Genomic DNA, 144,179 nt, shown 5'->3' on the forward strand with positions numbered 1-144,179 from the left:
ATACTATCTGACCCGCTAGTTCTTGTTCAGTTAGCAGAGACTTCTTTCAAGATTGTCAAATAGAACGCAGTGTTGCAACTTGTTCCTTTAGAGCTCTAACGCGAGCCTATAAAGTGGCAACTCCCTCACATCCACAACAGAGGTATGCCTTTGGAACTGTTGTTCCACAACTGCATACATGCGGCAGGCTGGTGCACTGTGTCATACCTTCAATGTGCTGCCACTCATCTCCCAGTCAGAAACAGTTAAACAAAATGGTGAAAAGGCTTTAAATAAATACAAAAAAAGTTGAATGAAAGAAGTGAACAAGGGAAAAAGTACAGGTTTAACCAATTAAGTAATCATAATAGGTGCACTGGGAAGGCACATCTTCCTCTTTTGCGCCAAGTCCCCAGCTCTTTTTGCAACATGCACACCCTGCCACATAAGTTCCAATGCATGTGTCCTGACGCCCAATATTTTTCTGATGTGTGACACTGTGTCATAACACACAATGCCTCATGGGGGTGTCAACAAGCTGGCTCTGTGTGTACAGTTTCATGTCTGAACTTATTGCTACTGTTATTGCTTTATTTATAGCCTGTTCTGACCTTGATTCCGTCTGAACCCTAGTCTGTACCATATTTCCTGATTTCTCTTTGCCATATTCAGGTTCTCTGATGCTCTGCAGCAGAAAGTTTTGAGGGTGATTTCATAAACGGTCCCATAACAATTAGGACGGCAAGTAATAATATTTGTATCACCTCATCAGAGTGCAATGAAAACCTAATTAACAAGGTTATTTGTGAATCAATTAACAAAATGATGGCACTACTAAACCAGTGAGGAGGCTTACTAAGTGATTACTTCTGAGACATGTAGTCTCTTGGTTGTTGAAGTGGGTATCCACCCACTAATGCTTGGGCCATCTGCAGCCATAAAAAACTGCTCATTCATATAAAGCCACTTATCTACAGGGCTAAACAAATCTCTCTCTATCCCAATTACTTTATTTACTGGCCCCCAGTATCACAGAAAAAAATTATGTTGACAATACACAGCTTACCAGCTGGGAAATCACAGGCAGAAATGTGTGGTGTATTGATCTCTGTGTTTTTGTTTTTTTTTAAACTAGGTCCCTAGATACATATGTATAGAGATCATGGCAGTGGGAGGAATGTGGTTCCTGTTATTCTCTGTGACTTCATAACTAGAGTTTTTGACTTTGATTCTGTAGCTGTCAGAATGTTCCACTTTATCTTTATTTATAATGGTGTGAAAACATTGTTACTGACCTGAATACTTCTTAAAGCTAATATAGAAACTGTCACAATTACATATATTTTGTAAGATATTTTTATTTCATAAGGTCTCCATGAGTTTAAAATAGTGTCCATCAAGTTCAGCTCTTTATGTCTCTATGAAGGTATTTCAGGTTCCCTAAAACTCCTTTTTACATTTGTTATTCCAGTATATGCTTTGTTCAACTCTTTCCTTAACATTGATCTACAAACAGGCTTTCACATTTGCTTTCATGTATAAATAATTTTCAAAATAGTTTACACTTGCATGCCTCTACTCATTTCTGAATGCCTTTACTTTCTATTATATGTAGCTTTAAGCAATTTTTACGCACTGGTGGTTCTCCCAATTCAGTTTAGATGTTTAGATTTTTGTACACCAAGGGTAGCTGCAGGGTCTATGAAAATAACAAGAAATGTGAATTTGGCTAAGTGCTAGCACAACACAAAGACAAAGGGAGGCAATGCATACTGTGCCCTCTTCTGCAAACATATTGCATTCTTTCTCTGCCAATACAGCATTTGGTTCCTAAGAATTATATAGCTTTCCTGTGTCAGCCCTCTCCTTACTGCGCTCCAAGCAGCCTCGTGACATTGAATGCAAATTGCTCAAGCAGAACACCATGTGGGTTACATTTCTGTGACACACATAACCTCATATTTATTCAACTAGTCAGTAATTCTAATGCTAATTAGTAATGAAATACAGCAACACACAGAAACTTCAGCATGTGCAAGGCCTATAAGCACAGGATGAAACTTGGGAGCTTTCAAGGCTTCAGAAGCATGGATGTTTACCTGTCACAAGGCTGCTGTACTTCTGGAAGTGTGCCTGAAGTAGTGTGCGGTTACACAAGTTACATAGTTAAATTGGTTGAAAAAGGCCATCAAGTTCAATCACTCCAAATGTACCCCAGTGCTCATATATTCACACTCTACAAACCTATCATACACTCACATATACAGTATCTATAGGAAATGTAGATTTTAGTGTCACACTATAGGGATTCCCCACTATCTGTCTTAATGCCCTCTAATTTTCTTGTACGATATTGTTTTTAATTTATTTGTGTGACCCAGCTCTAAAATGGCCTCTGCTCCTAGAGCTGGCATATGAAAAGAAATGCAGTCTTTTGATTGACTTTATGTTACACAGATGATCTCCAAAACATATTAGCATTGGATACCATTTTGTTTTGCATGTTTGGCTCCTTAAAGGAGAATGCAAGTCAAAATTTAAAAAGCATACCGCCCAAATAGTCCTCCTATTGTTTGTAAAAACGCCACACTTTTGCTCACCTAATCAAATATTTACTCAGTCCCACTTACATTTTCTTAGAACAGGCAGCCATCTCTAAAAAGGTATTCTCCCTTCCTTTCCCTCCTTGCTTCATACTGCACATGTGTTTCATTCCCTCCCCCACCTCCCCCTTTCAGATCTGCTTTCTGATTGGCTGGTGGGCATGTGTAGCTCAGAACAGAGAACAGGATCAAGTACACACCATGCTCAGAGAATAGAAGGCTGCCGCTGGCAGCCTACAGGAAGGGAAGAGAGATTTCAGTGATGTCACTGTAGTCTTCACACTGCTGTAGCTGCCAGCACCATATCTCAGAGAAGCAACCAGGATCTGGGAAATGTTATGCATATACAGTAAGTATTTAAAAAGAATGCCTTTGGACTTACTTTTAAATTATATTAACCTTTCCTTGTCCTTTAAATAACTTGTAACTGAGACATTAACACAAAGAAATAGCTCATACACAATACATCTGGTGACTAGTGATGAGCAAATTTTTTCACCAGACATGGATTCGCAGCGAATTTCACCATTGGTGAATTGTTTCACGAAACTTCTGTGAAAAATTCGCCACGGGAAAATTCATTGCACGTTAAATTTTTGGTCATTGCATTACAATTGGGGGCGGTTCGCGTCAAAATTGGGCACGGTCGTGTCAAAAAGGGCGCAGTCGCATCAAAATTGTGCGCGGTTGTGGAAAAAAGTGGCGGCGATGAAAAAAAAAGACGCGGGCAAGTTAAAACAGACACTGCCAACAAAAAAAAAATTGTGTGACAAATGCGTTTTCGCAAACTTTTCTTGCCATTTCACAAAATTTATTGCGAAGGCAAAACGGGACAGATTCGCTCATCACTACTGGTGACCAGATTTTTCATCACAAAATTGGTAAATGCATGATAAATGTCATCAAAACTGTGTGAATTATTTCTAAATCAATATCTGGTCAGTTTAACTTTGGTTCATCAATAGCTTTTAACTTAGATGATAATTGCTGGTTTTTAAACCCTCCATTTTCAATTGGGTGCTGATTGTTAAACCAAAATTTTACACAGAAAAAAATTATGTTGACAATACACAGCTACCAGTTGTTATTTTTTACATGGTGATGCTGGGAAATCACAGGCAGAATGTGTGGTGTTATGTATCACTGTGGTTTTTTTTTAACTAGGTCCCTAGATACAATATGTAGCCATAGAGATCATGGGCAGTGCTGGAGGATGTGATTCCTGATATTCTCCGTGACTTCATAACTAGAGTTTTGGCTTTGATTCGGTAGCTGGCAGAATGTTCTTACTTTATCTTTATCTTTATTTAAAAGGGCGATTATATTTTACATGAAATACAGTTAATTTCTCTAATAATAATGAAGTGCACTGTCAAAAAAATTGGACACATTGTTGTACTATTAATTCATCAAGGAAAAGTAACACTAAAAATTTGTTAAGTAAAAAATCTATTCTACCCTGCCCCAATAATTGCCCCTTTTTACTTAAAAATTTTAGTGTTACTTTTCCTTTAAACCTATGGTGGGGCCTCGAAACCATAGAAGAATATTCTAAAGTGCCGTCATCTGGAAAAATGTGCGTCTGTAGCTGGCAGTTCAGCTTCATCTGCTGTAACTTTTTTTATTTCAAAAAACAATTTAGCACAGGAAATGAAACCACAGCAATGTTAGGATAGCGTGGGATAGAGATTTTTTTCTATTTAGGCAGAAATGATGTTGGCTACAGACTTGCAATTAGGTAATGTTAAAAGCCTGGGCATAAAACGTGCTTTGCAAAATGGGAACAAAGTGTAACTAAAGAAACTTAAAGAGGAAATGTCTTTGCTATAGCCAGGCAGCCAAACTGTAGCAGAATATAATTTTTTCACAAATAGGTTTAATTAGTATGGACCCTCGCAGCATGAGTGCTTTGGTTGCAGCTGGAAAAAATATCAGATTGAACAACCTACAAATTAATTCATTAAATAGATAAAACAACAATAAATGTCTTAACAACAAATAGAGGCAGATTTATTAAAACACGAGTTAGAGCTTAATACATAAAAACTCGCCCACATTCTATTCATTCCTATATGATTTTTAGAAGTGTATTTACTGTATCAATGGGTGAAAGAGTTCACCAACTGATAAATACATTTCTTAAAATCCCATGATAGAATAGAATGGGGGAGTTTTTATGTATTGAGTTCTAACTCACATTTTGATAAATCTGCCATTTAATGTGTAAACAACAAATGGAAGTACTGGTAAAGAGGATCACTGCCTCCTATTATTAGGAGCTGCTGCCAGTCTTCAAAAAGGGAGTACTTTTTGGGAAGGCAGCGCTACCTTTCAACTAACAGCTTTTGGGGTTGGCTGGTTTACTTACAGCTGGGAATCACATCATATTATGCATTATAAAATATATGGTTTATTTTCCCTTTGTACTGAATATTGCTATGGTATATAAGCTTTTTCAGAATGACGCATTTTTCTGAATTTAAATGGTAAAATGTGGGACTGGGACCAGTAGATCCTAATCCTAATGCACTGATGTACTGGCTGTTTTAAATTACCTTCCTTTAGAAAACAAGCTTATGAGATTGATTTTGCTTCAACAAGCATTTGATCCTTATTAAATAAACTTAGCAATACATTATGCAATGTTTTATTAGTGGTTTGAATATGTCAAGAAATGGTGCAAATATACTGAATATTGTGGCTCCAGAATACCTGTAATAGATTTAATTTACCATTTAGTAATGGTTATCAGGGCTCTGAGAATTAATGTAGCTTTCATGTAGGTTTCTCAATTTAGCATCATTTAGGCATGCTAAAGTTAATACCTAAAGTGTGATATGCCTGTGGGAAATCTGACAGCATAGTACGGTGAATAATTCTCCCATGCGCTCTAAGTAAATTCCATGCATAAGGAGAACACTACTTAAAATTACAGGTTATGGGCAGTGAATGAAGATGTTTAATTGACAAAATGATAGAATATCCTTGACAAAGCAGGAACAAAAGGTCTAATTAAAAGCAGATAGCCGGAGAAACTGGGGGAACACAAGAAAAAAAGATAGCAGAGAAAGTGACAAGAATATAACACAGAGCAAAAGAAGAAAAATAGCTTGTAGGTAGAAGAATCATATTATTATAATGTCTACCCAGGCAAGAGTAGCCAGAGTAGCACAAGTAAGTCTATTCAGATATTCATTCTAAGGGAGTTTCTGTTATCCTGCTAGCCAAGCACCCAAAGTGTTGGACAAATGTGAGCAGAGTATTTGCATGTGGGCTGCCCACACCTCAGTGCTAAATAACGTAGCGCGAGCTGTTTTTATCTCACACATCTAATGAGTACACTATGTGCCAATGAGAGCTACGCAGATCTTTCTTGAATTATATCTCTGCAGTAAAGGCTGGAGACTGTGTTTGAGGGCGTGTTGAAAGCTGGTATTGAACAGACTCACTATACAATGTGAGAGCTGCCCATATCTTTGGTTTTATTCTGTTGCTGCGGTGTTCATCTCAATACTGGTATCTGTTATATGGCCTATCAACTACTCAGTTTTTTGCGCAGTCAACGCTAAAAGAATCTCTAAAACAGTGTTTATCTCAGTGAGCCCCTGCCAGGCAAACATGTTCCCTGGGCGATGCTGCCCTCTGTGTCAAAGCATGGCAGGCTCTGTTGTATAGAGAAAGTCAGTAACAAAGGCATGACAGATGATCATGGACAGTTAGAATCTTGCATCTCTGGTTTGTTCCTTATGTCTACAAATTTAGTCTAGAGAAGCCTGTAGAGACCCTAAATGAACAGACTGCATTTGGAGCCCTAACATGAGAAATATCTTTATTTTCAGTGCTGCCTGCTAATGACCATTTAGTGGTTCATCATTCTGAAGAGCATATTGACCTTGGAAATTGTTTTCATATGTTTTTTGATGAATATTTAATCTATCATGGAAGAGTTCAAAAGTGATTTCCCAGTGTATATATCTGCAAGACATATTTTCAAAGCATTTATATATAAACATGCTCATCTTTTTTTTGCAGTTGCTAACAAATCTATCAATCTATGTATCATTGCCCATAGAAATCTAAAAGCATAGCATATGTACCCATGTGAATCACTATAGTATAGATAGAACCCAGGGGCCAAGGATTATTGCCCTGTATTCCACAGAAATCAGTAGCTTTACTCGTCTACAGTGGTAGAAAAAAAACACCTGATTTGCTGCTATGGTTTACTGGACCAGGGCAACCTTTGCCTGTGTGTTTGCACATTATTGTGTAGTATTCATGTTGATCATGAAAAAACAGTGAACAGTGAAGTAAATGCTGTTAAAGGCAAGGTTGGATATCAGCTGTCAGTATGAAAATGTTGACTATACAGTATGTGTGTGATTGTACAAAAGAACAGAAAAGGAATTGCTGGGGAAATGTGTTTTGGGGCTGTGTTTCAGTGGTGTCTAAAAAAACCTAGAGCATAAAGCATAAGTATTCCACATAAGGTGTGTAATACTGCCCCTTTTCAGTTTATTAGCCTATTATGCGTGTCAAAAAAATGAACTCAAAAGTGACTTTTCAGAAATTGATAAAAATGTAAAATATATGATAACAAGTTTAGTCCAACATATGTAGGGAGTAAGCATTTTCAAGTGGTCATGACGAGAGTACAGTAGGTAGCCTATTGTTTTTGGCTAGATTGTACATTGGGAGCACGCTACATGATCTCTAAGTTCCTATGCAGGCTAGACACAACAATAGGAGAATGAACCCTTAAAATAAAAGGATGTTGAGATTTTATAAAGGTTTGTCATATCATATCGCTTGTTCATTGTTCACTTTTTTGTATAATAAAATAAAAAGTACAGGTCGGGACCTGTTATCCATAATGCCAGGACCTGGGGTTTCTGATAATAGGGACTCTGGACGGCCCGTAGTGGAGGAGGAGGCAATGACAGGGCTAGGAGAGGCAGAAAGTGACATAGAGGTAGGGAGAGGAGACACGAGCAGCGTAAGGTAGAAGTAACCCCATCTTGAGACTGGAGCAGCGTCCCTCCCACCCGCCCTATAGGAGAGGTCACATACGTTAGCGACCTGTGGGGACTCACTGGGTCCAGAGTTTTGTTTGTCACAGCCGGTCAGTGAAATGCTTGCCTGGGGCCTATGGCCATGGATTGTTACTGCTAAATAGCTGACGTGTGCTGATGCAGACTCTTGGCATGAGCCTGCAGGAGGGGTGACAAGTTGGTTACCTCGTCCTTACTTGCCCATCTGCCCCCTTACGGGGTTGTTGTGCCGCATGCCAGGTTGCCCAGGAAGGGTATATGGTTTTGGGCAAGCTTCCTTGGATATGGTTCTTTCTAAAAGTTGCAAAACATATCGGTGATAAGTTAATACATTGTTGATGTTAATGTACATGTATTTTCATCTGTGAATTAAAGCTGTGACCTACTCTATCCTAAAATCTGGATTTCATTATTTGTGTCTTGGAGGAAAGGATTCCAGAGTATGGAGATACGCATGACGTACTGTAAGCGAAGTGTAAGTCGGTGGTTGTCCTTCCGCGGAGGCTTGACGCTGCCCTTGTCAGTGTCTTTCCATAATTGGATCTCCATACTTTGTCTACTAAAATCATTTAATCATTAAATAAACCCAATAGGATTAAAGGATTAATAATTTATTAGTTGGGACCAAGTACAAGCTATTTTTACTGGCCTTCTTGCAATTCTGAGCTTTTTGGGTAATAACTGTATAAAATTGGCACTGGTGTTATTCAGTGGTATACTTGGGTGCTTATGTTTTACCTGTGGATTTCAATAGTACATATTACTGGATCTTTATAATACTACTTAGAACTTCTATTGCACATCCATACAAATGGAGCTGCATTGTTTTGGTCTTATGAAAAATAAGATGAACTAATATTACAGTTTTAGTCGGTAAACAAAGTTAAATGCTTGTAAATTAAAAAAACAATTGCACTGCCCTAAAATTGCCATTAAATGAGTGTGAATCCTTGTTACACAGCTCTGAATAGAACACTTAGGGGCTGATTTTACTACCCACGAACGGGTCGAAATGAGTCCGATTGCGTTTTTCGTAATGATCGGTATTCTTTTGCGATTTTTTCGGATTCTTTACAATTTTTCGTATCCAATACGATTTTTGCGTAAAAACGCGAGTTTTCGCTATCCTTTACGAAAGTTGCGTAAAAAGTTGCGCATTTTAGCGAAATTAGAACGTTTAAAACCGACTTTTCCGTAAGTTTTAACGCTACGCCAAAAGCGCAACTTTTTACGCAACTTTCGTAATGGTACGAAAAACTCGCGTTTTACGCAAAAGATTCGTAACAAGAATCCGAAAAAATCGCAAAAATACGAAAAAGTCGCAAAATGTTCGTTTTCAAGTCGGAACTTTTCCAATTCGGGTCGGATTCGTGGGTTAGTAAATCAGCCCCTTTATACTGAAGCTTGCTAAACAGTGATGGCCATTTAAAGTGATAAATTGAACACATCCTTGCACCCACATTCTGTTTACACTGCGAAAAATGGGCCAACAAGAAAAATGTGTCTGGGAAAACAAAATTTTTGATTATGTCTCTATAGAAGAGAGAGGAAAAATCTGGGGCATCTAAACAGCACAGCACAGCAAAAAATGTCACTGCTGTTGCTATAAGATGGAATACACTTGCTGGTACTGGTAAATCAGAACAGACTGGATAATACTGGCTGGGTGCTAATACAAAATAATTGCAATTTTATTTCTGTGCATTACAGTAGAAAATCAGAGGAAATTTATCATTTTGCAGTTGGGAAAATTCATATGAAAGAGTAGCTGATGCAGCCCTTCTAATACTAAAGGATACACAACATGCAAGGAGTCCACTTTGCCCTTGTAGAGTCTTTATGAGCGAGGGCAGTCTGGTCAAAATAGCCCTGGCATTTCAAGTACACAGAGCCCAAACAGCCCCCACCAGCCCACTAAATATGACTGTCTATGGCATATAATAGCAGCCCCTCTGCATTTGCCAGAATAGCACGATTGCCAGTCTGGCCTGGCCGTGGCGGCACCTTGTTAAGTGCCCATAAACTCTATTCAATAACATATTTCCAAGAAAGGACATAGAAATTACATACATGATTTTTACCCCTGGTAATAATATTTCATTTGCGTAATTCGAGCATATGCCATTTTTGCAGTGTGTTAATGCCGCATGTGGGTAACTATGCACCAATTCAACGAGTGCAGGTCTGATGGGTGACAAGTGTTTGCAGTCATAAAGGTTTTCAAAACAGTAAAAAAGGGAGGTTAAATTTCCTAATTCTATCTTGTAATTTCTGTAATTTATATGAAAAATTATACAAGACTTTATTCCTAGTATAATAGTCAATTCTTAAATACATAAAGAAAGGTTTTAAATGATGCTCTGTTAATACTAAATGCATGGTGTCATGGAATAACAGGTAATCCACAGCAAAACAGGAAGGACAAATGGATTACACTAACCTTGTATGTCTCTTCACACTAAGGCCGTCTGGCACATCGATAAACTGATTATATCAGGGCAGGTGTTTCTCAGATGCTATACCAATATAAGGCTTCACTGGTTATGTTAATGAGTTTGCTGCTTTCTGGTGCAATTAATATATCAGAGGAGGTATAGAAAGCACTCCATGAGAAACAAAGCTTTGTCACCTGGCACTGAAGAAAGAAAGAGAGCAAATATCACATTAATGGAAATTAATATATATCTTAATGTCCTTGTTTTAAACAGTGTCTGTTTTTTAAATACTGTAGCCTGTAGGGAATACTGAAATAGTCACAATTTCAATTTCAAAGAAAGATCAGTAAACTGATCCATGGGTTAATTTACTTGCATTTTCTCTTGCTGTGAATTATATTAAATGTACAGTTATATTATAAGGGGTGAAGTATTTGCTGTACAGGTTGCAGTGAAGGTAAACTATACCCCCCCAAACAATGTAGGTCTCTATGAAAATATTTTGCATAAAACAAGCTTATATGTGAAACCCTGTATTACCCATATTATATATATCATTATATTATGATGCTTTTTAGATGCGCCCATTGGGTTATTCTAAATAGAAAATTTGCATGGTACTAAGGCAACCCCCTAGGATCGTACAATCATGATGCACACGAACAAATCAATGCACCATACAGTTAGTCACATCAGCAATTAATGAATAAAGTTGGTTTTTTTACTTCACACTTCTTCCTGTTACAGATAGAGCTGCATTATTTCCTGTGATCTCTGAGGGAGCACACAGCCATCACTAAATGGTGGATCAAGGGAAAGATCTAAAAGGGCAATATTAAATTATTTATATTCCAGTTTGGAAGATTCTTTAATGGGCCACTTAATATGATGTAATATCTATTGGTTAATATTAGTTGTGGAGTATAGATTTATAAGGATAGGAGTGACATTTGCAAAAAGCTTACATATTTGTAAATTTAAAGGTGTTTTATCAAATGCTGGAGCACGTCTCGTAAAAAATCTGAAAGCTCTTGCCTAGACGATCTCTAATAGTTATAGGACCTTGCAAGCAGTTGGCTCTATTTTTTAGGTTAGTAAACTTGCAGTATGCTAGGTACACTTGTGAGGGCCTGGAACAGAATTCATAAAATACTACAATGAAAATTTTATACAAGCTTAAAGAAACCATATTGGACCCGTTATCCAGAATGCTCGGGACTAGGGTTTTCCAGAAAAGGGGTCTTTCGGTTATTGGATCACCTACCTTGTCTATAAAAAAATCATTTAACATTAAATAACCAAAAAGATTGCTTAAATTCTGTTTTGCTTCTGTTGGATCAAAGACAAAAAATAGAGAACATTTTTAAAAAATGTGAATTATTGATTAAATTGAGTCTGTGGAAATGGCCTTCAGGCAATTCAGAGCTTTCTGGATAATGGTTTCTAAAGGACGGATCCTATACCATGTTAAAGGGACCTGTATCCCTAGAAATAGTCCATAATTGTTTGTTTTGTGTTCAAGCAAATAAACTTCGACTTACACTATATAAATTATTAAATTAATCTTGATTCTTTCAGCTTGGAATTTCACAAATTGCAGCAAAGCAGACATTTTACCATTTTGTGGATACTGTTATTAAGGCAAGCTTTGTATCTTGTCTCAAATCTTGTTTGTATGTGCCAGAATGGGGACCTAATGCCCATGCCCTATGCACTGGTTTACAGAAATTAGATGGTGAGGAGGGAGGGGATGTGAAGAGTACAGTAACATCTCAAAACTTCTGAATATATAAATAAAAAGTAACTGTCTGCTCCACCTCTATGCCTAAGCCTAAAGCATAGAGATGGGCAGGCATAATAGATTAAAGCTGGGATTTTTAAATTGCTTAATAATGGGAATGGATGTGTTAATAAAGGAATTTGGTTTCTTGTTCAATTTTGAAAAGGACTTTATTATCTTACTCTTTATATCGTGGTGACAGGTCCCTTTCACAAAAGAAAAAATTTAATCAAGTAACTATTTCTATTTCCTGTTGAGCAGTTTGGAGTTGTACATACCCGATAACTATCCAGGCAGCTTCTATATCTAGAAAAAGGAGCCTTTGCTTACAGCAGGCATAATATTCTAAATTCCTGAACATATTCTGCATTCTTCTGTACAGTTTCTTCTCGAGGCATGTTCTCATACCACAGATTATCTCTTTAGCGAGCCAGTTACATATTAATTCTGCAAAGTCTATATGCCATTTATCACCTTAAGCCAAGCCCAACTTGTATCCACCTTCCTAGAATAGGATTCCTATATTTTCAGGCACCGTAAGCTGCTATTAAGCTGTCTCTTCTTCTCAGGAAAAATAACCAGCAGCCTTTGCTCAGTGTAAAAAAAAGAAAATGAGGCTTATTTATGACAAAGCCCCTGCCTTAAATGCAAGAGCATTAAGAGCGCAGAAGAATCATACTTGCGACAGGGGCAGGCTGCATATCAGCTTGAGGTGCACTGGCCATTTCTGTATGTTAATAGTTTTTGACACTGCACAGAGTATGTAAAACTATCACTAGAAATTCATTATTTTGAGACACCCTCAGCATGTCTTAAAATCAGTCAAGGGCAATTAAAATTCCCACTTCCAATAACTAACGATAACAATCCATAGCAAGTGCAAATTTTAATTCTTAATTTGTTAATAATTTTATGCGGTTAATAGTTTGTTTTTTTTAATTGCCCAATTAGATTTTATTTAGATTGGCTAACTTTGCTGTTCAGATCCAAGCAGTTGGTAATGTCTGACAAGTCTGACAATTGGTCTTCATTCTCATTCATTCTCTACAGCAAAGTCACACGACTTGCAGTGTCAATTACGCAGTCTTCCTTACCTTAGCTCTTTGTCCCCACCCCCGGTACCTCAGAGACAATTAATGACGTCCAGGATAGGATATAAAGGCCACAGCTTTATTAACAGAAAATATGTAAATAATATATAAATACAAAATAAGTTATAAATGATCAACATTTTTAACAATAACCATCCAGTATGCCCATTGGAATGCTGCCACTCCAACCACCCAACCATGGCTGCCTTGCCATGCGGCCACTTCCGCAGCAGCTCAGGTGAGCAAGTGAGAGCAGGCAACCAGAATCCACTACTCTCCTGGGACCCTTGTCCGAGAGGTTACCATCCACCTTTTGACACCATGTGCCAAAACTGGGGCTTAGCCACCACTATCCAGCAAGTATTCCTATTTGTTTGTAGTTCTGGGGTCGGTGACCTGAAATGGCCTTTCGTGAAAAGCAGAAGAGGAAAACTATTAATTTTTTTTTAAAAAAAACATACAAAAGAAATAATGAATTAATTAAAAAGCTGCTTAAAATCAGACATTGTGGGGCAGATGTTAAGGAAAGTCCCAGGTCCACTCAGAACAAGCCAGCCCCGTCCACATTTGAGAGATTCCCCCAGTGCAGCCATATATTACTTTAAAGTTGCTTCAGTCTGGTCCTTCTCTATGGACATACAAGGGTATGCAGACCCACAGGGAGAGCTGTGGGAGAGGGGATCCAGTAGAACTGTGTGCATCATGTTCTAGGCTGTGTCCACACCAATTCCCTGCAGGCAACTTGCGCAACTTTGGAAAGCCAAAGTGATGCATGGGCCTTGCCACCACCAACTCCTATTGTTGCCGGTGCAAAGGCATTTCAGAGTGGTTAGTTGCCCACGGTAGCAGAGATCTGTTGCTGGCAACTAACTTTGTGGGACATTAGCCTTAAAAGGTATCTGTACTGAGATTAACTGTCGCCTTCATTGTTTACACCCAAGACTGTGGCCATACTCTGCCTGCCCTGCTGTGCCTGTGTGTGCCATACCCTCCTGCCTATGCTGCCTGTGTGTGCCATACCCTGCCTGCCCTATGCTGCCTGTGTGTGCCATACTCTGCCTGTCCTACACTGCCTGGTGTGCCATACTCTTCCTGCCCTGTGCTCCCTGTGTGTGCCTTACTCTGCCTGCCCTGTGCTCCTATGTGTGCCATACTATGCCTGCCCTATGCTCCTGTGTGCCATACTCTGCCTGCCCTACCCTGCCTGTGTGTGTGTGCGCCATACTATGCCTGCACTTTTGCTGCCGGTGTGTGCCATACTCTGCCTGCCCTATGCTGCCTGTGTGTGCCATACTATGCCTGCACTTTGCTGCCTGTGCTGTACCAAACTCTGCCTGCCCTATGCTGGCCTTGTGTGTGTGCCATACTCTGCATGTCCTATGCTGTCTGTGTGTGCCATACTCTGCCTGCCCTTGCTGCCTGTGTGTGCCATACTCTACCTGCCATGCTGCCTGTGTGTTCATAATCTGCCTGCTCTATGCTACCTGTGTGCCATACTCTGCATCCCTATGCTGCCTGTGTGTATCTTTACTCTGCCTGCTCTATGCTACTCGTGTGTTCCATTACTCTGCCTGCCCTTCACTCCCTATGTCTGCCATACTCTGCCTACCTGTGTGTGTGCATAGTCTTGCTGCCTGTGTGGTGAGGTTGAGCTGGTGGGGTTTGTTAGCATTTTGAAATAGTTGTTAGGGTCCCTAAGTTGTTTAAATTTATGCCTGGGTTGCTGTGCTATTCACAGGGCAGGAGGAGGTATATTGATTAAGATGTTTTTGTAATATAATATGCTTAATAAAAGTTTTTACAAATGATTGATAGGTGATATGCGTGCAGTGAGCACCCGCCATTTGTTTTATTTTTTTGTGCACCATGTGAATCGGTCTTATAAGTTCTTGTAATAATATGGGTGTGGTTTCAAACAGTTTTGTGTGTCAACACTGGTTTCTATTATTAGCCATCCACCATGTAGCTTAAAAATTCTGTCCCTCAGTACCATAGAAGTTGGACAGCACTCTATAGAGGATAAAGAGAGAGAATTCACAGTGGCCACTGTTATTTATCAGGAGCAGATTCTGCTGCACTATGGAAAATATGTTTAACTTTCCACAGTAATACAGTATTTAATAACTGTATGGATTTTTTAGATCAGTCAGATGTGTCATGTACTTTGGGAGAAATCTCATTATTATAAGACTGAAAAATGTTATGCTCCTTGTAGAGCGGCATATTAATGGTAGAGTAATTAAAAGACAAAGCCCAAACGCACAATCTAATAGGAGAAAGTACAAATTTTCTGAATGATAAAGTGTAACCATATAATTGTAGAAGTCATGGAGAAGGATTGAACAGGAGCAGGAAGAAAGAGAGAGAGAGGGGATAGAGGAGGGAAAGATGGGAGAATAACTAAATATAAGGAATGTAAAGGAACCACAATAGCAGTGGGGTTTAAGTAATTACTGTGGAAAGGAGAGATGGGATGAGGGAAAAATGGCTTGAAGATGGAAAATAATAGAGGGAAAAAAGAGAGACAGAGAATAGATTTGGGGGTAGCCACAGAGTGTGTTGAGAGACAACAGTAGAAAAAAATATAATGAGAGAAAGTGACACAGTTATTTTAAGAAGTTGTAATGAGATATTGCAGCAAGCAAAAGGCACACACAGGAATGTCCTGCTGAGGACCTAAGGGAGACACTTTCTGGCTTTTTTCTGTATAAAAATCTATATTTGTCTCTTAATACACTATCTCTCTAATTCCCCCCTAAGCCGCCGAATGATGTGTGCCAGCCCACAGCAATGTCACTGTAAGCCTTGGAGTGCATAAGTGGGTCCAGTGCTCTCACGGACATGTGGACATGTCTGTCACCTTGAAACGGGTCCTCAGCCACATTAAACCGAGCCAGTCCCTGTGTTACAATGTCTAAATATACTGCTGTTTTGACACACATTGTGCCCCATCTCTACTTTCTGTCCCATTATCTCCTTCTCTATCTTTTTCTGTATTAGCTAGTTATGGTATCTTCCAGCCTCTGCTCAGGCTGAGAGAAGTACAGTAGATCCATTGAAGCCATTATTAGATAGCATTACAACAATGGTGAATAAAGGTTTGTAAAGGAAAGAGGATCCTAGGGCCAAACAATTGAATTAAAACTGCAGGCAAATAGCCAGTCGGACTGAGGTCCACATCAACGAGCCAATGAGATCCCCGATGCGACAGGAAAATCAAACATGCCCAAACAAGATCTGCCCAATTTTAGGCCAGTTATTAGTGAGGTAGGCCAATCGGAGGCACCCATACATGAGCAGATAAGCTGCCAAATCAGTCTGAAGGACTGAAGGACTGAAATCAGCTGCTGAAATCTGCCCGTGTATGGTCACCTTTACTCAAGAATGAAACAAGCATGGTTTGGTGCCAGGGACAAAATATAGAATGAAGTACTGTGGAGATTACTATTCCAATTGATCAAAGGAGTAGATTTGTGTGCATTTCAAGTAGGTTATTCATTGCTCTGGAAAGAGTGATGCACAGTATAATAAAAATAGCAACTGTCTGGGCTTTGATCCAGATTTAAATGGAAATGGGTCTTTTTTCTTCTACAAGCTGCTTTCTTCCTACTGTAAATATCACAAGTAACCACTATATAAGCCACTATACAAGTCTATGTGTGTGCGAGAGTTGATGCATGTTGCTTAAGGGGGCATTTACTAATGTTGCTAATTTTTTTCTATGATTCAAATTTTTTGCACCAAAAAAATTGCAGGAGAAAACATAATTTTTTCGCCATTTATTGTGCAGCAAATCTGTGACAAATCCAAATGAAAAAATACGTCATCTAAAAGCTGTCGAGGTCATGTAAAATTCAGTTTGCCATTGGATTTCAGCATATAAAAATGGTATTTCTTCATACTTTTTGAAAGAACAGATTAGAGTGATATGTATTTTATGGCTTTCTGTGTTGTGTGGAGTTCCCCTTTAATAAGTCACTTGGCATTTGTGATTTTAGAGAAAAAGATTTTACTTGTTGCTTCAAAAACATCTAAAAACGACGAAAATAAGAATGTTGATAAATGGGCCTCTAAGGGGCTGATTTACTAACCCACGAATCCGACCCGAATTGGAAAAGTTCCGACTTGAAAACGAACATTTTGCGACTTTTTCGTATTTGTTGCGATTTTTTCGGCTTCTTTACGAATTTTTCGTTACCAATACGATTTTTGCGTAAAACGCGAGTTTTTTCGTAGCCATTACGAAAGTTGCGTAAAAGTTGCGCTTTTGCGTAGCGTTAAAACTTACGTGAAAAGTTGCGCCTTTTGTAGCGTTAAAACTTAAATGGTGCAAAGTTTCGCGTAAGTTTAACGCTACAAAAAAAAACGCAACTTTTTGCGCAAGTTTTAACGCTACGAAAAATCACCAGATTTTACGCATCTTTCGTAATGGCTTACGAAAAACTCGCGTTTTTTACGCAAAAATCGTATTGGTAACGAAAATTTGTAAAGAAGCCGAAAAATCGCAAAAAATACGAAAAAATCGCAAAATACCCGATCATTACGAAAAAACGAATCGGACTCATTTCGACCCGTTCGTGGGTTAGTAAATGTGCCCCTTAGTGTATGATAAATCAGTATTTTATCATGGATAAAATATTTTATTTAACTTTCTCAACTGTACCTAGAGACTTTCTATCAGCCGGGCCAAGCTGGCCTAGTGCCCCTAGGCAACCTGGCCAGCCAGCCCGCGAACCTTTAGACGACACCCCACATGACCAGAGTGGCAATGAAGATAGGGGCAGAAGTAATGTGGGTGTGGGGGAAACTTGGGGCAGTGGGAGGACAAGGTTCTGACTAGGGTAAGGCAAAGAGGTATGTGCTGGCACCCTTCCAACCCTAGGCTCGTGCCTCGTCTGCCTTCCCTAGTTTCGGCCTGCTTTTTACAAGTAAGAATTATCAGGGCTTTTTTTGCAAAGGTTGCATTACACAGCTAGAAAAAACATATATTTTGCAGAGTGGCAGGGAAAGGTTAATACAGGAATGGTGACCGCTTCTGACACAATAGCTGAGATAAAGACCTATAGATCTCATCCTGTGTATTGTGCTTTATGAGTGACTGGCTGCAGGCCAGTACTTGATGAGAACTGGGAGTATTTCCAGCAGGTGTTGATCACTTACAAATGATTTGTGCACCCAGGCTGCGAGAGGGATAGAAAAGGACCAAGGAAGTGAAAGGTGCTTTCAGGAACAGGAAAAATGTTGGTTGGCAGAAATGAGGGGTATAGTTAGAAGGAATATAGAAACAACTAAGAGAGAAAAAAAAGACATTGTGGGTGCAGGGTAGATATATAGACATTGGGAGATGGTGGTCAGTTTCCAGGGCCAAGATATTAAAGAAATGAGGAGCAGAATGTTGGTAGTACCATGGGCGATGTGTGGCTTGAAGCTGGAATTTTTGGGATCAACTAGCAGTTGTGCTGGAATGGATCATCCTCTAAACAGAAACCAGCAAAGCAAAAGGTTTAACGTGTCTGGATGAAACCTGACGCTGTAGATACACATGAATATGCTTCTTACTGGTCCAATTAAAGTGCAATACTTATCTATTAAACAGAAGGTGATGGTAATAGTATATTATTTTATGGTACAATATGTGTTTTTTTTTATTGCTGTGGGTTCTAAGAAAATGCAGGAAGGAAACTTCTGGGCAATAACTATATAACAATTAATCTTGGAAGAGACGGAGTTGTGATGTCACAGGGCAGGGAAGAGGCAGGGCAGTGATGTCAATGGGCAGGGCCCATTGCCGCATCAATCTCAGTGAGCTGTCCAGGTCAAAACCAGACAGGTTGGAACCCTAGTGTACGGGCAGATGGTCAGCTTTATTCACAGGCTAACGATCCACCTTGTGTGACCTTACCCTTACCCAAAGAAGTGTGCCATTTATTAAGAACTGATTGATTGCAACCAATCTATAAATATTTCTGTCACCTATAAAAAGGCAAGGACAGCAGGAGTCAAACAAACTCTTTGCTTTAATATATATTGCAGCCTAAAGCCTTAGATATTTGCTCCTCTAAACCTTCTGCCAACTGTTAATAAGATTGTTGCCCCACACACTGATAGGTAAACATTTCCAATTACAGCAATAGCCCTATCTGGGATTAAGTATAACTACTTGTTCTTGTGACAAGCCTAGCTGAGTAAAAAAAGGTTAAAATACATTTTTCTTATACAAGATAAATAAATAAAAACCAGAGGAAATCCAGTGCTGAGCAATTAATTTGTTGGGAAAGAAAGCATCAGCTTATGTGAGAAAATTCTGGATTTGTCAAGAAACAGGTTTACCTAGCAACCAGGAATACTTGTGTATGGCTTTTAGTTTGTGAATGAAATATTTATGGTTTAGTCATTATGAAATGTTACTCCGTCAGAAGCTATGTATAGCAGATTAACCAAGTATGTATTGAAGGACTCCTGCATGCACTATTCTATTATTTATCTAGAGGTGGTTCTTAGGTTCTTCAGTTTCTAACTCCCTTGTAATTAGGCAAGTTTAACTAGAAATAATCAACCTCATCCCTTCACCTTGTTCACAATTCAGATTGTATGTGCCCACATTTTTCTCCTGTTCAACACCTCAGACAGACTGTAGAAGCAGTGCCAGCATTGTGTCACTGTATGTACTGCCTGCCCTATGCTGCCTGTGTGTATGGCACACAAGCAGCATAGGGCAGGCAGAGAATTGGACACACAGTGAACCATGAAGGGATGAAGGTTGACACAGGCAGCATAGGGCAGGCAGAGTATGGCAGAGTATGGCACACAGACAGCATAGGGCAGGCAGAGTATGTGTGTTATACTATGCCTACACTTTGCTGCCTGTGTGTGCCATACTCTGCCTGCCATATGCCTACTCTGTCTGCCCTATGCTGCCTGTGTGTGCCATATTCTACCTGACCTATGCTGCCTGTGTGCCATACTCTGCCTGCCCCTATGCTGCCTGTGTGTGCCATACTCTGCCTGCCCTATGCTGCCTGTGTGCCATACTCTGCTTGCCCTATGCTCCCTGTGTATGACAAACTCTGCCAGCCCTATGCTGCCTGTGTGTACCATACTCTGCCTGCCCTATGCTGCCTGTGTGCCATAACTCTGCCTGCAGCACAAGCCCTGTTCATTGCACTCATACTGAACAAGGGGATATACTGTACCTTTTGGTTATTTGCAAACTAGTAAGCACCAGCACTTACCATTTACAATTACTAATTGTCTATTTCAAGCTATAAGTATATGGCTATCTTGTGCCCAAAGTGCCCAGTGAATGGGTCCAGCACTTGCATCCATAAAATTAATAATCATCCAGTCTGTGCTCCATAGCCTAGACACATAGGAGGTAATGTAATAACAGAAACAAAGTTTGCTAAAGTCTGTTAACCTATAAAAATGTAATAATAACCTGCTCAATGTGAGAGGAAACTAGAGTACTGGGAAGAAACAGACACAGGAAAAACATACAAACTCCTTGCTAATAGTGGCCAAGTTGGAATCAAAATTAGGACCCTATAGCTGAAAGGTTTTCTGTGGCTGACCTTTCCTCCTTGTTCATCAGAAAGCATTTATTGTTTATGATGTGGCTTCTACCAGGTGAGGCTGTGATGGCAGTTACTAACTTCAGATCCTCTCTAGTTCATTTGTCATTGTGCAGTATTCTTCTTCTTTATAGAATGAACATGTCATTTATCCACACAGTGCACCAGTTGGAAAGGTCTGTTCTGGCATCAATCCTCTTAGTTCTACCTGTCCTTCATTGCTTGTTCCTTTCTCTCCAGTTCTGGCCCTATCAAATCTATTCCCTCCTGCTCGTCTTCCCTCTCTATGCCATGGCCTATTTGTACTGCATTTACCGCTTTCACCTTTCGTACAAAGAATTTATCCCTCCAAGTGATAGGCTCATTAACTCCCTGCCTTTCCACAAGTCAGTCTCCCAAAAACTCTTCTCTCCATCTCATTTCACATCTTGCATAAATCTAGCAACTGCACTATCTCTCCTTATGCTAAGCAATTTTTAAAATAATCTTTATTCTTTTTTGCCTCACTATTCATACACTAACCACTTTTATATGGCTCACTCTCCCTCTGTTCTCACACTTATTATTTTCCTTTCCCCATATAGATTTTTACACCCCCTCTCCACCAGCTCTTTTTTCCTTACAGTTTCTCGCTCCACTCTATATGCATTTGAACTTTGTCTCCATAGACCCATATGAAAATTTGATTTATGTCAAACAAATAAAGAATACCGCAGCCATGGTTTGCAATGCAGCACCAGCATATGTGCCAGCCCTGGTGTGTTTTACATTATCGAACAATATGATAATTTAATGTCAATTTCAGTGCTGCCATTCTGCAAATAAAATGAGCTAGAAAAGACACAACAGATCTAAGTGAATACATAAATACCTTTCAGCCTATTCCTTTCTCGTCTCTTTCCTCTACCTTCTGTCCCCACCTATTTATATTTCTTTTACATGTATTGATAGCTTTATGTATATTTCCGCAGCCAGCATTTCTTCCATAACCCCCTCAAAACCAGTTCCCTACAATATATTACAAACTAAAGATTTTGTGATCCTGATCTTAATGCCCTTGAACTTTGGTTGCCATGACAGCCCAATGCCTCCATCTCAACCCCCCCACAACAGTATCTCCAATATAGTCCCTTGCCCGTCTCATCTCTATATATAGAAAAGAACATCCGAGTGACCCAGCTCATCTCCTCCGTATGTAGTGCAGCATAGAAACACAGAAAAGAGAGCAAGGCAAGAAAAAGGCTTTAAATATAGGCCTACGTATGGAAGGGGGAGACATAATTAAGTCAAATGTGGGAAGAGTAAAAAGAATTCCAATTAGAAAAAATGTACAGTGGAAAAAGGAAGAGCTTGACTGAATAAGAGAAACAAAGGTTCTGTACAAATCTAGTGTAAAAGATTCTGCTTATGCCTGTGCACAAATGGCTTGTGCCTTATTTCAATAACAAGATTATTATTCATATAAAGCCCTAATGGGTATGACAGCCACTGTGCAAACTATTATCTCTTCTCTTCCACAAACAAGGGAAAGGCACAAGAGGTACAAAAATCCTACAACCTGCGGGTACATAGCCATGGCAAAGAGATGAAAGTACATATTCTCTGTAGTAGCAAGCAAATAGTAGCTAAAAGCATTTTAGTATTGTTTTGCTATATAAAACAAGAAATATGAGGATACTTAGATGCCGCAGAAGTTGATAAAAATAATTGTGTGCCTATTGCTAGCAAAAAGTAGGGGGATACATGGGGTTTAAATCAAGAATTACATGACTAAAACCATATTCTAAATATTTGTGTCCAGTCTTCAGTGATGCATACAGTCAGCAAGATTTTCCTGGGTTGAGGGCTTATACTGTTGCACTGACCAAAATGTTTGCTGTTTACATCAACACATTCGTCATTTCACTTTGCTTTGCTGCAGTGCTAGAAATTGTGGTGCCACTGCATCATCTGTATATATATATATGTGGTCATGAGGGTTTGTCACTGAGCAAAAAAAGGCAGGTAAGGATGACAGAACCAACAGCTTACTTTTTAACTGAACAGATCGCACTTATAGGATACATATTTCTTTACAGATTTTACATCTAATCTCTTGGAATATAGTGATGATAAATGCTAGGAGATTGCTTTAACCAAAGAGTTAGGAAAGTGCATGTGGCACCATAGGTGTTTGTACTCATGGCTTGGGAATAGAGCCTGACTAGCAGTTGGATGTCCATATGCTGTATCATGCCACACCCTACTTGCACCTAAATGACACAATGGTAAAGGTAACTCACATGTTTTTCAGGATAAATAAATTAAACATAATTTCCTTTGATCATCGTGAACCAGGGCTGAGGTTTTAAATACAATGTACAGTTTTCTAGATACAGTGTTGTTTTTTAAAAAATAAAACTACTTAATGAGAACTTTATTATACAAATAAGTCAAAAACTTTCTGCGTGCTCATTGTTTCACATGGATAAGTTAAAAGGGTCGGAATGGCTGAGTCTAAAGGTGGCCATACATGAGCAGATTTAAGCTGCCAATTTAGTTCTTTTAGACTGATTTGGCAGCCCCCCATCCAATATTTTCTCTTCAACTTTTTGCATCTCTGCTTTTCGTATCCCCTGCATCAGCATAATATCTCCCACTGAAGGTGGGAATATTTGTGGAAAGATTTGGCGACCTTGCAGAATGACCGAATCTTACCATGTATGGCCATCCTTTCTCTCAACCTTAATCCTATAGAAATGTTAAGTAAGCCCAACAACGAGCTGCAGCTGTTCTGTAAGGAGGAATGAGCTAAACCTTACCCAAGCAATGTGTTGTACTTATCAACAGTTTATAGAAATATTCAGGTGGCAGTTAGCGCTGCCCAAGGGGGGGCACAACAATTACTGGAAGCAAAGATTCACACAATTTTGTCAAATATCTAGTTTTGGATCATTTTCCTCAATAACAAAGGAACACGCATTATGTTTTTGACTCATTTGGTTAATTGGGTTCTCATTATCTAGTTATAATCTAGTTGTTATCTGGATCTGTGAAAAACAGATCAGGTTTTAGGTCATATTAATGAAGAAATATTGAATCCAAAGGGTTTTCAAAATTTCATGCACCACTATACAATAAATGAATAATCAAAATTACTTCTTCTAAATTCATCAGTGGGTGCTTCTTACTACTTACCCTGTATCTGCATATCGATGGAGCTCTATGTCCCCACATTTATTCTCAAGGGATGGAACATATCAAATTAAATCTGACTGGTACATCCAGCAGCGCCAAAAACCCTACATGTAATTATCATGAAAGTAATTAACTAGATAACCTTTTGTAAACATGAAACCGCATATGCACAGATCTATAGTAATTAATGACAGTCTGCAGTCACCAGAAAAGCATATTCTAATGTGAGTGATTTAATGTAATAATTAATCTAATCATTGTACAAGGACACATATAAGGGTAATGTCCCATGAGATTAGTCGCCCACGTTAAATCTCTGATACCACAGCAATAATGGGAATCGCTAGTGGAAAGGGTTACGCATTGCTTCAGCATTCTGAAGTTTCCTCCTGCAGGCAACTTTGCATGACTTTGGAAAACCAAAGCAATGCGTAGGCCCTTCCACCAGAGATTCCCTTTATTGCCAGTGGAAAGGCTTTTCGGGGAAATTAGTTGGCCACAGAAAAAGATATTTATTGTTAGCGATTAATCTCCCCATGGGACACTACCCTAATACAGACCTGATCTACCTAACAACTGTAGATATATCAGAACATAAGCAAAAACTCAAATCTACTATATAAAATGTTATTACGGTTTTAGCAAATACAAAATCCTAGCCTGCCACACCCATGTTATTAACAGTTAATAACACACCAATAACACGCTGGTATAAATCACAAGTTTCTCATACAGTAATATAACCTTTCTAACCCCCTCGCAGGGCCCCCCACCCGACGTCCTTCCCGCCTAAGATATCAGTTATAGGGAGTTTTATTGGAAGCTCAGCTTTGAAGGTTGGTTAGGATTAAATCTGTAGATACATCACTCTAGGGGTATCACACAGGTGTAGGGAAGCAATTATGGGCCATTCTGTGCCACCACAGAGAAACAGTGTGAGGGAGAATTAGTATTCCATCCGATCACTTTTAGAGCCAGAACCCTGGGACCCGACTATGTGACTGTTGCCTAAAATAGTGTTTCCTGAAATATTTTGGCCAAGCAGGTACAGGAGGGTTGCTGGAGTGGCTGACCCATAAAGATGATGGCTGCTATTTTGTATGGGTGTTGTGAGAGTTGAAAGCAAAGTGGGAGTTAAGATTCTGATAAGCTTTAGATTAAGTTGAGGAGCAGCAATGACTGACAGACACTGGCTGCTGCTGAATTTATTATTATTAACACTCATTTAAAAAACGCCAACATATTCCGCAGCATTGCAAAATAAATGAGTATATACATTAAACATATAAGAAAACATACAAAATAACCAATAACCAATACAGGAGGTAAAAAGGGCCCTAGCCAAAGCACTTTACATTCTAAAATGAGGAAGGATGAAGACACAAAGTGTAAGGATGGGCAATATCAGGTGAGATATGTGGAACTGAGCATTGCATTTAGCAGCATACACAGGCCTGGATTTGTGGAGAGGCTTCATAAGAAGCAATGGGGACATCTTGCGATGGGGGGGCAGGGTTGTTGTTTCGCCTGATCCTGAGAAATCCAGCGCTGAGCATATAGTGCACACTGAAGCTTTGCTAAGCTACATGAGGGATATTTCTCTAAAGAAATGTGGAGAAACATTGTGGAAGGCAGCCAAAATGGCGCCAATCTGCATAGGTTGTAATATTTAGACCAATGAAGCCCTAGCAGAGTTTAGGGCAAGAAATAGAGTATGCCAAAAGGAATGTAGACCCTACAAAAACTGCAAATGTATACAATGACACAATTTGACACACTCGGTGAGCACAATATTTTGGAAATATAATTTCTTTCCCTTTTCATGTGCTACAGAGCCATCAATTTACATGCTGTAGCTACCCATGGTAAAGATCCCATAGTGTTACATATAAAAGCATGCAATACTAATAACCATATTATAGTAAAGAACAGTAATATGTCCACAAGTCGACAAGTATTCCATCTGAAGAGGACATGACGATTTCACTTGATTTTGTAATGCGTCCTTTCCACTTGAAAGGAGCATGTATTTCAGAATCAATTGAAATAGCCATCCCCACCTGAAGGGAATCATTTAAGCTTAAAGAAGCTGACTTGAAAATCAAAATACCCTTTCTTGTGTGCAGGAATAAATGAAAAGCCTTTATTCAACACCCTTACCTGTATTGCTGTTAATATCCATGGAGAGACATTATATATATAAAGTAATTAACTCCAAGGGATAGATCAATAGTAAATCCCTTAACCAAGAGAGAACAAGATGAGAATAATGGTGAGGCTATGCTTCTCATATAGGCATCACTTTTAAAATTTAAATTATTTGATTACAATGGAGTCTATCAGAGATGGCCTTCCCGTAATCTGGAGCTTTCCGGATAATGGGTTTCCAAATAATAGATCCCATACCTGCACTAGTTTAAGACAATAATATTTCAGAGCTTGTCCCACTTTGGTTGCAGGCAGATATGCGGGATGACTAGTGATATATATAATTGAATAGCTGGTAAGTGAGATTAATGCATCTATTGAGTCAAAGCATTTATGCTAAAAGCATAAAAGCTAGGAGCATCACCCATGGGTATAAATAAGGACTTAAGTTTTCTTTTTATATGACGCTTAAAGGAAAACTATACCTCCAGAATGAATACTTAACCAACAGATAGTTTATATTATGTTAAGTTACCTATTAAAGGAGAAGGAAAGGCAAAGTCACTTGGGGGTGCCAAAATATTAGGCACCCCCAAGTGACTTAAATCGCCTACCTTTTACCCCGGGCTGGTGCCCCTGTTCGGAGAGAACAGCACCAGCCCGGGGTACCTGCAGCTCCTACTCCTTCCTCTTTCTCATGCGCGCGCTTGCGCAGTAGAGTGAAAAGCCAAACTTTAAGAGAGAAGTCGGCTTTTCACTCTACTGCGCATGCGCCGACAGCTGGCATTTTAGGAAAAGGAAGACAGAAGGAGGAAGTGCTCCAGGTACCCCGGGCTGGTGCTGTTTTCTCCTAACAGGGGCACCAGCCCGGGGTACAAGGTAGGCGATTAATGTCACTTGGGGGTGCCTAACATTTTGGCACCCCCAAGTGACTTTGCCTTTCCTTCTCCTTTAAAGAGTCTAGTCAAACTGAAATATTCAGTAAATATTGCACTTTTACATTCTTTCCCTTGATCCACCATTTAGTGATGGGCTGTGTGCTCCCTCAGAGATCACATAACCAGAAATAATGCAACTCTTACTGTAACAGGAAGAAGCGTGGAAGCAGAAGACAGAACTCTGTCAATTCATTGGCTGATGTGGCCTAGCATGTATGTGTGCCTTGGCTTGTTTGTGTGCACTGTGAATAGTATGGTAATTCTTAAAATGGCAATTTTCTATTTAGGAGTACCCAATAACACATACTACTAAAAAAAAGTCTATTTTTTATGAAAATGGTTTATTTAGATGGAGCAGGGTTTTATATATGAGCATGTTTATGTGATATACTGTATTGTTTTGGGGTATAATGGTGAACTCAAACTTTCACCTGATAAATACACTTCAACAACCTTGACAATGAAAGCTGATCAAAATACATTTTTAGAATATACTATGTGAAAACCATATCAAAACAATCCAGACGTCCAGAGATAAAGACTGCTAAAATTATTGGCAAATCCTTAGCTTCCCACACAGTTCACACTTCGTCACACCTAAAATGTTGTTAATGTAAAATGCCACTGATCAATAGAGTCGTATTATGCAGTAAATTATTTGTTTTTATTGAAATATTCATGTTGTCTAGACATCTTTCCAAAGGTAATAGGAACATTTCAACATGACCTTGATACCATCTCCGTTTATATGGACATTGTCTTAATTTATTTATATAACAGAACTTTACCTTAGTGTATAGCAACTAATAACAAGTAGGGGTCTTACAATAATTTAACAAACATGTTACAAATAAAAATGGAAATAGAGGGCCCTTCTCACAAGAGATATTTGTGGGGGTATGTATAGGTCGCTAACGGAAAAAACATTTGCAATGGGGATGAAAATTGGCATTTTGAACAATTTTGCCTTTGCAAAAAATATCCAGTGTGCAGTATATGTAATAAAACTTCTTAATGAAAAAGTTGCAATAATAATTTGCAATGCAATAACTGTCTAATGAAAAGTATTACATTGCAAAATGCAAATTTGTATACTTCTTTGTGCTCATTTTTTACATTTATAAAAGTTATTACATTCCCCTATAAGGGTTTAAAGGAAAAGGCTAATGCTAATTCACTAGGGAGGTCTACATGGGCCAAACATATAAATAGCAGGAAACCTCCTATACTGGCCAACACATTATGTTTCACCAAGTATGTCCAATAAACATTTGCAGCACTTCCTATATTTGTTGGATTAGAGACTGTTTTAACGTGGTCAAATAATCCTTATTTTGGAATCTGCTAGGTAGACCCCCTCACAGAGGACAGAAAGCATTCTGCTTAATCAGCTGTGGGCTGCATTGAATGGGAGAGATCAGGGATACCCAAGAATTGAATGTCACCATGTATGCAGAGCGTGGCGAAAAAAATGTCACTTCCGTGTTCACGTGGCGACATTTAACCCTTCAAATCCTAATTAGCATATACAGAATAACGAACCGAATCCTGGATTCGTTGCATCCCTACTTCCAAGCCAGAAATTTAAAAGTGTGCATCTGCTCTGAGGCCACTGGGAGCAACATCAAGAGGCCCAAGCCACTGGTTGGGGATCACTGGGGTAGATTTGGAACTGGTCCACTTTTTAATTGGTTTTAATTTTAATTTTTCTCTGGTTCAACTCAGTTTACATTTTATGTTTTGTAAATAAAAGTCTTAATAAAAATATTTTTTTTAGTGCATTATTCATCTATTTAGAATTGAGAATCTGTTAGGGACACATATGTAAGTTTATGGTAGCCACATTTAGATAGCATACTAGCATACAAGACTTGGGTACAACCTACAGGTCATCAGCAGCCTAACATTTGTTAGTTCCTGTTCACTTAGACTTAGAGCAAGAGACAGTGTAGGGTAGGTAGTATAAGCACTTCTGTGCTGCACAGAGAATTAATGTGGGGGTGTAGTACCCCAGAGGATCCCTTGCAAGTGCAGGCATTTAATTAAATAGGCCTAAGGTAGTGAATCAATACTGTAAAAGCCAGTATACCCAGGCTGGACACTTGGTGACGGTTTTATTTCTTTATTTCTTTACCTTCTTTACCTTGCCAGTGACATTATAGCAGTGAGATTTGTGCAAATCTCATTGAATTACAGATTCTATCTTAACATCTCCTTGTACCACAGACGCTTCTCTCATTAAATCTGGCAGATTGTATAGCATCCTCTAAATGTAACACATAGAGCTGTGTGTGCAGAGAATAGCCATGTCTCCAGGGGAGCAAGCTGTGGATTGTGTGTCTTATCTCTAACGCTCACAACCCCACACACTGTGCATGTTCGGCGAGATAATGCATCAGAAGGAGAAAAGGGGAGAGGTGTGGGAGCTCTGCTCAGAGGGGAACAGAACTGGCTAATAGAGGAAAACTGAATGGAATTTTATACTAACAAAACTGTTTAGTGACAAAACAACACTGAAGCCTCAGCATTCAACTCATTGTGGAAGGATGCATTTGCTAAATAAATGTCAGCAATAACAGTAAGTACGTTGCACCAGTCACTCTAATGTATGTCGATGTTGATATAGTATGATTACGTTCTTTCTATTGTAAGTGTATTAGGTGCTTGTTCTGTGTTTACTTTTCAGTCTTCCCTAGAATGGACCTGCCCAATTAAGAGAAAGATTGTGTGTTGTGTGAAAGGGACTGTTAATTGTAAGCTCTAGGGGTAAGGTTTAATGTGAATGATGAAGGGGTACATCATAAACTCACACACATACATACATCTAAATTATTTTTATAGAGCCATAGACAGGCTTTAATCTGTGGCCAGTTTAATAAATAAATGTGTAGCCCATTATAGGGCTAATGTGCGCTACTAGAATACTTATTAGTCAGCCCATTTTCCAACATAAGTTCATGAGTCAGTCAATGACCAATGAGTTACTCATGAAACCGAACATGTAGCAGTGTCAGTGACATATTCACGAGTATATCGCAGGGTCAGAAAAAAGGGAGTTTCAGGTACCAGTAGCAGTGACATATTTGAAACCAACTGTTGATGGGAAACTAGTTTAAAGAGCTCATTATGAAAATCACACTCTGCTGCATGTCTTTATAAGAATGTCATTGTCATGCACCAATGCTGTTTAATTGTTCATTCCTGCGTTGCCTCTTTTACTGCTAGTTTGCCCATCCTGGAGGGAACAGCAAATAGTGGCAGTAATATGTTTATCAGTCAGTCCCTCACGAGACTAAAGTGTTCTAATGACAACAGTTCTTATACCCTGAGGATCTAATGAATCGCCTCTCTGCTGGTAATTAGGAATCGGTTAGTATTGATTTGGGAAACAGATAAAAAAGAGCCACAGATAATGTTAAGCAAGGACAACGAAAATGTCCCACATCTGTACAGGATAGTAGCGAAGTGCCTGACATGTGGATTACAAGCGGATTATAGAGAGAGGATTGGCATTGAAGGTGGGGGAATAGGGCAGTGTGCATGACACATTAACCACTAACTTTCTGAGATGGACAGAGGACACACATTCATCAGATTATTAGACAGTCATATTTTACACCATAAACATTAATTTCCACTTTGTAAGACCCCAGTTAGCAAAAGAGTTTCAAATATAAGGATGTTTGGCAGGGGAGAATTGCCCCCAAAGTCTGCAATCAGCTGCACAGAGCTTCCAGTTCCATGCTATCAGTCTGCAAGGTTGGCAGTGTATGAAGGGTTACCAGCCTCCTCTCTTCCCTCCTCCCAATTCATCTCTTTCCTTCTAGCAGAGTCGCAGAGCGAGAGAAAGCACTAACATCACATAGCAACTCCAAGCGTGCAGGGATGCCATCTGGACCCACAGCACCAAGGTGAGAGGGAATTTAAGAATAGGGTGATAGAGGGGGCTGTAATTTCTCATAGTCACTACCATATAGGGTTAACACTAAATTCTGAGATTCTATATGCTTGCAGCCTCTATAAGAGTACTATTCTACGTACACAACAATACCATATTCCGCAGTCCCATACCCTCAGATCTATGCTTAATCCTTTAAAACTTGTACCGTACAATTTTACAGACATTCAGCTACACAACAGCTATACAGCTCTGTATTATATCCTGTATTTACACAGTCACCCTTAAATGCTTGTCTTTGACCCCAATTTTATGTCCCTTGTGGCAGTCATTTACACTGTATATGACCAAAACCAAACTGAAAATTGTCATGGAATGCACATGCTATGGTCTAAATTGTAGTAAAGTTACATCCAACAGTTCCTTACTGTAAAATAAAAATCCATGGATGGGTTAGTTCTTCTCCATGTATTGTTTTATAAGAGTGTGTGTCAGTTTGATCTCCAGTTTTACCAAAAAGAGAGAGCAAAAAGGGAGCCAGCAAGTGATGCCTTTGTACAGGCGAAAGCATTTCAAAATATCTGTGCATGTGTGTCTCAAGGATCTTGGTATCTGTAAGTGGAACAATTGCTCATTTACTTATATATTTTGTCTGTAACCTACAGATGTGTTTCAGTGCATGGCTGAAGTGTTCATGATCTGCACGTCAGAACTAAACCATGCATTTGCAAATTAGTGACCCAATTATATCTGGGATTCATTGCATTTAGATTTAGGGGCAGAATGCTATGTCATATTTTGTGAACAGCTTTTTAATTCTTCATGACATGGAAAGTTGAATGTTTCATCAGTCAATGCTAGTAAATATTTTACTGCTATAAATTGATTGGCTTTCCTCCTGGCATGTATTTTTTCTTGCTGTAAGTGCAGTCTCATAGTGTGTCTCCCTTTGGCTTTCTCTCACTTATATTATGTGTTTTGTTGAAAGATTCACAGCCAAACTTTTTCACAAATGACAATCTCTAGGCTAAAGGGCTCTGGGGGCTCACACCTAATTCCATGAATGCAAAGATTATTCTGCCTTTATGCCACTGAATGTGTATGGTGGGTAATAATATTGACAAAAGAGCCAGTAGCTCCAAAGTGTGACTGTACTGTGTATAGATGGCAGCTGTCTGTTCAGAAATTGCAAAAACAATATTTTATTAAAGCAAAGGTTAGTTTTTTACTATAGAAGGTTTCATTATATATGTGTGCAGTGAGCCATGACCCCTCTTTATTACAAATTAATGTGTTATCTGCTTTAGAGACCCTCATGTTGGGTTGGAATATGGCCATGGTAAGGCTAAGGTAACCATAAACAGTAAGATCCGCATGTTTGGCGAGGTTGGCAAATGAGCGGATCTTCTCCTGATATGCCCACCTAAGGTGGGTGATATTGGGCTAATTCGCCCCAAGGCAAACAATCGAATAAACCAGCAGGCATAGATGCTGTCAGACCAAGGACTGCATCAACAATCCAATGTGGTCCCTGATCCGATGGAAAATCAAACCTGCCCAATCAAGATATTGCCAATTTTAGGCCAGATCTAAGTTGGGTAGGCCCATCAGGGGTGTCCATACATGGGCAGATAAGTCTGAAGGAACCAAATCGACAGATAAAGCCTGCCTGTGTATGGCAGCCTAAAGCTAGTATTAAAACAATTAAAAACAATTAACATGCCCCCTATTCTATCCAGCTTCCCCAGGTCTGTTATTATTCACCTGCTCCATTTATGTCACCACCTCACCCCCACTGGCATTTTATTTTGTAATAAGGGATAATCTTACCTGTATGCACCCCCCCCCCCCCCCCCGTGGTTTCCTCTACAGCCAGTGCTCCCATAGTGACACAGTTCTGAGAATATACCATTTCTCCATCTTACTATAACTGTGCCATGCTCATTTTCAGATTATGTTTTCCCTTTTACTATTTGTACATCTATTGCTCTCTTTATAAGGCTGTAAATCTCTTATTTTTTTTACCTTTCCTTTCAACTTTAATGGTGACTACAAGCCCATTAAATGGGTTAGCAATACGCAAGGGCTGATTTTTGTACATAGGTGCTACAGATAAGTAAATCTAGAACATATGTTATTAAAGCAAATCTTTAAATTCCAGTTGATACTGGTATTTTTTTAAAACTAGCATCACAAATAAAATACAATAAGAGAGAGTAATTTGAATTTACAATTGCTGCTTGCTCCTCTTTTCACACCCATTATTTCAAAAAAAATGCTGAAAGAGGTTGCAGGTCTGCATCCTCTATATTTATACCACTGTGCAAAGTGTAAAAAATTGCACCTTTTTTCTTTTTCTCTGCTTTGCTTCTTTCACTCTATAAATTATATATTATAATTTTAGAATACAAGCATCAAATAAGTTCCCGGAGGTGCCAATAAGGGCTATAATTGTCTATTTGATAGCCCCTATGTTTACTGGCAGCCTACAGAAGGCTCTGTTTGGCAAGTTTTTAAATTCAAAAATAAGCACCTGCTTTGAGGCCACTGGGAGGAACATCCAAGGGGTTGGGGAGCAACATGCTGCTTTACCCTATTGTCACTGCTTTACCCTATGGTTATAATCGCACTGTATCTTGTACTTTCCCCAGTCCCCACCTTTATCATTTCACTCTAACCCCTATCATCCGCACACTATACAATACTCTTCCAAATATCAATATCTGCCCCATATTCTATCACTTTCCTCTACCCACAGTCTATTAACTGCCACAGTCCCTCTTTCAGTTTCCATCTTGTCACCCTTTTTTTTACGCTCTGTATTTTGTCACCTAACTTTTCCCATGCTGTTACCCTCTCTTCTTCTACTCCTTAATTTAGTCAGAATTATTCCATCATCTCCATCCTGTTACTTATCCTTTTCCCCTTCTTCATCCTGTCACTCTTTCTCTAATCCACTACTAATCCTATCAGTCTCCCTCTTCTCATTATATCAGTTTCCTTCAGCACCATCCTCAGCCTGCTGCTCTCCTTTTCCCTATGTCCATACATTTTTTCTATCTTTAGGCTCTGATGCTTTCTCTGCATTTATCTTTATCCTGACCTGCTCCTCCCCCACATTCTAGTCCTGTTTCTCCCCTTTACCCTAATCCTCATTCTGTCACACTTCCTTTACACCATGCTTATACTGTCCGCCCACTCCCATATCCTCATATAGCCACATGCAGAATCCATTCATATCCTTTTTATCATCTCTCTATACTTCACCCATAATTGTCCCTCTTATTTATCAACATATTTTGCAACACTCCTTATTCTCTTGCTTATCCTGTCCTCCCATCCTTTGTTACAAAGTTATATACCGGTAATAACTGAGGCTGAAAACAAAGACATGCAATACATTGCATAAGTACTCAACCCTTGTATTTTTTTCAACTTTTTTGTTATAACCTGGATGTGATATACACAAAATAGTCCATAATGGCAATGGTTTCCCGAAGTTGGCTCTCAAGGAAACTTCGGGCGACTTTGGGAATCCAAAGTGACATGTATGCTATCCCACCAGCGATTTACATTCTTGCCGGTGGGATGGCATTGCGGGGAGATTAGTCGCCTGCGGTAATGAAAATTTATCGTGGGACAACTAATCTCCCCGTGTGCCACTGCCCTAAAGTGTCACACTATCTTAAAAGAAGAGGACATATCTAAGACCAAGAAGCTATTAAAACAAGTCCAGACTTTAAGATGCGCACCAATCATAGTTTGGTAAAAAAAAAAAATCCAAAGTTCAAATTTCCCCTGAGCACTGTTATATATATATAATGAAAAGTATGGCACAGCTGCAACTCTGCCTAAAAAAAGGTCATCTACCAAAAACCAGCTAAGGAGGGCTGTAGCCAGAGAAGCAACAGAAAGGCCAATTGTAACTGAAAAAGATGAAATGATCCACAGCTTGGATAAGAGAAAATGTCCACAGGTCAACTATGAACTTGACTCTTAACATTCTAGAAGTAAGCCATTGCTGGAAAAAACTTTGAACTTCGAAATTTCGAAACCATCTGGAATTTGTCAGAACGCATATGGAAGACTTAGCATACATTAAGGAAAAAAGTCTTCTTATGCAATCTAAACTAAACTTCTTAAGCCTTGGTGCAAATTGCTATGTGTCAGAAAGCTCACACTGCTCATTACTATTACCACAGAGAAACATGGTGGTAGTTAGTATCATGTTGTGGCTATTCTTTTATGGGCAGAAACTAGAAACATGGTAAAGATTGTGGGAAAGATGAATGGAGCCAAATACCGAGAAATTGTTTAATGGGGCAGAATTTTAAGTTCCAGCAGCACAAGACCAAAACCACAGAGCCAAAGCTACACTGGAGCTTGATGCCTTAGAATAGCCCACCCAAAGCCCAGAATCTGTGGTAAGACTCAAACATTGCTCTTCATTGATAGTCCCTAGTCAATATGGCACAGCGTGAGCAATTTTTCCAAGAATAATGGGCAAATATTACATGATCAAGATGTGCAAAGCTGCTAGAGACTCACCCCAAAATACTCAAAGCTGTAATTGTAGCCAAAGGTTTAACCAAGTATTGTCTTGTGGTTGAATACATATGCACCCAATAAATGTCTGCTTTTTTGGTTGATTAACTTATATTTCAAATAAAAGTGATTGTGCACTTTCCAAGTGTTATGTAGGATATGTAAATCAAAATGCCAACAGATCATAATGAAATAAATTTTACAATAACATGTGGAAAAATCCAAGCGGGTAAATACTTATGCAAGGCATTGTAAGTCCATTGGGTTCAGCCTTTTCCGTAACTAAATACTTCCTGAGGTAGAAGCTGCTAAATGAAGCATCCACAGCTTCACATCTGTTACTGTAAAAACCCTTTTTGCACTTGAAACCATTTTTCTTCTTATCTCTAAGGATTCCTTTGTGTCCTCTGAATAAAAGCGTCTTGTGAATAAGGCAAGTCTAGCCATGGCAAACTGAGTCTAGTTATGGGCCTCATATTTTATACATAATACTCATATATCCCCTTTAGCGCCTCTTCTCCAGGGTAATCAACCCCACCTTGGCCAGCCTTTTTATAAATAACCCATACTAATAGCTAGGACTGTGTTGTTCCAAAACAACTAAATCTGATTTTAGATATCATTAGTTCCTCCTCCCAGGCAAATTTATTCTCTGCCATTCTGTGCAAGTATCCATATCCATAATTTTCTGAAGCTTTTCATTATTTGTCCTAGTTTTTTCTCCTCTCCGGTGCTTAATAAAGCGCTTGGGGGTATAACTGCACTAGGCACTGACAGGAATGGCTACAAGATATTCTGGAGTGAGGTCTTGACATTAGCTCTGCTAAGTTATTAATTGCAATTTGAAGTAAAACACCCCAGAGTTAGGTTTCCACGGTAAAATTCTGCTCCAACATCAGTGTCAGTGCAATTAGGGTTTTTGCCAAGCAATAGGATTGGTATTGATTGTCTAGCAGCAGGAGAGTAATAATGAGGCACCATGGAAATGTAGCAGAGCCTCAGTAAGGTTCCCTTACATCTGTATTCCTGAGCAGGAAAACTGCACTAATGGATTATCTGTAATGAAGCGGAAAGACAAGAGGTCAGTCCTCTATATATTCTCCTTGCTTCCCTGCCAACAGCATTAAGAAAGCCCCTGCAGATGTGCGCTTAAGAATAGAAACACTGGCTTAGATTTGTTTTTGCCACAGATAGCAACTGCAGAGCCAGTAAAAGGTATAGGATAAATCAAGGTTTGTTCTAAAGTATACCAGAGCATACAGTTATAGGCCTGTGTATATTAATGGCTTTTCTGCATGAGATGAAAAAATTATATCACAATGAGGCTTTAACACAGTCTTATATCCAGCCTACTGCCAATGCAGTCCTTTGTGTTGTGGCCACAGGGAGAAAAGTAGGGCTTTAAATGCCTTATAGTACCTATTTTCTGATGAGTGAGTGCTTTGATAATAGAGTGATACTGATGTAACTATAATGTTATAGATCAGAGGAATTTAGATATATTTAGATGTACTTGATACACTGACACTAATTTGAAGGAACCATTAAACAGATAAAAGGAAGTTGTTTTTTTTCCAATAGGACCCTCCTCCTAGGAGTATACAGTATATGTATACTATTTGCTGACAACTTTCCCTCTCAGTCCCTCTCAAACATCATTTCTCAATCTATACATCATTGAAATTTGGGGACAAAATTAAACTCCACCAAATCACCAATCTCTCCACCTTTAGTTAGACTACTACAAATCAACTTAAATTTTACATGGGTATAAGCTCCCAGCCATAAACATCCACAGGGCTAAAATAAACAACCTTTTTATGATCACTTAATGGGCCATATACACGCAGTCAAAATGCTAATTTTACCTCTCCTTCTATACTTGTTTTAAACACTGCCTATATATACCCCACTAGAGGTCCCCTTTCTTTTCTACAAAAACTGTGTTCACAGTTCATATAGGCTAACAAACCAGACAAAGAACCAAGTGGGGCTTGGGCATTTCCTTGGGCATTACTTTCAAGCTGCTTGTATAGGTCAGTTACTTAAATGGCATGCTTTATCACCCCCCCCCCCCCCCCCCCAGTTCCCAATCCCAATTCCCTGCCTTAAGTTTATTCGGAAATCCAAACTTTCCCCCAGTCCTAAAATCAACATCTTTTCAATGGTGGTCTGAGCAAAACATTGTACTTGAATATAATTTCATCTATAGGAATTCTTAATGCCTCTAGTGAGATTATGGGAAGTGTGCAACCTTCTTGCAATTCAAATACTATATCAAGTCAATCTCAATTTTTAACACCTATAGTGACACTTCACTCTGAGTCATATTGTATTGAGAACCCTAACTTAAAGAAATTGATTTCTACTTTCTATGATTAATGGACTAAATCCATCTAAAGAGCTTATATACGTTCAGGAGGGGACGAGTTAGGCTTATCACTTGAGGAAGAAGAATTGCCTACCATATTTTTTAAAACTACCCATTGCTCTATTAGTTCTGTTTTTCAAGAGACGTCCTAAGAAAATTTTCACATGCTGGTATTTGGCCCCTGCTCATATAGCCAAATGGGTACCTTCCTATAATCCTAACTGTTTCAGGGGCTGCCCAGAATTTGGGATCATGACCCATATTTGGTGGAGTTGCCACAAAGTTAGATGTCTCTGGTGTTGAGTTTACACAATGCTTTACAATATACAGTAAATGCTGTTTCCCAGCCAGCCTTGGTAGGCCCTATTAAACAAACATAGGTTGGTATTTCTAAGAACACTTTGCGCCTTAACAGCTCAATTCCAAGGTACTTACCAACAATTTTAAAAAGTTTGGCATCCCTAGCAAATATACACTCACATTGTAAGTGTATGATTTAATAATTTCCCTAATAATAACATAGGCTACCACATTGATGGTCAATTATTATGAAGATTCCTGGCCAATTTTTTACTTGTCCTCTGTTTATTCCCTTATTTTCTTGCATTTACTCTTTAGTTTTCTCTTTATTACTTATTTATCTTCTACTGTATTTTACCTGTGTTACAAGATGTTTTTGTAACTTACAAACTGCACTGTTACCTTGCTCATGTTTCTTAGCCTGATTGCACCACTTGTGCTGCAAAAACCTTTGTTATAAAAATAAGAATAATATTTTTTTTAAAAAGGAAGTTGTTTTACAAAGACATAGAGGTAGCTGGTGTAAGAAGGGGACACTCAGAATTCTAAAATGTTTTCTTTTTGTATTAAACTGTATTAAAATTTATTGTCGTAATAATAAAAAAGCTTCAGGAGCATACAATTACAGCAATTCACTAAAATACTTTCTTATATGTAAGTGAAGAAAACTAGTTGTTGGAGAATGAGACTGAGAGACGGTTAATGTCCATACAACTTTATCCTCAAGGTGCATAGGAGGTTGACAAAGGGTAAAACAGGGAATCCAATCTTAGAGAGAGAGAAAACTAAAAAAAAATTGACCACGCCCACTTTGTGGCCACGCCCCAATTACCACACCCCATTTTTAAAATTCATTTTTAAAATAGTTAAAATAGTGCCCCCGATGGCCCAATATACAGCACCCCCATAGACAGTGCCCCCCATACACAGTGCCCCATTTGCCCCCATAGACAGTACCCCCCATAGACAGTGCTCCCAATTGACCCCATAGACCATGCCCTCAATTGCCCCACAGATAGTAGCCCCCATACACAGTGCCCCCATAGAAAGTACCCTCCATACACAATGCCCCCATAGAAAGTGCCCTCATACACAGTACCCCCCATACACAGTGCCCCCATACACAGTGCCCCCATACACAGTACCCCCCATACACAGTATCCCCCATACACAGTACCCCAATACACAGTATCCCTCCTTACACAGTGCCCCCCCATACAGTGTCCCCCATACACGGTGCCCCCCATACACAGTAGCCCTCCTTACACAGTGCCCCCCCATACACAGTAGCCCTCCTTACACAGTGCCCCCCATACAGTGCCCCCCATACACAGTGCCCCCCATACACAGTAGCCCTCCTTACACAGTGCCCCCCCATACACAGTAGCCCCCCAATTGCCCCCATAGAGAGTACCTCCAATAGAAAATTCCCCCCATACAAAGTGGCCCCCATAGACTTCTTGTGGCTCCTGCTTCTTATTCGGCTCCTCGTACGGCGGCGACAGGACCTTTTATAAGGTTGCGCCTGTGCGTACGTGTGACGTCACACGTACGCACAGGCGCAACCTTATAAAAGGACCTGTCGCCGCCATACGAGGAACCGAATAAGAAGCAGGAGCCGCAAGAAGAGACAGAGTCGGAGCGCTCGGATGCAGCCAGCGCGTGCTGCTGGCCTTATTAGTTTAATGAATGTTCTGCATTTCCGTAATGCGGGACATTCATTGAACAATCCGGGACAGCGGGACGCGCTGTAAAAACCGGGACTGTCCCGCGAAAAGCGGGACAGTTGGGGGGTATGCTTGTGTATTTTGATACTGCATAGAGGTATATAAGAAAAAAGAATCAAAGATGCATTGTACAGAGATATGAATAAATTTAAATGTCAGTATAAAGAGAATTAACCCTTTAAATACTAATAGCAAGCCAATGTAGCTAGAGAAGGCAGAGCTGCCATATACCCCCCTGAAAAAGAAAAAGATAACTGTATTGACAGGCTATCAATATTAATGGGATCCCCAGGGGCCAACACTCTATGTATTTTCTGCTAGGTTTACATTTAAAAAAATGCATTTGGGCAGCTCCAGTGCTGTTCAGTTTAAGAGTTTAGAGAACAGTTTTTTAGATACATTAATACAGAATACCAAAGCAAGATAATTTGGCAACAGAGCATTTATGACAATTATGGACCCTTCAGGTGCTGATTAACTACAACAGGCAGACAAGATGGGGTGTGATAGGGTTTATATTTTGAACATGGGAGAAATGTAACTATGATGGGGACTTCTGTGGTTTCTAAGCGTCTCACATGGGTGTCACTTATTTCTGTCTCCTTTCTTACAACCTTTGGGTAGATGTTGTGCTTGTTGTTTGCACAACATTTTATTCTTCCCATTTACATTCTTGTTTTCTCTGTTTTACACTTTCCCATTTGCTTATTTACTCATATTAGTTACAGCTGAATTTATTTCTCATTAATACCATCATCTAACCCCTCTCTTTCTACTAATGAAACCCCTTTATTGCCTGTATTTCCCAGTCACTACATGTCCCCCATTCAAATCTCTCCCTCCCTTACTGTATTCATTACCAGATATATTCAGTCTGTGAGCAAGGTGCCAAGAATCATTTGGATAATAGATAAAATCACCTCATTAGCATCTCATTCTAATCAGTATAGGTCCCTTACAAAATACCTGCAGAAGAGCTCAGTATGCCAGGGAGAGAATGATTGTATTTAATCACCAGGTAAACATGAAGAAAATAGGTTCAGGTTGTGAATTGAAGAGCCTTTGATAGCAAACTGGCTGCACAATTACATGCAGTCTGCAGACCCCCCCTTTGGGGCAGTGTCACTTGATAAATGTTGTGCCCCTGCTGCCAGTTCCACGCAGTGAGCCTGCGCTTCCATCACAAAGACAGGCGCCTTAAAAGCCTATTAATATTTTATTACATCGTTTGCTTGCTCTTTCTGCTCCCCTGCTCGGCTACTGACTGACAGATTATCGCTCCCTTATGCCCCCCTCCCAGGGCTGCCCCAGGCACCTATCACGTCTTATTTAGGCACTTATCTCTCTCTGAAACATACTTCCCTGTTGGGCTTCCATTCACATATATTACGTTTTCCTTTAGCCCCCACTTTACTGACTACCACATTTGCCCTCTCCATTTCTCTCTCTTACCCACACTGTGTTCATTTATCAACTATCTCTTTTTTTATATCCCTTGTTCCTTGCACACACAAACCATATATTCTTTCAGCACCTGACACACCACACCAATGTTCTTTGGGGCTAGACTAGGTGAAAAGGACTAAGGAGAGATCCTATACAGAATATTTTTAAAGCCAGGCACTCCAAATATATAATGAATGAAAAGCTTGATTTGATTAGCATGGTTTATCACACAAAGAGGGTGTTTTCAATTCAAAAATTCAAAACGCTGCAGTTATGAAATCTATCAAGCACGGTACTATATACTGTATAAGCACGGTACTATATACTGTAAAAAATAATAATTTATGAATATTACATGTTATATTTTATCTGTACCATATAAATCAATTTTTGTATCACACACCTCAATGCAAATATAGTTTTATATGCTAAAGATCCAATATAGATGTGCTGTAATATTACACCTTCTTGACAGATTCCATAAGTGCAGCATTTGTATTTATTTTTAAATGCCCTTAATTGTGAGTTGCCCAGTTTATTATTATTATTTTTTTTAATTCGCTATCCATGAGCTGGAGTTTTGTGGCCCTCCAAAGGATTTTATGGCCCCCAGTCTGCTAAGACTTTAGTGTATAATGTCATCATTTTAATTTAATCTGACCCTTGAACATGCTACATGAGAAATAACCACTCTGCTATATGTACCAAGTTAGACAGGACTGATCTAGATTATGGTTTGAACAGAAAATAGAAAAACAAAGTCATAATACAAGGCAACAAGAAATAACAGATGGAAAGGGAGCTGGTAAATTATTCTTTGTGGAAAAGGAGTATGACAACGGGTGATAAACTGTGTTATTACAGAAGGCTATTTAAGGGCAACTGACAAGCCGATCCAAAAAAGCATTGACATGAGTGCTGAAATATGGATTTTCATCTGATGATAGAGGGATATATATATTAAAAAGGGGTGAAAATCAAAAAGGCTCAGTTGAATATTATTTTCTGAGTTGTAGAAAGTTGTAAATGATGTCATTTCAGCACTGCTCAATCTGCATGGGTGGGGCATCTGCATGGCCAGTACATCTATTCTAACTGTGTAGCGTACAGCAGGAAGGCCATACCATCTGAAGCGTATGGCAGCCACAGGATCAGTATATTCTAATTATTTTGTGTGTGATTCACTGCAGTCATATTCTATTTTCATTGTTATACACTATTGCAGAATATATGAGTACAGGTATGCAAACCTTTGTATGCAGGGGGCTATAAGCTGGGCAAAATAGCAGCCATGTGGCTCAGAAACCTGGCACACAAATAGTTTCACAAACAGCCAAACCATATCAACAAAATAAAAATTCTACAAACAGATTTCCTAATAATACTTTCCTAATAATCATAATTCAACTATGGCTTTAACTTTTGTCCCATGCTTGAATGCAGAAATATGAAAATGTGACACCTTTAGGTGATTGCTATTGCTGTTAAAATGAACTAATGACATTCAGAAAAAAAGGTATGCAAAGCCTTTTTTAATGGCAATGTAGGCAACACATTCACAGACTGGGCTGAATACTTCCCTTTAAAGTAAGCAGTAAGCAGCCTCCTGGACTCCTGGAAGTAGCAGGATAGCCCTTCAGTATAAATTTGTTAAAGAATTCTGATATTATATCCAGAGCAGAAGGGATTTTCCCAAATGCTTTGTAGCATAATACTTTATACAGTCACATGCTTTTCTTATAGCTACCTTCTCTTTCTCACAGACAGAACAGAGGCATCTGTATCCAATATCTCCCTTGTGTCTACATCACCGTGACCGAGCAGTGGCAGAGCCATATTTCATATATTTTAGATGCCTTGTGTTGGGTGTTCATATTCACTAACTATGGTTTCATTTCTCTCCCCAGCTTGAAAGCCAGAGAAAGGAAGAGTGTTTGAATACAAAGTAAGATAAACTCCATTCTGAGAGTTCAACTACCATTTCATCACCAAGAAAAGATTCTGCAGACATTTCAGCTTCTGCAACATGGAATAAAAATTTGTATATTTTTTTGGCTTATTTTTTAATATACATTTTAATAATTACATATACTGGACTTGATGTTCATTGATATAACTCTATAAAACAAACTCTACTGAAACTGTGACTCGATATAACTAACTTCAGTTAATTCCAGTACAACATACCATGGATTGCAGCATATATAAATGGTAGTCCATTGGCCTAAAGGAATACCTTTTGGGGGCACAATAAAATAAAAGGATCTGACCACCAAAAGCAAAACTTATTGTGGGTGGGAGTTCACCTCAAAGATAGGCAACTCAATGGCAATTTTCAGAATCCTTGCATAGTGACTATTATTCACTCTTCCAGAGCAATGGAGTGTATGCAGGAACTACAGCATCCGCTGCTTGAAAGATCGTTAGGAGGGGGGATGCTGACGCCTCTCCTCTCCAGAGATAGTGGGGGAGGTGGGGGGCTTGTTTGGAAATGTCTCCCTCAAAGAGCACAGTCTGGAAAAGAACTCACTCAGCAGTTTCTAGATCCTGGAAGTTTGCGCAGAACTGTAGACCCAAGGTGTGGAAAGGTGGCAGATGTGCCTTTTTGGAGGTCAGCAGAGCCGCAGGTTTGGAAAGGAACAGACTATATAGAAACAACTTTTGTGGACAACAATGGAAGCCCGGAAAGCTGTAAGAAGTTGTTGTACTCTCCAGAGAAGGACATCCACACTGTTTCTTGTGAAGTGGGAGAAGAAGACATTATGGATATAGAGGTGGGCTTGTTGTGCAGAAATACCAGAAAAAGGATATAAAGCAGGATGAAAATACATTGATAAGAGCATGTGTCAATTGCCACTGCATTTGTTTGCATTGTAGGGAAAATAGATTGTAAGCTCTGTTGGAGCTAGGACTGATTTGAATGATACACAGTCATTAAGATGAGCTGTGTAACATATCAGCAGTACATAAATAAGTGGAGTTGTTGCAGGCAAGTAAATTAGTGGTGTTTACTAGTGATGAGTGAATTTTTTCGCCAGTCATGGATTTGCAGCGAATTTCCGCATTGCACAAAACTTCTGTGAAAATTCGCCACGGAAAAATTAATCACGCGTACATTTTTTATGTCGCTCGTCAAATTGGGCGCGGTTGCATCAAAATTTGGGTGCGGTCGTGTCAAAATTTGGGTGCGGTTGCATCAAAAAAGCGTGGGTGACAAAAAAACGCAGGCGAAAAAAGACGCGAGCGACAAAAGAAATCGTGCAACAAATGCGTTTCGCGAATTTTATGGCAAAGAGAAACGGGACAGATTCGGTCATCACTAGTGTTTACATGGTCAGGTTCACTTGGAAAGAAGAGGAATAATGAACTTATGATACAGGGACAGTTACATCAGTAAGCTATTTAGATTTACAGTAACTATGTAATAGATATTTAAAATGTATGAAAGAATACTGCTGTTACATTGCTCTCCTTTTCCCATCCACAGCAACAGCTGAAAATGTCTCCTTCACTTGGCTGTGGGGTGAATGTATTAAAGGCAAAATTGGCTACATTACAATGTAACTCATTTTTTGAAGACCTAACATAGGGCTTTGAATAGTGATGAGCAACATTTTTCGGCAAAGGGAAATGGGATCACCAATCAGTAGTATTAAAGGTTAGGAAAAGGCTTTTGTATGTTTTGTAGCTTTTAACAGAGCACAGCAGTAGGTTCTGGTGAGAGTGGGAGGATGCTAGCACCAGAGTTTACAAAAGATTAAACGTGGGGAAAGGTAGGAGACCATCATGGCTGGATACATAAGAGAATGGATAAGTCTACAGTGACACTGAGCTGATACTCGACCTGGATATAAACGCAGGCTAAGTTTTAGCTGATCTGCTGGCCTATGCTGGATGGAGTGGATTTTGGCAAGTAAACACATTGAGTATGCATTTTTAACCTAATGTGCGTCTTGTGTCTGCATCCCTAGGCAGCACAATGACTTATGGTTCAGACACGGGAGCCAGCGCAGGCCAGTGGATAGGCTGGTTCTTGGTCTGCATTGGTAGAAGCAATTTTGTCTGGAATTAGCCTAGTGTTTTAATAGTTCCTTGAGAGAAAAAGATAGCATTGCACTTAGTCAAATCTTCAGGTGGGCATACATAGTCTGATAAAATTAGACAGAATGGGTCAGCTTATTGACCCGTGTATGGGGCCCCTTAAACAGGCCCGTCTGACCGATATATCTGGCCAAAAATTGGCCAGATGTTGAGAAAGTCTTATATCTGTGCCATTATCTAGAATGTGATCTTTTCTTGTAGTAAAAACAAATACATAGGAAAGAGGAGAAGAAAAACTTGTGCATGTGTTTGCTGGGGGTACATATCTTTTTCAGATCCTAGGGTTTATTTCTTTGGATTGATAAGAAAAAAAAAACACTCAACTATTACACTCTACAATTAAATCTCCTTACTATGTTATTTTGCATTTTCTCCCAAAAATACTGTATAATGAATATACACTTTCAAAGGAATGTCTACTACTGGCGAATGTATTGATGAAAATGAATAGAAAATGAATTGCGACGTATGTTTTTCCTGTGGCGATTCACTTTATCACTCATGGGAAAGCATTCTGGGGAGATTTGTTGCCCTCAGCAGCCCAGGTTAACTGAGGGTGACAAATCTTCCCATAAGCCATGAGCCTTAAGATAGAAGGGAAGGGGGGTAACACTTTTGTACACAAAGAGATTAGTAGCTGATACTTGTAGTTTACCAAAACGGGTACAGGTATAGGATCCATTATCCAGAAACCCGTTATCCAGAATGTTCCAGAAGCCCATCTCCCATAGACTTCATTTTATAGAAATAATTCACATTTTTTAAAAAACTATTTCCTTTTTCTTGTAATAATTTAAACAATACCTTGTACTTGATCCCAACTAAGATATAATTAATCCTAATTGGTGGCAAAAAAATCCTATTGGGTTTATTTAATGTTTAAATCTTTTTTTAGCAGGCTTAAGGTATGAAGATCCAAATTATGGAAAGATTCCTTATCATGAAAACCCCAGGTCCTGAGCATTCTGGATAACAGGTCCCATACCTGTACTTGCACCATGGAAAACAATAATACATTTATGAAGCCAGATACAATCAGCAACTATGAATCTCCATTTTTTCATATAACAATAGGATTAGCAAACTAAGCAGCTGCTGGTAAACTCCAAATTGTATAGAACTCAGCTGGAGTCCTAACACATTTTATTATATTTATTCAGTACATCTTATATAACCCAAACTTTGGAAACTGGGCCAAAAAGATTTTGCTATTGGGCCCAGTAACTTTTCAAAATATAGTTGAACAGACCAGGGTATCACTAATGCTGCTAGCTCATGCTTAAGTAAATATGTGGTTTTTTTTAGAATCCATTGTATTAATATTGATGTATGAATAGCATAGATACCTGTAGCTCTGGCTGTGTTCCTGCCTGCATGCATGTGAATAAGCTAAAAATAGTACTAACCAGCACTGCACTTAACTGTTGAGTGCAGTGCTAAATACTACAATATATCTATCTATATATATATATATATATATATATATATTCATTATACAGAGGGCACATGCTAAAAATAGTGTATGCCTGGGTGCCAGATAGTAGTTTTTAGAAACACATCCACATAATTGTTCACAGAACTTGCTTCAAAAATATAATAAATGCTTTATTTGTGCAGAATCAACGTTTCAGTCACATACTTGTATTATATTTATCTTAATAAAGGTCTGAATATGTGACCGAAACATTGATTTGGCACAAAAAAAATGTATTATATTGCTGGAGGAATATATGTATATATACTGGAATATGCTCAAAATCTATATGTGCCAGCGAATCAAGCTGTATTTATTAAAACAGCATGTATACAGTAAAGCAACCCTTTCATGTATATCTTCATGATGTGTGCATATGTTTGTCTGTGCATATGCAGTATAAATGGATGCCTTGGGTATATTGTTGTGTGCAGTACAGGACTGTATAATAATGGTGTATAACAGACAGTCCCTGCATGCATCAATGCTTAACAATTGTCTGCTGATTTACAAACTGTTCTCTAGACATTGAGGCATGGACAAGACAGATGGAGAAGAGACAGGGATGTGGGGGAGTGGAAAACTGAGCAAATAAACTCATGCATGCATTGGAGAACATCACAATACTCTTACCATTGGCAGGTGCAAACTGGTTGTGTTTATGAGTAATATAGGCCCATTAGACATGATGCTGTTGCCTGTAGTGTACTGTATATATAGTATGTTCTGCGTACACTGACAGAATCCAGTGGTTTGTTGCTGAAAATTAATTAACCTCCTACCTCTTGTGGTGCATAAGTGTTCTGTTCATGTCATGGCAGAGTACATACTATCTGGCTGGGATGTTTTAATGCTACTGGATAGCCATCTAAAAATGCTGCCAATGTTATTGTTTGGGGGAAAAAAAGATAAAAACATAGTAAAGCTGTGCCGGCCAAGTCATTCTCAATTAATTAAACTCTGCCTACTTATGCTGTGGAACCTTGGAGCAACAGCCACCCTGAAGGAGGCAGTAATTCCATATTTCCCATAGCAGGCCGTCAATAAATGCAGCCCCCTAAAAATCATGACTATGATCAACTGTGTCTGATTCATCAAAATGCACAATTCCCTGCATTTTTACACATCAGATTCAATTGCGTTGGGTGCAATTACACTGAAATTGTTTGGGAAACATTGCATTCTGGGTAAAGAAAAAAAAATGGCGAGTCACCGGCAAAATTGTACTTTGTGTTCTTCACTTGTTCAGTAATGAGCCCTCAAATTTGTGCCATTCCTGAACCAAAATACTACTGATGCCTCTCTTTTGACTCCTCATCTTATCTCAATTTTCTCATTGACTTTCACAGTGACTTAGCTCTTGTCAGCCAGATGTAGTAACAACCACATCATTTCCCCTTAATGTGCATATTTCAGCACTCTGGTAGTTCTGAAAAGGACAATGCTTCTGTATAATGCTGCTGATGAGGCAAGCCCACCCCACTCCTCCCCTCTATACCTTTAACTCCTTATAGGCTCCTAGGGCTGGGACACTATTAAAATAGGCTGGGATTCAAAATAGGCCCTTGCATTTTAAGTGCACAGAGGCCCCAAAACCCCCAACCAGCCCACTAAATAGTGACTGTCTATGGCATCTTACAGCAGCTCCTCTGGCATTTGGCAGAAATCAAAGTTTGCCAGGGTCTTGTTAGAAACCCTGTAGTCGTAGTGCTGCCCTGAGTCTGAACCTGCACTTTGGTCTCTGTACTACTTTTTAACAGTGTTGATTTGTAATATATTTGCTAAGGCACAACCAATAAGAAATCAGCGCCGCCTGAAGTTAAGCACACGTCTAAATATCTTGTGTGTGCACCAGAGCATTAACCTATGGCAGTCATCAATTAGATGTGTTCAGCCTGTAACAAGTTTAAAAGCTTAAATGCAAAAATGTGAATTTTTTATTTAAAATAATTAATATTTCTTTAATCACTCTAAACAAGCCAATTAATATGTCTAGAAGGAACTGCATGGTGTTCGCTGCAAATTGTAATTTTCCTTATTTCATAAAGTTGTCCCCTGCCTTCAATGCTGTATTTACCCTACTGATTGTCCATGGAGGCTGCCAGCAGCATGTTTAGTGTTTGTCTTTGGCTTTATTCAACCTTCGCTACATACATTGTTCTTTCTAGAATTGTCTACTGTAAAGATTTGTAAATCAGGCCGATTTATATATCCCCTTTCTTTCATTTTCTGCATTTTTTTGTCTTATAGGGGTGGTTCACCATTAAGTTAACTTTTGTTATAGAATGCCCTATGCCTAACAACTTTGCAATTGGTCTTTGTTATTTATTCTTTGTAGTTTTTGTTATTTGCCTTCCTCTCCTACCTCTTTCCAGCTCTCAAATAGGGGACTGACCCCAGCAGACAAAAATTACTATTACTTTAAGGCTACAATTCTTTTGTTATTGTTACTTTTTAATGCTTATGGTTCTATTCTGTCCCGCTCCTATACTTGCATGATGTATGAACAAGTTAAGGTACATGCTGCAACCTGAATTGGTTCCTGTACCCCATGTGGCATGCGACATAATCAAAACATATATTTAAAGTAGAATAAATAGCCGGCTATTTATGCTACTTTAAATATATGTTTTGATTTTTTCACAAGAAATCCCGGAGTTGCTGGTCTTTTTTTATAATATATATATATAACTATATATATATATATATATATATATATAACTATATATATATATATAAACAAACAGAGTACCGCACACATAGGGACTTTAGAAAAAACAAAAAATAATTTATTGAAAAAGATCCGACGTTTCGAGCACCAATTGTGCTCTTCCTCAGGGACAAACCTGGTTTGTCCCTGAGGAAGAGCACAGTTGGTGCTCGAAACGTCGGATTTTTTTCAATAAATTATTTTTTGTTTTTTCTAAAGTCCCTATGTGTGCGGTACTCTGTTTGTTTATAGCACTTTTTTGACCAGCACCTAGGGCATTTGATTGCCTGAAGGGTGTGCTCCTTTTGTTTCTGTATATATATATATATATATATATATATATATATATATATATATATATATATATATATAAAATAATCATCTGTGGCCAGCACACCCTTCAATGTTTCATCAAAAAATTTTTTATTGTAGATATATTGTTAAAACCAATGTTTCGGTCCTTATTAGGACCTTTCTCAAGGAAGCTTGAGGATCCTTGAGAAAGGTCCTAATAAGGACCGAAACATTGGTTTTAACAATATATCTACAATAAAAAATTTTTTGATGAAACATTGAAGGGTGTGCTGGCCACAGATGATTATTTTCTATACAGACATAATTTTGGCTAGCACCCCGCAGAATATTGAGCCTTGGAGTGCGGACACCATTTGGATTGAGATATATATATATATATATATATTATACTTTTGCTCATCAATATTAGCATGGCTGACTGTTTGATATGTGCAGAAAACAGCAGTGGCATTACAAATTACATGCATTTTTTGGGGTTTCATGCCTGCATCAGATAATATTTCTAATTTTAATACATAGCTGATTGGACTGGCATTGCATAGTACTGTGTGAAGGAAATTTCCAATAAGTACAACTAAGATATATCTATGCTGTCTTTGTCTTCTGCAGAACGCAACATCTAGTGATAGTGATACAGACAGCGAAAGCCACTTCTCCTTGCTTCTCCCTCAGGACTATTTGGGACTGGCAGTGTTCTCTATGCTATGCTGTTTTTGGCCTCTTGGCATTGCAGCTTTCTTCCTATCACAAAAGGTGAGCTGTAGAAAAGGTAACTCAATATGAACACAATGAAAAGGGAATGAGTAAAAGAGGTTGTGGCAACACTATGTTTAGTGAGTAGATAAACCTTAGCGGGTCTAATATAAGAAAGCTGGTGCAGGTTGGAAGTCTGAATGAAGAGTGTGAAAGAAGTAGGGCAATGTAGTTAGTGCCATGTATTTACTTTATATATTGTATGTACTTCTCCACAGACCAACAAAGCCTCAGCCCAGGGTGACTACCATGGAGCAAGTGTAGCTTCCAGACAGACCTTTCTGCTGGCTGTGTTGTCCATCTTCTTCGGCATCTGCACATATGTTGGTGCTGTTGTCGCTCTCATTGCATACCTGTCCAACAGAGCACCAACATAACTTGCCAGGCATCCTTTTGATGAACTTTGAAACAGAAATGACAGATCACCACTCAAAAGAACCTGAATGCTGCTAAAGGAAAATCAACAAGGAGAAGGCATGCAAATTCATGAATTGCTCCCCACCTGGAGGGCACCTTTATATCAGAGAAAACCACATCCTATAACAAAAACAAATTCCTCTTTCTAACCATCTCTCTCACCATATACATATTTATACAACTATAATTCTTATATTTTCTCTTGAGAGGGGCTAGATTACTGCAAAAATGTGTTTATCTTATAAAAGCAGGATAGGTTTAACAAGATCAATATCAGTGAGGATTTATTTCAATTTTTAAAAGGTTATAGCCATTTATACTTGGCAAATTTAAGTATACTATACTAATTTCCAGTGTGGGGATGCTTTTGGTGCTGGAAACAGCATCAGATTACAAATTATGAGGTGCAAGTCGTTTGTGTGTGTGTGTGTGTGTAGGTGCCATATGGAACAAGGGTACCAGCTCCTCAAGGCAGGGTCTCTGTGCCCACTGGAGGGTGCCTAACAAATTGGTAGCCCCCAGTGTTTGTTACTTTCCTTGTCCTTTAACAGCTGCCTGGTTTCCCTTGTGTGTGTCAGAGGAATTCTATTCACTAATAATGATTGCACTCTTGCTTATAATTAAGCCTCAAACCACTTTCCAAAAATAATTTGATTAAATATTATTTGCAGATGCTGACTAGGAAAGCAACAAGCATTTACACACACCTACTTTCAGATATTTTATACCTGCTTTAATAAAACATGAACTCTACAAGATACACATGAACTCTGTGGTTGCTTCATGCTTTGCACAATGCGCCGCTTTTCGTACCAACGTGTATACATACAGAATGGGCAGCATTGCAGACATGTCTATCTATGCTGTCATGCTGGCAAAATGCTTGAAAGAATCCAAAAACTAACGGACTTTAAATGTTTATGTTTATTTTATAAATGACTGTTCTGTGCTTCAAAACATATAACTGCATTGTGAATATATTTTTAGCAATAATTGTCTGTATTTCCATACAGAATATATATATAAATAAAAGGGAAAACGCTGATTTTAGACGGATACGATCATCTCAACACATCCATTAAAAAAAAAATGATTATTTTGCATTTCTATGCACTACAATTTAGTTCTGGACAGTAATCTGTTATACATATCTAGTTTTCATAAAAGTACATATTTTAAAAGTGCTGAGCAGTTGTTTTCTTTTCCTTGCTAAGCTTTCTTATTCAGTCACCTATCCTTCACTGAGGTAACCAATGGCCTGTAGATGCGATCTAAGACCACTGCGGTATGAATGTTATTCATAAAAACAACTACAATTTTAGCTATATACAGAAATGGGATCCATTCTCCAGAAACCTTTGAATTACAGGAAGGCCATTTCCCATATTCCCAAAATAAAAATTTTCTCTGTAATAATAAAACAGAACCTTGTACCTAATCCCAACTAAGATATCATTCATACACATTGGTAGCAAAACAATCCTTTTTGGTTTATTTCATGTTTAAATGCATCTGTAGCACACAGGAAGGCTTATTTATCACAATTTCAAATTGTACATTTTAAAGTTTTTTTTTTTCAATTCGAATAAACTTGAAATGTTTCCAAACTCGAATGTTTGCTTATTTTTTAAATAGTTTGAATCCAAAAAACTCAATTACAACCACGAGAAATGCTGGAATGCATCTAATTTGTGTTCTAATCATCATTTTCAATGGGTCTACAAACAACCAAAAAAATGTAAAAAACCCTCAAATGTAAAAAATCACTTATATTTTACCTAGGACAACTTCCATTGATTTCTACATGAACTAGCAAGCTTTTAGATGCCAAAGTTTTACATTCACATTTTTTGATTTTTTTTTTTGCACTTAATAAATTTTGAACATTTGAGTTCTAGAAGCCCTAATTTGAATAATAATGGCAAAAATTCAAACATAAATAACGTTCTTAAGCAATGGTGATCTGAATAATGGATGATCCCTTTTCTGGAAAACCCCAGGTCCCATAGCTGTAATATGACCAAATTGCTGCTTAGTGAAAAAAAGAAAGGAGAAACCAACAACCTTGTGCAATCAGCTGGTCCAAAAACTCTTCTTTAAGTTTGTAAGGCTATATTTTCTACAGTTTATGCTATAGTGTATGGCATTATATAATTCCTAAGAAGAAAACCCACAAAATACTTTGGTTTCCAAAGGCATATTTATCTGAACCATAAAAAGATAGTTAAGTCTTCTATTAGTTTTCCCAAGAAACTCAAAAGTATATCTGTCATAAAAACCTAGCAAGGATCACCCTCTCTAATACACAAATGATTGGTCCCAAGGAAATAGGATGGGTAATTACTGGAGACTAAGAAAAACCAGTTTGGCAAAAATAGCTGTAAGCCATAATAGATCAGTCTATGCTGCATAGGATGAGATTGGGAATCAGCTGGATCCCTGAGGATGAGAACATTTCTCCTTCAATCTAACAGAGATGGGAAGGTTCAAACAGCATTTTGATCACACAGATCAAATTATGAACAGGGAAAAATAATTATTCAAGCATTTTCTTTAGAAACTGTCAATCAAAAGTTTTTTTCTAGGGCAATCACTGCCTGGAATTTGCATCATAAAGGATAACTGAAAGACCCACAGGCCACACAGGAATGAAAGGAGGAGCACCTCTTCCATAACTTTAAATAGGTTAGTAATTCATAATTCCCTTTACAGGGCTATGGCAAACAGGAAGCTTTAATTGTTGTTTACATTTCCACACAATAGTTAAGGGCTGTAGGCTATTTGCTGACCTTCAAAAATAGCGCAAGAGACTTATGGACCAGTGCTTTACTGCAAGTACTCTATACCAGCAAAAAAATGCATTATGGGCCTTAGGCAAGGGGCACACAGGGAGATTAGTCACATGCGGAGGCTGAGATTTGTGGGCGAATAATCTGTGTGCCATGGCCCTAAGGGCTGTGACAGACGGCGATTAGTCACCGCGTGACAAATCTCCCTGAAATGCCACCCCACCGGCTAGAATGTAAATCATCGGTGGGATGGCAAACTCGGCGTGGCGATTTGCCGAAGTTGCCCTGAGAGGAAACTTCGGTAATGCGTATGCCATCCCACCGGCGATTTACATTCTAGCCGGTGGGATGGCATTTCAGGGAGATTAGTCGCGGCGGCGGCGACTAATCTCCCCATCTGTCACAGCCCTAAAGGTTACAATATCCTCCCCCCTTTAGGGCCCACACATTAAGTGCTTGTACCAAAGGCAACGGTCTGCACAGACCATCTACAATTTGAGTCAGGTTACTTATCTAGAACAAGCTTCATAGAGTATTGCTATTGGGCTTCTATGGCAATACAGGGCTCCTGCTCCTTAGTGTGCACATCCAAATTACATTTAAACTAAAGGGCAACAGAGACCATTGTTAATGTCCGCTACACACCTCCTGTGTGTGTTGCTAGCAAGCTCTGCATACAGAACTACAGCAACTCTTTACACTCCACATTTGAAAGTCACCTGGAAGTCTCATAGGGGCAGAATAATATGTGCAAAAATAGGCACATAATAATACATAAGGATGTATGTACCATGTCTTCACACTGTACCAGAGGTGACTTTTTCTGCAAATATTAAAGTGCTATAAATACTGCCCCAGATCTTACAAATAGCCCCATTATGTCCTAATACTATTACAAGTGCATCAGCCAAACTATTAATTCCCACTGGGTTAAGTGTTGTACTGTTATGGGCACTTGTCTTCTTTCATGCTTAGCCTGGTCTGTTAAAAAAAATGTCTGATCACTGTAGAAATGCTATTGTATTAAGTTTTATATGCTTGCTGTCAGTGTCACAGTAAAACATTCTCCTATTTTGGACTGATATGATCTACACACAACCTTCCACACTCATTATGTAGAACTACATGATTTGGCAGAACTGAACTGTATCCTTTTAGCATAACAATATTGAAGAACTGTACCTGCTACATTAATAGAAATCACTTGTCTGGCTGGGGCTGATCCACATAAAACTCAAGGTGAAACAAATTACAGTAACATTTACATTTGATGTTCTCTACTCAAGCCTAGATTCAGATCAAAGAAGCATTTATTCATCATTAGCTTGTTCTTATACGTACATATACTGGTAATTACTGGCCATTTATTAGAAAATATGGTGTTTTTTAGATATGATTAGTAACTAACATAATAACTGGCAAGCTAATTGTCAATTAATAATTAACAAGCTACATAAATACATAGAAGAACAAAATGCAGAACAAGTTTTGTGAGACCCCATTCCTGGCAGTGGAGAGAAGCTTCTTTGACATCTATTAAGAAAATCAGTAACTGTGTAGAAAGGTTGTCATGTTTATGTTAAACTGGTTTAGCAATGTCCAATGAAACTGTTGGTATAACTGTAAAGTTTGTGAAGTGCTGGCTGTGCCAAAAATGTACATTTTGTGTGTAGAGCAGGTGGTTTAAACATACCACCCTTTAGTCTACTGAGACAACATTCAGTCTGTCAAAATGGAAAATCACAGTGTGTGTGTGACAGGTGCCAGCATGTGTGTAGACAAATCATTCCATATCTGGCTAATCAGTGGGTTATTTGATTATTGGCGCTTGTGTGCCTTCTTTTAGCAGTAGCAGCTATTACCACAGAGTGGTTTTCAGTGAGGAAACACAAATGTATGCATTTTCCGTCCAAAACGCTGTGCCTGTCAATGCACTTGCATGAAGGAATGGGTGTGAGCGCATTGGATTTTCTGCACCTACACCTATTATGCAGGCAGAGATAAGCCAACCATCAGTCCTGTGTGCCACTAATCTAATGCTAAAAGATTGTCACCACACTAAACCAGCAATTTGCTATGACTGGTCTGATGCAGCTAGAGAATTGAAACATTTGGAGGATGGTTTGCCAGTTCCACGTGCATAAGCGTAAACAATGGTAATTTAAAGGAAAAAGAAAAGCTTTCAAACTTTGTTTCCTGACAATATTCACAGAGTCCCTCAGCAGTACCAAACATCAATAAATCCTAATGATCAGCACCAATGATTAATGAAAAACATAAATGACAAAACAAAGATTAGTTTTCTCCAATTTTTTTTCAGAGACTTTGCCATTTCAGTTTTTCTTTCTGTCCCACAAACCTGCCTGTGTAAGTCAAACCCGCCCCCCCCCCCCCCCCCCCAAAAAAAAAACAGGACAGCACTCTCCAGCTCGCACATGGGATACATGCCACCCCTTCTCCAGCAGAACAGCTGAACAAAGATGGGGGCTTGCATTCAGAATGCAGCTGGGTGACATTTCTTAAAAGGGGCCTTACATAGGCTTCTGTGGATTAGTGCATTGAGAAAACCTTGTCTATGTTACCCCAAATGCCAAAGTACAGCCTTTAGTAAGATTTAAAAGCGTCTATTATTTTCAGTGTTGAAAGTGATTACATTAATGAGCTTTAACGTGGTATAGTGGAAAGTGTTTTACACATCTAATGCAGTATTTTACATTTTCGATAGCGATGCAAGCTGTTTCTTGTTCACTATCGATCCAACCACCTGGCTAGCTACAGTGTAATTTAGCCATTCATGAGTGGAAAATCATGCAGGAACCTTTGGAAATAGCTGTAATCACTTATTGTATGCCAATACTGCTGACTGTTTTTCTCTTCTACTAATGGAGCATTTTTGTTCACTTGCTGGAGCTGAATGAGAAAACCCAAAATATCTAGAGCACCAAAGGTTGTGTTCTTCTGACTTACTTGTGTCCCTCTGGTCCCAGCTGTCAACAAATAAACATCCCCATTTTCAAATAGGGACATTCTGGGGCAATCTTGTGTTTTAAGACATGCTTCTGATGGACACATCTTCATTAATCATGGAGAATATGTAAAAAGATTATCCTTTAAAAACTATCCAAGTAGTCATTTACATTGTGCCTAACCAGATGTGCTTTGGTGCCAAAATGGGAGGTTCGCTTTAAAAATTAAAACAGCACCTAGAATTTATGTTGCTTTATTTGGCAAGGACAGTGACAGCTAACCCTATAGTATGAATAGGATCATTAAGAAGATTTACCCAACTTCATGTAAAATGTTGGGCAGCTCTGATTATATTATATTTATACTGGAACCCAAAGATCACTTTGCAAGACTCCCAAAACGTAGTGCTGCGCAGACAAGAGACTGGACCCAGCAGTAACCCCAACTGCACCGTACACAATGAAGTTAATCTCGGTTACTGTCCTAGTACACAGTGTTAGTAAATGATGCCAAATTTGTAATGGCAGGAGTGCTGTAGGATGGCTGCCAGCTCCCATACAAATATGTTACACAGAGAGAGTGTAGTAATTGCATGAAGCTGCCTCACAAGCAAAGCTACCATTATGTCAAACAACAATGATCATAAAAAAGAACATAGTATTTAAATTTTCCTGTAGAGCATATCTTGTGCCTAGTGTTTGTATTTCGTGGCTCTTGTGCCGCTTTGTTGTGTGACCAGAGTAATTACCAGCTTTCACCTCTTGGGCTGTCAGGCTGCAGCAGCAGGCATTCACCCAGGCCTGACCCTCACGCATACTTCACAAGAGGAGCAATTAAGAAATAAGCCAGAGAATGATACCATCCTCCTGACAGAGAGAAGGAGGGGGAGCTACAGAGAAAGCAATGCGAGTGGAAGAGAGAAGAGCAGAGAGGATACAGGTGTAAGGAGAAAACAGTTTAAGAGGCCAGAGAGAAAAGGAAAAGAAAGAAGACCAAGATTCTGAGAGAGGTCTTTTCTAAAATGTGGGTAGGAGTAAAAATAAAAAGGGGACAAGGAGAGTGGCATAAAGAGAGAGCTGCATATGTAATCTAACCAGCATTGCAAGAGGATGTGCTAGATAGCTACTTGTTTTGTTGCCCGGCAGAACAGGATTATTGGGAAGTAGAAGCTTTAGGGCGATGGCTGTGAGTGATGTAAATTAATAAGCAGGGGTGGAGTAAAGAGAGATGGGCACAGGTAACTGAATGGCTACTGGTGTACAATAACAGTGTTATCAATAGGACAGTATGAGGTCTAACAAAAAAGTGAAAAGAGACAAAAATAATAGATACATGGTCCATTAGAACAGAAACAAGATTGAGGTACAAGGAAAGGGAGATCAACAAGTAATTATAGAATCATGTAGCATGAAAGGCCAGTGGAGCAGAAACTGATCGATAATCTGAGTCACATAAAAGGTAGAGAGTATAGTGGGGTAGTGAGTTGTGCATTAATTCCATGAGCACAGAAATAACACACAGGATACCAAAACGAGATGAAGGTACAAGCAGCAGAATATATGCACAGATTAGGGGTTATCGGTAGAAAAATAGCAGAATTAACTGAATATAAAGCCTTACAACATGGACACACACATTCCCCATTATGATCAAATCTATACCTCAACAGATGGAGTGAATTTACAGATGTGATGAAGAATCAGGGGTGACACACGCTTTGTGCGCACTAAATCAGCAGGCATGTCACACAATGCTAAAGCGACACTCTGCTAACAAAGAAGAGAGCCTGATTGAATCCAAGAGATAATCCAATCAAATTCAAAGTCTGTGCCGCTTCGCTGTAGATTTGGATTTGAATACACATCTTCAAATGGTTTTAAGACTATAGTTAAGTCATTCTCCCACATTATTATTAGACGTAGGCTCAAGATTTCAATAGTGTTTTAATTACATTTATCTCGTACATATGAACAACACATTTGCTGGGAAACCATGCTTTAATTCTACTCTCATTTCCCTACAGTAGAACACGCTGTCACTCAGCAGCATTTAAAGCTAGAGATACAAACTTCACTAGTGTGAAACCATTTTATTTAGAAAAATATTTTAAATAAGAAAAAAACACATTTGAAGTAGTAAAACACATCTATATCATTGAAATTCTGCAGTACTAGGCCATTTCATCTAAATTGTGTTGCTCTTTGCACCATAATGAAGAGCATCTCAGGCATGTTGGGATTTTTGCATTTAGAAAATGAGCTCTGCCTTTGACCTGCCCACAGTCCCTTATTTCAAGATATGAACACAACAGCACAGGTAAATCTATTCAGGCTGTTGTGCAGATATCCAGGAGATACACACTGTTCAATGCTTATTGTATAGCTCTCACTATAAACACCATGACTATACAACAGTTGTTTTATGAAATCCTTTAGAATTCTTTAAAGAGATATGGATGTCAATATTAATAGTAATCGGGCTGCCTTAAACTGACTACGTATATATCAAATATAAACAACAGGGATAGAGACCAATATGTGTTGCCAGGAAGCCTGCTCAGAGAAGAAAGGGTGTGGGAGTAGATAGAGACAGCTGTTGGGAGACATGGCTGCAGAACAAACAGTGAACATTACTGTTCATAACTGGGAATCAAAAAAACACCCCTTACAGCATCTCACCATTTAATATGTTGTCTCGCATGAATTATAACAGTGGTAAAAAGGCTTGATTCATTACAAAAGAAAGGGAAGAAAAGATAAAGGCAGAAAGAAGATGCATGAGAGCAAGCAAAGAAGGGGGGGTCATCCCTTGAAAGGTTGTGTGCAGAGATCTCAATAAACAAGAAAGTTATTTAGCACAATTGCTGGACTTGAGTGCCATCGGTTACTGTTTGATGTATGTTACTATGCATGGAAAAGTAACATTATAAAGGTAAAAAAACAGGGGAGACTGAGGTAGAAAAATTAGGGGTGCAAAGTGAAATCTCTGTTGAGCATGGCCTCTAGGCTGACAAGCAACCTGCATTTCTCTCAGGATTTAGAATATCTCCTTCTTATGAAGTCCCTGTAGAACTGGAACAGCTTCTCGGATGCGATTTGTGCGGCTGCAATGCACTGCTGGAGCTGGGAGAGGAAGAATGAAGGAAAAAAAGGGAAAGAGAGGACATACATATTATTAAGCCCCCAGGTATTGGCTTCAGCACCATTTTCTCCTCCTCCATTCTCCCATCAATTCTCCCCACCCAGTTACTGAAGTGCCAGAGGGAGCTGCAGCTATTTGTTCAGTCTTAATGATTCTTTTAACATCATTTTATTAAATTGTCTCTCTTTCTGCTGCCAGTGGGTGTTTGATATTCATAGAAGTGGGAGAGGGAAGCTGTGCAGAGAAATGTGCAGATCTAGGACATGGGGTCTGTTGCCTCACCATACACAGACAGAAGGGAACTATTATACATGGAGCCTGTCACTACCCCAGAGAGTGACAGGCTTTTATTTCCATCCAACCTGCTGTTGATATTCCAGCCAGACAGTCAGCAGACATAAGGATAAGGAGCTGCAGCTGGGAACAATTTGTACGGTGTCTATGACAGGCAGGGAGGCATATTCACTTTGTTTCTCACATGGGGCATGCTTTTCTAGCAAAGTAGCCCACTTTGTATTCATCCCCACATATTGTCACATCTGGAACACAGACAGAAGGCATGTGTGACAACCATGTGGTACAGCACTGGCACATAAGGCAGCAAGAAGAAATAAAACATTTGCAGAGCAAAGATGACTATCCAGGATTGGCAGACAAGTGTGTACTGTTTAGGCAGCCTGCTATGCCCAGTTTGAATAATAATAGGTACCTTTTTGGACAGTGTTAGCTTGTTTCTGATCGTGCTTGTGTTACTCCCTAGCCTAGCCTAAAATTCAGCACCAGTCTTCTTGACTTGCCTGGACTTTGTCTAGATGCTGTTTGACAAGCATGATTTTCCACGTTACAGCCAGACAGGGTTTCTCTGGTTGTCAACTTGGGTTACCAAGCAGGGATTCAATGTAGCACTGCTCAACCAGACCAGGTTTCACAGTGACTGCCCTTGACCAGCTAGGCCTTCCCCTGGACATGATTTACCCAGTGACTCAGTTTAGTCTGCCTCTTTCATTTTGCGTTGGTGAAGGGGGAAAGGTGGAAATATATTTACTCTGATGTCACTGTATAAGGGGAGAGGAAAATACATAGGGAACATACCTCTGTGGCAGAATAGACTCCTCTATTTGACATCATTAGAACTTTCCTTTCTGTGCTTTCAATAGCAAATGTTAGAACTGCTCTGCTTTCCTGTTAAAAAAAAAAAAAAGAAATTACAGGGCATTCAGGTGATTATTTTTTAGACCAGTTTTTTTTTTGAGCCTATCTATGAATTTACCTATTATTTTCCCCTTGCTTTGGTCATTCACTAACCTTCTGTTGCCGAAAATTAGGATCGAGGGTTATAGTTCCGTCATTATCCATTGCACATGTCACCCCACAGAACAGGGCCCGCATGGGGAGACCTGCATCCATTAAACCCATGCAAGCTGCATTAAGGCAGCAGGACAGCAGCTAGGATTAGGTTAAGAATCAGAACAGGAACATTCTAACAGAATAAAATACACATTCTTAAAAAAAAAAAAAAAAAGTAATGTGGTGCTGTATGTGTTTACCAATCTTAGGACAAAGACAGAGGGGCAAATTTTTTTTTTAAAAACCCAGTCGCGGCAACTAGCCTCTGTGCACAAATACTGTACGGCACAAGATGCCGGTGGCCATTAGCCAGGGAGACTTGATTTCTGAAATCCCATCCTGTTGATTACTTCCTGTCTGCATTTATACAATAAATGGTAGTCACTAATTTCTTTGCATGCTGAAAAGACTGCATTAGCCTCAACTTTGATCAGCAGAAATGTTGATCTACAAATATTTACAGTGAAACATGTAAAAGGCAAGTGATATAGCAGCAGAAAAAGTAGTTTCTTAGAAAACACATGCTAAATTCTCATACATTGTTGTTTATTGAAATAATAACTTAAAATAATGTATAGTCTACCTAAAAGACTGATAGCTAGGTACAGGGACATGTTATTTAAGGTTTAACTGAAATAAAGTTACCCTTTTTTAATGCTATGCTATATTTTAAATGGACAGTACACCCCTTGCTCAACATGAGTACAATGAATAGGGTTTGCACGCAACATACTTTTTGCCTGCAGGAGGAAACTTTGCGTGATTTTGGAAAGCTGGAGCAATGCATAGGCCTTTCCACCAGCGACTCCTATTGCTGACGATGGAAAGGTATTTCAGAGCAGTTAGATGCCCCCAGTAGCAGAGATCTATCTAGGGCAACTAACTCACTCCGCAGGACATCAGCCTAAGCCTAAAGCTGGCCATACACGTGGCGATCTAACGCCGACATGCCATACACGCACCGAATATCGTATGAAACGAGGTTTCGTACGATAGTATCGGTGCGTGTATGGCCAGCTTAAGGCATGTGTGTGTTTATACACTGTTTACTGCTTGTGTGTACATGTATATATTTATAGGCAAATAACAATGAAACAATGGTACCTGGGTACTTTAAAAGACAAACAATAATGCAGCATGTATCTTGTCAGTATTAAAGAGATTCTACATCAAGTTTGTATCAGTGTATAGATATCATGCTGCACCATATGCAAACCACTTCAATAGTATGGAACATACATCATACATATCCTTTACCCCTTACAATACATAGGATATTAACCGTCAACAACAGCATGCATAATGTGTACAGGGTACTATGCACACTGTTGTTGGCGGTTAAAGATATGTAGGTTCTATACTACTGAAGTTGCTTGCATATAGTGCAACATGATATATAAATACAGGTATATTGATACAAAGAACTGGGCTCTGTTTGTATACATGTGTACACACAATTAGTTAATAATGTATAACCAGGGGACACCTTGGCATTAAATACTTTATTTAACAATAAAGATAGCGGTTTAATATATGTTTACTGTGTGCACTGTGTTCAATGGTTGCTTTATGGGTTTCTTTCCCTTTTTTTCTCAGTACATTCATTTATTATATACCGTATATACTTGAGTATAAGCCGATCCGAATATAAGCCGAGGTACCTAATTTTACCTAAGAAAACTGGAAAAACTTATTGACTCGAGTATAAGCCTAGGGTGGAAAATGCAACAGCTACTGCTAACAGCTACTGTAAAAGGATTTCTCTGGTTTAAGTATGCCAACCTATTGTGTGCGCTCCCATGAAGCTGCCATACTAAATATCAAGTACTTGCCATCCTGCTGTGTGTGTATCATATTCCATCCTGCTGCCTGCTGTGTGCGCTCCCATCATCCTGCTGTGCTCCCCTGCGTGCGCTCCCATGGCAGCTTCATCATCCTGCTGTGCTCCCGTGTGTGCTCCCATCTATCAAGGCGTTCGTGCGTGTGAACGTGCGCACACACACACGCTAGCTAGCAAGTCAACAGGGGCGGGGAGAACGCCCAGCGCGTTACATCTTCAAATTACTGTATATACTCTAGTATAAGCCGAGGGGGACTTTTTCAGCCCATTTTTGGTGCTGAAAAACTCGGCTTATATACGGTAATATCCTAAACTGACAAACTGTCCCATTATTGGTTAACATATTTATGCACACAAATAAATCTTTTAATCAATCCCGTTTCCTTTTCCCAATAAAGAGAGATACAGTTTGCTAAAAGCAGGAAGAACAAACCTGATCTTGTTAATAATGTACGTCTTCCTTTTTTGCCTGTAAATTATGGCCATAGATGTCATAGATAGTACCAAAGCAACTTTTTATACAGATTTGTTTTCTCCACACCAATGGGTTCACATTTAGAAGTTTCCATTGCTCATGTTGAATTAATGACTTGCAAAATAATGCAATGAAATTGATTGTTAAAGGAAAAAATAACAAGGCAACGCATAGCATAAATCAAAGAGTAAACTGCAGCAGTGAAAGAATTAAATAAGAAGACATGAATGGAATACTAGATTTAAATATTTTGCCCCTTAGTATTAAGCACTTTTTTTTTTAACTACCGACAACAAATCAGGGATATTAATTGTCAAAAATTCTCATTGTGAATAATTGGATTTGTCATGAGTATGGGACTTAGGTTTTAGAACTTACTGCTTTAAAACCTTATTGAATTTACAACCTACATGCCAATTTAGCAATCAGTTCAGACACAAATGCATGGCTTCACAGACACCAGCATTCATCTAACATGATAGCTAATGCCATGCAGTATGTGGATTCAATACCTGGCTTATAGCACAATATGTGGAGTTCATTGGCTTTCAGAACTATCTTCATTATGGGGATGACTTTTTTACGTAATTGCTTTAAAATTACCCCTGAGCACATAGATAGTGCTGCTCCCATATCAGTGTTAAACACTATAGGGGTAATGTAATACAAGGTGAAAAGTTAACATTAAACTTTCTGGAAGGTGCAAAATGCTGAGTCTGTCTGAGGGGTCCAAGTTGGCAGCTTTTATCAGCCAGTGTATGGGCTAGGGACGCACCAAATCCTGGAATTGGTTCAGCATTCAGAAGAATCCAAACCATTTTTAGCAGGATTTAAATTTGGGCAAATACAAGAGCCTGGCTGAACTGAATCTGAACCCTATGTAATGGAAAAAACTTGCTGCGCACACCAGCCTTTTCTGCTCAAGCTTTGGCAATTTCCACTAGCGTGTGAGGGTTCTGATTTGCTTTGGAATTCAGCCAAATCCATACCCAAGGGCTTGACCGAACCCAAAAAAGAAGGGTTTGGTGCAACCCTAGTATGGGCCCTTAGAAGGGCTTGCCATTCCTGCACCTTGCTTGAAAATCAGATATCTATTGGGCACATATGCCATTGGGCAAGGACTACATTGGTGCCTTAATGCAGTCCTTGTCCAAACAGGTCTCCTCAGCCAACAATAAGATAAGCCTGATTTGGTCCTCCTCATGTGTGGTCAAATGCTACTTTGGACCTGTGAATGGGCAGTTTTTCTGATATTTCACAAGACCAGACAGCTCTGTAACAGGCAGAAAAATATGACAATGGCATACACAATGAATATCAGATATTTTATCACTTGACAATGTAAAACACATTCTACACATACTAGCGCAGCATGGCTTAATAGTAAGAAAATCTGGCAGCTAAACTGGTCATCCTGCAGTCCTGTCCAGTAACCCACTGAAAACATTTGGTGCATCATAAAAAGAAAAATGCATCAAAGGAGACCCCGATTGGTAAACAGCTACAAATCCTATACCAGGCAAGAATGGACATTACATTTTCAGAACTATAGCAGTAGTTCCCAAATGGTTACAGAGTGTGGTTAAAAGAAGCACTGATGTAAGTCGGAAACAGGCCTCTAGCTCAAAATTCTTTGGAACATGTTGCCAGCATGAAACTAAAAAGGAAAATATATTTTTTAGAAAATAATAGCATTTCTCAATTTCAACATTTGATATGTTGTCTTTGTACTATTTATAATTAAATATAGCTTAAATGTTATGCAGATTATCCCATTCTCTGTAATGTATATTTTACACAGCATCCCAACTTTTTATTTTTGAAAGGGGGGGTTATAAATAACTAAAATAAAATCTAAATTACCATCTAACAACACAAAATGAGCAAAGGAAATCTCCTACTAATAACGAGTGTGTTTCCTTGCTTTTTTTACAGTAAGTACACTGGAGTAATTGCTGACACAATGAATCCATTGATACGATCTTTATGCCCTACATTCAACAGAGCACCAGGAAAACACTACGCTAACATATTCTTCTTATTTCTACAGCTACCATTCCCATGATTTCCATCTCCTGCCTTGAAAAAACAGGAAATTACATTTTTTTCTGTTTTATGCCTTGACCCCATGGCTGTGATATGTTTGAAAATGCAATCTTTAACAAGCACTTCTCTCAGTGAGCCTCAGTAATTCCTTTGCACCCCTCGGTATAATGGATGCAATAAGAAAGCAGCCTAGACTTATACATTAACACATATTTCTCCAGGGGCAATAGCACACTGCCATATTTGAATGTAGTAAGCTATTTTCTTTTTATTTTACAATAGAGGAAAAACTGAAGGTTTTATTTGGGCTATTGGGAATGCACTAAGCTTGCACTGCTGTTCAGACTTCTTTGCAATGCAACTAATACCAAGAGATTTTTTATCGCCATAAAAAGAATTTCTGTTCCATTGCATTTTTGAATTATGATGAATTTTTTCTTCAGGTCCTATGTAGGCATTAGAAGAATTTGTTATAGGAGCTGGGAGAAAACTGCTCTATTGCACAGTGCAGAAGGTGTTTGCACCAAGATAGAACACTACAACAAAAAGTCCTTTAAACTGCCTCCAGCATTTCACAGCAAATCGATGGGAATGGACACCTTCTCATTTTTGAAAACTAGAGATTACACTTCAATTTAGGCAAGTGATAAACTCCCCGCATGAATTAGCATTAAGCACTTATTATTTGCATTCAAACTAAATGGGGGTAGAATTAAAAAGCTTTGAGACAAAAAATCCTAAATGTACTAGATAGATTGTAAGTACAACTTGGCCTTGCAGGCAACCAAACTCAGCTTCCCTCCCACACCACATCAATTAAATGAAAAATACAAGCAATGCACAGCAAATGAATAGTGGGGAAACCCACAGCTTGTGTAATCGTTCATGCTGTAAATTTTGAGGAAAAACTCATTTATGCTCCAATTTGCCCATTGTTTTATTGCTCTGAATTTTTGTTACAGACCAAAAGGTAAGGCCAAAATATACCATAGCACCCTCCATGAGAATTGGAAGAAAGTTCTTGTTGAAGTGCAATATTTACCTACAAAACATGGAAAAAAAATAAATAAATAAATAAATTTATATATATTATATATATATATATATATATATATATATTGGTGAGCAATTCAGCATGATGAAAGACAGAATGTTCACATAGCTAAACAAAGTCATTACGTTTTGAGTTCAGCACTTTTAGAATTGAAGTACCCATGCTTTATGTTAAAAGTAAAGTATACACAATTGTTATTGCTTCAGAAACATGGAACAAACTATTAAAGGCAAGTCAGTACAACAATGCTAAAATAGCATTTCCTTTTTCTCTGTAATAATAAAACAGTAGCTTGTACCTGATCCTATTGTATAATTTATCCTTATTGGAGACAAACCAATCATATTGGGTCTATGTTAAATTTTTTTTTAATCAGTCTTAAAGAATGGTGACCCAAATTATAATAAGACCACTTATCTGGAAAACCCCAGATCCCCAGCATTCTGCATAACAGGTCCCATACCTGTACTACAAATAAAAGCCATAAACACAATTTTTGCAAACTGAAATATTGCTCACCCATACATACAACCCTGGGTCACAGCACTCTCCTTGTACAGTCAAATCCCATTAGTTATTTAGAGAGGATGGAGAGCTCTTGCACTTGGAAGGCTGGGACATAAAAAGTGGGAATACCTTAGAAGCCTGAGGCAGTAAATGAACTGTGAATATTAAGGTCAATCTTTAGATAATGGGCTTTTTATGTCAGAAAAATCCCAATCTTTTAACTTGACAGAAGAATACATTTTGTCATTTTTAAGTCAAGGGCCAAGCATGTTTTACTGCTTAGTAAGGGGATTTTGATTTAATTCTATCTTGGGTTTTGATAATCTGCTCATTGATGACTAGCCAAAGGGAAAAAAAAACCTTTGGAGTATTTTCAGGATTCATGATGTTGTACACCTAGCCTGCTGGGCTATTCGGGTTACAGAAAACATGAAGAAGTGGTTCATCCAAGGCAAACCTTTGCAGGGAACCTTCTAAGCCAAGTGGCCCTGACAGAAACCATATGATTTAAAAATCCCAGTTTAGATTTTATTGTCAGTTAAGTGATAAGTGAGGCCTGTTTTCTTCTTCATGCCTATTGTGATTTGAATAAAGTATTTATTTGAGATTTATTTAGAGATTTCACCTCCCTCCTCACTACCTTTGGGCCAAGACCAAGTTAATTACCTTATGGTCATCGATTACCCAAAAATATTGGGGTAATGAAGCTGCCAGCTGACAAAACCTGAACTCAAGATGCATGCATTCTGATCACTAAATGATAAACTGTAGAAACTATTCATGATTCTCTGAATACAGAGAAGAAAAAAAACATAGTACCATTCCCCATTAATCAATGGATGCTCTTAATGTATACCATTAATAAAGAAAAAAGGGCTTTTCTGGCGTAAAAGGCAGTAAAACAAAACAGAGAAAAGAAGGATTAAGTTGATAGTTGGAGTGTGACGCATTGCTGCCATCCAGTGGGTAAATAAAAATATCCACAACTTACAGAAGTTACACAAGTCAAACTGCAATTTTACATTCCTGCAGCCAAGTGATGAGTGAATCTGTCCATTTTTGCTTTGCCGAAAAAATTAGTTAAATGGCAGTCAATGGGAGACTTTTTTTTTACTGTGTAACTTTTTTTTTTTGCAGCCATTGATGTCTATGGATGTTTTTTTGCAGCAAAACCTGGCAAAAAATCGCTCATTACTAAGTCATTTGAGCAGATGTTCTCCATGTATTTTGCACCTTGTTTATCTGCGGTTTGTGAGATTTTCAGTCAAACTAAGCTGTTTAAAATACTAACCAGATGCATATCTTCCCTTCATCCTTCTGTAAAAAGGGAATCTCAATTATTCCTCCTATGGCCATCCACAAATTGCAGTAGATTGTGTATCTCAGTCTTGCAAAAGCTGTTCCATAATGTACACATAAATGATTTCACCACTTACATCTTATTAGCACAGCAAATCATGAATTTCAAAGACAGACTGACCCCTGTGCTTATTACAGTAGGCACAAATAAAAAACACAATAAAATTTGTTATTGCCTATAATAGTCAAAAGCTAGAATATCAAAGTGGGTTTAGGATACAGATCCAGCATCACTGACTATCTGTAGCACAATGGTTATTGAGGTTCTAGGATGCAAGGATCCAATGATGACAGATTCACATGTTTCACGAATTAGCTGCTCCTGGTTTTTCTCCTGGATAGCTTTGGGGAATAAAAAAAAAAAAAGAATGATATTCCAGGTAGATAAAAAGTGAAAAGAAATGTCTAAGTACAGAAAACCAGAAACATGTCACATGGGCAACTTTTTTGTGGTTAGACTGCAATGATGCAAAGTATTTGTCTGTTAGCTGTTAGATGTAATTCTTGCCTTCAGAAAAACAGAACATGTCTCTGATGGAAGCACCTACCAGGCAACCCAGTCTTGGGCCTGAGGATCACCTCTAATGTGGCTTTATTATGGATTTCTCTGCTGACCTTGATCTCTGCAGGGCCATATACTCCAGCCATTACAGATGTGTCGCCTACAGGAAAGCAACATGGAAATCAGTTGAACAGTTAGCCTTAAGGTGGCCATACACCTTACAATTACAATCTTTCCTGCAACCATTTGTCTCAGGAAAGATCGTTCCCACCCTCCACTGGCATTCAGAGTTGAATTGTCAGATATGGAGGTAGAAACAATAAGGATTCTACCTCCACCTGACAATTAAGCCCTAAACACAGATTTTGCTCGTATAAAAGTCTTCTGTCCCGCCCGTTCCACGAGGCGACATATCCGAAGCTTTTGTGATGTTCACCTCGTCGATCCACCATACACACAGTGAATATCGTATGAAACTAGGTGCATCGGTGCATGTATGTCAGCTTTAGTCACATAAAACTACAGTAGCCAGATTACTGCCTGTGTGATATATAAACGAACCTGAATTATGAGTTTTTACCTTTCTTTCTTCTTTAAAGCAATCTCAGCAGGGGCTCAAACACAGCCAATCATAATCACAGATGGCCGTAAGTTCCACTGTGGAAATGGAAAAATTGCCTTTTCAGGCAAAGGCAAAATGACAAGCACCATGGGGGTACTAGAAAAGAACAAGTTTGTGATTTGCTGCTTGTGCAACTTAAGTGAGGCAATGCATTCAATCTACCCATTTTATGCAGTGATCTTATGGTCATGTCTTTAGTTAATGGAGGCTTCTCTGGTTATTTATGCAGTGATTTTACTGGCATGTCTGGATTTTTTTTTTTGGTTTTAGTTTTAATTTTATGATCATGGTATTTTGGGTGTGGTAAAATGTGGGTGCAGTCATACCATGGCAGTTAACTGTGTCCCTCTTTGTAGTTTTCAAATGGCGGGAGGAGCATGGCAGTTAATTGTGTCCCTCTTTCGAGTTTTCAAATGGTGATAGGTATAAAAAGGTGGTGAGTAAAACTGTACACAAGGTGGATAAAGTGATAGGTCTTGATCAATGCAGCTTGGTAGAACAGAGTTGCAGAGAGTTTGGTGTGAATTCTAAGCCACCATGATATACCTGCTTGATATCTAGGTCAATGTGCTTACACCCTTTAGTTTCTTTTTTCCGAATTAATCTATTTTTGTGTGACTGGAGAACTGCATTAAAAATTATACTGCATTAAAAATTATTAACTGGTCAAAATGCTATAAACCACCTAAACATGGTACTGGATTGCTACTTTGTAAGGATAGCTCACATTTTTTGTTGAAACTCATTTCTAATCTTTATTCTAAAATTGAATATGGTGCAGAGCCTAGGAGCCCAAAACTACAAGCCCCTATAGCTATAATACACAAGATTTTCTTTACCAACATTGATCAGTGATGTAATTTGTATAATTTACTGACTAAAACCTCCTCTGTTGTAAAATATGTGGATATTAGAAGCCACCTCAGAGTTCAATGACCTGTATTAAACCACTTGGCCTTTGGTTCTGTGCCTGTATATGGTCATGGCACTCTAAGGAGACTTCCAATACCCTTATATTTTTTAATATGGTGTATATTCCCTATATTTTGGTTTATTTAAATGCGTACACACAGGTATCATAATCACAGTGCTGTACATGACCGTTTATAGCTCTAGAGTAAGAGTATGGTCAGTCTGTCCCCAATTCAATTTGGTGTCCAATATTTTAAAGGACCTTTTCCTAAATAAATATATATGTATTTGTACAAATGAATTGTAATTTTAAGCAGTGTTATAATATGCAGGAATTAAACATGTTAAATGTTTTTTTTTAAGTAATTTCTAAATAAAATTCCAAGAGCAGTTTGTCTGCCTTTGCTATTATTTGCTACCAGACTATAGAAATAATTAAATAAAAAATGTCTCTCCTCACCACCACCTCAGTTCCTACAAATTTGCCTTGTACTATTCTTTTATTTTACTTTGCAGCTGATAATGGCAGAACAAGCAAGGCATTGTGAGATTTGGAGTAGTTAAAGGAACAGTAACACCAAAAAATGAAAGTGTATAAAAGTAATTACAATATAATGTACTGTTGCCCTATATTGCTACAACTGGTGTGTTTGCCTCAGAAAGACTACTATAGTTTATATAAGTTAGCTGCTGTGTAGCTATGGGGGCAGCCATTCAAAGGAGAAAAGGCACAGGTTACTTAACAGATAACAGATAAACCCCCATTATATGGGGCTTATCTACTAGTTATCGGCTACGTAACCTGTGCCTTTTCTCCTTTTTTCCAGCTTGAATGGCTGCCCCCGTGGCTACACAGCAGCTTATTTATATTGTAGCTTTTCTGTAGCAAAAACACCAGTTTTTTGCAGAGCAACAGCACATTATATTTTAATTACTTTAAAACACTTTCATTTTTTGATGTTACTGTTCCTTTAAGAGTAGCTGGGGAAACCAGGAGAGAGTTGCAATAAACAGGCTGAAACTTTTTTCTCAGTAACAATTGTATCAATTTTAAAATCATGAACATTTTTTATTATCCTATATTGGAAAATTGCTTAATTTACAAGTTTGCAGTTCAGCAACCACCTACTTTAGACAAATACAACACATACATTCCCCATTGCTGTCCTCTGCATTATGACAACATGGAAGAGCTGTTCCATTAAATGAGAATAACGGCCACTGGATTTACAATTCAATTTCCATCCAATGATTTAGCCGCAAAACATTTTACGCTTCCCTTCAATATGTATCCCTTGATATCCTCGTATTCCACATAAGATTTGAGGAATTATAGGCGCGCCAAAACTAACCCTGAAGAAACGTAGCGGATCCATCGGGACGGCTCAGCAAACTCTGCTCACACCCGTATTCCCGCAATACAGAACCTACAGCCTCCATCAGAACCTTCTTTCCACATGTGCAAACACTTCCGGGGTCCTTGGGGTCTGGCAACCGCCACACTTGCCTGTATAATTATACACAACAATGCCAAAGCCTTTTTTCCCAGGGAATAATAGGAAATACGCAATTCTCGCAATTTCTCACTTCAGAGGTTATTTTTGACAAGCTGTTGAATAGGGGTCCTAAGAGAAATGTAGGCAGTGGGATAGCATTCCGAAGCAAGATGGCGGCGCTGAGGGCACTTCTAAGGGTCCGGACTGTGGCAGGAGGGTGGAGAGGCGCCGGTGGGAGACAGGTGAGAGGAGTACAGGGGTCGCGTTGGTGTGAGTGAAACAGACGATAATCAGATGGAAGGGGAGTTTAAATGTTTTATTTCTAAATGCGAGACCCTGGTCTTGTATACTGAGAAGTATACACATCTTGTACCATAAGGTACATCGCATCTAAAATACTAGTATGCCTGTCTGACGTATATACATGGGAACTACAAGAACTGTTTGAATTGGGAGATGTGTTTTAAAAGTTATATGCTATAATAAACGTGGGTTATAGTTACAGTTCAGAATTATGTAAAAATATGTGATATTGCTGACTAGATTTGTAAGGAGTCAAATTTACATTTGAATTTACAGCTTATATAGTATATACATTTATATGCTTTAGCCTTAAATAACAGGTTGGTTGATTGTCTGTCCATAAACCAGCTGGTGACAACATTGTTTCAGCTATATAAATAGGAAGAATATGTTTGTATACATACTCCCAAAATGCACACACATATTTCCAGGTATATATTTGTATAGTGCTACTTGTATACACAGCCCTGTACATATCTATATATAAGTATTTGTATAAAATTGCCTGTGCTTTTGATCAGCAGTTCTGGGACTGGAATATTATAGGTTGGAGTATTATAGAAGCAACATTCTAGTAATATTCCTAGTTCTGTACTGTACCACAGTTATTGCTTACACTGTATTGGATTCTCTGTGTTTTTGCATACGGGAAAGAATATATATTTTCAAGGTGTTCTAACTTTTTTTTCATGGTGCAGTGTAAAATGTTTTTAGAAAACATAATTATTTGCAGATACTTGTAGCCTAAATTGTGCTTTTAGTTATGTGATTTAACGGGCAAGACCAAGGTGTTACGCATTAAAGATGTGTGATGCTCTGGTGGGAAAAAAAAATATGGAACCCCCTCCCCCAGCACTATACCATACATTTTGGAGCTGGATTATAATACAATGATAATGTCATGGACAGAAATCAGAGGAGCACTTTGGCCTGTAGGGGAACATAACCTCTTGAAGAGCCCCGTGGTCTGGAGCAAAACTAGATGGTTTTAATTATTACTTATTCTTGCATATTAAATAACTATTACTACAGTTTAATTAGGATATGCCTAGTATTTGTCTGATTTAACAGCTAATGTGCCATAGATTCTGTTTTGGACAGCATTGAAAGGGTTAAAGGACAGAAATATGTAAACCGGAAGGATGACACTTGAAATAAAGGCCAAATAAAAGGTTTTATCCTTAATACTAGGTGTCAAATGGAGGAGTAAAGTGAGGATAAGAGTGAGGGGGTTTAGGAGGAAAGTGACATTTGCCGGTCTTGCTGTTTGTATTAAGTCAGTTAAGCTTCCTGGGTATTGGAAGGTCACTGATTGTATGGGGAGGCTTGTCTGCAGAGCTGTGCACTGATTGGCTGCCATTTAGGGCGGGACGCTGTTGCTCGCTGCACTCGTGTTGCAGCTCAGCATTAATAGAAACAAAGGTGCAGCATTTTCACATTGTACAACCTTAGTGAAATTGCACTAGGTTTTTGGGCTTTGTTGGTAATGTGAAAATTCCATATTGTGCTCTAGTTGAAATGGTCAGTTTATCTTCAGACTTCAGGGTCAATTTCTTTTGTAAATCTGTGTGCCAACAGGCTTTTATTTTCTCTGTGGTTATTCTCCTGTAGAATGTTCTACAGCTATTGCTGTGCCCTTAAATACAAAGGTAAGGACAATATCAAAATAATACACTACACTAAAACACTAATTAACAGTATTGTGCTGCTATGCATTGGCATGCATGTTTGCAAGATCACAATCAATCCTCACCATACCAAATAAAATAGCCTTTTTTAACAGGTGAAATACAACAAATACACTCAAGTTAGTCAGAGAGGCTGGGCTGGCTCTGATTGCACTACTTTTTTAATATTTATTATCAAGTTTTTACTTATTTTTATATACCAGGAGAATAAGAGCTGTGTGCAGCATCCATAATTGTTGCACATTGTGTTTACACTAAATACAGCCCAGCAGACTCTGAAAACATTTGAAAAATCTCACTAGTATAGGCAATAATTTTTCTGTATTCGCATGAGGGGCAAACACATTTAAAATACAGGTATGGGATCCATATCTGGAAACCTGTTTTTCAGAAAGCTATATATTACGGGAAGGCCTCCATTATAAGCAAATACTTCAAAATTTTAAAACATATATTCCTTTTCTCTGTAATTATAAAACAGTATTTTTGTATTCTTTTTGAATCCTTATTGGAGGCAAAACAACCCTATTGGGTTTATTTAATGTTTTTTAGTAGACCTTAGGTATGAGATCCAAGTTGCAGAAAACCCTAGATCCAGAGCATTATTGATAACAGGTCCCATACCTGTACAAAGAAAGAAAACCATGAGCATTAACCAAAGAAGCCAGTAGAGCTTTTGGTCTGAAACTGGGCCGGGAAACAGGGTGTCTCTGATTGTGCTAATTTTCATGCAAAGTAGAGATCCCACAATGGAAAACTGTAACCGCATCATTGATATAATTGATATATTTCTCCTGTGAATAGGTTTGCCTGTATTATGGGGTTTACAGATGCACCATGTATCCACTATTTTTTTTTTTAACTGGACAGATCATCTTTGGTTTGATAGGATGAAATGAGAGTCTGTTGAAACTGAACCCCAACTAGTCATACATACCCAGATGATTAGGTAATGTGGCTGAAATTGGGCAACCAAATTTGGAAATGTATGGCTAACATTACACTTTATTTCATTATCCACAGACCATCATACGTTCCCAAAGTGAATTCACTTCCTTGGAGGAGAAACCACAGTTCCCCGGAGCTTCAGCTGACTTTGTGGACTCGTTGGAATTCATCCAGCCCAATGTCATTTCTGGGATTCCTATTTACCGTGTCATGGATCGTCAAGGGCAGATTATCAACCCAAGTGAAGACCCCAAAGTACGGTTCAGTATTTCTTACATACTTTTATCTTTCATTGTCCTGTGGGGGGGTTGTATGGAGAGATGGTAGAAAAAAATCTGCTTATCACTAATAAAAGTGAGTTACTTTTTTTTCCCAGATTCCGAAAGAGAAAGTCTTGAAGTTTTATCATACTATGACTCTGCTGAACACCATGGACAGGATTTTATATGAATCTCAGAGACAGGTAAACCTTCATTATTAGTGCATCTGCAATACTCCTCATGATATTGCTTTCCAGACCCCTTTTGTGTTTGTCACCCTGCTGTGAGAGGCAGGCTACCGACCTCATAGCAATCTGCAATGAGCAGGCTACATGTTTCACAGCTGCTTTTTGTCTGTGTGTTACCTTGGAGAAGGAAAGACTGTAGTGCAAATCTTTGTGTACTACATTATCTTGCAGGGTAGGAAATTCTAAAGGTGGCCATACACAGGCTGATTCTAGCTGCCGATATCGGTCCTTTAGACCAGTTCGGCAGCTTATCTGCCCGTGTATGGGCACTAACGATGGGCCTGCCCAACCGACATCTGGCCTGAAATCAGCAAGATCTCGATCTGGCAGGTTGATTTTTCTGTCGGATTGGGGACTCAGGGCCAAACGACGAAATTAGCCTGATATTGCCCACCCGTAGGATATGAGATGATGATCCGCTCACTTGGCGACCTCACATACCGAGTGAATCTTACCATGTATGGCCACCTTAACTTCTTGGCCCATAGATATTTAATGTTCACAGTTGGAGGTGTTTGCTTACATGCATGAGTTAATGGGTAATTACTGTTATTATCAATCATTAATGAAGCAGCTTCTTTCCAGTAGATAAGGGAGAAGTTAACAATACATGCAATTACAGAACAAAATACACATTATATTACACATTAATTTCACAGCCAATCCATTATTTAAAATTCTCTCATCACTAGCTATTAGCAACCTGAAATTAGGTTTTTGGCTGGCCAGATCTCTAATAACACACAAATTTCCCTGTTACCTGCTATTCAACTACACCTGCTGTCATTTTGTATGGGTATCATGACAGTAAAGGAGGGCTATAGGTGTTGATAAGGAATGGTGATGGTCCATTCCTTGGACCAGACAGAAATAAAGGCTTAAGGTAAGAAGATAAAGCAAAATTAAAATAATTATACCCTCATCTTGTAATATAACTATTTCAGAGAAATACAGATTGAGTAACAGTGAGCCTTTAAGATTTATATGATCTATATCTGATTTATCCTGCTCATCATCATAATTAAACTTGTTTTCTAGGGAAGAATCTCCTTCTACATGACCAACTATGGAGAGGAGGGGACACATGTGGGCAGCGCAGCAGCACTGAATGACACAGACCTTGTGTTTGGACAATACAGAGAAGCTGGTATGGGATTCTTTTTTTTTATTGAGTTGTAGAGGATAAAATAAGACTTTTATGGGGTCTCTGCATCTTCTAGGTGTGCTGATGTACCGTGGTTATCCCCTGGATCTGTTCATGGCTCAGTGTTATGGTAATGCCTCAGACCCAGGAAAAGGAAAACAAATGCCTGTACACTATGGCTGCAAGGACTTGAATTTTGTTACCATCTCCTCTCCACTGGCAACTCAGATCCCACAGGGTAAGGGATTTTCTTTATCTTTATTCTTTTACTTCTTATAGAACCACCCTGCCCGGTACATTGTATACCCTTGGGTACTGTGGGATTTTGCCCATACCATGCTTGTACTTTGATGCTCATTTTTATACACTTGCTTGTTACTGAAAGCTACTGCACGTGTCCCTTTTTCAAACACTTTACTATACCTTCAGTCGGATAGTACTTTACACTTCTCTACACTTGCGCACCCTACACACAAATGTGAAATTGCGAAACCATAAAAGCCTGCACTCTTGTTCTGTTTTCAGCTGTGGGCGCAGCGTATTCTTTTAAACGGGAAAATGCAGACCGTGCTGTCATTTGCTACTTTGGCGAGGGTGCAGCCAGTGAAGGAGATGCACATGCTGCCTTCAACTTCTCTGCTACTCTGGAGTGCCCTGTTCTGTTTTTTTGCAGAAATAATGGTTATGCAATATCTACACCAACCTCTGAGCAATACAGGGGAGATGGTATTGGTAAGTACAGTACAAATGGATTAGACCCCTTTACGGTCAAATTAAACAGGTAGCAGTGATATGTTTGTGGGTCTGTCTTTTTACCATAGAAAACATCACAGAAATATTTTTATGGGGTAGTTCATACTAAGGACAACCTGGTCTGCTAATGGCAGTAACATGGCTACATGATAAGAAAATACAATTTAATTTTAGTATTATTTTACACCTGTAATATCTAAAATATTATGTTACTGTTATACTATTACTTTATAAAAAGGATTAATGTATCTTCTATAAAAATTTATAATGGTATATGTAGTGTCCAACTATAGATCCCTTAGCTGTCTGGTAGCATGCCTGATATAAAAAGTCATCTTTGAGGCATTCAAACTAAGGTTTCTTAGTCCAAAATGACCACTTGTATTATAAAAGATAAATCAGCCCAGCTGAAAATATTAGGTTGTAGGAAGCCACTTTACATATAGATTACCAGTTTGAAGCCATATTTAAAATGGTTATGAAGAGCCTTTGTAGAATCCTGTAGAAGCCTTTCAAACTATACATTGAAATGCCCTTTGGAGTTCCAAGGGTTGCAGTTGGCAATCTATCCTCAATAAATGACCCCTGGTGTCTTCTAATTGCAGTTACATGTTTATGAGCTACTTGTATGGCACACAGCATTTTTTCTGCCACCAAAAACATGCTAGCGTAAAAAAGCTGATTCTTGTTGCATTAATCCTATATGAAGTGACGGGAATGAATGTGATTGTTGATCAGTCTGTACACAGGGCAGATTTTGGCCAGAATATTGGAACACAAGCATTTTAAAAATCTACCTTACATGCACAGTGACAGGCAGATCTCATTCATTCATCTTACTATGCATGCAGGATTGGTCAGCTGTGTGTGCCATAGGCCTAACTTGTAAATATTAGCTTTAACTAGGGACAGTGTGTACTATTTTCATTGGAATGTAAACTATACCTACATTTCCTTTTTCCAGCGGCCCGTGGTCCTGGGTATGGGATCATGTCAATACGAGTGGATGGTAATGATGTGTTTGCAGTGTACAATGCTACCAAAGAGGCACGACGCAGAGCAGTTGCAGAGAATCAGCCATTCCTTATAGAGGCCATGACTTACAGGTGTGCAAGAAATTTATGAATTAATTCTCACCATAAGTGCCTAGAAAAAAATTAACTTCTAATCTGTAATTCTTGAAGAATTGGACATCACAGTACCAGTGACGACAGCTCAGCGTACCGCTCAGTTGATGAGGTTAATTATTGGGACAAGCAGGACCATCCTATCTCTCGACTTCGACACTACATGTTACACAAGGGCTGGTGGGATGAGGAGCAGGAGAAGATATGGAGAAAAAAATCACGCAAGATGGTATTGTATTTACAGAGGTTCTTAAATTCTGGGGCCCTTTGAATAGGATATGGGATCCAGACAAAAGTAGCAATTAAATTACATTAGTTTAATAAATATTTTGAAAGTGGCTAGAAACTGTATCAGGGTCCCTGTTATAAGAATTTATTAATCTGTAACCATATTTTTATCTAGGTAAGGTAGTAGGAGGCGGCAGCTCAACAAATATTTAGCCAGAGAATGTGACATTGAACTTTAAGTCTGAAAATATCAGTTATAAGGATAAGGAGAGAGCCTGAGGCTTTCTGTATTCCTGCATTAAAGTGCATCATAGTGAGATTTTGCTTAGGTGCAGTTTTTTGTAGATCAGTTATGTGGCTGGCAGACAAAACCATCTACATTACAGCATTGAGTAAAGTCATGCTGTATCTTTATGTGTGGTTGGTATGTACATGTGCTGGGATACTAGTTTTACTGGTCCCTACTCTGTACCTCTGCCATCTAAGGGCATGTATTTTCATGGCACTAATATTTCCACCATTCTTCTTCTGTATCCCAACTGTACTCTAAAGGTCATGGAAGCATTTGAAGAGGCTGAACGCAAGCATAAACCCAAAGTGGAGCACATGTTCTCAGATGTATACTCAGAGATGCCTGCTCAGTTAAGGAAACAAGAAGAATCTTTGATGAAACATCTAAAACTGTATGGAGAACATTATCCTTTGGACAGCTATGAGAAGTAACTCATTTGAGGTTGCCTTTACCATTACAAGGAATATTTCTGTTACAGGCAGCAAATACTGTGGATATTGGGCACCTTATCCTGCCCAACTAAACAGCCGGCTGCAAGAACTTACCTGTTAATAAGTTCAAATAATTCCTCCTTTTTGTGAAATCAATTTATTAGATAATTATTTTGGTTGTAAATAAAAGGTTAGGGAGTTTGTTTTTTTTTTTTAACATGAACTTCCTGCTGTTTATAGAGAATTGTATTAATATACTGTATAAGCCCTATGGTTACATAGGTGGACATCTTGGCATAAGCACAGGAAGCCCATAGTTATCTAATTCAGTGCTTGACTATTAAATGAATGAAAATAGAACAAAAGTGCTTTAAAGTGGTGTTTTCCAATACAGAAACTTTTTAAAGGCCATGAACACTAGGAAATAAAAATGCCAAATCTGCACTTATGCATAATAATTTAGTGCACTTTTAAACTCTCTATTATTTCTATGCACCATGATATTTAATTACACCTTTACTTTTCTCTTCACCTTCCTACTCATGTCATTTATATGGAGTATTTAAAGTTCCAATGAACATACAAAGTTGGCGTGGCTTTCCTTTTAGAGAAAAGTGAAATTCCGATACACCAAATCTGAAAAGAAACAGGAAAAGCCAGGACAACTGGAAGCAATTTAGCAAACAGGAAAAACCAGGACACAACTGGTTCATGGTACAATAACAAGAAAAATATGTGCCCTGTTATTGTACCTTTGACACACCGAATGATTTGTGAACTTCACACAAAATGAAATGTAAAGGAAACCTAAGTTAACACATAACATAGTTTTAAATTATTACTGCTTTTGCTTTGCTTTGTTTTACCTGGGTAACATGGTTTCTTAAATGCAGCAATAATTTGAAAAAAGTTCTGTGTTCAGGGTTGGTTTGTCTAACGTCCCATTTTGTTATAAAACCAGAAACCATCCTGTGTTACTCTCCAGTTATTTTATGTTTAAGTTGCTGGTCTTTAAAAATGCAATTTACGTGAAAAAAACAGGGTATTCGGTGAATTAAAGGAATACTGTCATGTGAAAACATGTTTTTTTTTCAAGACACATCAGTTAATAGAACTTCTGCAGCAGAATTCTGCATTGAAATTTGTTTTTCAAAAACACAGATTTTTATATTAGATTTGAAATTTCACATGGGGTTAGCCATACTCTTCATTTCCCATGGTGCCACAGCCATGTGACCTGTGCTCTGCTAAACTTCAGTGACACTTGCTGAGCTGCAAGTTGAAGTGATATCCAGCCCCCCTCCCAGCAGCCGATCAGCAGAATAATGGGAACGTAGCAAGATCCAAGTAGATATCAGAATAGCACTCAATAGTAAGAAATACAAGTCCTGCTTCGGACTCCTCCAGTTACATGGGAGTAGAAGAAATAATAGGTTATCTGAAAGCAGTTCTAATGTGTAGCGCTGGCTCCTTCTGAAAGTTCAGACTCAGGCACAATGCACTGAGATGGCTGCCTACTCACCAATATTACAACTAAAAAAAATACATTTGTTGGCTCAAAAATAACATTTAAACTGTAGACTGAATTATTTGCTATGTAAACAGTAATTTAGAAATAAAAAGTACACCATAAAAATCATGACAGAATCTCTTTAAGTAGAAAAAGTATTCCAAATGAAAAACATTTCAGTTCATATGCAGTTTGTTATATTGTGAACTAAACAGGACAAAATCTGAAATTGAAAATAATCACATTTTTTTTATACAAGCATAATCAAAACAAATCAGCAGAAACCCTCTGTATAATGAGCTGCTTCTTATCTGAAAATCTAAACCTGGGTGACAGGAGGGGTTTGTTACACAAAGGGTTTTTTACTGTTTTATTGATTTTGTACAAAACAAGTAGTAGAATGTGACTTTGCCCTGTTATTGCAAGAAATAAAAGCTTTACAAATTTCATCATTCAAAAATAGCAAAAAAGAATGTTTATCACAAGGCCTGTTCTTTAAACCACTATTGAAAAGGTGCCTTTTTACCCCTGGCACCTGCCCTTGTGATTGCGCTGGGAACTTTACCTCCTGGTTCACTGGCAGCTAAGTAACAGATTAAGACCCAAGGTAAAAGGGCAAGGTCCCCAAAGAAGCAGCTCTTTACTCAACTGACCACCAACATGTTGGCCAAATAAGGATGATCATTTGGCTTAAGGGCAAACTATCAGATCATAGTATAGGGAGCCCTGTTGAGAGAGGACTGTATCAATGCGCCAATGTGACCCTTCAATAGCAGATTCTCTAACCTGCTCGATATGGCAACAGCCAGAATATCATATGCATATATTTTTTGGGGGGTCTGTACATCCCACATAGTTTGCAACCTTTACCACACATAGTAGGCAGTATGTTTTTGCAGTAGTAGAAATAAATGCCATTTAGTGTTTCTATGTGCCATAGTGTGTGATCCCATACTTACTGGGCATCAGTGCTGTAACCCATTTGGATTTACCCAGATGTGTAGTTTCCAGAAATAAATGGCTTTCAAGGGTGAACCTACTTTTTTTTGTGCATTTATCTCATATAAAATGCAGTAAATGTGTAGATTTTGCAGTAAGCTAAAGTAACCGCTGTGACAATTTGTACACACTGTGGTGCCTTTGGGGTCTCTCCATGCAAGAGGCTTTGATGCTCATAGAATCACCAAACTGTTCAGCAGACCCCTGGAATTCATATTTATTTTTGTCTTAGTACCTTTTGACATGTGGGAGATAAGATGTTGGAAAGTAATAGTTTTGAGTTGTTTTTTTTTCAGTCTTCATATACATTTATAAAAACTGCCAAGGTTTAGCAATTGGAGTAGAAATCCATGTACCCATTTGAATTTGTCACAATGTGTGCTTTTCAAAAATATTTTGTTTTCTAGGGCAACCATACTTTTGGGATTTTTGGTCTTGGAATCCAAAATTAGAGGCACATAAAGCAGATGATCCACATTGCTTCACCTGTCAACAAGCATATCTGATCCCATTCACTTCTCTGTGAAGCTCCACAAAGTGTTAGCCTGTGTGTCGCTACACACGGATTTTGTCAAGAAAACACCAAACTATGCCTTTTCGCAACGTCGGTGGAGCTACATAAAGAAGTGGATCTTTTTTTTTTCACCTATGTACAAAGCGTAGGTAGAGAAAAGTAGATCAGCAGCCCAGTGTGCCCCTAGGCTAATGTTTGCCAAATTTTGGTAGCGTGCTCCTGGGAGTTTCTGATCTATACATGTCAGAAACATCCATAAAACTATACATATTACGTATGTATATTACGTATATATAGTCCCCAAAAAGAAAGAGCACAAAATGTTCAAAAACTGTCAGGCAATGAAAGGCAAATTCTGCTGGCAATTAAAGGGTTAAAATAATAGGCAAAATTGTTGTTCAGCACAATCCCTATTCGTTGAACTCATATGGAACACAGGAATATAGTTTATGTTAAATGAAGGCTAAAGCAGCACTTACATATAAAAGTGATAGTGTGCCCTATATAAAGACATGTTGGATATGACCTATTTCTGCTATTTTACAGCATAGCTAAATATTCCCTCCTATCCATCATAACAATTACACTTCAGCAGGAGCCTTCTAATGCACTCTCTTGTACATTATGGTTTGGATCCACCTACACAGCCTCTAATGGAGTCAACATTCAAAGTGCTGTGGGATTTGCCTTCCCCTGAGAAATCACAAGTGTTTAATCCTTTCTCTGCCAGAATGGAGCCATATTGTTTTCTACCTTCTGTGTGTTTTGAAAGAAAGCAGACAGGATTTTTAGTTTGATACAAGCACTGGAAATGTAGATGTAAAAGAGTCATCTGATAGGATTAATGACTGTGTAACCATAACCCATAAAAAGTCAAATTGATTAGGGGTGCTTTTCTAAGCACTTTTGCAATTTACATTATTTTTAACTGCTAGTATAATGAATTTTGGGGGCTACAGTGATACGTGGCTGATTCTCAGCCTGCAGACAAAGGCAGGCTGTGAATCAGCCTATCCACTGGTTTATGTTGGCTCCTGTTTCTGCCCTAAAAGACACTGCATCAGCCTTGGTGAGGAGACACGGACCAGGTTTCAGCACAGAAACACCTGCATATACATTTTCACCCCAAAATCCACACCAAGGCTGCCTGCCTAAGTACCTTGAATTGCAGATAGCGGAGCCAGTGGATTGTCTGATTCTCAGCATACCCTTATCTGCAGACCAAGAATCATCCCTGTCCTGGCATTAGCCTAATTGCCGATTCCCATGGCCCCATTAATATATGGTGATCCAAATTATGAAGAGCGTTTTCTTTAGGGAATAGACCAAGTCCTAAGCATTTCAGACTATGGTCCTGGTTTAAAATACAAGCTCTGTCTTGTTTTTATTAAAACAGGCTTTACAGTTCAATACAAACCTTTTTACTTGGCTTTTGTTGAACAATATTATACTGTAGATTACCTCTTTAAATAAAAAGACACAAATGGTTTTTAACAGAGATGCAATGCATAGTGTAATAAGTTTGGAGCTCCTGTATGAATTCAGCAGCAGAATGTGAGAAGAATCTGCAATCAAAAGAATAGCTCTCCATATCTTAGCAATGTTGCACGTGGTCCCTAAGTTTGCTCCACATCTGAAGCATCTCCTGTGGGCTTTTCTTATGTTCCAAAAGGAGATGTGTTTTGGAGCAACAAGGATACTTCTGCCTCCCAGGAATTTCAAAAGTCTGGAATCCAGGATGTCCCGTAGGTTTCATTCCCAGAGCCATGAAACACATTCCAGTATAAACGTCATCAATGGGGAAAGGAATCACAAAATAAGATACCAGATACAGCCATGGAGTCAGGGCACCAGAAAACACATACCCTCCTCCCCCTGCATATGGTGGGTATGACCCTGCATAGTATGAATAAGGAATATAGTACTTGCTACGTGGGTCACGGTACGGCTTTGCAGATGACACCACATGACCCATATATAAAGATTGAGTCTGGTGCCCACCTAGCAGTGTCAGCTCCTGCACAATTTCTGGTGTTCTTACAAACACATCATCGTCCCCCTTTAAAATGTACTTGGCTCCTGAACAACGCAGCCTAGCCCAGCCCAGAAAGAGCTGGTCTTTTAATGTCAAATTAAAGAAGGTATCTAAGAAATCCCATTGGAGTAAATCGTGAGACTGCCCATTCTCATACCATATTAGTGGTGAGAAGTCCTGGCCTGGCGCTACACCCAATAAGAAGACAAGCCTCACATACAGACCACCATAACACCTCTCTGTTCCCCAGCTGCTCCTCACTGCCTGTCTTTGAGCAAAGTTTTGCGGAGAGGATTTGATTGCCAACAATAAAAAAGTCCTGTTGTATGGGCACTTATCTGGCTGATCTATAATGAGACGATATTCTCTGCAGCCTCCATGTTGAAGGAAAAGCTGAAGAGGTTCTGGATAAGTCTTAAGATCTTTTAATGGTTCCTTTGATGTCTTGCATGTCCAAGCTCTCATGTCTTTTGAGTCCAAAAGGTTCTGTTCCTTGTTATTCCAATAGGAGTTAGAGCTGATAAGTAGTCTTCTTAAATTATTTGCCATGTCATGGAGGGTATTCATGGAAACATCCTCCTGGCCTTTAAAAGGTTCCAGAATTACAAGAGGGTTTCTAGGTGGTTCAGTGGGAGTAGGTGGTAGTTCACTGAATATTGGAAGTTCGTACATGATCTCAAAATAGATTTTTAACCCAACCAATGTCAGAATGGCAGTGATGGAAACAAAGAACTTCCTGCATCTTACCATTGTTTTTGGCTGTGTAGAAAATTAAAACATTGCCAGGCTTAGTTTGGATATATCAACAGAAACACTTAATTCTAAACACATATTCAAAGTTTCTCAACAAATCTATGGGCACAAAGTAAATAACATTTAATTATTATTATACTAAACAAGATCCATGAATATCCTGGAAATCATATCCTTATAAATGGTGGTTCGTAATGTAATTTTAGTCACATGGCTCAATGAAACTTGTGTATTATAATAAATCATGCATCCCTTGTAAAATATGAGGATATTAGAGGTCACTTACATGTATAAAAGCCTATATATAGTCATGGGACCTCCTCAGTGACTTATCATTATATTTTACAATAGGGTTCAAATGGGTTCATTATTTGCTGTATGCAAGAGCCATGAATATTCTGGATATTATATCCTTATAAATGGTGCTCAGTGATATCATTTCTGTTACATGGCACCCCCTGTTGTAAAATATAAGGATATTAGAAGTCACCTTGGAGTCCATGACCTGTATAAAATCACTAGGCTGAAGCCCCCCTTTACAATAGGGGGTACATTCACTATATTATTAACATGTGTTTAGAAAGCACCAACATATGCAGCAGCACTATACAGTAGAGAGACCTATGCAACAAAAACAGATTACATACAATATATACACACATACTCTTTGATTAGTTTATCTGTACAGAGATCCCTAATTACCTGTTTGAATTTATTGAGTAGGAGCTACCACGCCATAGCTTCTAGAATATACTTCAACGAAATTGCACCTGCACTGTCCAAAATTTAATGAAAAATGGTAGAAAACGTTATAGGGTTTATTAGGTAACTTTAAAGGACATGTAAACCCCACACACAAAAATCTAGTCAGTGAACAGCTTTTGAAATATTTCAATACCTGCCACACTGGTTGTTCAGAGGTTAATTAGTAAGGCTGCGACATCCCCTTAATCACTTAGATTTCCTTCTCCTCCTGTAACCCACTCAGCCCCCTCCCTCAGGAATTTGCTTTGACTTCTGGCTTGTGGGCATGCTCAGTTGTTCTAAGCCAGTGGTTCTCAACCTTCCTAATGCCGCAACCCTTTAATACAATTCCTCATGTTGTGGTGAGCCCCCAAACATAAAATTATTCCTAAGACCATCGGAAAAATATGTGTTTTCCGATGGTCTTAGGTGACCCCTGTGAAAGGGGTCCCGACCCACAGGTTGAGAACCGCTGTTCTAAGCTCAGATTACTAAACACCCTCCAGTCTAGCAGCCAGTAAAGAGATGGCATTACTGGTTCCCATAGAAACTCAGCTCTAGCTGTCTGCTTCAATTTTATTCTCCTAACCTCCTCTCCTGAGCTCAGCTCAAACAAAGCAGAACTTTTATCAGAGACAGTTCTGCCTGTGTGAGCCTGTATTCTTGATGAAATGTATGCTGAATAAGGGTCTGTGTGTGTGTATGCTGTTTGCAGATTTAAATGTATCTGATTATGTATCAGAGGGTGAAATCTGCTATTTGCTTTAGGAAAATGTGATGGTGCTGGCAAACGGAGGGGATATATGCAGTACAAATGATGCCATTGGGTGGGGGAGACGTGCCCAACTGGTATACATTGTAGGCAAATGTTGGCTTTACATGTCCTTTAAATCCAAACATAAAAAACCCAGAAAAAAATGTAAAATCCTTAGGGGCAGATTTATTCCGTTAAGTGCTGGTGAATCATTGGAAGAAACTGAGTGAGTTCTTTAACTCACTTGTCTTTTCTTACTTATTTGCCCTGTTTGCATTTTTCCCCTGCTTTTTTTATTTAATAAAATAAAACTCTTAATTTTTTCATAAAATATAATTGTGCCATAAAAATCACACACACGGAAAAAACAGCAGTTTGCATTAAAACTTGTATTTTCTTTCATTGTTTCACCCTCAGCAAACGCTTAATAGATAATAGATATGCTCTAATAAGTGCATAAATATACAACTGCAGACGGTAAGTGCTATAGGCCAGGGACCTCCTTTCTGTAATTATTAAAATATGACAATGAACCTTTGTAACTATATTAATATGTTTGTTACCCCGTCTGTACTATTAATGTCTAGAAAAGCACTGCTTATACAAATAGCACATACATACATACACATAAGAAACCTTGCTTGCCCATACCTTTACACAGTTCATATAAATAATTTCATACAATTTATCAGCTATGCTTTAGTTCCTCTTGAATGCAGGTTGACAAATATTTAAAGTAATTTAATTTTAGGGGTTTCAATCCCCTTAAAAATAATACTGCAAATAAACTTCATTTGTGAATGTAGATTTACATTAAGCCTGAAAGCGTCTGGGAGTTTAATTTGGTGCTACTACTATAGCATGCAGCTGTACCAAATACAGACTATCTCAACTTACCTTGCAGTGACACGGCACAGATATTTCCAGCATCTGTTCTCTGATATCCCTCTCTGCCACTCCCAGCTGCCTATCCCTGACAGTGTCTCTGCCCTCCTCCTTCTCCCATTGTTTACAAGAATACATTATCACAGGAGCACAATCATCCCTCCCATCTCCCTATATCAGGCTCAGTTATTAGGGATGTGACAGGTAAACATTAGTTATGAGCTATATTTGCAATTCTATGATATAGTGATGCATTTGGAATAAGTTATATACTTAATATAATTATACTTATTTAGCATTGAAAGAACTATTTAATTACCAGGCAGTTTTTCAATATTAATACTGGGGGATCCTGAAGGACTTGCAGCAGATTCTTTCACCATTATTTAATGTTTTTCTGACAGCCAGGAAGTGTTTCATGAATTGACATATCTATCAAAGTGTATCAATGATCAATTTGGCAATAAAGGATTTGCTTATATTAAGATCTGCACCCATAACTGCATCAGCAAGTCCTGCCTGCAACCCACAAAATACCCACTTGTTTTGCATGTAAGGTTACTCAAATAGACAAAGGACCCTTCCCAGGTCTGGACTGGGATTCAAAATAGTCTCTGGCATTCCTAGAACAAAGAGGGCCAAACAGCCCCTAGTGGCCCAATAAATAGTGATTGTGTATGGCATCTTACAGCAGCCTGTCTGGCATTGGCCAGAAACTAGAGATTGCCAGTCTGGGCCTGACTCTGCCTGTCAGTACACAAAAGTGTCAGATTTCAACCACAAGAAAGGTGGCAGAACCCTGAGGTTACCAGGGGCAGCAAAAAAGCCACTACTGGTAACTTCAAGGGCAGAAATGTGGATTTTTAAATTGGCATTTTGGCTCTGCTCACCAGAAATGTGGCCCCCACTCAGCTGACTCCAACACAAGAAACCTAAGTGCAGAGCGGGGAGGCATCCCCAGGGCACTAGGGGCCAAAACGTCCCTACAATTATACACACCGGAGGGAACCCAGGGGGAAAAAGCAGAGCGTACATCCCGCGTGACTTTAGCCTAACTTCTCCTTTGAAGACTACCTCTGCTTTGTATTACAGATGGGTTGATGGGATGACAGTGTAATACAGAAAGAAAAGAATAACATTGTTATCAAAGAATTAGCCAGAAAATTGTCTTAGGAAAATATTTACTTTTATTGCTATATTTTAATAACTTTTAAATAACCTTCGCATCTTGTGTTTCATACCTTTATTGTGCTTTTTCACTTTTTTTCCTGTTATTTTCACAAATTATCTTTTGTCAGCTCATCTATCTTCTCTTCAGCTGCTGTTATGTTTTCCCCAATATATTTTTTCCCTGATATCTTTTCTCTAACTGCTTCATCATTTCCAATTTCTGATGTTGTACTCTTTTCAGCCCCTGGTCATGTTGGCTTGCTTTTGGCTTCTTTTTGCTCTATTTAAAAGGAACAGTAAAAGATTCCTTTTATTTTTCATACAAACCAAGTATCACTAAATGCTACATGCCTCTCTAAATTATCCTGTTCAACACATAATTATGTCCCAAATTATATTCTGAACTCATCTTCTATTGCTTGGGGTTGACATTGGGGCTGGGAGTTTAGACATCTAATCCTGTTGGTAAAGTAATGGTTCACCCTACCTTTGATACTTGCAATTTTGTGCTTCTAATAAAACAGTGTTGTCCAACTGGTGGCTCGTGGGCCGCATCTGTGTGGCCCCCCCACCTGTCTGGTTGCTTTGATGGCTTACCTTTGTGTAAGATTTAAATTGTGTCATTATTGAGATTAACTGCCCCCTGCATAGTTTACACCACAGATTAAGGCTTTAATCTCCCTGTATTGTTTAAATATGTAATCCCCTGTACTGTTCACACCCTTTAATCCCTGCATTGTTCACCCACTGCAGTGTTCACACTTTAGGCAGTAATCACAGTCTTCACACCTCAGACTGTAGGAACAGTGCCAGCATTGTGTCACTGTATGTACTGTATTGCACACACAGGCAGCATAGGGCAGACAGAGCATGGCACACGCAGGCAGCTAAGGGCAGGTAGAGTATGGCACATACAGGCAGCATAGGGCAGGCAGAGTATGGCACACACAGGCAGCTAATGGCAGGCAGAGTATGGCACACACAGGCATCTTAGGGCAGAGTATGGCACACACAGGCAGCATAGGGCAGAGTATGGCACACACAGGCAGCATAGGGCAGGCAGAGTATGACACACACAAGCAGCATAGGGCAGGCAGAGTATGTCACACACAGGCAGCATAGGGCAGGCAGAGTATGGCACACACAGGCTGCATAGGGCAGGCAGAGTATGGCACACACAGGCTGCATAGGGCAGGCAGAGTATGGCACACAGCTGTAGCATAGGGCACACAGAGTACTGCCTGTGTGTGCCATACTCTGTCTGCCCTATGCTGCCTGTGTGTGCCATAATCTACCTGCCCTATGCTGCCTGTATGTGCCATGCTCTGTCTGCCCTATGCTGCCTGTAGGAGGTGAGCCTGGCAGAGGTTTGTTCTGGGAGTTTGTTAGTATTTGGAAATAGTCATTAAATGGTCCCTAAGGTGTGTAATTATGTGCTGGGGGTTGCTGTGCTATCCACAGGGGAGGAGGAGACATATGGTTTTAAGGGTGTGTCTTAATATGACCTAATATAATTCTTTCACATATGAATCGTGGTTGATATCCCGCAGTGAGCACCAACCATTTGGGTTTTTGCTGCGCTACCACCATTAATGTGGGCATGGTCTTGTGATAACATGGGTGTGGTTTAAAAAAGGGGAGTGGTCAAAACTGGCTTCCATTAGCGGTCCTCCACTATATATGCTAGGGAAATTCTGGCCCTCGGCACCACAGAAGTTGGACAGCACAGTTATAAAAGGTTTTGTGCTCAGTGGGTATGAAATAAAAAATAACTTGCAAAGTTTGCTGAAGTTATGAACTATACTTCAAAATGAATTACGTTCTAGGTATAAAAAAACGACATCTTATCTAGCAACCCTATATCAAGAAGCTCCGAATATGGGAAAGCCACCTCCCACAGAGGCCATTTAAGAAAATAATTCCATTTTTTTTTTTTTATAATTTTTTTTCTCTGTAATAATAAAACAGTGCTTTTAACTTGATGGTAACTAAGCTGCATGACTCCGTATTGGTGGCAAAACAATCCTATATATATTTTTTCATGCTTAAATGTTTTTAGCATATATAAAGGAATACTGTTGTGGTAAAACATGTTGTATTTAATTTTGAAATTTCACATAGGGCTAGTCATATTCTTCATTTCCCAGGGTGCCACAGCCATGTGACTTGTGCTCTGATCAACATGTAGCACAGCAGTAAAGAGTGACTGAAGTTTATCAGTGTCACATGGCTGTGGCACCCTGAGAAATGAAGAATATGGCTATTAACTGATGCATTAAAAAACACCTTTTCCCATGACAGTATTCCTTTAACCATTTCTCTAAAAAATGGTCCTCAGACTCCATCCAGTTTCTAGTGACTCCACCTCCTTTCCCACCTGGCTAGAGGCCACTAACCTTACGGACGTATGGAGGTGGAAACACCCCCAACTCAGGCAATACTCCTGCTACACAATTGCTACATAAGCTCTGTCTAGGATAGAGCTAATCATGGCCAACCCAGATTTGGTTGGGACGCACGTAAAGCTTATACCAGGGGACGCTACATATATTTGATAGCTGCCACTAGGCGGGAAAATGAAGCCAATATCAACACTGCTAAAATATCGCTGGAAAAAGCAGAACAAAAGGTAGTAACTGACCCTAACTACACCCACAAAGAGGAGTTGGCAAATGCGCAGAGGCACCTCGACTCACTCTAAATAACTTCCTAGACAGAATAGAACTCCCCTCTATCCCACCAGACAGCAAAATGCACCTAGACAGAGATATCACTATAGAAGAAATAGAAGAAGCTATTACAGATATGCCGCCAGGCCGTACCCCTGGCCCAGACTGCCTACCAGCTGAATGGTACAAAGCCCACTCTCAAATACTGTCCCCCAAACTATGCACCTTATACAATAACATAACAGAAACCAATGTTCTCCCAGAATAATGCTACATAGCACACATCACACTTGTTCCTAAAGCTGGCAAACCCCCAGACGACTGCGGCTCTTACAGCCCCATAGCTCTACTAAACTGTGATACAAAAGTTTTTGCAAAAGTGCTAGCTAACAGACTAAAACGAAGTGTAAGATCTGTAATTCATCCCGACCAAACCGGATATATGTCACAGAACGCCACAGACAAAATATCAGATGGCTATTCAATAACCTAGAATACGACCATGACAACAAAGGGAACAGAATTGTGGTATCCCTTGACACAGCTAAAGCCTTTGATACAGTGTCTTGGAGCTATCTGTGAGAAATCCTTCGTCACTTTGGATTCGGTGGCAGATATAGGGCATGGGTAAGGGCACTCTATTGGCAACCCCAAGCAAGGGTCTTGGTTAATGGGAGGCTAACCGACCCCCTCCCACTTGAGCGTGGAAAGAGGGAGGGGTGCCCTCTTTCTCCCTTGGCAACACTACTCAGGGACTCCCCCAACATACCGGGACTACGGGCCAGCAGACTAATAGAAAAAGTATCATTATACGCAGATGATATGCTTCTATATCTAGCTAACCCGAATGAAGCACTATCTAATGCATTGTCCCAGATAGGACAATTACAAGTAGTACATTAATTTAAATACCTGGGGGTTGCCATCAACAAACAACATACCAAATCGTAAGAAGACAACCTGACCCCGATAGTCCACAACCTATCCAACAAAATAGATACATGGGCACAGCTACCTCTCACCCTGCCAGGCAGAATCAACCTACTACAGTTATAACCGCTTTTCAAAAGGCCCTTAAACACGTCCAAGGCCCACAACAAACATGGTCACGCTGTACACCATTATGGGGCAACTGTTCCTTACCCAACATCGCCCAAAGGGCCTCCTATGGGGTTAAACAACTGCAAGATATAGTAGTAAATGGGAACCTCAAACAATTCCAAGCACTTAAAGAAAGCCACCAAATCCCGCAATCAATGCACTTCAATTACCTTCAACACGCTTTTAACTCCCAATTTCCCATCAGACCGGTGGAAATTAAAGACACCACCCTAGAAAAATACGTACGCAGGGAAAACCTCATCAAGCCCCTATCCTGGTACTACACCATTCTATGGCAGGCTAACCCAGACCCCCTGGCTAAGGTACGTGAGAAATGGATGTGTGACATACCTAGCTTAACTGAAGAAATTTGGGTTGATGCTTTTAAACAAATTCCAGACTTGACAATATCTATAGCGGACAGGTATATACAAATTAAGTTCCTTAACCGGGTATACCTTACGCCATACAGGCTTTCCAAGATGTTCCCCCACACCCCAGATACCTGTATAAAATGTGACCAAGATACAGGCTCATATATGCATGTGTTCTGGAGCTCTCCAGCTATGCAGGACTATTGGAGAGAAATCGTTGACTGTATCTCTGACGCCCTAAGCTTTCCCCAGATTCTGTCACAAATTGTTTGTCTACTGGGAGTGGCAGAGGACTTAGGTCTTACACACAATTCTAGACTTTGCTACCTCCAGCTTCTCTACTATGCCAAAAAAAACATTCTTTTACAGTGGAAATGCTTTTCCTTCCCCAACCCTACCGTTCTGGAGAACTTTAGTCAACAACACCATTACCAACCAGAAGCTGACCTCTTGTTTTTTGTTCTTTTTTGTATTTTTATGTTAAATTGAAAAATGCAAAAATTAAAACTTAAAAAAAAAAAAAAAAAAATGCTCCTCATCAGACTTATGAATCAAATGTATTATGAACTGTTGTACTGCCCCTTACCTTTTCAGTTTTGCAGCTCATTGTGGGAGCTCTTCCTCTGATCTCCATCAAAATAATTTATCCCAACTATTTCACACTTGGGAAGTACTTCCTCCATGAGTATACGGATTAAGCCCTTATTGGTCACAGATGAAAGATCAGACAAATCCAGGTACCTGAGATTCCTGAGAAGCATGGGGAATTCATAGGGTACTAATATTACTATTAATGAAAACAGATACATGTATAGATGAATGATTAATGGAAAGGTGTAAAGAATAAACAGCATCTAAATAAAGAAAATAGTGAAGAGACACTGACTGTAAGTGATGCAGGGTGGCCAGACCCCTTTCTGTGATAGAGGGGCATCCAGCAATAGACAGCACCTCCAATGAATCTTTAAACACATGTAGCCGGCTTAAGGCCCAGTCATCCAAGTGTGGACAATTGTTGAGATACAGCTCCCGTAACTCCTTAAGGCTCACTGTAGAAAGGAAATCAAACAGCTCATATCAGCTAGGACACAACAAGCACCCAAGGCAACATTAGAATTACAGTAGAGGTAATGGTAGAGACATCCAAGCCAGGATCTTATTTTTTTAACTAAACAAAGCAGTAGTGGTAAAATCCTCAACGTTTAATATCATTTTCTTTTTTTCATTGTAAATCTATTCAAACCTAAAAATAAATAAGTTAAAGTATGCTTAACATCTATAATTCATAAAATGCTTTTCTCACCTATGTTGTCTAAACCTCTGAAGGTCAGTGGTGAACGGCTAAGGTCAATACATTCAACAGGCACTTCCTTATGTTCCAAGAAGTCCCAACTGAATTTCCCACGCCTATCTGCCCTGTACCAGTCCTTGTGGCCCTGAAACCTGAGAGTAGAAGATTTATTAATGGTGGCACATTTGGGTTTCTGAAAGGAATAAAAATGGAAATTTGTGGTATTAAAAAAAATATCAGGAAGGCAAAATACAATGGGTTTCCAGCACGCTTGTAAGAAGTTTGTCAGAGGGGTGCACACAGCATCATATTTTCACCTCCAAATACCTTCAGGCTTCAATATATCAAAATTGCAGCACTCCTGTTTCATATTCATAAAACTGCCTTTATTTCACATATGGCACAGACACAGCTGTGTCTGTGCCATATGTGAAATAAATGCGTTTTTTTTTATATGAAATGGGAGTGCTGTAATTTTGATATAATATCTGAAAGGCAGCCAGCATTTACACAAATCAAATGGGTTAATATAAGAAAAGGTGCAAAGTTGGCTACTGGTTTAGTAACCAATAGCAACCAATAGCAAGCAATGAGCAGGAAGTATACATTGGTCAACTGTCTGAAAACAAGCAACTGAATGGTTCCTAGACTTAGCAAACTTTGTGCATATTATTACATTATCCTGCCTGAATTCAATTTGGATATATATATTGAAACAAAAACCCCAGTTCCCCTGTTATATATATTTGGAAAGCAACTCGGGGTGCAATATTTTCATGACGGATGCTATACTTGATTTTCAAAAATGGTAAAGGCATGAAAAGACAATGTATTACACGGCTTGCAGTGAGGGTTTTTTAAGCTTACAAATTGAACTGGTAGATAATAATGATTTTCTGCTGTATCACCTGATATGTGTGGTTTATAAAAGTGCAGTCACGTGACAAAAAGCCACAGCCCTATGATAAAGATGAATGCTGACTTCTACATCCCTTCCTGCCTCCAGAATGTGCAACTCCAAAGCACCAGCTAAACACTCTGATCTAGATACACTTGTAGATGCTATGCATTGGTATTAGCCAAGTGTCATCTGTATTTGTCAACATCAGAACAAAGGGGCACCTAAATCCTTCATCAAAACTGCATGCTCCATTTGAGGACTCTCAAAAATATTCCCTACTGACCAGGGTGCCAGCAAGAGGGCCTTCCTAGTAAACACTAAGGAGTAAGGATGTGCGATTGTTGTAGGTGAAGGGATAAATTTGACCAATTCTGCACCCCATAGTGACATATTTATAATATGCAGACAGCAGCAAAAGGTTCTCTGCACTTATCGATAGATATATATATATATATAGGACATTAAGATATTAGATTAAGACATTACTTAGATTGTAAGATCTATGGGGCAGGGACCTCCTTCCTACTGCATCTCACACCACATGGCACTTAATCTCTGTGTATTTATACTTATCTATTGTATTTATTATAACATTTGTCCCCCCACGGTACACCAGACGTGGGGGTTGCAAACCCAAGGGGGAAACCACCAAAGGGGAGGAGAATATAGTGTTTAATCTCAGCCAACACATTCTCACACCAGGAGAGCTGTCCTTACTATCCAAGGGCCTCTCATTTATAACAGTAAGCCCAATACCTTTGACATACTGGTTGATATTCATGGGTTCCAGCAGAAGCTTAAGCTGAAAGAACACTTCAGGAACAACCCACAGGACCTACGCCCTCAGTTTAAGACACGCAGCACTTTCGAGCCCCCTAATACACCAGCGACCATAAAAACCTTTGGCAAGCCTGGAAGCCAAATCTGGTTCCGGGATGGATAAATCATACCCCAATTTGTCCCATGCAGAGAGACAGGCCATTAAGTCACTTAGAAATGATGACAACCTGGTAATCCGACCAGGCAGCCCGATTGTATTACTTGATTTACTCATATTACAGAGAGGAGATACTGGGACAGCTGCCAGATACTCATACATATAGACCCCTCCCTTGTGACCCTACCAACAAATTTAAAAGGGAACTTGACGCATTACTCTCTGTTTCCCTGAATACGGGATAGAATGATAATGATATATATCATTATATATTGAGTGATTATCCCCGTGCACCAATCATATATACATTGCCGAAAATACATAAGTCTCTTTTTCCCCCCCCTGGTAGACTTATCTCTGCGGTTGGTTCCTTGTATCAGCCAGTAGCCACCTTTATCGAAAAAGATCTACAAACCCTTGTCAAGGCCATGCCATCATATACACAAGACTCCACACACATCATCCTCAGACTGAAGAAGCTAGGAGACATCCTGACTGACTCTCTTAGTAACTATGGATGTAAAGAGCCTGTATACTATCATACCACATGACCAGGGTATTACTGCATCTCAGAGGGATGCTACTGACTGACATATCCTTGCAAATACCAATTGAATTTTTGACCCAGTTACTTGAACTCACCCTCACAGGGAGTTACTTCCGTTTTGAAAACTCTTTTTACCTACAGGTAGCTGACACGGCTATTGGTGTTGCCTTGGCCCATCATATGCCAATTTATTCATGTTACAGTTCGAAACAGAACACACTGCACCCCTACTAGGAGACTCTTTCCTTGTGTATTTCTGTTACATCGACAATCTGTTTCTGATCTGGTCTAAAGGGGACCAGGGACCCTTCTGATTGGCTCTCAAGACAAGCCGGGTAAAAGCTTGGCTGCTACAGGTGTCCAGACTGTGTGACATGCCGATGTCTCTTGTCAGGCCCAGATTTCCTTCATTACCATACGGGCAAAAGGATTAAGATTAAACATCGTCTGTCTTGCACATCCAGCTATGTAGTATATATCATCACCTGTCCGTGTGGATTGTACTACGTAGGCAGAACTGTGAACATGTTGAAGGAGAGAATTGGGAATCATTGCTCAGCTATCAGCAAAGCCCTAACGGAGGGCAAATAAATTCAACCAGTTGCTAGACATTTTGCACATGAGCAACACCCCCTACCTACCTTCAAATCTAGTGCTGGGCGGTATACCGGTTTAACCGGTATACCGTTTTTTTTAAAAAAAAAACGGTATGAGTTTTAAACATACCGCTATACCGGTATGCGCGCCTCCTGCTGTTTTTCTCCAATCACATCCGGGTTGCGCCCGTGCGTACGTGACGTCGGCGCGCATGTGACGTCAGCGCGCACGCGACGTCGCTAGGACGCATCGCTGGAGCTGGAGGAACCACAAGTTGGGTAAGTTCTGCTGGGGGGTTGTAGCTGGGGTTGGGGGGGTTGTGGCTGGGGTTGGGGGGGCTGGGGGTTGTGGCTGGGGTTGGGGGGGCTGGGGTTGTTGTTGGGGGGGGGGCACCAATATTTATTTTTTTTTTTTTATTTATATACCGTCAAATACCGTGATACCGATATAATTTTGAAAAATACCGTGATATAAATTTTTGGTCATACCGCCCAGCTCTATTCAAATCTATGGCAATTGACCAGCAACCACCGCTGAGGAGGGGGGGGGCAACAGAGACATGGCATTAGTTCGCTAAGAATTCAGATGGATGCATATGTTGGACTATGTGGCCCCTAGGGAACTCAACGAAACGTCACCGTTGGGTTGCTTTACATAGAATGCTATATCTTTGTAGCTATCCCTCTGACAACCATTGGTATTAATTTTGTTACCAGTTTTTGACTGTCTGTGCATATTTGAATGTAACAACTTTTGTAACAACTTTTTTCCTGTTCTATCTGTCACGTATCATTTTATGCTTGTATCTTTCGTTGTTACTATCTTTTCCATGCACAACTGCAACTGCACAACCACCTACTCCATAATAGATTTACTATACCCAATTTGGTATTTGGTATTTTGGTTTGCTATATGCACTGTATACAGAACTTTGGTTGCCTAGCAACAGCTCTTTGGCGCCAATATGCACATTTAAGCGTTCTGCACTCGCACTCTGTTGGTCTCCCTGACGAAAGTTCCAGTAAGGAACTGAAATGTTGGATTAAATAAAAACCTTAAAAGAAGTTCCTGTTGATATGTGTTACTGTTGATCCTTTGTTCTTCAAATCTTGTAAGTCCTGCGAGTGCCATAATTTTCTACATTTATATTATATATAGAGAACCTTTTTCTCAGTGCAACTGGATACTTATTGTGATGGACGCATTTACTTTTAATTTTTTCTAAATACAATACTGTTAGTTATCTTATTTAATTAATGGTTTTACACTATTGGTATCCAGTTTCACATGTGAGTCTGACATTGTGCATTGGAACCACTGGTTCATTGATATGTGCTGCATTATATGAAGTGTTTAGGAGTACCCAGTTATACTATTTTTGGTGCATCTGCATAGAGGTATTGTTTTTGGGACTGTCTTCCACACCTCTCTGCTGTGAACTTAATCTCTTGAAATCACTGAGACCCATATCCTTTTATATTAATACATTTGAAGGTGTTATAAAAAATTCTGGTGAAGTGGTGAACCACTAGATTTTCTTACAAAGAGTATGAATACACTCTTCACTTGGGTAGTTTAATTTTAGCACTAAATACTACACTATTATCCCTTCAGAACCCTTTGTTCTCTGTCGAGGGACATGCCAAGGCTGTCCCCTCTCTCCTACCTTATTCGCTCTTGCCATTGAGCCTCTGGCCATATTGATACGCAATTCCCCTATCATCCAAGGCCTCACATATGCTAACATAGTTGAGAAGGTATCACTATTTGTGGATGATATCCTAGTGTAATTGGCCAATCCTACCCAATCTCTCCCAGCAATGGTAAATACTCTGGATTAAAAATTAATTGGGACAAATCCCAAGTAAATGCCCTAGATCACACACAAACAGTCCCACTCCCATCTGGTATGAACCTGCAATGGGCCCAATCCTTTAAATACTAGGGCAAACTGGTCCACTCTGATCCTACACAATTTATCAGGATTAACCTTGACCTACTAGTAGACCAATTGGCCCACACCCTAAAAATCTGGGTAAAATTACCACTTAAACTTTGGGGGGCATATCAACCTACTGAAAATGATCTTCCTCCCTAAGTTTTTATACATATTCCATGCCACACCATACCTTCTCCCATGCTCTTTCTTCTGCAAGCTCAACGCGCTGGTTATACCATTTATATGGCCAAACAAAACACCACGCATCTCATGGCAACAGTTAACATCACAACTACAAGGAGGATTAGCCCTCCCACATTTTTTGATCACCCTGTGAGAGGCCAGGGTGGTGACTTATCCTTACTTTTGCCCCAACTCATAAAATCCAAATACTGCCTTACATGCCGCTCTCCTTAGCTCTGTGGAAGGGTTGAGCAACTTCCCTTATAGACATCAATGACGGGGGCAGTCTACCTGACACCCTTAAAGCAGAAGGAAAGGTAAAAACTAAGTAAGCTGTATCAGAAAGGTCTATGTAAATACAGCCATAAGCACTCACAGAAATGCTACACTGAGTTCCCTGTCAAAAGATTAGTTGTGTCTGTTTCCCTCTGCCAGAGACAGGCAGCTCTTTGCTTTCTGCTCTTTACTGCTCCCCCCTCCCTTAAGAATGCAAAGAACCCACTCCCCCCCCCTTAGGAATGTGGACTTGAGCCAATCAGCAGGAAGCTGACTCATAGTCTAACTAACAGAGCATGTTCACTTGGCCTGGGTGTCTGTGCAGGAGTGAGGCATTATGGGAACTTTCTTTACACAGCTCAGAATTTTTTCTTCCTGTTTGGCTTCTGATCATCTGAACGGGAGAAATATGGGGAGACTTAAGGGCACTATTGAGACAACTGAAGGTATGCCTGCAGCTTGAGATTAACTCTTTATTAACCTTTCCTTTTCCTTTAAGACTCCCCACAAAGCCTGGTCAGTGGCGTTAAAACACCCACTCCCTCACTTATCCCTTCATATGCCTTTATAGAGAAAGTTTTAAACAGCTTGTAATGATGCAGCCATCCAATGAACGGCACCTACCTGACTCCACCTCTCTGCGATAAGGTGTAATATGCAGCAGCAACATATTTTCCATATAACCTCTCAGTGTATGCATAATGTCTGGGAAAGAAAAGGAGATAATCACATTAAAACTATTGCATTCAGTAGGGATGCACCGAATCCAGCATTCGGTTTGGTATTCAGCCAAGATTCAGGCTTTTTTGGCAGGATTTCGGATTCGGCCGAATCCACAGTCCTGCCCGGACCGAATCCAAAAAATCATGTGACTTTTTGTCACATAAACACGCAAGTTGAAAATTTTTCGATATTTAACCCTTCCAAAACCTAATAAGCTTATGCTAATTTGGAGTCAGATTCGGTTCGGTATTCAGCCGAATTCTTTACAAAGGTTTCGGGGGTTCGGTAGAATCCAAAAATGTGGATTCGGTGCATCCCTAGCATTCAGCAACCTGACCAACAACCACCACCTATATATATCATAGCACAGGAGCATTGGTGGGTTTTCTAAAGGGATTAAATAACTGTGCAAATGTGGAAAACAGCCCTTACAGAAACGTAAAATAAGCAAATATTTTGTGCGATTATATCTGTGATCAGCTTGAACATCAATCAGCTGAACAGTTTCAGGCACATTTACAGTATATAGGTATTATATACCACTATTCTAAACTATAAAGATATTATGTCACAAAGGAGTCCCATAACCATAAAAAGGCACTTTTATACAGGTCATAAAACTCAAAAGGTAATAGTTAATATCATATGTCTCATTGAGTCACGTGACACAAATTATATCACTAAGTATCATTTTAAGAATATAATTTACAGGATATTATGATTTTTGCATATTATGATGTAATAAATGCATAATTTTGCAGGACACAATACATACGCATTCTTTCTGCGCAAGTTCCACTGTTTGAAGCGGACACTCCAGTTTATTATGGCTTCAATATCATAGAAACTATTGTAGAGATAGTGCTGGACCCGGTGCTTTGTGGGGGAAACTGAGGCAGATGAAGAACTGTCACGAGAAACTCTGCACAAAACAGGGAGTAAAACCTTGGCATTCTGCAGCTGGAAGAATATTAGGACAAGATATTAGACATGTTATTTGCATTTTATTGTCTTCCTGGATTCTAAGCTTAAGATGGCCATACACTTAAATATCCACTCATTTGGCAAGGTCATCAAACAAGCAAATCTTTTCCCAATATGCCCACCTTGAGGCGGGTGATATCGGATTGATACGATAGTTCAGCCTGAGGGTCACAACAACGAGCCAATGTGCTCCTCTCCCCTAAAGGATATTTAAACCTTGCAGATCAACAGCTGGCCAATTTTCTTACAGATATCAGTTGGGTATGCATACCGTGTATGGTCACCTTTACAAGAAGTGCTATCTGGGAAAGTGAATCTTTACAAGGGCAATACAAGGGCACTGGTCAGGTTATGTCTTTTAAGAACTGCAGTGACCAAATCACCACAGATCAGAACTGGAAAAGCACTGTCTGGCAAACCACAGTGCTACAAAGGCTAGTTCTGTGCAATAACAGCAGTTTTCCAATTAAAAGGAAAATAACTACAACCGATCAATTATTTTTAAGATCAAAAAACTGTCAGCTAATACCTAAGGAAAGTCATGCAAACCTACAGTACCAAAAAATCCCATTGCTGGGTGAGGGCAGCTCTTTAGTTACTAAGAGAATATATTAACAATTCCTTGTTCTGGTTTAGCAAGCCTTAAACATGAAGGGGTTGCCCTTGCAGGCTCAAAAAGGCTGGCCACTCACAACCTAACTCATTACTGACAGACTTAATCAGTACAAACATGATTTATTAAGTGCAATTGGCCCACAGGCAGTTTTCAGTGTTTTTGCACACCATGTTTTTAGGTAGCCAAAATGCCCCAACTTCCTATCCATTGCCTCAGGCAAAAAAACTCTATCACCCAAACGTAACCAACAATGAGCGCTAGCCCTCAGAAAAGTTGGTGGATATAAAGGGGCAATATACCCTTTTGTTAAACATGAGTTAAAAAAAAAGCATGTCTGAAGCTATTTCGCATTTTGAGGTCTTTGTGAGACATATTTTACTGATGATAATTCCCCTGCATAATGAACTGCTGCTTACAAAACAGGCGCAATAGTGGGTAAAGGGAAGGGGTTGGATATTGGTACAAAAAGCCATATATCTTTGCGATCAAAACAACAAGCAAAAAGCATGTTCAATACAAGCCTTCACTGAGCTGTTATTGGGCAAAGTGGAATACTGTATAAGAAAGCTTACTGTTGGAATGATTTTAGTACACATAAAAGGGTTTGGCTGCCCAACCAAATCTTATATACCACTCAATCCTTACGGGAATAGGCAATAAAGACTGTACCAGCTCTAACTAAAGCTAGTGTAACTGTTTACATATCTAGTCTTAACACTACTCAGAATAGGATTCCCTGGAGCGGAATGAATTTCTCTGACCTGCGCAAGGTCATTTGCTGACAACATGCTGCCATCATTGCCAGCCCACAGTACCAGGGCTCAGAAAACTTTCCCCCGAGGAAAAGGGTAATGTTCTACAACAGCAGTAGCACCATGATACTGCGCCGATACATAAGTCACACACATACAGTACTACCCTGCTCGGCCCCACTGTACTGACATGCACACTGATTCTTTACGGATTATGGCGAGTTCCTATTTCTCTGTACACCTACACAGCTGTGCACACGCCTACTGCACACATACAGCAGTACACACGGGTCACCTACCACTCTGGAGGCAGCCATGTTAGATGTCGTTCATGTGACAGGCAGAGGCGGGGCTAGTCTTAGTGATATACAGCGGCCCTTTTATAACGTTTGTGTGCTAAAAGACAGTGCCTGCTCCTACCACAATGTGGAGCTCGGGGGCGGTGTTTGGGGACCACGGCGTGGGTCCTTTGGGGTATGGTCGTCGGAACCAGGGGGGCCGTGTCCCACATCGTTCTGAAAGTTGAGCTAAACAGAGGCCGAGGGGCGGGAGAGGGACAGGGGGGTTGCTATCTTTTATTTAAAGTTATTTTTTCGATTTTCCTTTTGATGTGCTATCTGCCACTGTTAAAATAAACCTACCATTGAAATGATACTGTTCTGAGACTTTTCATTTCTTTGTCATTGGACAAACTTACAAAATCAGTGAGGGGTCAAATAATTATTTCCTCCACTGTATATAGCAGCTGCTTATCAGTTCTTCAAGACTCCTATAGTTCCGGGGCCCTCCAGGAGTTGCAGCAGTTCCACTCAAGACAACTTCGGGCGACGGCGGGACATCACAGCAGCGCGTATGCCATCCCACCAGCGATTTACATTATAGCCGGTGGGATAGCACTGCGGGGAGATTTGTCGTGGAGCGACTAATCTCCCCATGTATCACTGCCCTTAGGCTGTATGTGTGCTGGTGTGCGCTTGGTCCAGACTTATGATAACTGAGTCTCGTCTGGATAGATGTTAGAGATTTCGGGCCATTGAATACCAATGAGTGTAGGACCAAGATGTAGTTCTGAGGCAAAATATTATGTTATGGAAATATTAATTTATCCCAATATGTAAATCACAGCTCAAATGTATTTCATTTTTAGTTCTAAGGCCCTACTGGTCCTGAATGCAGTAATTCTAGAACATATGACAATAACTGGTAGGTAGGCAGGGAGGTAAAAAGAAATAAATAATGTATGTGACAGACATCATTTTGGCACCTCTGGGACAGAGTCTTGATTATCCTTTAATTAGCTGCAGTACTATTTTGATTATTCATTTTTTGTAAAACTTTTTAATTTGGCTTGTCGTTTAAAACTAGAGGATCATAACGTGTTCTTCCTTTTCAGAGTTGATCGTATTATATCGGCATATTATACCCAGCAACGTAACTAGTGTTTGGGGCCCCTGCAGACAAGGCCCTCCCCCTCAGAGGTTTAATAAAGCACACTGTGGCTAGCAGGCAGGGCTGCCATCAGAAATCACGGGGCCCCTCACAAACAAAATTTTCTGGGCCCCTATCCCCAGGACCACTCCCCCAATGGCTCCTCCCCAACAGTGCTGGCCAGTGCCTCCCTAATACATTGGTGGTCAGTGTGCCCCCCTAATACATTGGTGGCCAGTGGACTTACTGTTGAACTTTTTCCTTCTTTGTCTTCTTCTCCTCCAGGGTCTTCTTTGGCTCCTCCAGCGAGATCCTTCCCAGACAACGCCTCTGTACTTGTGTCTCCACGCAAAAGGAGATAGGTCCTTTTATAAGGTTGCGCCCCGTGCACATGTACGGACGGGATGCAACCAACCTGAATTACCAATTACAGGGCCTGGGGCACCTTTAAAAGTGAAATATCGCCCGGGCCGACTGTGCCCCTCTGATGGCGGCCCTGCCAGCAGGCATACACTTATAAAGAACAGAGAGTAACTAAAAAAAATTGACCACACCCCCAAATACCGTGGCCATTTTACAAAAACACACCCACTTCCATCATAAAACAGCGCCAGGTTTTTCCTGGTTCTACTGGTTGCTTTTTTTCTTGGGTGATTGAATAAAACCTAAGCATGTAAAAGTAAATATGGCTTTTCAACAGCAGGGGCAAAGCCTTCATATTAGAGAAGAAAAAGGTAATGAATTAAAACCAAATAGTGTAAATTAATTAATCTTTATTGAAATGCTTTAGATATAAAACAATCTTAATAACACATTTGTGACTAGGGAGGAGCACAGAGCTTTCAGCATCACAGAGTAATGGTGACTATAAAGCCTAAACTATTTCTCCACTCACTTTCTCTTTATATACTAAAGTATGAAATTATGGTTTTCCAACATTTTGCTCCCATATATTTGCCCTTTTACCAGTGAGTGGTAACTGCCATGTTCCACACTACTGCATAGGAAATCCCTGGAGCTATAAGCGCAAGGTCTGCATGACAAGGTATCCGATTTGCTCTGTACTTTGTACTATGGATGTTGCGTGCATAGAGTTAGCTATACCTTCATGCTTTAATCATACTAAACAAATTAAAAATGAAAAATGACAGGGACAATTCACCACTTTTCATTACCAGTCAACAAAAAAAAAAAAACAAACAAAAAAGTGCAGAAGAGAGTTACCAGGCTGGACTGGCAATAAGTGGGTTCTGGCAAATGCTGTAAGATGCCATAGACAATCATTATTTAGTGGGCCTGTGTGGGGCATTTTGAGTCTCTGTGTACTTGAAATTTTAAAGCCCAGTCCAGACCTGATCAATTCAGTATCCACAGAGGAGCTTTGTGTTTAATTCTGAGGAATGGATAGATACATCTGCATTTCTGGCTGTAAGGAAAATTATCAGGTTTCCCAAGTTCAAATTTGAATACATTTGCCCCTAAGTCTTCTTCTAGACATGGGGCCTTTTTAAAACAGTTGCATACATTTCTGTGTCTGTTACTTGAGCTATAACCCTACAATTTTCAGATGTACTGCAATTAAAATACCTGAGGAAGTATCAACAAAAATGGAACTTATTGCACAGAACTGTGCTTTTTCTCACAGCATTAAGATGATGATCAATCCTTATGAAAAAGCAAAAGAAGCGATTCCACCTTGGATATTAGTATTATTACCCTCCTTTATCATAGCGCAGATCTTCCCCATAATATGCAGACTCACATTTTTAAGCACATGACAAGCACATTTCATCTGTTCCATAGATAAGCCTTTGTTTTAGCACATCTGCCCCAGAATAAGGCATTTCATTAATATAGGTTAAAACTATTTCTTATACCTCTTTTTTCAGTATTGCTCCAATTTGAAAATACAAAAATAAGAAATACGTTTTCAGGCATCACAAAATATCAACATTATTAAAAGATTAAAAACTCATTACTAGTGCATCATTCAGTGTTTTGGTATGTTCTTCATGTAAACACATGACCTCCAGTTGTGAGAGTAGCCCACAGGATTTTGTTATCAGCCTCCCAGCTCACTCTGTGCAGATTTTAACCAAGTGGCTACCTGTGCAGCAATTTCCTGCAGAAGAAAGGTACGTTACAAGACACCAATATTGTTTATTGATTTACAAATAAAATACAATTTTGGAGCAGTTGATTATATTTGCTCTCACCTTTCTTGCTTCCTGCAGGGATAGCGGGTCACTGGTGTGGGATGGGCTCATGTTTGCACAGTGAGATGTACCATTGATTAAGATGGCGATTTCGGAGCGCGACTGATTCTTTAACACACTAAGAGCATGCCATGGATCAACATCACCTACAGGTCAGCAAGGGAAGAGGAAGGAGTACATTTACTGGAATATTACCAAGCAGCAGTAGTAGTACTTTTGCAATAGTGATACCCTAATACCACTGGCTCACTATCAGAGAGAATATCTGACAATACTAAAATGACTCAATTGATCAATATTCCCTTTCAACTTGAACAAATCCACAATGAAGGATTCTTTTAAGGGCTGTGGCACACGTTTTGTCCACTGCTGCCATTCAGCAGAAAACAGCAGTAGATAAAATAACCCTGTCTGCTTGCCATCTATCCAAAAGTTTTGTTGTGCAGCTATTCACTAGTATTTGAGTTTGAATTTTCATTCATTATCTTGTTGGTAGTATCCCTCTCATAGACTAAAATGAATTGGAGAGGGCCTGAATAGACAGTTAAAGGAGAAGGAAAGGATAAGTCACTTGGGGGTGCCAAAATGTTAGACTTTTCACTCTACTGCGCTTTCGCAGGCCCAGGGATTTTGCTGGCTGAAGGAAGCACTCGCTGCAGGTACCCAGGGCTGGTGTGGTTTTCTCCTAAGAGGGGCACCAGCCTGGGGTGAAATGTAAGTGAATAAAGTCACTTGGGTGTGCCTAACATTTTGGCACCCCCAAGTGACTTAGCCTTTCATTCTCCTTTAAGTAATAGAAATTTCCAACAAAACTTTAGCTTCACAGGGCAACGGATTCTCTGTTGCAGGGTCCAGTGACCCTGGATAGCATTTTAAATTAAAAGATGAAGAGCAAATAATTTAAAAACTATAAAAAATTAAGATCAGTTAAACATATCTAAGACATGACCATTTTATAACATACTAAGGGGCAGATTTACTCTAAAATTTCTCATTTATTTCTTTTTAAAAATTCAGATACTAATTTCCACAAATGTCTGACATTTACGAACTAAAAAAGTATGAACTAAAAAAGCTTTAGAAAATCCAGTCAGGAAAAAAAAAAATAGAGCATTAGTAAATGTGTTAATTTAAGATGAACTACCCTTTTAAAGCATTTAAATTTAGTAAACACAATCCAGATTAGGAGATTTTCTCTACTAAGTGTTCTATAACCCTAGGACAGGGCCACCATCAGGGGGGCACAGGGGGGACAGTTGTCCCGGGCCCGGACGATGGTTGCTTTAAAGGGGGCCTGGCCGTGATACAGTTTTTTATCTTGGGCCCCCTTTAAAGAACTCCGGGCCCCATTGGTGGTCAGCGGGAAATTTTATTGGTTGCGCCCCGTGCGTGCGTTTGTACGCACGGGGCGTAACCTTTTAAAATGTTAAGATGCAGCGGGGAGCCGGCACATAAGAAAAGGATGCAGAAGAAGAAAGTAGCTGGGGCGGGGAGCGGAGGATTCTGGTGGGAGCCGGGGGAAGCCGGAGGATGCTGGGAAGGACTCTGGTGGGGGAGCTGGAGGTTTCTGGGGGGGAGCCGGAGGATGCTTGGGGGGGTGGGAGCTGGAGGATGCTGGAAAGGACTCTGGGGGGGAGCTGGAAGTTTCTGGTGGGAGCTGGGGGGGAGCCGGAGAATGCTTGGGGGGGGGTGGGAGCTGGAGGATGCTGGAAAGGACTCTGGGGGGGAGCTGGAGGACCGGGGAGGGGGGTAACTGGAGGATGCTGGGGGCCCTGGCTACCAATGTTTTAGGGGGGCCCTGGCTACCAATGTTTTAGGAGGCCCTGGCTACAAATGTCTGTGTGTCCTTTGTACTGATGGGAGGGGCCATTGCGGGGCAGGGCGTGGGAAAATTGTGTGTGAGGGGCCCCGTGATTTCTGATGGCGGCTCTGCCCTAGGATGCGATTATAAACGTGCCCTAAGAAAGATCCACCCATAAAAATGTTGCTGCCATTACTGCCCTATAGACATGTAATGCCTTAGGTTCCTGATACATCATTGTCTTTTGTACAATTTAGCTGGAAGACAGAAAATATAATAACTGTTAAATGCATAAGCATTTACCATTAACAAAGATAATCCTGCTTGATTTTGGGTGATCAGCACCATAGAACTCATTGGTAAACTGCACTGACTGGAGTACAGATTCTGTAGGAACCTGGAAAATCTGGGAACATAGATCAAGCTGGGACTTCAGGGTGATTAGAGACGAGAATGGACAGGAGGGGTCCTCGCAGGTTTGATCTAAAGAAGAGAATGCAAAAAAAGGAAAATGTCAAAAGAAAAAGGAGATTCAAAGAAATGAAGGTTAAGAGACACAGAAAGTATAACGGTATAAAGGTAATCACCAATATTACAGTAGTAAAAATGAATGCACACAGACCCTCTTTCCATAAATATAGATTGTAAGCTCTATGGGGCAGGGACCTCCATCCCCTTGTGTTTTTGACTCTTAACTTATTGCAACTGTATCTTGTATTTATTGTTATACTGTGTATATCATTATCTTAAAAACCCCCTGTTTGTATTAATGAATTCTACTGTACAGCGCTGCGTACATAAGTAGCGCTTTATAAATAAAGATATACATACATACACAAATACTTACAATATCCAAACTCTGTGCATGTCTGGTAGAACCACTGCCGCTCTCCAACCCCAACTAGACTGAGCTTGGTGCTACTCAGATCTGCCACAGATTTTGCATGGGAGTTATAGACACAGCTCAGACCCATGAAGTCCATGTACATCTAGAGATGAAAAACCTGAACTATTATCTTTATGTTAACCTGATCTTTTCCACTTCAGACTCAAAGAGGGAGCTCTTGTTCTGCCATCAGTTTCCTAACTCACCCTGTTTACCGATCGTAATCCCTCATAAGCGGAGTTGTCTTTGATGGTCATTAGCTGGCAGATCTGTTGCACGTTACTGGCTGGAGACATCCCATTATATTGCACTGCCCCCATAAATATGTCTGCCAGATTTCCAACAAATTCTGTGTAATCATCAGACCCTTGCAAAGATCCGCAGGAATAGAAGTCTTTCTCCAGCTGAGTGATGTTTCCCTTCTGAAGCAGCGAATCAACAGCCTGAAAGCCTTCTTTTACTGCATCCAAACACTGCAGAGTTATAGGATCAGTTTATTAGGTAAAGTCAGCCCCATATAGACTAAAACATTAAATGTACTGCAATTAACTGCAATATCCAGATATTTTGCCGTGTTATAAACAGTAAAATTCCTTGTAGGATTAAAATGAACTAATGACCGTGACCTCTTTAATGTGCATTTCTATAATTCTCTTAGGTTGTGAGACCTTGCTAGCACTTTACATGCATACCAGTCCAATGTAAAAGAAAATATAGCTTATGTTTTCCTTTACCTTTTCAGAGCCACCGATAACTGGGTCTGCAAGGCTCCATGCAACAACCTAATGGAAAGAAACACCAAAGAAAAAGATTTTTGATAATTGTGAACATTTTATGTAAGCATAATCCAGCATCAGTGGGAGGGTGAAGGTTTGCAGAACATCTTTCCCACAAGTCAGTGTTGCCTACATGAGCACATTTTTGCAATAGTAAAGGTGGCCATACACAGGCAGGTCCTTCAGACCAATTCAGCAGTAAAAAATGCAGGCAGAAAGAAAGAAGCAGAACCTAAACTGCTTTGTTTGCAATTACTCCGATATTCACACATATATGACTCGATAAGTGACTGCTTAACAGGCCTTTTATATGCTGCTGTGTTTATTTCCATTTAGATTCTCCTAAAGAGAATATTTCCCAGATGGAAATATCTTTTAGTATGAGTGTATAAAAAGCATATTATGAAATAGCTCATACACACTCCCATTTACTTAGCATTGTTTTTTGGTATATAATATAAACAGTGATGGTGCAAGAGTAATGAGGTGAATATTAAATGAAGAAGGCAGACAATAAGCTTCTATACTGGTACTTTACAGATATGACAGTGGTTGATTCTGTGGGAACCAATGCAGCAATATGTGCTCCATGCATGTTTCGCAAGAGGAGGCACAATAGAAACAGTAGTGCTGAGCACAACTATGCAAATGTGCAAGTAGCAGCTTTAGACACATATACAGTACCTTTAAAGAAGGGAATTTTTTTTGCAGATCGACTGCAGCAGATTTTGTACAACTACTGTTGCCCTGAGCATTCGTAAACAAGCCCTTAGCAGTATGAGGGGAAGGGTTTGTAAACCTGATTGGATAGATGTAAAACTTACTTTGTTATAACCTGTGAAGTCCAGTTCTGCTCGAACAGGTGCAGAGGATGCCACAGCTGCATATACTAAATGAGGAAACTGCAAGAAGACAGTGATTTAATAAATGTACAAATAGGATACACTTTTTTAATTTAATCAATCTTTAAAATAAACATTTCAGAGTGAAGTGTTTAATAAAAATATGGCTCACCCTTGCTTAAGTCAGCTAAAAAGCATTTAAATTGCCTCCAATAAGGATTAATTATACCTATATTGAGATCAACTACAAGGCACAGGTCTGGGAGCGGATATCCAGAATGCTTGGGACCTGGGGTTCTCCGGATTTGGGATCTTTCCGTAATTTGGATATCTATTAATAAAGTCTGCTAAAAATCTTAATTTAAAACTTAACTTAAAATTGAATAAACCCAATAGGTTTGTTTTGCCTCCAATAAGGATTAATTACGGTATATCTTATTTGGGATCAAATACAAAGTACTGTTTTATTATTACAGAGAAAAATGAAAACCATTTAAAAAAATTAGAGTTATTTGTTTATAATGGAGTCTATGGGAGATGGCCTTTCCGTAATTCCGAACTTTTTGGATAACTGGTTTTCGGATAAGGGATCCCATACCTGTACTGTATTACAGGGTAAAAGGAAGTTACTTTTAAAAATGTGTATTATTTGTTTAAAATGGACTTAATGGGAAATGGCCTTCTGGATAATGGGTCTTATACCTTGAATTTGTTTCTTTATCTTTCCTTCACCAGTAACTTGGTACAGGTATGGGATCCCTTATCCGGAGACCCGATATCCAGAAAGCTCCGAATTACGGAAAGCCTGTCTCCCATAGACTCCATTATAAGCAAATAATTCAGATTTTAAAAATTGATTTCCTTTTTCTCTGTAAAAATAAAACAGTTCTTTGTATTTGATCCAAACAAAGATATAATTAATCCTTACTGGATGCAAAATAATCTTATTGAGTTTAATTAATGTTTTATTGATTTTTTAATAGACTTAAGGTATAAAGATCCAAATTACGGAAAAACCCCTTATCCGGAATACCCTTGGTCCCGGGCATTCTGGATAATGGGTCCTATACCTGTATAACCAGAAAACTGGAAAGTAAAAGTTTTACTTTTAGTTTTTGTTCTGTTTAGTGAAAGAAATAACAGAACCCATAGATATTGCTTAATTAAAACAACAGGCAAAACCTTTGTTCAACACAAGCCCTAATCATTGAGCATATGTTGAAAAAGTAGGTATAATGGGGATTAAAGTGCAAGTAAAACATTCATTTAGGTGATTTACATTCTGTCTTCTCCAGTGTCGCGACCTTCATATATATCTTTGAGCATTAAATTGTCATTGAACAATTCCCTGTCAGTTCAAACTGGTTAAAACTAATATAATTGCCACAAAAGTGAAAATAGCACAGGCAACCACTCTAGTCCTGGAGGATGTATGTATAAAACTACTTGTGTATGCAAATTGCTTTGCACAAAACATGGAAAACTTTATTATAATGGCACAAAATAGCCACAGAGATCAATCTTGTTAAAGAAGACATCAGCCCTTCTGATTTGCAGGAAGTTTAATAAGCAAGTCATTTTTGGACTGACCTTTAGTCTGAACCAAGCAGACAGGGAACCAGGGTAGGAGCCTCCAAAGCAGATCCAGGTATTTTGGCGTGTTAAGTTGTATTTCTGGGAAATAAACATGTGAAAAGATGCCAGATCTGCAAGCCTATAGAAGACAGAAGGGAGTAACAAAGGAATACTGTCATGGGAAAACATGTTTTTATTTTCAAAACACATCAGTTAATAGAGCTTCTCCAGCAGATTCCTGCATTGAAATCAGTTTTTCAAAAACAAACATATTTTGTTAAGTTTAACTGAAATTTCACATGGGGCTAGCCATATATTCCTGGGGCCACAGCCATGTATCCTGTGCTCTGATAAATTTCAGTGACATTTTACTGCTGCACTGTTAGGGGTAAAGATAGGGGGGTGATATCACTCCAACTAAGGGCTCTGGAACACGGGGAGATTAGTCGCCCGCGGCAAAACTCCCTGCTCGCGGGCGACTAATCTCCCCGAGTTGCCTTCCCCCTGCCATCCCACCGGCGAACATGTAAGTCGCCGGCGGGATGGCAGACGCGAGTCTTTTTCGGCGATTTGCGCGAAATCGCGCCGCCGCGTCTGCCATCCCGCCGGCGACTTACATGTTCGCCGGTGGGATGGCAGGGGGAAGGCAACTCTGGGAGATTAGTTGCCCGCGAGCAGGGAGTTTTGCCGCGGGCGACTAATCTCCCCGTGTACCAGAGCCCTAAGTTGGAGTGATATCACCCCCCTATCTTTACCCCCCAGCAGCCGATCAGCAGAACAATGGGAAGGTAGCAAGATAGAAGCTCCCAGTAAATATCAGAAAAGCACTCAGTAGTAAGAAATCCAAATCTGGCTAGCACTGTCTCCTGAAAGCTCAGACTCAGGCACAATGCACTGAGATGGCTGCCTACGCACCAATGTTACAACTAAAAAAGTACATTTGTTGGTTCAAGAATGACATTTTTAATGGAAGTGTGAGTTATTTGCTATGTAAACAGTGTAATTTAGAAGTAAAAAGTATACCATAAAAACTCATAACATAATCCCTTTAAAGTATGATTGAGCTGAATCTATCTAGCTGAACTATTATATTGTGCTGATATATAGATAAATTGGGGTGGAGAAGTTTTAATATCTTGGTGTCTCTGTACTGGGAGCACCACAGCATAGTTGCACTGATGGCAAGTAGAGAAGAAAAAGAAGGGAGAGATTAACTGATAGCAGGTAATTAGCATGGACATAGAGGTAAGTGTCTAATAGCTGTGTATAAGGAATAAGTGAGCAGTAGGTTGAGAAAAGATGTGTCTTTTAGCAAGGTATATGCCTTTACAACTGTTTATTAAAAGAAAGTCAGAAGTCAGTGGTATTTGTGTATAAACAAGAGGAGAGGTACATTCCCTGATTTTTGCACTTCATGGAGAAGTATTAGGTTGCCCAAAATCTGCATATTTGCATATTATAAAGAGATAGATGTCAATTAGCAAGGTAGGTTGCATAAAACCAAGACCATGCAAAAGGTTTTGCAATTTCTGTATAGATGAAGTATTCCACCTGTGTGATGGGTACAGGAGAAATGTTTTGCTGTGTAGTACTTACGCTTGCTGGCTGGATAAGAACCTTATATTCTCCAGTGTCAGTCCATCAGGGTTAATGCTGGATCCATAATACCGATGCTCAAGAGACACCAACAGGGCTCTGTGGGTCTGTGCCAAATCTACATGTTCACCTGCACAAAAGACACACACATCAGTATTGACTGACCGTTCCAAATACCCCTTATGTATCTTCTTACCACCAACTAGGAGCATTAAGCATGTTTTTCAAAAAGTTTAGACACACATTAAGTCACAGCCCTGATACACTATACTTCATACAATCTGCCATCATGCATCCCTTAATCATAGACCAACAATTGTCATTCCCTTTCTACAGTTTGTTACTGTTAATCTCAAACACTGTCTGTTCTCCTTCAAACTCCCTTATCTTAGACTGGTTGCACCTGGCATCCCTCTGTGCTACCCTTCACCATATGTGGGCATCATAGGTCACTGTTTATCCTTCACATAGATTGACCACATCCCCTCTATGGAACCTCCAAACCGTTACCAGTACCTCCGTTACCACTTACTAGATTTATCACTGTGCATCCCTTTTGCATGCTTTCCCTCTGCATAATCTCACTAGAGTGGAAGCACTGGTAATCTGCTCTATGTACTCGGACCTGAATGTGACCAATGGGCATCCCCTCTGAATGCTCTCACTGGAATGGCAACACTGGTCATTCTGGCTAAATATTCTGTGTAGACTAGCAGCAGTGAGCTCTGTAAAAGAACATGAATAAGGCACAGTGTACATACCTGACAGGACAGAAAACTCAGATAATGAGCTCTCCCCTCCAATATACAGGAAAACAGGCCCATTAGGGTGATTCCAGTACTCCTCATTTATCCAGTACCTCTGTTGCGAGGAAAAAGACAGAATATACACAATTAACTTTCAGGTAGAAGCACAGAACACTGGGTGCACATGATCTGTAGTATCATCAAGATATTGAGGGCAGTGACACACAGGGAGATTAGTCGCCGCGCGACAAATCTTCATTGTTGTGGGCGACTAATCTCCCCGCAATGCCATCCCACTGGCTAGAATGTAAATCGCTGGTGGAATGGAATATGCGGTGCCATGATTTGCCAAAGTCACAGATGTTGCCTTGAGAGGAAACTTCAGGCGACTTGGGCAAATCGCAGCACCGCGTATGCCATCCCATCGGTGATTTACATTCTAGGCGGTGGGATGGCATTGAGGTCATTTCTTTAACGTATACCTAAGAAAACCTGGGACCTGGGGTGTTCACGATAAGGGATATTGAAGGTGCCAGTATTTTTTTTCCCTTCAATGGTTCTCCATTTCACAACAGTGGGAATCATTACCCCTATAACTGTCCAGTCCAGGGCTCAACTGTATTTGGAGGGGAACATGAGCTCTAAAATTACTTGCTCAGTAGATTTTGAGACTTTTTTGCTCTGTAAATGACTGCAATACTGTGGTTGATAGAGGCCATAGAAAATACACACACCCAATAACATTCATCTAAATTCATGAGCAATTGTCATATCTCATTATTTCAGTGGAGCCAATAAAAGGGCAACCATATGGGGGTTTTAACCTTGAAAGCAAGTAAGTTGCAGGTAAAACTTAGTCCCTTTGCTAAATGTATATTGAAGCAGTAGAATTCTTAATGAATCGCATAAGTCAGTGTAGGCCAGAAGGGATGACTTTGACGTAGTTGGCCAGCTTGAAGTATATTGCAATGTATGGACAAACAATCCCTGTTTTGTTTAAAGGGGAGGGCATTTCTTAGTAGCTTAATGCACAGAATGTCTTAATGTCCTATATATATATATATATATATATATATATATATATTGATAATGGGTGAGTGCAGAGGATCTCTTGTTGTTGTCTATATGTATTTTGTGGTCACAACCTCATTGCACCCCCGCCTAATGGTTTAAAATTTAGTGGTTGAGCACAACTTTCCCCTTTTTTGCTATAGCATATCTCATTCTTGCCTTACTCAAGGCCTCAAAGGCCCTAAGGAGACAGTTATAACGTGTGTAAAAAGCTGAACAGGATGAAAATATGGCAACGCATGTGCTCATACAGAATTATATACAAGCAGAACACTAAAAGCTTACCTGATTGAAAGTGGAATTGTTACGTCGGTTGAAGTGGTCCAGGGGTTGGGCAATATAGGACTCAACCGAAGGAGTATTGGCGAAGGCCCCTTTTGGCATCCCCCAGTGAGTGTAGAAGGATTTGAAGTTTTCAGTTTCCTTTAGTTGGTGCAATTTCTTTCTGATCTGTCGCCCATTCCATGCTTTGGGGATACAGTAGAAATTAACTTTAGTAATAATGCTAGGAGAACTAGCAGGAGAACCTTGGCAGTAACAGTGTTTAGAAAGAGTTATTTGCACAGTGTAGTTAATATAAGATAATGTACCCCTACTATAAATGATTAAGATATATTTAAATCAGAGCGTGGATACTAGAACATAAAAATATACTTAATTTTAAAGGTCATGAGACTCAACATCCTTCTAATTTTTTTTTTTTAAATTACAGTAAGACATTATCCATTCTTTTGGATAAAGACAGTTGTATATTTAGTCTGTGTTTCACTATTGTGAAATGACCACAAAACCCAGAATCCCCTGACTTAAATCTAGCTGTCAAAAGGAGAGCATCATTTCAGCAAGAGCTGACTGTGGTCTGGATATCCTTTTCTTAAATTATTATACATTTTAGCTGGGTTTCAAAAAATATAAAATAAATCAGTGATGTTTTAGTGATTTTAACTTTCAGGGGATGCTTTTGCTTTTTTAGTAAGTGAATTTATAATGGCAGTATATTATTGTTTATAATAAGCTCTCCATAGCATCTCCCACACTCAGTGGTGCATGACAGGTTCTTTAGACTAAGCTTTATTGGGGCAGGGGCCATTGTGGATGACACAAAATCTCTGTAAAGCTCTGTGGAATATGTTGACACAATATAAATGATATTCCTCTGATAAAGCCCTTATTTGTACTGTAAAACTACCTTCCTGTGCTATTTGCATAAATGATTAAAGGGAAACTATATTTTTTGCATACTAAAAGGAAAGAGGTTACAAGGCTGCTTTCTACATACATTCATTAAAAATGGTCAATGGCTTTGAAGTTATTTGTACATTAAATCATGGTTGAAAGCAGTTTACTGCACTGCAGCAAAAGCCAATTTTCCTTCAGCCAAGACTCTGATACTCACAATGGCTTGCACTGCAAGTCTAATAACCACATTGTTTCAAAAGGCAGTGCCAGCAGCGCACTGCCTTTTTGTATGTTAGAAAGCTGCATAACATTTACTTTCATTATGCAACAAAAAATTTGGGTAAGTGAGCTGTAGAGTCCAAACACACAGTTAGCATCATGCTATGCATGTTTCACTTTGCAACGGCTTGCTCCTGAAGCTTTGTGAAACTGAACTTAATCTGATACAGACTCTAAAGGGTAAATAAAATATGTCACTATTCTATCATGCTACAGCATGCTAACTGCTGGGTTATAAACATGTTTAGCACTTTGCTGGCAATACACCAGATTTAAGAGAAATGTGTTCCCCCTTAGGGCAGTGGAACATGGGGAGATTAGTCCCCGCGATAAATCTTTGCTTTTTTACTCTCCCCAAAATGCCACCCCACTAGCAAGAATGTAAATCGCTGGTGGGATGGCATACATGTTGCTCTGGTTTCTCAAAGTTGCCTCTCAAGGAAACTTTGGGTGACTTCGGAAAACAGAAGCGTTGTGTATGCCATCCCACCAGTGATTTACATTCTTGCAGGTGGGATGGCATTTCAGGTAGATTAGTCACCCGCAAAAATTAAGCTTTATCGTGGGTGACTAATCTCCCCTGCTGCGTACCCCGCACCTCCCACCCTACTCCTCCCCTGAGCGGGTCAGGGGACGAACACCGGGGGAGCAGCGAAAGGATTGGGTCTGGGTTTTTTCCACGACCCTGAATCTCCATGTGTGCCACTACGCTTAGGGGCTGATTTACTAAGACACGAATTCGAACTGGAAAAATTCAGATTGGAAAACGAACTTTTTGCGACTTTTTCGTATTTTTTGCGATTTTTTCGGGCCTTTACGACTTTTCGGAAATTGACGCGACTTTTTCGTTACCAATACGATTTTCGCGAAAAAATGAGAGTTTTCCGTAGCCATTACGATTCGCTCGTATCTTGTCGCGACTTTTTCGTATTGAGCGCTCGTAAGCAGCGGGCGAAACTTTCAGACTTAGCATGATTTTGGAAGCCTCCCATAGGACTCAATGGCACCCTGCAGCTCCAACCCGGCCCAAGAAAAGTCACCATACTGAAGCTTGAATGAATCCGAACGCTACGAAAAAATCGCAACATTTTGCGCAACTTTCGGAATGGCTACGAAAAAGGCGCGACTTTTCGCACAAGTTTTAACGCTACGAAAAAAATCGCCAGATTTTGCGCAACATTCGGAATGGCAACGAAAAAGTCGCGATAATTTTCCGAAAAATCGCCAAATACCGATCATTACGGAAAAAACGCAATCGGACGCATAACTAAATGTGCCCCTTAGGGTGAAGACACACAGCTACTAGTAGCAGCTGCTTGTCATGAAATAGACAATGCTGATCATTTACTGATAACTGTCTCTATGTGTATTTTAGCAGAGGCAACTCTCAATATTGTCTATGGCAGGAGATTTTCTGGGGTTAATAGCTGTGACGAGTAGCTGCTACTAAGTACCTCCATGTGTCTTCACCCTAACACTTGGCTGCCAATGGAAGCCTAACATTCAACAAGACAAATTCTTGGTACCGACATGTTCTTTCTGTGACTGTCCAACTGTTTTTAAACTACGGATCTCAACATTCTACTTAGATGCTTCCAGTTTGCAGAGAGCTGTAGTTTAAGAACAGCTGCAGAGCCATAGAGTGGTTAGATAGCTCCCCCTTACTATGATGTTGCCATGTGCCAAACTGATCTTTATCAAATATCCTGTGTAAGCAGAGTATTTGATAAATTTACTTCTCTATTACAGCGTAACCAAAGGAGTCTGAACTGGTATCATGTTTCCAATACAAAAGGGCAGTAGAAAGGATTCATTGAGCGGGTACATTAAAATGAAAAAGCAGCAGGGTGTAACAACAGAGACAAATAAAGCAAGTGCAAGGAGTCCCAGCAGATGAGAATCTGAATAAGAGCAGTAAAACGGTAGCCATACTGTGAGACCCCTGCTACTCTTTCTGTCCATTTGGTTCATGGCTGATATGTCAGAGTGCACCAGATCAGATCACCAAAAATCAGTGGTGTCTATATTACTAAGAAAGCCACTACAATATTTCAGAAACACAGAGTACAGGGTTCATTGGGAATCCGAATGCTAAAACACTGTTTGGTCTCCCTTGAATGCAACACATGTATATACTAACTGTACTTACCCCCCTCAGTTCCCCCCAAAAGGAGCAGCAGGAGCAGGGAGAGCTGCAGCCACACACCAGCCATTGCGCTGCAGTTTCTTAGAACAGAAACGGAAACCAAGCAATTCTACTCTCTCCTCAGAACTGCGTGGGGAAGCATAAGTATCACATGACTGCTGGGGAAATGGGTGAATCACATGGCTTTAGTAACTTCTGATTGGCTCTTTAACCTGCTGGCTTAGCTTTTCTCTCTTATAAGTAATCGGCCGGCAGTCCCGTGACTAATGAATAAGCTGAGTTACTAGGCTAACAATAAGTATATGGAAGCACAGCCAAAATGATATGTAGTTATAGGACCTATATCCAGAATGCTTGGGACCAAGGGTATTCCGGATAAGGGGTATTTCTGTAATTTGGATCTCCATACCTTAAATCTACTAAAGATAAAAAAAACATTAATTAAACCCAATAGGATCGTTTTGGATCCAATAAGCATTATTTATATCTTAGTTGGAATCAGTTACATTGTACTGTTTTATTACTACAGAGAAAAAAGAAATCAGCTTTAAAATTCTGAATTATTTGATTAAAATGGAGTCTATGGGAGACAGGCTTTCTGTAATTCAGAGTTTTCTGGATAAAGGGTTTCCGGATAAGGGATCCCATACCTGTACTAGCAAAGGTAGTGCTGCTGGGCAATGGTGCTTTATTTAAAATCAAATATAATAATACAATCTTTTGTATGTAGGTATTCTGACAGCATTTGCATTTGTTTATTTAAATAAAGCACCATTGCCCAATGGGAATTATACCTGCTAGCTATAATGATAGGGATAATTTAGGGCAATGTCACATAAATAGATCTCTTCTAGCGGTGGCAGGAAAACATATTCTGAAGTTGCCTGAAGTTTTTTCCAAGGCAACTCCAGGCAACTACACAAAGCCAAAGTGACACATATGTTTTTCTACCAGGATTTACATTCTCGCTGGTAGGAAAGCATTCAGAGATTTATCACCACCGCTAGAGGTAGGGTTGCCACCTGTCTGGTTTTGAGCCAGACAGCTGATTTTTGGGAGGGCTGTCGGGATCAAAACTCCCAGCCCAGTTTTTCAGATTAGGGAAATCGAGCAGGATTCTCTTCGGCCCACCGATCGGCCCACCGATCGCCCTGCCATGACCTCCCCCCCAACATCATCGGCCAAGCCCCTGGCATCATCTGCTCTGTGGTATCACTGCCCCATCCCACCTGGGTTTTACTCTGCTGGAAGGTGGCAAACCTAGGTAAAGAAGATTTATTGCTGGCCAACTAATTGTGACCCTAATTGTGGCTTAGTGGGTCTCTGTGTTCTTGTAATGCCAGGGGCAGGGGCCGACCAAGTCGACCGGGCACCCTAGGCAACCTGGTTGGCTACCGTGGCCCTGCACCTTCCAATGGGGTCATTGCCCCCACCACTCCCCACTGCTCCGTATGGGAGTTTAAATGCCCGCGCATGCACGCTTGCGTCGGCGCGACGCGGGGGAGGTGGGTTTGTTTGCGCATGCGCGGGGGGGCGCAAATAGGGGCTAGCCTAGGGGCGCCCGGATTTAAAATCCGTCGCTGCCCCTCCCTCTGTTTGTTCGCCCCTTCCACCTTCAGCCTGCAGTACCTTTCTTTAGGGGGACTCCACACCCCCTATCACAGGGTTTAACCCATTGGTACCAGACTTGCCAAGTGCTCTTGGGTCCCTCCGAACAACCTCTTGGGCATCAGCTTGAAGCACACCAGGGTCCTCACTAAACCCTGAATTAAACACTTTGGCCCTAACTTGCGGGGTACCTGCCGAGGTGCTAACCTCTTCTTTCTCCTTGGTGGGGCACTTGCTGCCCGTACTAACTGCCTGTCTGTCTCACATCCCCTAAGATGAGCTCTTAAGGAAAACTAACCCTAATTCTAGCTACCCTGCAATACTCACATCCAGTATAGTCCTTCCTGCTTGCTGTTTCCTCTGTCTTTGATGTCTTCAGGCCTCTATCTCACTGTTGCAGATGTTTCCCATTGGCCACAGACTGATGCACCCAGTCCTAGTCTCCTTTTATATCCTCTATCAACACCCTTCTAGACCAGTGCTGTCCAACTTCTACGGTGCCGAGGGCCGGAATTTCTCTAGCATACATGGTGGAGGGCCGCTAATGGAAGCCAGTTTTGACCACTCCCCTTTTTGAAACCACACCCACTTCAAACCACACCTATTTTATCACAATGGTGGTAGCACAGCAAAATCCCAAATGCTTGGTCCTTACTGTGGGGATATCAACCATCATTCATATGTGAAATAATTATGTCATATTAAGATATACCCTTAAATTCCATATGGCTCCTCCTCCCCTGTGGATAGCAGAACAACCCCCAGTACATAATTACACACCTTAGGGACCATTTAATGGCTATTTCCAACTGCTAACAAACTCCCACAACAAACCCCTGCTAGGTTCACCTCCCACAAGCAGCATAGGGCAAGCAGAGTATGGCACACACAGGCAGCACTCTGCCTGTCCTACCCTGCCTGTGTGTGCCATACTCTGCCTGCCCTACCCTGCCTGTGTGTGCCATACTCTGCCTGCCCTACCCTGACTGTGTGTGCCATACTCTGCCTGCCCTACCCTTCCTGTGTGTGCCATACCCTCCCTGACCTATGCTGCCTGTGTGTGCCATACTCTACCTGCCCTATGCTGGCTGTATGTGCCATACTCTGCCTACAGTACCTGAGGTGTGAAGAAGTGAACAATGGGAGTGATTACAGTCTGAGCCTGAGGTGTGAACACTGCAGGGGGTGGACAATACAGAGATTAAAAGGTGTGAAAAACACAGGGGATTACATTTTTAAACAATACAGAGGGATTACAGCCTGAATCTGAGGTGAGAACCATGCAGGGGGCCAGTTAATCTCAGTACTGATACCATTTAATGCTTACTCAAAGGTAAGCCATCAAAGCAGCCAGACAGGTGGGGGGCCACACAGAGGGGGGCGGCCCGCGGGCCGCCAGTTGGACAGCACTGTTCTAGACCGTCTAGGTGTTCCCCTTCCCCCTAGTGGCCAGGCACTAATACTACAACTTAAAGTACTTAACCTAACTTTACCTTACCCAATACTACCACCTAGTGGCCACACACTGCCATAACCCAAAAATAACTAAAATGATCCCACACTAACTTTGTATGAACCCTCTTACATACAGCAACTGAAAGTAGGAAAATAGAACTGCACTACAATGTTCAGTCAAGTAAATGGTAGTTTACCCCATATTTCAGCAGTGCAACTCCACATACATCCCAGTAGTAGTCCATAGCTCTCAACTGTCCCAATTTTCATGGGAAAGTCCCTCTTTTGACAGCTCAAACAGCAGTCCTGGATTCTTACTGAAAACTCCCTCATTTCCCTTTGATCTCCTGCACTGAATGCTAAAAAAGAAACAAATGTTTCTCAAACTTAATCAAAAAGTAGCTTTTGGCAGAGAGCCCAGAAATCTTCCCAAAATTTACCTGCACTTAGAAACATTGTTTCTCACATTTAATTGTAGTAATAGAACAGTACCTTGCAATTGATCCCAACTAACATGTAAATAATCCTTATTGGATGCAAAACCATCCTATTGGGTTTAATTAATGTTTTATTGATTTTTTATTAGACTTAAGGTATGGAGATCCAAAAAAGACCCCTTATCCAGAATACCCTTGGTTGCATTCTGGATAACGGGTCCTATACCTGTACTATAGTACGCTTGTTTCCATCCAGTTATACTGTGAGATAGTGTCTGTATTCATTGTGCTCCTAAACTTTGAATTTTCTGCATAGGTGAGAAGCTCAGCCAACAACCCGTGCATTCTCACAGAATAAATGGTTGGAAGCCAGCGTGCTGCAAGTACTGGTGAAGAGACAATAAGTATTTTCATTCTATATTCCTATTTAAAAGAAGAAAAGGAAAGAGAGGGAAGCAGGGACAACAATTTAAAGAGGAAAATAAAAATGAGTGAACTTTGTACACAGTTTCATCTTAGTAGAAGTTTCCTCCAACCTCGAGTTTCCTGTAGAAGTTTTAAGTTCCTTGTTTTAACAAAAAGCTTTTAACCTTCTGTTGAAAAACTGAAAAAGGAGGCACAGTGTTTCATGCTCACCATGCATGGCAATAAAATTAGCTTTACTAACTATTTAGTCCATCCCCAAGTTCAACCCCTACACATGACCCCAGTTTATATATATATACACTGCTCAAAAAAATAAAGGGAACACAAAAATTAGACATCCTAGATCTGAATGAATGAAATATTCTTATTAAATACTTTGTTCTTTACATAGTTGAATGAATGAACAAAATAACACAAAAATTATCAACAGAAATCAAATTTATCAACCCATGGAGGTCTGGATTTGGAGTCACACTCGAAATTAAAGTGGAAAAAAACACTACAGGCTGATCCAACTTTGATGTAATGTCCTTAAAAGAAGTCAAAATGAGGCTCAGTAGTGTGGCCTCCATGTGCCTGTATGACCTCCCTACAACACCTGGGCATGCTCCTGATGAGGTGGCAGATTGTCTCCTGAAGGATCTCCTCCCAGACCTGGACTAAAGCATCCACCAACTCCTGGACAGTCTGTGGTGCAAAGGGGCATTGGTGGATGGAGCGAGACATGATGCCCCAGATGTGCTCAATTGGATTCAGGTCTGGGGAACGGGCGGGCCAGTCCATAGCATCAATGCCTTCGCCTTGCAGGAACTGCTGACACACTCCAGCCACATGAGGTCTAACACTGTCTTGCATTAGGAGGAACCCAGGGCCAACCGCACCAGCATACGGTCTCACAAGGGGTCTGAGGATCTCATCTCGGTACCTAATGGCAGTCACGCTACCTCTGGCTGTGCGGCCCCCAAAGAAATGCCACCCCACACCATTACTGACCCACTGCCAAACCAGTCATGCTGGAGGATGTTGCAGGCTGCAGAACGTTCTCCACAGCGTCTCCAGACTCTGACACATCTGTCACATGTGCTCAGTGTGAACCTGCTTTCATCTGTGAAGAGCACAGGGTGCCAGCAGCGAATTTGCCAATCTTGGTGTTCTCTGGCAAATTCCAAACGTCCTGCCCGGTGTTGGGCTGTAATATGTGGACGTCGGGCCCTCATACCACCCTCATGGAGTCTGTTTCTGTTGCATTTAGCCTCGTGTGGCATTAGCCTTATTGGGGATGTCTTGCTAATTAGGGATGTAGCGAACTGTTCGCCGGCGAACTAATTCGCGCGAACATCGGGTGTTCGCAAGTCCGCAAATTCGCGAACTTTTGGCGATGTTCGCCATTTGGGTTCGCCTTAGCTAGCGCCAAATTTTGACCTCTCACCCCAGACCAGCAGATACATGTCAGCCAATCAGGCAGCTCTCCCTCCTGGGCCACCCCCCCCCCCCTTGGACCACTCCCTTCCATATATAAACCGAAGCCCAGCAGCCATTTTACATTCTGCCTGTGTGTGCTTGAAGAGATAGTGTAGGGAGAGAAGCTGTGATTGATTTGAGGGAGAGTTTAAGTAGGATTTCTGGCTAGTAATCTACTACTGCTCTGTATTTGTGTGGGGATAGGAGCTGTGCATTCATTTCAGGGAGAGTTTAAGTAGGATTTCTGGCTAGTAATCTACTACTGCTCTGTATTTGTGTGGGGATAGGAGCTGTGCATTCATTTGAGGGAGAGTTTAAGTAGGATTTCTGGCTAGTAATCTACTTTCTACTGCTCTGTATTTGTGTGGGGATAGGAGCTGTGCATTCATTTGAGGGAGAGTTTAAGTAGGATTTCTGGCTAGTAATCTACTTTCTACTGCTCTGTATTTGTGTGGGGATAGGAGCTGTGCATTCATTTCAGGGAGAGTTTAAGTAGGATTTCTGGCTAGTAATCTACTACTGCTCTGTATTTGTGTGGGGATAGGAGCTGTGCATTCATTTGAGGGAGAGTTTAAGTAGGATTTCTGGCTAGTAATCTACTTTCTACTGCTCTGTATTTGTGTGGGGATAGGAGCTGTGCATTCATTTCAGGGAGAGTTTAAGTAGGATTTCTGGATAGTAATCTACTACTGCTCTGTATTTGTGTGGGGATAGGAGCTGTGCATTCATTTCAGGGAGAGTTTAAGTAGGATTTCTGGATAGTAATCTACTACTGCTCTGTATTTGTGTGGGGATAGGAGCTGTGCATTCATTTGAGGGAGAGTTTAAGTAGGATTTCTGGATAGTAATCTACTTTCTACTGCTCTGTATTTGTGTGGGGATAGGAGCTGTGCATTCATTTGAGGGAGAGTTTAAGTAGGATTTCTGGCTAGTAATCTACTACTGCTCTGTATTTGTGTGGGGATAGGAGCTGTGCATTCATTTGAGGGAGAGTTTAAGTAGGATTTCTGGCTAGTAATCTACTACTGCTCTGTATTTGTGTGGGGATAGGAGCTGTGCATTCATTTGAGGGAGAGTTTAAGTAGGATTTCTGGCTAGTAATCTACTTTCTACTGCTCTGTATTTGTGTGGGGATAGGAGCTGTATGTATTCATTTGAGGGAGAGTTTAAGTAGGTTTTCTGGCTAGTAATCTACTTTCTACTGCTCTGTATTTTTTGTCTAAATAACAATTTGTCTAAATAACAATAATAATTCCGTGTCCAGAAACATCACTTGAGTGACGGTTTTCCACCAGCAATAATATATTCCGTATCCACTACTGTATACGTTGCCCTTGCAGGCCTTGTTGCCCGGTGTCTGCAACCAAGTGCCACCTAGCTGTGTGATCTTTTTCACAATTTGTCTAAATAACAATAATAATTCCGTGTCCAGAAACATCACCTGAGTGACGGTTTTCCACCAGCAATAAAATATTCCGTATCCACTACTGTATACGTTGCCCTTGCAGGCCTTGTTGCCCGGTGTCTGCAACCAAGTGCCACCTAGCTGTGTGATCTTTTTCACAATTTGTCTAAATAACAATAATAATTCCGTGTCCAGAAACATCACCCAAGTTGTTGTTGTTTTGTAAAAATAAAAAAAATGCCAGGCAAAGGCAGGCCGCCACGCAGAGGCACTAGGGGCCGTGCTGCTATGATATCCTGTGGCCCTAGGAAATTGCCCAGTGTTCCGAAGGCACTTACCCTGAACTCCCAAAATGCTGAAGAGGTAGTTGACTGGCTTACACAGCACACCCCATCCTCTACCGTTTCTAACTTTGCCACAACATCCTCATCCTCCTCTGCTATGGACACCCCACCTACCACTTCCTCCACCACCGCCGCCCCTTCTTCACTGGAGTCAGAGGAGTTATTTACTCATGAGTTTGTTGAAATGAGTGATGCGCAACCATTATTGCCAGAAGAAGATGAAGGAGATGAGGACGTTACACCAGATATAACTCAGGCAGGCAACACAACAGAGATGGACATAAGGTGTGATGAGGTCCCCGCTGCTGCTGTCTTCTGTGAGCTGTGAGAAGAAATTGATGCATCTGAGGAGAATGATGATGAGGAGAGTGATATTTTGTGGGTGCCCACAAGAAGAGAGCAAGAGGAGGATAGTTCAGATGGAGAGACGGTGAGTCAGAGAGGCAGGAGGAGATTAAGACTTAGAAAAAGCAGGGACAGCTCCCAGGGAACAGTAGGGCAACAACATGAATCGGCACCTGTGGTCAGCCAGCCAACGCACCCGCCAACTTCTACTGTTACTGCTAGAAAGCCCACATCAAAAGGCTCAGCAGTGTGGCATTTTTTTAATGTGTGTGCCTCTGACAAAAGCGCTGTAATTTGCAATGAGTGCAGTCAGAAACTGAGTCTTGGGAAGCCCAACACCCACTTAGGTACAACTGCTATGCGAAGGCACATGAACGCCAAACACAAAGCACTATGGGAGCAACACCTCAAAGGCAGCAGCCAAACGCTAAGCCACCCTCCTTCTGCTCCAGCATCTTACTGCTCTACCTCTGCTGTCCTTGACCCGTCTCAACCACCCTCCACTCCGCCTTCCAGTTCCTGCTCATCTGCCCCCAGCCAAGTTTCTGTGAGGGCCATGTTTGAGCATAAGAAACCAATGCCTCCGAGTCATCCCCTTGCCCGGCGTCTGACAGCTGGATTGTCTGCACTCTTAGCCCGCCAGCTTTTACCATACCAGCTGGTGGACTCTGAGGCTTTCCACCAATTTGTAGCAATTGGGACACCGCAGTGGAAGGTACCCAGTCGCAATTTTTTTTCACAGAAGGGAATACCACACCTGTACCAGCATGTGCAGAGCCAAATCACCGCATCTCTGTCATTTAGTGTTGGGGCAAAGGTCCATATGACTACTGACACATGGTCCTCCAAGCATGGTCAGGGCAGGTATGTCACCTACACTGCCCACTGGGTGAACCTGGTGATGGCTGGGAAGCAGGGAATGCGTGGTTCAACAACAGTGGAGTTGGTGTCACCGCCACGGGTTGCATGCGGGTCTGCCACCACCTCTACTCCTCCTTTGCTCTCTAACTCGTCTTCTAACTCGTCTTCTAACTCGTCTTCTAACTCGTCTTCTAACTTGGCTTCTTCCTCGGCTTCTTCCTCCTCTGCTGCTGTGTCCTCCTCCACACCTGTGCACCCCCAGCTCCACATAGGCTATTCGACGTGCCAGGTACGCCGTTGTCATGCTGTCTTGGGCATGACGTGCCTGGAAAGTAGAAACCATACCGGATCTATACTCCTGTCATCTCTGCACTCACAGGCCGATCGGTGGCTGACCCCACACCAACTGAAAATTGGAAAAGTGGTGTGTGACAATGGAAGCAATCTGTTGGCAGCACTGAGACTGGGCAATTTAACACATGTGCCCTGCATGGCACATGTTTTAAATTTGATAGTCCAACGGTTTGTCTCGAAGTACCCAGGATTGCAGGACATTCTCAGGCAGTCCAGGAAGGTGTCTGGCCATTTCAGACGTTCCTACACAGCCATGGCACGCCTTGCTGACATTCAGCGGCGGCACAACTTGCCAGTCAGGCGTTTAATTTGCGACAGCCAGACTTGCTGGAATTCCACGCTAATGATGTTTGAACGTCTGCTGCAACAACAAAGAGCCATCAATGAATACCTATTTGAACTGGGTGGTAGGACTGGATCTGCAGAGCTGGGGATTTTTTTCCCCCGTTACTGGGTGCTTATGCGCGACGCCTGCAGGCTGATGCGCCCTTTTGACGAGGTCACAAATATGGTTAGTCGCACTGAAGGCACCATCAGCGACCTAATACCCTTTGCTTTTTTTCTTGAGCGTGCCGTGCGACGAGTGACAGATGACGCTGTAGACCAGCGTGACCAAGAGCCTGATTTCTGGGCGGAATCACCAGAACGTTCCCAGGCACCTGCTGCAACGCAGGGAGAGGTGTCAGAAGCAGAGTCAGAGGAGGAAGGTGGCTTTGTGGAGGCAGAAGACCAACAGGAGCAGGCTTCCCAGGGGGCTTGATAAAGGGCTGGTTTAAGCCCGAAACGTTGCTGTGTGCACTTGAGTAAAGTCACTTTTTTCTACAACATTTCCGGAGTGCTGCTGTTTTTTCATTTTACCCAGGGGGCTTGTGGTCACCTTTTGTGGAGCCCTGGTCTTGTACGTGGCTGGGGGGAGGAGACGGTGGTGGATGAGGACGTAGTCCTTGATAACGAGGAAGGGGAGATGGATACCTCTGCATCCAACCTTGTGAGAATGGGGTCTTTCATGCTGTCATGCCTGTTGAAGGACCCCCGTATCAAGAGGCTTAAGGAGAAGGACCTGTACTGGGTGGCAACGCTACTAGACCCTCGTTACAAGCATAAAGTGGCAGAAATGTTACCAACGTACCACAAGTCCGAAAGGATGCTGCATTTCCAAACCAGCCTGCAAAACATGTTGTACAATTCTTTTAAGGGTGATGTCACTCCACATTCCAGGGGCAGAGGTGCCGGTAATCCTCCCACGAGCACACCTGCAAGGACAATGCACTTTGGCCACTCTGTAACGTCAGACATGCAAAGTTTTTTCAGTCCAAGGCAGCGCCAGGACCCTTCTGGATCCACCCTCAGAGAACGCCTCGACCGGCAGGTAGCGGACTACCTGGCATTAACTGCAGATATTGACACTCAGAGGAGCGATGAACCCCTGGACTACTGGGTGCGCAGGCTTGATCTGTGGCCAGAGCTGTCACAATTTGCCATAAATCTGTTGTCTTGCCCTGCCTCAAGTGTCCTCTCAGAAAGGACCTTTAGTGCAGCAGGAGGGATTGTAACTGAGAAGAGAACTCGCCTAGGTCACAAAAGTGTTGATTACCTGACCTTTATTAAAATGAATGAGGCATGGATCTCGGAGGGTTACTGCACGCCGGAAGACTTGTTCTGACTGCCCATGCAGCTGTCCTTCTCTGCACGCCGCTTGACACCACACACAGCTGTCCTTTAGCGTCCTCCTCCACCACCGTACAAACTAGGGTGCAAATCCTACTGGCTTAATTGTAAGCCAAACTTTTTGGACAGGTAAATCCTGAATTTTTCTCTCTTCTACTCTTCTGTGCTTGTCACCCTATCTGAGTTCTTTGAAAGGGTTTGGCTGGGGCATGGTTATGATACCATCTAGCTTTGATGTTTTTAATGTCTTCTGTGCTTGTCACCCTATCTGAGTTCTTTGAAAGGGTTTGGCTGGGGCATGGTTATGATACCATCTAGCTTTGATGTTTTTAATGTCTTCTGTGCTTGTTGTCACCCTATCTGAGTTCTTTGAAAGGGTTTGGCTGGGGCATGGTTATGATACCATCTAGCTTTGATGTTTTTAATGTCTTCTGTGCTTGTCACCCTATCTGAGTTCTTTGAAAGGGTTTGGCTGGGGCATGGTTATGATACCATCTAGCTTTGATGTTTTTAATGTCTTCTGTGCTTGTTGTCACCCTATCTGAGTTCTTTGAAAGGGTTTGGCTGGGGCATGGTTATTATACCATCTAGCTTTGATGTTTTTAATGTCTTCTGTGCTTGTTGTCACCCTATCTGAGTTCTTTGAAAGGGTTTGGCTGGGGCATGGTTATGATACCATCTAGCTTTGATGTTTTTAATGTCTTCTGTGCTTGTCACCCTATCTGAGTTCTTTGAAAGGGTTTGGCTGGGGCATGGTTATGATACCATCTAGCTTTGATGTTTTTAATGTCTTCTGTGCTTGTTGTCACCCTATCTGAGTTCTTTGAAAGGGTTTGGCTGGGGCATGGTTATTATACCATCTAGCTTTGATGTTTTTAATGTCTTCTGTGCTTGTTGTCACCCTATCTGAGTTCTTTGAAAGGGTTTGGCTGGGGCATGGTTATGATACCATCTAGCTTTGATCTTTTTAATGTCTTCTGTGCTTGTCACCCTATCTGAGTTCTTTGAAAGGGTTTGGCTGGGGCATGGTTATGATACCATCTAGCTTTGATGTTTTTAATGTCTTCTGTGCTTGTTGTCACCCTATCTGAGTTCTTTGAAAGGGTTTGGCTGGGGCATGGTTATTATACCATCTAGCTTTGATGTTTTTAATGTCTTCTGTGCTTGTTGTCACCCTATCTGAGTTCTTTGAAAGGGTTTGGCTGGGGCATGGTTATTATACCATCTAGCTTTGATGTTTTTAATGTCTTCTGTGCTTGTCACCCTATCTGAGTTCTTTGAAAGGGTTTGGCTGGGGCATGGTTATGATACCATCTAGCTTTGATGTTTTTAATGTCTTCTGTGCTTGTCACCCTATCTGAGTTCTTTGAAAGGGTTTGGCTGGGGCATGGTTATGATACCATCTAGCTTTGATGTTTTTAATGTCTTCTGTGCTTGTTGTCACCCTATCTGAGTTCTTTGAAAGGGTTTGGCTGGGGCATGGTTATGATACCATCTAGCTTTGATGTTTTTAATGTCTTCTGTGCTTGTCACCCTATCTGAGTTCTTTGAAAGGGTTTGGCTGGGGCATGGTTATGATACCATCTAGCTTTGATGTTTTTAATGTCTTCTGTGCTTGTTGTCACCCTATCTGAGTTCTTTGAAAGGGTTTGGCTGGGGCATGGTTATGATACCATCTAGCTTTGATGTTTTTAATGTCTTCTGTGCTTGTTGTCACCCTATCTGAGTTCTTTGAAAGGGTTTGGCTGGGGCATGGTTATTATACCATCTAGCTTTGATGTTTTTAATGTCTTCTGTGCTTGTTGTCACCCTATCTGAGTTCTTTGAAAGGGTTTGGCTGGGGCATGGTTATGATACCATCTAGCTTTGATGTTTTTAATGTCTTCTGTGCTTGTCACCCTATCTGAGTTCTTTGAAAGGGTTTGGCTGGGGCATGGTTATGATACCATCTAGCTTTGATGTTTTTAATGTCTTCTGTGCTTGTCACCCTATCTGAGTTCTTTGAAAGGGTTTGGCTGGGGCATGGTTATGATACCATCTAGCTTTGATGTTTTTAATGTCTTCTGTGCTTGTTGTCACCCTATCTGAGTTCTTTGAAAGGGTTTGGCTGGGGCATGGTTATTATACCATCTAGCTTTGATGTTTTTAATGTCTTCTGTGCTTGTTGTCACCCTATCTGAGTTCTTTGAAAGGGTTTGGCTGGGGCATGGTTATTATACCATCTAGCTTTGATGTTTTTAATGTCTTCTGTGCTTGTCACCCTATCTGAGTTCTTTGAAAGGGTTTGGCTGGGGCATGGTTATGATACCATCTAGCTTTGATGTTTTTAATGTCTTCTGTGCTTGTCACCCTATCTGAGTTCTTTGAAAGGGTTTGGCTGGGGCATGGTTATGATACCACCTAGCTTTGATGTTTTTAATGTCTTCTGTGCTTGTTGTCACCCTATCTGAGTTCTTTGAAAGGGTTTGGCTGGGGCATGGTTATGATACCATCTAGCTTTGATGTTTTTAATGTCTTCTGTGCTTGTCACCCTATCTGAGTTCTTTGAAAGGGTTTGGCTGGGGCATGGTTATGATACCATCTAGCTTTGATGTTTTTAATGTCTTCTGTGCTTGTTGTCACCCTATCTGAGTTCTTTGAAAGGGTTTGGCTGGGGCATGGTTATTATACCATCTAGCTTTGATGTTTTTAATGTCTTCTGTGCTTGTTGTCACCCTATCTGAGTTCTTTGAAAGGGTTTGGCTGGGGCATGGTTATGATACCATCTAGCTTTGATGTTTTTAATGTCTTCTGTGCTTGTCACCCTATCTGAGTTCTTTGAAAGGGTTTGGCTGGGGCATGGTTATGATACCATCTAGCTTTGATGTTTTTAATGTCTTCTGTGCTTGTCACCCTATCTGAGTTCTTTGAAAGGGTTTGGCTGGGGCATGGTTATTATACCATCTAGCTTTGATGTTTTTAATGTCTTCTGTGCTTGTTGTCACCCTATCTTAGTTCTTTGAAAGGGTTTGCCTGGGGCATGGTTATGATACCATCTATCTAAGATATTTTTTCTGTCCTCTGTGCTTCAGTGGCTGCAACAAAAAAACCATAATTTTTTAGGAATGTACACATTCCTGATTTTTCAGGGTTCTGCAACTGCGGCAAAATCGTATCTTTTATGGTCACCACAGGTGATCGAAAAGGTAGGACAAACCTGGGCCCACACTGCAGAATCAGTGTTTTTTGGTTCACGTTACTGTACATTGAATTACCTCTGCCTGACCATGCACGTGCGCACAAGCACGGTGACTGCTAAACACACCACTACAGAAATATTCCCACCGACGGGACGAACGTCCTGGAGGTGACAAGCAACTAGTAAAAACTAATATTCGCACACTTGACAGTATCATTAAAGCTTTTTGCGTTTTTTTTCGTTGCAGTAAACGCGGCGTTTTGTCTTTGCGTGTGAACCAGCCGTAACCTTTACACGACTTGATTGGAATGTAGATGCCGGACTTTTTAAAGCAGTTTATTACATAAGTTTAGGAATGTAGTATGTTTTCTCCCCTTAACAGCACAAAACGCAACGCTGTGTCAACAACGTATTTTTCAGAGAAATTTTTGCCCTTGATGCCCCTCCTGCATGCCACTGTCCAGGTCATGGCACCCTTTAAACAACTTTAAAATCAGTTTTCTGGCCAGAGATGGCTTTTCTAGGTTTTAAAGTTCGCCTTCCCATTGAAGTCTATGGGGTTCGCAAAGTTCGCGAACGTTCGCACTTTCCGACGAAAGTTCGCGAACGGGTTCGCGCACATTTTTTTTTAGGTTCGCTACATCCCTATTGCTAATTGCCTATAATTTCCACCTGTTGTCTATTCCATTTGCACAACAGTATGTGAAATTGATTGTCAGTCAGTGTTGCTACCCAAGTGGACAGTTTGATTTCACGGAAGTGTGATTGACTTGGAGTTACATTGTGTTGTTTAAGTGTTCCCTTTATTTTTTTGAGCAGTGTATATATATATATATATATATATATATATATATTGCAAGAAGACAGGCACTCATGTATAAGTAGGTCCAAGGGAGCCTGGGTGCAGTCCCAAAATAATAGATGGAGTAGCTGTAGAGAGAGTCCGCACTCACAGGTCTTACAGAAAATGTAGAGGTGTTTATTCAAATCAACATCTAACGTTTCGGCTGCATCCACAGCCTTTCTCAAAGTCTTTGAGAAAGGCTGTGGTTGTGGATGCAGCTGAAACGTTAGATGTTGATTTGAATGAACACCTCTACATTTTCTGTAAGACCTGTGAGTGCGGACTCTCTCTACAGCTACTCTCTCTCTCTCTCTATATATATATATATATATATATACACACACATACCTTTACAGGCCTATATAATGCACTTAAATATATTTTTATATACAGTAGAACCCCATTTTTAAATATCTGGATTTTACCAGAATTCACACTATGTTTTCACAGTGTCATCTTTTGTCCCCTCAATTTTAAGTTTTCCAGGATTTTACGCTGTTTTGATGACGTCCCCGGGAGATGCAAATTTGGGGTTCCCTGCACTTACCTTTATAGCACCAGAAGGGTCCATGGGAAACCACATTGTTAGTGTAGAGCAGTGATCCCCAACCAGTGGCTCATGAGCAGCATGTTGCTCACCAAACCCTTGGATGTTGCTTTCAGTTCCCACAAACCAGGTAGTTATTTTTTAATTCCTGACTTGGGAGCAAGTTTTGGTTGAATAAAAACTAGATTTCCTACCAAATAAAGCCTCCTGTAAGCTGATAGTGTGCATAGAGGCTACCTAATAGCCAATCTTAGCCCTTATTTGGCACCTCCTGAACTTGTTTGATGCTTGTGTTGCTCTCCAAGTCTTTTTACATTTGACTGTGACTTACAAGTAAGAAAGGTTGGGGACCCCTGGTGTAGAGAGTGCAATTGTGCAACTCGCCTCATAGCGACAGCGCCCCTGCTACAACCTCACTGCCCTTTTATGCTAAGATGAAAGTTCAGTCTAAAGGGTTGGCCTCTGGTTCTTTGATCTTTTCTATGGGAAAAAGATCCCCTGTTAGTTGTCTAAAATGTCCTTTAATGTTTTTGTAAAAAGCAGTTATGTCTCCTTACAAGTGCCTTTTATTTTTCTTTACTTGGGTTTTAACTAACTTAGCATGAATCCATATTGATGACAAGACAATTCTAATGGGTTTAATTAATGTTTACATTTTTTTGCAGACTAATATGGTGAGCCAAACTATGGAAAACCCTGGAAAAACCGCAGATTCTGAGCATTCCAAATGCAGGTTGTTATCAATAAAAATCCACCAATCCTTTTCAATTAAGGAGTCCCCAAAGACACCTCTATTTATGGACTTATTTATCAGTTTTCGAGTTTGAGAATTCAAGAGTTTTTTTCTAATTCAAATAAACTTGCATTCAAAAAAACTTTGAACGCTTGTTTATTTATTAATATGGGAAACTCGTTCTTATAAAAAAAACTAGAATGCCTCGAATTTTTGAGTTTACAAACTTAAATATCTGAAATTGAATGTATGGCTTCAGTTTGCCTAGGATAACTCCCATTGACTTTTACACGGACTCGCAAACTTATAGCTGCAGAATTCTTACATTCGATGTTTTGGGTTTTTTGCACTTAATAAATAACAGACATTTGAGTTTTTTGAATCGAGGAACAAAATCAAATTCAAACTTTGATAAATCACTCCCTTAGTGTGTAATTTGCATCTATGTTATTGATTGCCATATACTCTGCCTGGTCCAGGGGCCAGTTGGCTAAGTTGTTAGCAGGTTTGTGGGATCCTATACCAAGTGGTTTCACTAATTAGATCTGGAGTTGGATCACAGCCGGTAATGCTGGACTTGGAGCTTTTGATCTGCTTTGATATTGCACCAGATTTAAATCAGTTTGGCATCGTAAACTACAGTTTGGATACGGTTCTCCTTATCCTTAGGAGCCACTAGTTCTGCACACCCGCTGTATTTGCCTATTTTGTTAACCAGAGTAAACATGTTAAGGTTCATTTTAGAGAAAAACAAAAGGGAGAAAAAGGAACATTACAGCATATTCTGTGCCTACAATGCCGGCAATGCCAGCATAATCCTACATATTATGGTGGTATACCTGTTATGAAGTATAGTCAATTTGGGGGAGATAAATGTTTGCTTATCCTCAAACCCTTGTTCAGTTTTAAAACCCCTTTAATATAATAAATAAATGAATGTAAAGTGTTGCATAACTTGCTGGTCTATATAAATAAATTATGATAATGAAAACTGCATAGAGCAAGTGATCTTGTGATTATCATTAGCCTCATTATAGTGACATCTTGTGGTGAGTTCAAATAACAGCAATTACACTATGTACTAAAGTAAAAACCATTAATAACTCATTAGTTTCAAAATGAATGCAGTTCCCATATTTTCTACAGTGCTATGTGCCAAATTTGTCTTGTGATAGCAGTCATAATTTATGCAAGATTAAGCTAATTTTAGCATTATTTCAATCAAGCTGCAAAGTTTTTTACACCCATTTAGGTCATGTCATAAATATAGAAGATTTTGTGGCACCGCTGCAAATGTCAACACTAATGAATAGTTTAAATAATAGTTGAAATATATTACTGTACTGTGACATGTACTTATGATTTATTAATATCAGTAATCAAGTATGGCAATTATTATCTGTTCACTAATAATAAAGGTATTAATTACATTCTTCCCCATCATTATCTCATTGGTCAGCTGAGAGGTGGGCCCTGTCAACAAGTAAAATGGAGGCCGTTAAATTGCAATTTTCCCTCTTGGGGGCCCTCTCCAACATGCAGGCCATCAATATAAAAGCAAAGTATTTTTACCATCTTTATATATTTACCAAAGGCTAAAAGATAATTAAACAGATGAAATTCAAAGTCATACAAGTAATTATAGCTTATATTATATTATGTATTATAAATTATCATTATATTATTATAGCTTTATATTTTGCTTAATGCCTGCCAGAAACACCTGTGTATGTTATGCTTTGCAACTCATAACCGGCCAACAGTATGGGTGTAATAATATGTCTATAGACTCTAAGGTGCAATTTTGTACATCTTAGTGCTCCAGAATTTGTGTCTGTACCATTTGAAACCTATGGAGTATATATGATTACTGCAGGGCAGAGTGAAAGAAATTGAATTGAATGGAGCCTTCTAGATATTTCTGATCTAAAAGAATATTTAATTGTATTCACAATTGCCAAAGTGAATATAAATAACATTTTTATTAAGTGATTGGCTCCTGCGAATTCTGGCTAATTCCACATGGGGCTGATTCTCGGCCTGCAGATAAACACAAGCTGAGAATCAGTCCCTCTGTTGGCATCAACCTTTCCCTATGCCTGCCTGCTATTGTGTCGGCCTGGGTGCAGGCACATGGAGTAGAAAATCCACCCTGAAAAATCAGCCCCTTATGGCATTAACCTCTAGTAAGACAACAGATGGTTGCTTCTGGTTGGAAGTCCATAGGAAGACAGCAGCCAAGTGTTACCACTTGCTGTAACACTGATTGCTCTGAAGATAGATTGTTGCATGAATTTTTTAAGAAGCAGAGCCTTAAATGTCCAAGAGAAGACATCAGTGACTCACTGTGCTTCAAAATGTTTTTTTATACTGGGTGTAGTAGTGATCAGATTTATTGCATTAACATGGTATTGCATAGAAGGTGGGGATCATTCATATAAGGTTGAGATGTAAACTGTGTATGACATGACTATTTTACTATGGGTGGGGTAGGTAAAATTCTTTCCCTGAAAGACAGTGGGATTTGTACCTGGATTAGCATTGTACTATTGTTAATTATTGTAACCCTTGATGTCCTGCATACACCAAAATGTATTTCAGTCTTAGTAGAAAATGTTTGTTGTATCGGCAAAAACAATAGGGCTTATTTATTGCAAGTGCAGCGAGCAAAGTGCAACCTTACCATGTTTTTTTACCCGCAGCTCTCACAACTGCATCGCCCTCCTGGGGGTTGATATGCCTGAATTACAATAAGTATTTTACTTATTGACTTGGTGGAAATCCAACCTGTTGCAATTCTCACAGTAATAACACCGGGGGCCCTAAACTTTGCAGAGTTAAGCACCAAGTAACTGCGGTTCAAAGTTAAAAAAAGTGAGTGGAGTCACCAACAGCCAATCAGATTTTACCTATTGACTTTCAATGGGTAAATTCAACCTGCTAGATAGAAATGACATAAATTCAACCTGCTGCCATTCTCACAGTATTAACCCCAGGGGCCCCAAACTTTTCACAGTTGGTCAATAGGGGACTGACACCCCCCTCCAACAAAATGGTACAGTCCAACTCCCCCTCCAACAAAATGGTATGGTCCAACCTTCCCTTTCAATAAAATGGTACGGCCCAACCCCCCCCCTCCAATAAAATGGTATGGTCCGACCCCCCTCCAATAAAATGGTATGATCTGACTCCCCCTCCAACAAAATTGTACGGTCTGACACCCCCCTCCAACAAAATGGTACAGCCTAACCCCCCCCAAAAAATGGTACTGCCCAACCCCCCCTCCAATAAAATGGTATTAAGTTGGTATTAAATTGGTTAAGCACCAAGTGACTGCGGTTCAAGGTCAGAAAAAGTGAGTGGAGTCACCAACAGCCAATCAGATTTTACCTATTGACTTTCAATGGGTAAATTCAACCTGCTGCCATTCTCACAGTATTAACCCCAGGGGCCCCAAACTTTTCACAGTTGGTCAATAGGGGACTGACAACAAAATGGTATGGTCCGACACCCACCTCCAATAAAATGGTACGGCCTGACCCCCCTTCCAACAAAATGGTACGGACACCCCCTCCAACAAAATGGTACAGTCCAACCCCCCCTCCAACAAAATGGTATGGTCCGACCCCTCCCTCTATCAAAATAGTATGGTCCGATCCCCCCTCCAATAAAGTGGTACGGCCCAACCCCCCCTCCAATAAAATGGTATTGTCTGACCCCCCCTCCAAGAATATGGTATGGCCCGACCCCCCCCCAACAAAATGGTATGGTCCGACACCCCCCTCCAACAAAATGGTACGGCCTAATCCCCCCCTTCGAATAAAATGGTACGGTCTGACCCCCCTTAAAACAAAATGGTACCGCCTGACCCCCCCCCCACACCAACAAAATGGTACGGCCTGACCTCCCCTCCGCCAAAATGGTACGGTCCGATCTTTAGTCACAGGGGCTGTCATGAAACCGTATCATTATGTTGGGTTGAAAAACCCAACCTACTGGCTCTTCGACTTCAGCTTATTCTTCCGCTTTTTATTTTATTTTAAGGTGGCAGCTTATCGGCCCATGTATGGCTACGAACGATGAGCCTGCCCAAACAACATCTGGCTTGAAATCAGGCAGATCTCGATCAGGAAGGTTTAAATTTTTCAGTCGCAAACTGACTGCACCTATACCCGCCGTTTTAATTCTATTGTTTATCACCAGGGCCAAATGACCGAATTAGCCCAATATCACCCACCCGTAGGTGGGGATATTTGATCTTCCTGTGAATGTCCACCTTTACTAATGGATCAGTCTGTGATGTTTGGAACTGCTGAGGTTCCAGTCTAGAGCTTCATTTTATCTAAATAGTGGGTGTATAGCTTAGTGAGAACCAGGGCCGGAACTAGGGGTAGGCAGAAGAGGCAGCTGCCTAGGGCGCAACGATTAGGGGGTGCCAGGCAGAAGCCTCTCCTGCCTACCCCTAGTACGCGCTCAGTTTTGCGTTGTGCCTGTTTGCATTGCAAGCGTGATGTAGGTGCAGGGGCGTGGTAGCCAACCTGGTTGCCTAGGGCGCCCGGTCGGCTCAGCCCGCCCCTGGTGAGAACAGGAACAGAATGACACAGGACAACACTCCAGTTGTCTCTTATGGATAATTTACAAAAAACTTTCTTTTTTAACTTTAGTTCTGTCAATTAAATGCAATTAAAAATCATTTGCTCACAGGTAGTGTGTTTGGCATCTAGTCAAAGGGAACATAGAAAACATGCATTTTAATACTATAGCAGGTAAAACATCTAGCTTGCACTATACATGAACTGAGGAAGGTCAGTGTCTGCCCGGATCCTTATCTCTATGGGAGCTCTGCTTGCAGGGTTTCATCCAATCCCAGCATAGAGACAGGTTGCCTGAGGTCAAATAAATTGAGAAATTGAAAGACAGAAGACTTCTTGTCATTAACCTATTTGTGCTCGAAATTTTCATATTCCAGTAGGGATTTGCTACATTGCCAAATATTTGGTGTTCAGCCAAGTACAAAAGTAATGGATTTGGTACATCCTTCCTAGTTTCTGTAAATATGCACCTGAGATTAACAGAATCCCTCAACTGATGGAGACATATTGCATAACATACAGTATTATAATCAAGGAAATTAAATCTAATCCCTACTTCTACAATGCCAGTGAGAATGAAACTTGCTGGCGGCATCTTTCCATTGCATAATATTCAGTCCATTATTCCATGTCTCAGGCATTCATATTGGACTGGCAATAATACTGGGCCCAAGTGCCGTGTGCTATAGAAGTTCTTGGTACATAATACTGCATATTGCTCAGGTTCATATAAATGTATATTCTAGTGCTAGCAAGCCAGATGCATATACAAAGTAATTATATGTACTACTATGTATATGCATCTGGCTTGCTAGCACTAGAATATCCATTTATATGAACCTGAGCAGAGTTGCAGAGTTTTTGGTAACTGTACACACTTTGGGCAGATAATAGTCTTGTAATTGTTGCATTCCCACCCAACAGCCAGAGAGTGCTGCACTTGAGCTACTTTCCTATTACATCCTTTAAAGCAGGCTTATCCTCTGTGCCTTGCTGCCCCTCCCTCTGGATTATGAAGCCAGCATCTTGCTACACCTCCTCAAGGTTTTCCTGTTCATGGCTCCATCTGTCCCCGGGGATAATAAAAGATTACATAGCCCAATCTGTCCGCCTTCCCTGCCTTGCTTTAAAACTTGCTGACAGGTTCAAAGATTAGAATGACCCCAGCCCTGTCCTCCCGGTCACTGCCCAACTCCCCACCTGTTCTCATATACCAGTGTCCTACAGTCTGTCCTCAGCCACAGTGTGGCAATCTGAAATCTATGGTCCGATAAAAAGTACCTGCTTCTTGCCTACTTGCCTGTCTTAGAATATAATCTCTTCAATTAATATTTTTGCTGAGGATTCTCCTCAGTATCCCCTGTCTGTGAAAGCTTTGCCAAATAGGAATTGCTTCCAATAAATACACCCACAGGAGAAGAATAATAATACTATTCTATTTTCTAAATAAAATTACACCCTTCTAATAGTATGTGAGGCTCTTGGAGGAAGCAGACAGTTCCTAGCCTCTCATTTCTTTAATTGATATATTCCTATTGTATTGCTATATTTTCTGTAAGTACAGGTATGAGACCTGATACCCAGAAGACCTGGGGTTTACAGATAAGGGGTCTCTCCGTAATTTGATCACCATACTTTAAGTCTACTAATAAAAATATTTAAGCAGTAAATAAACGCAATAGAAATGCTTTGCCTCCAATAAGGATTAATTATATTTTAGATGGGATTAAGTACAAGCTACTGTTTTATTATTACAGAGAAAAAGGAAATTGTTAAAAATATCAATTATTTGATTAAAATGAAGTCTATGGGAGATGGCCTGTAATTCTGAGCTTTCTGCATAGCGAGTTTTCCGATAATTGATCCCGTACCTGTATATAGCCAGTTCTGTTGAACCTCAAAATGTGTTTTTACTTCACTGCTGTAATCAACTGAAAGGCAAGCCTTTAAGAAGGGCCATAAATTTAAAGGCTGTTCCAGTAGTGAGACATGGGTATATTTTGGTATTTCTTGTCCAATAGTCCTAGGTATGGTAAATTTGTCTTTACATCAAATAAATGAGGAAAATATGCATTTTTATGATTTAAATAAAAACATAGACTAAAGATTTCACTCAAAAGGATTTAAGGCCTGTAACATCTGCCTATATAACTTCTACCATCATCTACTCCATTTCCAAACCCAGATTTAATCATTGTTACAGGAGTTTCGAGGATATTATGGTAAAACCATTATAAATATTTTAATCTATAGGTATAGGACAGTTATGCAGAATGCTCAGGACCAAGGGTTTTCCGGATAAGGGGTCTTTACATAATTTGGATCTAAATACCTTAAGTCTACTAAAAAATCAATAAAACATCAATAGGATTGTTTCGCAATGCAATGAGGATTAATTAGATCTTAGTTGGGATCAAGTACAAGGTACTGTTTTATTATTATAGAGAAAAAGGAAGTCAATTTTAAAAAATTAGAATTTTGAATTTGAATTATTTGATGGAGTCTATGGGAGAAAGGCTTTCTGTACTTTGGAGCTTTCTGAATAATGGGTTTCTGGATAATGGATAACCCATACCTGTAATAGGAAAACAACAGAGAATAGTTTAACTTGAATTGATTAGGGGAGCCATTTCTCGGCAGAAACATATACAAACTATAAAGGGTTACATCAGATATTTCCTTTCAGAGAACTGGTTACTTCAGCAATACATACAATAATTCATTTAGCCAATAAATAAAGTCCCACAAAGGAATTTTCTCACCTACATGTCTAAGGCCAGGGGCCCACAAGTGGATTGTCTGATTTTTCCACCTGCGTTTTTTACGCATGCGGAGGAAAATGGATTCGCTATCATGCTCTCCTCCCTGTAGCTCTACCGACAGGAATGGCGTTGGCCTGTGTGGAGCTACAAGGGATGGATATCAGTGCAGAAACACAAAAGTATGCATTTTTGCACTGATATCAGATACTGCAAGTCAGCACCATTCATTAAGGGTGCTTGTGTCTAATGCTGTTCCTTGAACTTGCTGCCTTTGCTCACAGTGTGCCTACTGTTGCAGGGAACCCTGAACCTTTAAAGGTATCAGAAGCTTCAAGGTTCCCACAACGGCCTGGGGCAATAGAAGCAGCCAGGGCGGGAACTAGGGGTAGGCAGAAGCGGCATGTGCCAGCAATGCTGGGGGGGCAAGTGGCACATGCCTCTTCTACTCCTCTATTCCATGCCCTTGTCCCCCCACAGACTGCTTCTTTATGCACACAAGTGCTGGATATGGCAACATCCCTGTACTAAAGATTTTACGAAACAATTGTATCCCACTTTCAAATAAAAGCAACCTTATTGCATGCATTATTATCAGACTCAATTCTGACAAGTGCAACTACCCCTTGTGTTGCAGTTACACTGTAGTTATGGGAAAGATTCACAATTGTGGGTTAAAAACATGGCAACTTGTGCCCAAAATTTGCACTTTGCAGTTTTGCTTGTAAATGAGCTCCAGAGAAGTGGTGTAACAATGTGACCAAGGCCCACCACAAGAATTTTTGCCCAAGCCCCCCACCTCCAGGGCCCAAACCCTGGGGTGACCTGCAGCGTGGGCAAAATCTTGGGTCACCTGTGATGCAAAAAGAAAAACACGGTGACCCATAATTTTGTATGTGACATGGGGTCACCCAGGGGCCCCCGTACAGAAGAGACCTGGGCCCCTCCGCGGCCACTGCCCCTCTTCACTTAATTTTTCAGGAATCATTGAGGTCTGGCATGGTACCAAGAGGCTGGGAAATTGCTAATGTGGCGCCATTATTCAAAAAAGGATCCTGTTCTCAGCTGGAAAGCTAGAACCATGTTAGTCTGACATCAGTGGTAGGAAAGGGTAGTAAGGGATAGGATACTTGAGTAAATTGCAAATTACAATACTACAGTATAAGTTTGTGCATTGGTTTAAGCATGATTTTATGCGTAACAGATCTTGCCAAACTAATTGAATTGGCTTTTATGAGGAGGTGAGCAGGAACCTTGATTCTGGAATGGCAGTTGATGTCATATACTTGAAATACTTGCTAAAGCATTTGATACAGTACTGCACAAAAAGTTAATGATAAAAATGAGGGATTTGGAACATAATATTTGTACTTGGAAAGAGAACTGGCTGAAGGATAGATTGCAAAGAGTGGTGGTAAACAGAACTTTTTCAAATTGGGCCGGTGTTGTTAGTGGAGCTTTTAAACTTGTTTATTAATAACCTGGGATGGACATTAAAAGTGCTGTTTCTATTTTTGCAGATTATAATTGTGCAAAACTATAAATTCCCTGCAGGATGCTGCCATTTTGCAGAGCAATTTGATAAAATTGGAAAACTGAGCAGCAAAATGGAAAATGAGGTACAATGTGGACAAGTGCAAAGATATGCACTTTGGTAGAAATAATATAAATGTGATAAATATGTGATAAATATACACTAAATGGGAGTCTGCTGGGGGATCCTTAATTGAGAAGGATCTGGGGATTTTTGTAGATAGTAAGTTGTCTAGTTCCAGGCAGTGTCATTCTGTGGCTACTAACGCAAATAAAGTGCTGTCTTGTATAAAAAAGACATTGACTCAAGGTATGGAAACATAATTTTGCCTCTTTATAGGTCCCTGGTAAGGTCTCAACTTGAATATGCAGTGCAGTTTTGGGCTCCAGTCCCTAAGAAGGATATTAATGAGCTGGAGAGAGTGCAGAGACTGCAACTAAACTGTTAGCTGATGGAAGATTTAAGCTATGAGGTTAGACTGTCGAGGTTGGGGTTATTTTCTCTGGTAAAAAGGTGCTTGTGAG

The 144,179-nt window shown here is 40.1% G+C and overlaps 5 protein-coding genes across 10 annotated transcripts; 2 read left to right on the forward strand and 3 right to left on the reverse strand.

Annotated features, from left to right (window-relative positions):
* Positions 1-29,008: 29,008 nt before the first annotated feature.
* On the forward strand, positions 29,009-52,443 carry tmem91 (transmembrane protein 91). Of its 3 annotated transcripts, none has more exons than XM_012969687.3 (5): positions 29,009-29,351; positions 30,601-30,684; positions 42,968-43,834; positions 50,270-50,413; positions 50,632-52,443. In XM_012969687.3, exons 3-5 carry the CDS (start codon positions 43,439-43,441, stop codon positions 50,788-50,790), a joined length of 699 nt encoding a protein of 232 aa, XP_012825141.1. In that variant the 5' UTR covers positions 29,009-29,351; positions 30,601-30,684; positions 42,968-43,438; the 3' UTR covers positions 50,791-52,443. The 3 variants fall into 3 exon arrangements, with proteins under 3 accessions (XP_012825141.1, XP_031747899.1, XP_031747900.1); XM_031892039.1 differs by having other exon boundaries at positions 30,604-30,684; XM_031892040.1 differs by lacking the exon at positions 30,601-30,684.
* Positions 52,444-58,660: 6,217 nt separating this feature from the next.
* Positions 58,661-71,861, reverse strand: exosc5 (exosome component 5). The gene is made up of 6 exons (XM_002939391.4): positions 71,744-71,861; positions 68,904-69,017; positions 68,576-68,697; positions 61,033-61,173; positions 60,820-60,909; positions 58,661-59,708 (listed from the first exon to the last, which is right to left on the reverse strand). Exons 1-6 carry the CDS (start codon positions 71,829-71,831, stop codon positions 59,616-59,618), a joined length of 648 nt encoding a protein of 215 aa, XP_002939437.3. The 5' UTR covers positions 71,832-71,861; the 3' UTR covers positions 58,661-59,615.
* Positions 71,845-80,281, forward strand: bckdha (branched chain keto acid dehydrogenase E1, alpha polypeptide). Of its 2 annotated transcripts, XM_012967799.3 has the most exons (9): positions 71,845-72,129; positions 74,902-75,081; positions 75,203-75,289; positions 76,373-76,481; positions 76,555-76,716; positions 77,004-77,210; positions 78,196-78,337; positions 78,416-78,587; positions 79,139-80,281. In XM_012967799.3, the coding sequence occupies exons 1-9, from the start codon at positions 72,058-72,060 to the stop codon at positions 79,307-79,309; spliced, it is 1,302 nt and encodes a 433-aa protein (XP_012823253.1). In that variant the 5' UTR covers positions 71,845-72,057; the 3' UTR covers positions 79,310-80,281.
* A 664-nt stretch (positions 80,282-80,945) lies between these two features.
* dmac2 (distal membrane arm assembly complex 2) lies at positions 80,946-102,969 on the reverse strand. 3 transcript variants are annotated; one of them, XM_031891401.1, is made up of 7 exons: positions 102,863-102,969; positions 100,987-101,171; positions 100,113-100,193; positions 94,121-94,260; positions 93,704-93,866; positions 93,404-93,567; positions 85,063-85,126 (listed from the first exon to the last, which is right to left on the reverse strand). In XM_031891401.1, exons 1-6 carry the CDS (start codon positions 102,878-102,880, stop codon positions 93,408-93,410), a joined length of 747 nt encoding a protein of 248 aa, XP_031747261.1. In that variant the 5' UTR covers positions 102,881-102,969; the 3' UTR covers positions 85,063-85,126; positions 93,404-93,407. The 3 variants fall into 3 exon arrangements, with proteins under 3 accessions (XP_004917157.1, XP_031747261.1, XP_012824506.1); XM_012969052.3 differs by lacking the exon at positions 85,063-85,126 and adding an exon at positions 86,993-88,953; XM_004917100.4 differs by lacking the exons at positions 93,404-93,567; positions 93,704-93,866; positions 94,121-94,260; ... (1 more) ...; positions 100,987-101,171; positions 102,863-102,969 and adding an exon at positions 88,745-88,953 and having other exon boundaries at positions 80,946-85,126.
* A 1,778-nt stretch (positions 102,970-104,747) lies between these two features.
* Positions 104,748-119,217, reverse strand: prss16 (serine protease 16). The gene is given in 12 exon segments (NM_001102811.1): positions 104,748-106,113; positions 106,208-106,353; positions 108,312-108,491; positions 108,856-108,997; positions 109,101-109,367; positions 109,629-109,676; positions 110,495-110,572; positions 112,103-112,226; positions 113,684-113,813; positions 114,445-114,544; positions 115,786-115,967; positions 119,108-119,217. Coding segments are annotated over 12 exon segments (1,521 nt in total). The 5' UTR covers positions 119,172-119,217; the 3' UTR covers positions 104,748-106,053.
* Positions 119,218-144,179: the final 24,962 nt, after the last annotated feature.

Source organism: Xenopus tropicalis, chromosome 8 (genome assembly GCF_000004195.4).
Source record: "Xenopus tropicalis strain Nigerian chromosome 8, UCB_Xtro_10.0, whole genome shotgun sequence".
NCBI classification, from domain to species: domain Eukaryota; kingdom Metazoa; phylum Chordata; class Amphibia; order Anura; family Pipidae; genus Xenopus; species Xenopus tropicalis.

What these genes read in the sequence shown, in the direction of transcription:
- tmem91 (XM_012969687.3), top strand. Translation starts at nt 43,439, where the DNA reads ATGGAGTGTATGCAGGAACTACAGCATCCGCTGCTTGAAAGATCGTTA. An exon ending in AAGACATTATGGATATAGAG is followed by an intron (nt 43,835 to 50,269) that starts GTGGGCTTGTTG and finishes TGTCTTCTGCAG; the next exon opens with AACGCAACATCTAGTGATAG. An exon ending in CTTTCTTCCTATCACAAAAG is followed by an intron (nt 50,414 to 50,631) that starts GTGAGCTGTAGA and finishes ACTTCTCCACAG; the next exon opens with ACCAACAAAGCCTCAGCCCA.
- exosc5 (XM_002939391.4), bottom strand. Translation starts at nt 71,831, where the DNA reads ATGGAGGCTGTAGGTTCTGTATTGCGGGAATACGGGTGTGAGCAGAGT. An exon ending in ATCCGCTACGTTTCTTCAGG is followed by an intron (nt 69,018 to 71,743) that starts GTTAGTTTTGGC and finishes GCTTTCCTGTAG; the next exon opens with GCGACACATCTGTAATGGCT. An exon ending in TAGTCAGTGATGCTGGATCT is followed by an intron (nt 61,174 to 68,575) that starts GTATCCTAAACC and finishes ACCTAATCCTAG; the next exon opens with CTGCTGTCCTGCTGCCTTAA.
- bckdha (XM_012967799.3), top strand. Translation starts at nt 72,058, where the DNA reads ATGGCGGCGCTGAGGGCACTTCTAAGGGTCCGGACTGTGGCAGGAGGG. An exon ending in TATATGAATCTCAGAGACAG is followed by an intron (nt 75,290 to 76,372) that starts GTAAACCTTCAT and finishes CTTGTTTTCTAG; the next exon opens with GGAAGAATCTCCTTCTACAT. An exon ending in ATACAGGGGAGATGGTATTG is followed by an intron (nt 77,211 to 78,195) that starts GTAAGTACAGTA and finishes TCCTTTTTCCAG; the next exon opens with CGGCCCGTGGTCCTGGGTAT.
- dmac2 (XM_004917100.4), bottom strand. Translation starts at nt 85,117, where the DNA reads ATGGTAAGATGCAGGAAGTTCTTTGTTTCCATCACTGCCATTCTGACA.